The following is a 127,832-nucleotide window of genomic DNA, read 5'->3' on the forward strand; positions in this document are numbered from 1 at the left end:
ATTTGTGTGCAACCGGTTTCAGTTCGTTCGTATCTGGCTCTCATGGAATCCTATTGGATTTAATCGGACATTTGGTTCCGGAGATATGACCAAAACAGTGAAATTTATACGCTTCTTCTTCATATACTAATTTGACATTTTTTCTGAATATTAAAAACTTGTTATTATTCCAAACGGGGCTGACCTATTGCACCCATCCACCTTTTCTCGGTCGGTGATTTATTCATCAGGGCATCGGAGCAGCGCAGTGGCGTGTTGCCTCCGCATCGGAGAAATTTACACGCCTTTGATCAAACATTTACTTTTAATTGTAATTTGTTCACAGTTGACTGAACTGGCCGCAGGGCTGCCCTTGCCACCAACGACCGCCGGATCACAGGGCCAATATGGTGGTGGTGGCGGCAATAAGAGAGATTGAGCAACAGCGAAAGCAATAACACAATCTGACGTGACCTCACTCTCTGCCATCATAGCTCTCCTAGCGATGGATGATTTGCATTCAATTAGCGGAGCGTTTTAATATTCATCGAGCTATGCCTAATGGATGGCGACACGGGCGGGGCTTTGATTGGAATACCGAGGCAGGACGCAGCTCATGATTCTTGATGGCATGTGGGGTGCGGTGCGTGGGAAATTTCGGTAATTATCCATGTAGTCAGATAAATTAAAAAGTTATCAAACAGATGATAACAGTCAGAGGACATATCAGTCCATACTACACTGAACTAAAACATCCGCAATACTTCGAATGATTACTGCATTGTTCGAGCCCTTTAACAATATGCGTTAGAATCAGCTGATGAGCATCCATATAACTATTTGAAAATTGGTTGTAAATCATACTGCGTTCAGAGGACAACAATTTAAGCATATCATGACTTGCAAATGGTTTAAATTAGAACATCAACATGGATTTAAAAATCGTTTGTTGGTAGAGGAAACTTCCTCCACCACGAAATAGAAAATTAATAAAATATTTGTTTATTTACTGATTGTCTTGTGGTTTACAATTATTGTTCATTTCAATTGATTTTGCTCGAAAGCTCTTCATCCTTGGTGATTATGTCTGTAACAAGTTACTGTTTGATTTTAGTTTTACATTGTAATAGTTTACATTTTGCTTTTAAGGAAAGCATATTTGTTGATTTTAATTAGAAAATTTGATATTCTACCTACTTCACCTAGTTGCCTAACCTAACGTACCAGATCCCTAATGATCTGTTGATCGGATCGCATGCAGCAATCTCTGAACCTTTTTTGTGGTAGCAGTTTTCCGTAACGCCAAGGTCTGAAGACCAGCCAGGCGGTGGACCTCAGAATTTCTAGTATGCGGTGGACTGTTGAGGATCATCCTCAGGATCTTGTTCTGGATCCTATGTAGTTTGAGGTGATGAGAATATGCGCAACACTTCCAGATTGGCAACCCATACTCTATGACGGGAAGGATTATTTGCTTGTAGACAGCAAGCTTGTTTTTCAGAGATAGGGTCGATCTCCTATTGATTAGCGGGTACAACGACCTTATCAATTTGTTTTTGTTTTGTCAACATGCTCCCTGAAAATCAGCTTGCTGTCGAGTGTTAGTCCGAGGTAGACTACCTCTTTGAACCACTCCACCACTGTGCCGTTTAGGCAGATTTTGTTATTCTCAGACGGAACAAGTCTGGGAGATTTTGAGTGTGGAAAAAATATGACCTGGGTCTTTGCCACGTTGATACAGATCTTCCAGCTGTTGAAATACTCAGACAGGACATCCAAGCCTCTCTGGATTTTGGTAGTCAGAGCTCCGATAACCCTACCCTTGTAGACGATGGATGTGTATTCTGTGAACAGAGACAACGATCCACCATCAGGGAGAGCCGGAATATCGGAGGTGAATAGATTGAACAGGATGGGCCTAAGGATACTTCCTTGGGGCACACCTGCACCGATGTTAAAGGCATCCGATGTGATGCCATTCAGAGAAACCTGGAACGTCCTGTCCGATAGATAATTTTGTATTGCTGATTCACAGAAACTATGGCAAGCATCGACATTTCACAAATAAGAAGAAGCAACATCCGCAGCTGTCAAACATAATCCACATAAGCACAACACGAAACAAATCACAACCGGATGATAACTGTCATTCTTCGAAGCCTCGGTAGAAGACGGATCGAACTGCTTACGATCCGATCCGCTGGATTATCAATTGTATCACTCAGGCATACTGGAAATAAGTGCGGAGACGGGTGATCTTTTTGTGCCAATGCACTGAAATGCAGTTTTCATTTACTTTTCTATTCAAATAGCTTCAGGTTTCTTCAATTTATCTTGCGTGCTTTCATCTGACTAGTTGTTTGAAATGTTGTCTTGAATGTTATATGTGTTGTCATGCGAGCAAGGTCTCCAACGTCAGATTTTTTCGCCGAGATGGGCACCACTGAGCAGCTCGGCATTTTATTTTGCTGGATCTCAGTGAAAAACTTGCCGAGATTCAGCTAACAAACGGGAGTTTTGCCGAGATCTCAGCTAACAAACATATTTTTTGCTGAATTTCCAGCAAAATAAAATGCCGAGCTGCTCGGTGGTGCCCATCTCGGCAAAAAAATCTTAGTGTGTGTGCAGTTATCATTACACTTTATCAGGCTTGCACTTTTTGGGTTACCGTGGACAGCGTATGACTACCGTAGGACTGACTTCGAGGTAATGGCAACCTTTTTCGAAAACATCAGCTGGGACGATGAGCTCCGAGATCATGACGCGAATGCTGCCTCTTCTATTTTCTCGAATATTGTCGTGTATGCGATCGACAAGTTTGTACCCATGACAACTCCACCCATATATAGTTACCCTCCTTGGACCAACCACCGACTCAAGCGTCTGAAGTCATCCAAACGAGCTGCCTTGAAGACATTTTGTAAACTTCGAACGGATGCATCGAAGAGGAACTACAACCTCGTTAACAAACAGTATAAGCGGCTCAACAAACAGCTTTATCAAGCCCATCAGCACCATCTACAAACTAAACTCAAAGCAATTCCCAAGAGCTTCTGGAATCATGTGAACGATCAACGGAAGGAATCGGGCTTACCTTTTACAATGTACAATACGGATCAAGAAGAATCAGATATAGAGGGAATCGTTGACCTTCAGCAGTGTCTTCGTCAAAGAAAATTTACCTAACGAGCACATCGTAGCCGCCGTAACTGATGTTCCCATACTTTCTGCTGTTGGGCCGCATCCGCCTATCTCGACTAATGATGTTCGTAGAGCAGGCCTTCGTTTGAAAAATTCTTTTAGCACTGGTCCTGACGGAATCCCTTCCGCGGTTATTAAGAACTGTATTGGAGTGCTGGCCGCACCTTTAGCATCCAACTTCAACCTCTCTTTGGATTCTGGGACCTTTTCCGACTGCTGGAAGGATTCTTTTGTTTTCCCTGTCTTCAAAAAAAAAAAAAGCAAAAAGCAGTCGATGTCCAACTACCGTGGTATCGCTGCATTATGTGCAGTCTCAAAACTTTTTGAACTATTGGTGCTAGATTATTTACAACACACATGCTCTAGTTACATCGCGACTGAACAACACGGATTTATGCCGAAGAGGTCGACCGCTACAAATCTCGTTCAATACACATCATCAATCATACGCGAGATGGAAAGAGGTCATCAAGTGGATGCTATCTATGTACACCGATCTTTCTACTGCTTTTGATAAAATAAATCACGAGATTGCAGTGGCCGAACTAGAGCGACTTGGTTTTCACGGTTCCTTTCTTGATTGGCTTCGCTCATACCTCACCGGTCGACATATGTCAGTGAAGATTGGAGATCATTTTTCTCAACCGTTCGCTGTTTCTTCTGGTGTACCTCAAGGCAGTCATCTGGGATTGTATCTGAATGACGCTCACTTTTCGATTCGTTGCCTGAAGCTGTACTATACTTTGTCATCAAATATCGAAGTGATGCATTGTTTCTTCAGCAGCAGCTGGACGTTTTTACTGTTTGGTGTGACAAGAACAGGCTGGTATTATTACTCACCCATTTGGAAGCTGGCACGTGTTGCTCGTGGGCTCGGTATACCGCCTCCTCGACGGCGCACAGAAATCTATCGATATCATCAGTCGTCTCCAGTAGGGCGCCGAAATCGATGACTTCGTCGACGACTTGTTGGAACCGATCCCAGCTTACCCGATGGTAATTCCAACGGGAAACATGAAATCGATTAACGGAGGAGCCCACCTTGGCCACCACCGGAAAGTGGTCCAAGCTTAACTCTTGGTGGGCTACCGGTAGGGAGATGATCTTCTGTTTAGGATGGTGCCGTTCTGATTCCGCCTTTGGTTGCCCCAAGCTTGATGTTTGGCGTTTAGGTCGCCAGCGATGCTGAACTTTCCACGGCGTCGTGTTATCTTGATAATATCCCTCCGCAGGTCTGCCGCGGAACCATCTAGCGTTGGCAATAGGCCGCAATGATGGTGACGAGGCCGACAGGTGTGGAGACTTGCACTCCCAATGCTTCAATCATTTTTAGCTGAAAACTGGGTAGCAGCCGGCAGCAGATGTTGTTCCTGATAGCGATGGCCACTCCACCGACCCTAGAGCTTGTCCAATCCATCCTCACGAGCCGGAATCCAGGAAGAAAAACGTTCATCTCCGGTTTCAGGTGAGTTTCGGTGAGGATGGCGATGTCGATGCTATGTTCGTTGAGGAAGTCAACGAACTCGATAATTTTGCTCTTGAGTGAGTTTGCAATTTTGATGAGCTCACGGTCCTTAAATGAGCATGAAGGTAGCCACAGCTTGGAGCTGGTCGGATTTGTCGTTGAGGTGTTGAGGAAGGTAATTATTAGTTCCGCTGGTACCGGTGGGCAGTTCTGGTCATTAATTTCCCGTACCTTTTTGAGGCCCGGCTGGTTTCTCGTCGATACTTCCTTCCGGATCTCGATGTACTCGGTGCGCTTCGGGCAGGCCTTGCTTGTAGCTTTGTGAGTAGCACCGCAGTTGGCGCAAATGGGATCGGCTTCATCGAGTCTTTCGCAAGCGTTGGTTTTGTATTGTTTGCCACACTTGATGCAGCGGCTGACCATATGGAAATTCTTCGTTCCATGCCCGAACAGCAGGCACTTCGAGCATTGGGTGACTCCATGACTGACCGGCTTGTACCGCTCCCACTTCACCACAATGTTGAACAGGACACGGATGCCCTGGAGGTCCTTTAGACTTGTTGAGTTCTTCTCAAGGTGGACCAGGTATACCTGGTCGCGGTACTTGACGGCCTTGTTGTGGCGGGCCATCTTGTGAATTTGGATCGGCTTTAGTCCATTAGACACTAGCTCTTCCAAGAGGACGCCAGTGTCCATGTCGTATAGTCCTCGCAGAACAACCTTGAACGGCTTAACAGCCTCGATGTCGTGGGAGAAGCAACCGCCTTGTAATATTTCAATGCCGGGACCATCAGTTTGTATCCTTCTGTGCACAGCTCGATGGTGCACCGGACACCCTGCTTGATGTAGAAGTTTATTTTTTCCCGCAGTCCGGGAGAGAAGCCCTTCACGTAGAAGGGCGGCATTCTGTCCTTCTTCGGCGGTCCTGTTGTTTCCGTCACCGGTTCTGCACCGTCCTTCAGAACGGAGAACCGATTGTTGTCCAGCAGCTTCTTCGTGGCTGTCGCACTGTCACTGTTGTCTTCAGGCCTAGACCGTTTCCCAGGATTGCCGGCACTCGCGCCAGCCATGGCTAGATCAGCGAGAGCGTCTCTATTCAACGCGAGAAAAATCGGAACAACGCAATCGAACGAACGAAGAGAGCGATAGAAAAAGCGTCGTCTGTACTGCTCAACAGTCTGACAGCGAATGACGAAATGGAAAATCTTCGGTTTCCACGCTTTAGCAATATTCGTACCACATCTGATAGCGATGACTATGTTTCCACGTCATTTTTCAGCATTCGATAGAGTTATTTACATCAACGTTTTGGATGATTTGCCTTATAGGGCTGAACCAAACTTCTGTGTCTCACCTCGTACATTACGGAGAGTATGATAGACCATATGCAAACAGATGTCATCTACACTGACCTATCAGCCGCCTTCGACAAGTTGAACCATCCTATAGCGATCGCCAAACTGGATAAGATCGGTATAAACGGCAGTCTCCTACGATGGTTCGCATCCTATCTATCCGATCGTCAGTTGGAAGTTGCCTTCGTTCCCTGCCACTTCGGGTATTCCGCAAGGTAGCCACCTCGGCCAGTCGATATTTCTTGTATATTTCAACGACGTCAATTTCGTCCTCGACGGTCCACGACTATCGTTCGCAGACGACATGAAAATCTATATCCAAATCCGAGCCATCGCTGACTGCCACCTTCTCCAACTCCAACTCAACGCTTTTGCTAATTGGTGCCAACTGAACCGCATGGTTGTAAATCCAACAAAATGTTCAGTAATCACGTTCTCACGGAAGAAACATCCAATTACATTCAGTTATATCCTAGAAGGCGTTGACGTACATCGTGTGAATCACAATAAGGATCTGTGAGTCATCTTAGATTGTCAACTCACATACAGCCAGCATATCTCGTGCATGATCGAAAAGGCATCCAGAATGCTCGGTTTCATTTTCAAGGATAGTTAAAAGTTTCACGGACATCTACTGTTTGAAGTTGCTTTACTGCTCCCTCGTCCGGTCGGTGTTAGAATACTGCTGCTCTGTATGGAATTCCAATTACCAAAACAGTGTACTAAGAGCAGAGTCTATTCAACGATGATTCATCTGGTTTGCCCTTCGACGATTGCTTTGGAGGGATCCTCATCGCCTTTCAAGCTACGAAAGTCGGTGCCAGGTCATTCACCCGGATCCTTTGTAGAGTCGAAGAGATACGACAAGGGCCCTGTTTGTGGCAGACATTCTACAGGGCAGAATTGATTGTCCTTTAAAATGGAGTTAACGTTCAACTAGGAGCACTCCGTAACAACGCAATGCTGAGGATACCTTTTCGTCGTACAAACTATAGTTCGTATGGTGGTATCAATGGGCTACAAAGGGTTTTCAATCGTGTTGCTTCCTTATTTGATTTTCACTTGGCGCGCGAGACGCTGCGTCAGAGATTCCGTGATATATTTTTAAGAATTAGTAATTAATTTGGACTTCACGGCCTTTGCAGCTTGTTACGTCTTGACTAATTGTATTTCCTAGTATTGCTTAATCCATCATTAGGACTAAACCCAGTCTGTTGATGTAGAACCAAATAAACAAATACGCCAGTACCATATGTACTTTAATTTGGGATGACAATCATTATACAGAGAGCATTACGTATTTCAACTGAGGTCCGTTCGCTTCTCGTATCTATGTTCATCCTGTATTCGAGAGGAGCATCATCTGGTATCAACACAATTTTCATCTGGTTGCATGCAGCTATCATTCGAAAAGCGATTTGGATTTTTCTATTTGAATGGTCTGAGGTTTCATTCGAACAGAGGATGCTGTTTTGGTACAGTGTAGTTGGTAGCGGAGGTGATTTTTTTTTTCTTAGGTTTGTTTTTTTCGTCCATCTTGTTTTCCGTGCTGAGCACCAATGCTACCGACGTGCCAGGAAGGCAGCTCCCACACCTGGACCCTACCTATCGACCCATCAACTCATGAACCAGGGACCAACGGCTTTACTTCCCATCCGAAGGAAGGCGTGATCAGAGATGTTATGCCTCAGGCGCCGACTGGGATTGAACCCAGGCCTGTTGAGGTGAGAGGTAATCTCGCTTACCACTACACCACCGGCGCCGTTGTAGCGGAGGTGATAGCAAGAGCAAATTTTTATTACGTTGAAAGTAACAAAGGTAAACAAAGTCGAGTGTCAATCGATGCTCCTGCTATTACACTATATAGGGGAAATGGATGGAATGTCGGCCTAAATGTCCCCAATTTGGGCCCATACATAAATTCAGCAATCGACTAAATTTTCAATAGCGATCAAAAAATCCATTTGTACCGTCCGTGTACATAAAATTTATAAATAGCAGATTTTTATCGATGGGCCTAATCTTAGATCCATAAGCCAACATTAGAGCCATTTCCCATTCTTATTTTGTTTACTAATTGCAAACTTCTTCAGTATCTACACAGTTAGAAATAACTAGTTTTAAACGTGACGGAATCCATCTTTGACATGAAAGATGAGACGTAAACAAACATGTCATGTAATATTAAGTGCTCCGAGACTGAAAAGTTCGTTGCTCGACGAAAAGTACGTTTGATTGAGCTATAATTCGCGTCTGTTATGACTCAAATTTATGTCAAAATTGACGCTCGTAGATGTCTTTCTCAGAGCACCTTAATTTACATGATTTTTTTTAAGTGTGTAGTCATAGACATAGTAGTAGAATTAAAAGGAGGAACAATGTAATATGAAATAGTATATTTCATCTTCTATGATGCAGCGTCTTTATTAGTTAAGATTTAAATGTTTGTTATAAAATGCCTATATTTGATGTCCTTTAACCTAGCTTTATATCAACAGTTTATCAACTTTCTTCGAATCAAACTTTTCAATCCAGCTGCATTCCATGCACCGATTTTCATCAATCTCAAAGTGCCATAAATTGAAGCTCTTCATCAATGTTTACCCAATCAATTTAAATAATAAAAGTTTCTAACCAACAAGAGGCTCTCGATTCAGCAAAATTATGGCTTCTATTAAGCCAGGCCCAGACTTACGGTGGGGGCCACAAACCCGGGTCCAGCACATTTTAGGGGCCCTCACAAGTTTTAGAAATCTTAATATCAAAACAAAGAACCATGTTTCATTTAGATAATGTCAACTCGATATCAAATGATCTCCATTCTAGTTTCTCAACCAATTGTTCGAAATTCTCATTGATAGTTTTTAAAAAAGCATACACAACTAGACACATGACGGAGGGGGACGACTCTATCTAAGATGCAGGAAATTAAAAAAAAAAAGTTTTCCTTAACGATTATGAATATAAATGACTATTAAAATCGACTTTGGTGCACTCTATAGGTCCCCTTAAATGTTTGGCGCCGTGCCCCCATTAGCTTAAATACGTCCCTTGCATGAAGCTAACCTACTGAAAAGTACGATCTCTTTATCTCTTCATATATTTTCGATTTTTGATCCCGGTCACAAGCTCATAAGCTTATGCTTCAAAATTCACACACACCAACACATGCAGACAAGTTTCAATTTTAGCCATTAACAGTAATGAATTTCGAGTACGTATGGTATAGTAAAATCAAACACAAAAGTGAAATTTGCAATTGGCTAAAAAGTTATTGAAATTGTATCAATAACGGTTGAGTAAACATTCCATTAAAATTCCTGCTGCCAAATCCACACCGAGCAGCCCATGCGGCTCCGTCGTGTAAGTGCAATCAAAGCATTCGAGGCATTCAGCGTGAGCTCTTTTGTGCATTTTCTAACAGACACAATAGAGCAAGCATATGGGCGACGGACGAGGGTGCAGCGAGTGAGCGAGGTACGTAAAAGATCTAACTCTCTTTGTTCTTGGGGGAAAGGTTCGAATAATGATTGCTTTCCGCTCTTTGTTCCACTTGACATGATCGAATTATTTATTTGATGCATGCTTTGGACAGAGTGGGGTTGGGGGCGTGGCTGCTCGACGACGAATGCTTACAACATGGTAAATCAATTGTTCGGTGATTTGTTTTCAATTAATTTTAATTAATATATTACGGTACTATCAAAGGTAAGGTTTGTTTGGTGATACCGTAGAACCAAAGATGAATACATTCAACGTGAAACGAATTAAAATGATTAATCAATTAATGCTAAAAAAATCAATAGTTAATTAGTCTTACTACCAAGCGACTGCAGCAGCAGAAAATTAGGTTTGTTTTGATTCTGCTGAGTTGACAGCAGTAGTAGTGTAGTAAGGCCTGTACTCGAAAAAAAAAAATGCACCAGACAAAAGTGTTCGCCAAAAATTTATTTTAAGTAGGATTTTCTTGAAACTTTCAGGGAATGAACTAATACATATGGATTATGTTTCGGCATAATTACTTTATGCAATTTCCTTTCCATCGCTGAAAGCCCGCACCTTTCCCTTAAGACCCCTCATAACATTTTGTGGAATGGTGGAGCCAACCTTTTTGGTCACTTTAATCCATTCTTTCTTCAACTTCAGCTCGTTCTTAAGCACCTTGGACGATTTTCGAACTTTGGCCTTCATTGTGGCCCAAAATATTTCCACCGGACGAATCTCTGGTGAATTTGGGTTGTTGGCGGTTTTTGGTACAAAAATCAATGTACCAATCCAACTTCGATCGCGCGTAATGGCATGATGCCAGGTCCGGCCAAAATAATGTCTCACCTTCATGGGACCGCAGGTAGGGCAACAGACGCTTCTGGAGGCACTCGGTGCGGTAAATTTCGCTGTTGATGGTACCCATTGTGATGTACGGTTTAATCAGTTTACCGCATTGGCATATGGCCTGCCAGAGCAAGTATTTTTTGGCGAATTTGTCCACTTTCTTCTTCCTTATGTCTTCCGGAACATCAAACCGTGATTTGGCAACGTAGAACTCCAGCCCTGGTATCTGCTTTGCGTCTGCCATGATGTAGGTTTCGTCATCCATAACCACACACATCGGTTTCGTTAACCACTCTCGATACAGCTTCCTTGCGCGGGATTTGGCCGCCGTGTTTTGTTGATCATGCCGGTTCGGTGCCTTCCGGACCTTGAATACACGAAGCCCAGCTCGTTTCATGGTTTGCTGAACGAACCAGGTGGAACACTTTGCCTTCAGTGCCGCGTCGCGAATCGAAAGGTTCGGATTTTGCTTGAAATAATCCAACACCTTCCGGGCCTCCACAGGGTCAGCTGTCTTCGATTTTCTTCCACTTCCAACCCGCCGCTCGGTCGTCTGGGACTCCTTAAACGATTTTACCACCCGAGACACAGTTGTATGGGTGATTCCCAGTTGTCTTCCGATCCATCTCATGGTCGCAGTCGGATTTTTCATGACGGCGCGCAAAATTCTCCGGCGATTTTCTTCTTGTTTCGATGACATCTCAATAACCACTGAACCGATTGTTATGAAATTTTGCACATGTAAACAATTCGCTCCAAACTAGTTATACCCAGATTTTCATCAATTTTTACCCACGGATAAAAAAGTTACGCACGGATAAAAATGGTGCATTTTTTTCGAGTACAAGCCTTAGTAGTAAATTAAGATGAATATCGACTGAGTTACATGAGTTAACAATGAGTTCACTCTCGGTCAAACCTAAGAGCAACAGGTGACAATTGGCTTCTTCCTCTTTTATTTCTATCTCTATCTCTATCTTACGTACTTGAAATCGGCCAATCAGGAGCTGGTTCACGTTTGACAGAAAAGTGGTTCATTGTCGCCCCCGTACTGTCACCTCTTCTCTTAGGGTCAAACACTCAAAACTTGCATGCAAACTATCTCTCAACGTGAAATATATCTTTCAAGCCATCATTCAACGCGTTATTACTTAACATCGAACCAGAATCCAGTGCCAGTGAACCGTTGCCGTAGCCTAGTGAGTTGTATTCAAGTCAGTGTACCGACGTTGCAAGGTGAACATAAAAAGTTAACCTTTACCACCCAGGGACCTAAAATTATACGTTGACAAATTAGGTCACTGCGTTAACATTTGGCGCTGTAGACAGGATGTCCACTTCATACACCATGGACCAACTGAAGCTACGACGATCTGCAGTAGATGGAAAGCTGAAACGCTCGGCTTACAGGGTCAGCAAGTTCGATGCCGGAGCGGTCTCCATCGACGACCTCAACGCTGAACTCGACCACCTGCACCTAGTTTGGCAGGATTTCCGTGAAGTGCATAGTGGTATTCTGGATTTGTGCACGGATACCGAATCCATCGAGCCTCATCTCGACGAGGAAGCGGCTCTGGAAAGGCGTTACCTTTCTCTAAAGGCATCGATCAACCAGACCGTACGAACGGTGGCCATTCGAGACAATCCAACTCCGCCGTCGGTCGGTGGACAGAGCATGATTCCCGCAGCGCTAGCATGATTCCCGCTACGCTAGTTCCCCCCGAGCTACACCTCCCGAAAGGAATTCTTCCCACATTCTCGGGAGACTACGGGGAGTGAAATTCATTCTACGATTTGTTCATCAGCTCCGTACACAACAATCCTCGTCTGACGAACGCTCAACGGTTGTTCGATCTGAAAACCTACACAACGGGAAGAGCAGCCGCCCTTCTAAAGTACATCAAGGTCAAGAACCTTGGACATTCTCAAGAAACACTTCGATCGGAAGGACCAAATCGTAAATCACCATATTCAACGGCTCTGCGAGATTCCGATTACCACCGTGCCGTCAGTTTCCGGTCTACGCAAGCTAAACGAAACCGCCGACGATGTCAAGCGAGATTTGCAGGCCATTGAACGTGAGGACCGAGACTGCTGGCTAGTCCACCTTCTCCAGTGGTCAGACAAGATCGCCACGAACCAGGATACACCCGAATTCGAGGAATTCTTAGAGTTTCTCGAACAACGCACTTATTTGCTGGAAACCGCCCAAGCTCACACTCCAAAGTCCACTATGAGGCTAGTAACAAGACCAACGAACAAACTAAAAATCCATCCAAGTGCTCTGTCTGCAACGAAGCTCCGCACCGGCTATACTACTGCAAAAGGTTCCAGGAAATCCCAGTCGCCGAGCGAATCCGTTTGGTTAATCAACTGGGTCTTTGCAAGAACTGTTTGTGTACATACCACGATAAAGCGTCTTGTACCGCTGGGGATTGTCGCAAGTGCAAGCAACGTCATCACACTCTGCTCCACAAGGGACCGTCGTTGGACTTCGTTCCGGCGAAGGGTAGTCAGCTCTCGTTCGAAGTTATCGATCAACTTCCCTACGGTGATTGTTTCGCGTCGGTATTCCTTGCAACTGCAGTAGTCAATCTCGTCGATTCCAGTGGGCAGCAACACAGCGCCTGTGCATTGTTAAATTCTGCGTCGCAAGCCAACTTCAAAGGCCAAGCTGTCAAAGAGGCTGGGACTGAAACCGCACCGAATCAACCTGCCGCTCAAAGGAATTTCTGGGTTGACAACGAAGATCACCGAGGCCATCGAAGTCGACATGCAATCGAGAACTTCGGATTACGAGGTCCGTATAGACTGTGCAGCGCTGCCAAAAACATCGGATCCGATTCCACACCAATTCGCCGACATTTCCGACTGGGAACATCATCCCAGCAAGCCGCTGGCAGACGATCGATTCAACATTCCCGGCGAAGTGGATCTACTACTTGGAACCAGCGTATTCTACAACCTTCTGCATTCCGATCGCATGCCGCTGGATGCTTGCCAAGCCGGTGCTGCAAGAAACGGCTTTAGGCTGGGTGGTAGCTGGTTTATACGAGTCAAAAAACTCCGCACTACAAGCTCCACTGCGCTTTGTGTCGCATGTTGACCCAACTAGTCTCTAAGTTCTGGGAGATCGAAGATTTCAATCCCAGTCAGCATCTAACGAAGGAGGAGCAGTTCTGCGAGGAGCTCTACACTAAGACTACGGTGCGCAATGCCAGCGGACGCTACATAGTGAAACTGCCGTTCATCCGCGATCCTACAGCGATTGGAGAAACCGGCTACTCCGTGTTGGCACAGTTTACGGCAATGCAACGGCAACTGCAGCGGGATCCGGAAAAGTACGTACTCTACCACAAGTACGTGGAAGAGTTCCTTGCAAACAACCACATCACGAGGGTTGCACCCGATCCAAATCACCCGAAGATCATTTACCTGGCGTATCACGGCGTCATCAAGGCTGAAAGCTCCACTACGAAGCTTCGAATGGTGTTCAATGCAGCAAAGAAATCATCGAACGGACTGTCACTCAACGACCTGTTGGCGATCGGACCCATCGTGCAGGATACGTTGTATAACTTCCTGATGAACTTCCGATTGTATCCGTTCGTACTCACCGCAGACCTTACGAATATGAGTCATTTAGATAGGCAAAACACAAAATGTGTTTTATTTCGCATATATCGACATTTTTGCTTACAAGGACGGCGCGGCGACGGCACTGACTGACCGGATTTTTGCCACCAACACTAGTCCTAAAATAATAGAAACCACTGGGGTTCCCATTTCATAAACCAAATTGAAAAATTAATATTCTGGAGACTATTTGAGAAGCAGACGAATATGGCTACGTAGATTTTTGAAGGACCACGCTTTCGAACTGCTGACTTGATGTAGAACGGTCCCCAGTAGTCGACACCGCACAGAGTCTTTCGGGGGAAGTCAAAAGGCGTGAAAAAGGAAACATTGAACACTTCTGCAGGTGTCCAGTGTATTTCGGAAAATACTTCAGAAGATTGTTTATAGAAACTTCTGAAGAACATTGGAAGAAACCCGAACAATCTATCAGTGACGCATAACAAATGGTAGATAAGTGTCATTTGCTAACCCCCGAGAGGGAAGATAAAAGTCCCCCGAGAAGGTAGATGAAATTCTTCCAAGAGGGTAGATTCGATTCCCCTCGAAAAAGGTAGAAATTCCCTCGAGAGGGTAGATGAAAGTCCCCCGAGAGGGTAGATGAAATTCCCCCAAGAGGGAAATAAAATTCTCCCGAGGGGGTAGATTATATTCCCCCGAGAAGGTAGACGCGATTCCCTCGAGAAGGTAGAAATTCCCTTAAGAGGGTAGATGAAAGTCCCCCGAGAGGGAAGATAAAATTCCCCCAAGAGGGTAGATGAAATTCCCCCAAGAGGAAAGATAACATTCCCCCGAGAAGGTAATGAAATTCTCCCAAGAGGGTAGACGCGATTCTCCTAGAGGGTAGAAATTCCCCCGACACGGCTGATTAAATTCCCTCAAGAAGGTAGATGAAATTCCCTGGAGAGGGTAGATGCGGTTCCCCAGAGAGGGTAGTTGAAATTCCTCCGAGAGGGAAGATGAAATTCCCCCTAGAGGGTAATGAGTTACTGCCAAGAGGGTAGATGGAAGTCCCCCGAGCGGGTAGATGAAATTTCCCCGAGATATTGGATGAAATTCCCCTGAGAGGCAAGATGAAACTCCCCCGAATGGGAAGATAGAATTCCCCCGAGAAGGTAGTGACATTCTCCTAAGAGGGTAGATGCGATTCCCCTAGAGAGGATATAAATTCCTCCGAGACGGTTGATTAAATTCCCTCAAGAGGGTTGATGAAATTCCCCCAAGAGGGTAGATGAATTTCACCCGAGAGGGTAGTTGAAATTCCCCCGAGAAGGTAGACGCTATTCCCCTCGAGAAGGTAGAAATTCCCTTAAGAGGGTAGATGAAAGTCCCCCAAGAGGGAAGATAAAATTCTCCCGAGAGGGTAGATGCGATTCCCCTCGAGAAGGTAGAAATTCCCTCGAGAGGGTAGATAAAAGTCCCTCGAGAGGGTAGATGAAATTCCCCCAAGAAGGTAGATGAAATTCACCCGAGAGAGTTGATGAAATTCCCCCGAGAGGGTAGATGAAATTCCCTCGAGAGATTGGATAAAATTCTCCTGAGAGAAAATTGCTATTTCCCCGAGAGGGTAGTTGAAATTCCCCCGAAAGGGTAGATGCGATTCCCCTCGAGAAGGTAGAAATTCCCTCGAGAGGGTAGATAAAAGTCCCCCGAAAGGTTAGATGAAAGTCCCCCGAGAGGGTGGATGAAATTCCCCCGAGAGGGTAGATGAAATTCACCCGAGAGGGTTGATGAAATTCCCCCGACAGGGAAGATAAAATTTCCCCGAAAAAATAGTGAAATACTCCCAAGAGGGTAGATGCGATTCCCCTAGAGAGGATAGAAATTCCTCCAAGATGGTTGATTAAATTCCCTCAAGAGGGTAGATGAAATTCCTCCGAGAGGGTAGATGAAATTCCCCCAAGAGGGTGGATGAAATTCCCCCAAGAGGGAAGATGAAATTCCCCCAAGATGGTAGATGAAATTCCCTCGAGAGACTTGATGAAATTCCCCCGAGAGGGTGGATGTGATTTCCCCGAGAGGGTAGTTGAAATTCCCCCGAGAAGGTAGACGCGATTCCCCTCGAGAAGGTAGAAAGTCCCTCAAGAGGGAAGATAAAAGTCTCCCGAGAGGGTAGAGAGGGAAAGTCCCCCGAGAGGGTAGATGAAATTCCCCCGAGAGGGAAGCTAAAATTCCCCCAAGAGGGTAGATGAAATTCCCCCGAGAAGGTAATGAAATTATCCCAAGAGGGTAGACGCCATTCTCTTATGGCGGTAAGCTCCAACTCGGATTAACTTTTAATACCGTCCCTGTTTGTATGATCTGAAAAATGTTTGCTCAGAGTTATGTTGATTAACTCTGATGTCGACATCAAACCAGCCGGACATTCTTGATCGGGATTTAATCCGAGGATAATACCGGCTGGAGCTTACCACCATTAGAGAAGGTAGAAATTCCCCCGACACGGCTGATTAAATTCCCTCAAGAAGGTAGATGAAATTCCCCCGAGAGGGTGGATGAAATTCCCTCGAGACTGTAGATGAAATTCCCCTGAGAGATTGGATGAAATTCCCTCGAAAGGGTAGATACGGTTCCCCAGAGAGGGTAGTTGAAATTCCTCCGAGAGGGAAGATGAAATTCCCCCTAGAGTTACTACCAAGAGGGTAGATGGAAGTCCCCCGAGCGGGTAGATGAAATTTCCCCGAGAGATTGGATGAAATTCCCCCGAGAGGGAAGATAAAATTCCCCCGAGAAGGTAGTGAAATTCTCCTAAGAGGGTAGATGCGATTCCCCTAGAGAGGATATAAATTCCTCCGAGACGGTTGATTAAATTCTCTCAAGAGGGTAGATGAAATTTCTCCGAGAGGGTAGATGAAATTCCCCCGAGAGGGTTGATGAAATTCCCCCAAGAGGGTAGATGAATTTCCCCCGAGAGGGTTGTTGAAATTCTCCGAGAGGGTAGATGAAATTCCCTCGAGAGGGTAGATGCGATTCCCTTCGAGAAGGTAGAAATTCCCTCGAGAGGGTAGATAAAAGTCCCCCGAAAGGCTAGATAAAAGTCCCCCGAGAGGGTGGATGAAATTCCCCCGAGAGGGTAGATGAAATTCACCCGAGAGGGTTGATGAAATTCCCCCGAGAGAGAAGATGAAATTCCCCCGAGAGGGAAGATAAAATTCCCCCGAAAAGGTAGTGAAATACTCCCAAGAGGGTAGATGTGATTCCCCTAGAGAGGATAGAAATTCCTCTAAGACGGTTGATTAAATTCCATCAAGAGGGTAGATGAAATTCCCCCAAGAGGGTGGATGAAATTCCCCCAAGAGGGAAGATGAAATTCCCCCAAGAGGGAAGATGAAATTCTCCCACGAGGGTAGATGAAATTCACTCGAGAGGGTAGATGAAATTCCCCCAAGATGGTAGATGAAATTTCTTCGAGAAGGTAGATGAAATTCCCTCGAGAGACTTGATGAAATTCCCCCTGAGAGGGTGGATGCGAATTCCCCGAGAGGGTAGTTGAAATTCCCCCGAGAAGGTAGACGCGATTCTCCTAGAGAGGGTAGAAATTCCACCGACACGGCTGATTAAATTCCCTCAAGAAGGTAGATGAAATTCCCCCGAGAGGGTGGATGAAATTCCCTCGAGACGGTAGATGAAATTCCCCTGAGAGATTGGATGAAATTACTTCGAAAGGGCAGATGCGGTTCCCCAGAGAGGGTAGTTGAAATTCCTCCGAGAGGGACGATGAAACTCCCCCTAGAGGGTAATGAGTTACTACCAAGAGGGTAGATGGAGAGCGGGTAGATGAAATTTCCCCGAGAGATTGGATGAAATTCTCCCTGAGAGGGTAGATGCGATTCCTCTGAGAGGGTAGATGAAATTTCCCCGAGAGGGAAGATAAAATTCCCCCGAGAAGGTAATGAAATTCTCCCAGGAGGGTAGATGTGATTCCCCCGAGAGGGTAGTTAAAATTCCCCTGTGTGTGTCCCCCGATCCTCAATTAGGGAGAGTGGCCTTTGAGGTCCGAAACCCATTATACGATATATGAAATCAATTCGTAAGAATGGTCAGATCTTACCATAGGTGGATAAATTCAGATTTTTCTTCATCAAAATCCCATGTTTGAGAATTACAATTCTGTGTCAGTGGCGCCTGTTGTGTAGTGGTAAGCGTGATTACCTCTTACCCCAGCAGGCCTGGATTCAATCCCAGTCGGCGTCGCCGGGATGTTCTGAGGCAGGCAAGTAAAACCGTTGGTCCCCGGTTCATGAGCTGATGGGTCGATAGGCAGGTCCAAAAATAAATCAATTTTGTGTTTTTTTAAAAGTCACAAATCTGAAAAAAAAATCATAGTATTAGACTTCAATCGTTGAAACAAAGGTCAAAGCCTCAGAATTTGGATTTTTTTTCAAATTTTTTTTAAAGATTTCTGTTACACTAACAGTGTTAGTACAGATGCGTTAAAACATTTTCATGCTCCGAGTTCATCGTATAAGTTCAAGATTTACAAAACAATTTCCTAATTTAATCTCTCACTCTCAAATTCCCATTCAGCCCGATAGTATTCAGCAAACCTTTAAAAAAAATCCATGACTCTGTTACTTTGTTAATTAGGTGTTCCATGCTATTTATGACAGCACTCACCACCAGAGGGAAAGCAGCCTTCAATTGTATGGGTTGATGGGAAATCCACTTAGGAATGTTTGAATACACATTGGAATGGCAAAATACACATTTAATTGAAAATATCAATAATGGTGCTATATACTATTTCTACATAATGTTACTATTACTAAAAATAACAAAATGTCACTCGAAAATTTCCACACCGAAAATCTGGTTCATCCACCATTGGCGGGGCGACATCTGTAGGAATTTGTTGGTGAAAACTATTACTCATTTCTTGTGCTTTGAGATCATGAGAGGACTTGTACGACCATTTTCCACAGAGATGGCGCTGTTCCGCTGGTAAGAAGTGATAAAATTCCCCATATAAAAATTGAGAGAAGTGGGAATAATTCGCCTTCGGTGCATATTCAGGTCAAAAAAAGTGAACGACAACCTAAAGAAATGAATCGGGGACTTTGTCGTTCAGTTTTCTCCCTGAAATTATTGTTAAACAAGCTACAATTAAATAAAAATGATTTTTCCCCTAACAATTTTACCTGCTTTACTACCAGTCCACAGAGAGCCAAAAAAATTCAAATTTGAGAGAGAAATTCTCTCTCACGACCTCAATCTCTCAACATGCCATGTATTTTGTTGACACTCGATTTGTAATTTCCCTTTCACAGATTACAAAATAGAGTACCTGACACTATTAAACATGTCTGGTACTTCTATATATGCATTTGCTTTAACATTTGAAGTCCTTCCTTTTTTACATATTCTGCGCAAAAGATTCTTTATGCCCCGCCCCATACATAAAATTCGGCGGGAAATTCTGTGAGGGGTGAGCTATTTTGTGTGCAGAATGTGTAAAAAAGGAGGGACTTCGAATAATAATCTAAATGCATGTATAGAGGTACCAGACATGTTTTGCACTGCAGTGTCCTCTGTGAACAATTATAGGAAAACAGATTGTGTCTAGTTTCCGATAGATGTCACCGCAAACAACAGTTGTGACATCTGATGGAACATGAATGCAGAAGCTTGATAAAATGATTAATTGATTCACTCCAATCATTCAAATACTTTCGTTTTTTGCTGGAAATTTCACAATATAATTTCACTGGTCACCCTGCTGTTTAGTCAGCCGAACAAATTTGCCGAAGACAGTGACTTCCTAGACGATCAGGATACGCGGCTTCAAACCTCTTCATAGTTAAAAAACTTAAACACTATCGCATTCAATCAACTATCAAATCTGCCATCGCTCATTACGGTCACACATTACGCCCCAAATCCGCACAGTCAGTCGGTGTGTGTAAGCGAGGGTCGCTAAAAAATTTCCACGTTTGCAACAAACTCGCCACACTTTTCCCTCGAATCACGTTCTTGGACAAGCTGCTGCGCTGCAATCTTTTCTTTTTGGGTTGCTTCCTCCGGACGGCCCCATCATAAAGCCCGTCTGTGTTGAGCACGTTGGAAATTTTCCTCACGATTTTCTCCCGCACAGGGAAAATCGCACAAAAGTGCTTGTTCCGCTTGCTGCTGCAAAACTGCTGTACTGCACGGCCGTTGAATCTGACTCATATGTGAGTTCCGTTTACTTGAATTTGAAAAAAAAACGTAGGTCACTCTTAAATCGAGTAAAATTTTTCTTGATTTTTATATTATACATAATATTTGAGCAAAATGTTGAGGAAAATTTAACTCAGTCTATCAGTAACCCGATTGTAGAACATAAGGTCGAAGGACAGAATGTCGAAGGACAAAATGTCCCAAGGACAAAAGGTCTAATTGAACTTAGAGGGACAAAAGGTCGAAATGGACAAAAGGTCGAATTGAACTTAGATGGACAAAAGGTCCAAGGACAAAAGTTTGAATGGACAAAAGGTCGTATTAACAAAAGGTCTAATGGACAAAAGGTCAAATGATCAAAAGATCCATGTGGACAAAAGGCCGAAATGGACAAATGGCCGAAATCGATCAACTGGGTCAATTGTTGGAGGATAAAATCGGTGGCTAACTTTAAAATGAATTTCCTTCTTGAAATCATGAGCAGTTATTTGAAAAGTTAAGATAACAAATAGTTACTGTCCGTGTCACTGCAATTTAACAGACAAATTGCTGCCACCCTCTAGAATTAATACCTTAATTAAATCCTCACCAGATCTTTGGGAGTATTTGCGTTGAATCTTTTAAAGTTGTTTTAATCTTTGAGCGTGTATTTTCCATCCAGTAATATGTCAATTTTGATGTTGATTTTTTGAACTTTCATCCACAACTACTTTTTGTCTATTCGACTTTTTGTCAATTCGACGTTTTCTCGTTCGACCGTTTGTCTATTCGACCTTTTGTCAATTCGACCATTTGTCCTTCAACCTTCTGTCGTTCGACCTTTTGTCATAGATTCGAGTGGCCTACGTTTTTGCCATTTTGAGTGAAAAACCACTCAGTTTTGAGTCGATTTCATCGACCGTGTAGGCCCGAGAAAGGAACGAAGACAAACCGAAAGTGACTGCAGTAGGTAGGATGTCTTTAGCCGAGCCGTATACGTGTACATAATAGTCAGTGTGGGCCGGGGCTTTTCCAGAATCTTTCGTTTTTCGCTAAAATGTATGTCTTTCTACGTGTCACGATCAACTTGTCAACAAAGAAAGTGGATGTGGCGAAAAGTTTGTCTTCATCTGGCGGGTGACGGTTGTAGCCGCAATGTGTACCCCCTCTTTTCGTTGGGTTTGAGGTGGTTCCTTTTGAGTTTGATATTTTTTTGAAACAGGTTATCGGAACATGGTTCAATGAACTATTTAGTCATGGCCTATTTTTCACACAGATGGCGCTGTTTTTTTTTTGGTTGGAAGTAATGGTTTCTCTTTCACAGACTTCAGAATAGAGTACCTGGCTCTGAAAAAGTTGTTATATTCATAAAAACAGCGGAAAATCTTGATAGAGGCGAGGCTTAGAAAGTATTTTTGTACCGAGTATGCAAAAGATCAGGGATTTCGGATGTTAATCTAAATGCATATATAGAAATACCAGACATGTTTTGTAGTGTCGGGCACTCTATGTTTTAGTGAAAGGATTTAAAAGATTTTTGACTGCCCTGTCCTCTGAAAACAACTCTCGGAAAACAGATTATGCCTATTTTCCGATAGATGTCATCGTAAACAACAAAATAGAAAATGAATACAGAAGCTTGACAAAATGATTGATTAATAACTGCTGAAGTGCTTCAGAGAATAGTTAGCAGCCATAAACTCGTGTAAGAATGCCAATCCCAAAAAAGAAGAAGCAAACCAACTTTCAAAATTAACCACGTAATTCATAAGCACGAACCATGAGCGCATGTATGCGGAAAATTAAGCCTTTGACATTGCAGTGAAACATTTAATGAATTCCGCATTAAGATGGAATCTATCCTGAATCGGATCCACCCTAACAAAATGCGCCCATGTCACCGGGAAAGCATATTTTTTTTTCCTTTCACCAAATTCTTTCGCCTTCAATGCAGGTAAACTTCTCGTACCTCCGGTGGTGGTTGTATTCAACGAATTGTGAAGCTGGAAAGATTTGGCTTGGCATTCAAAGTTAATTTCGGAGACATGTGTCTCGTTGTTGCATGCAGTTGAGAATTTTGCTGGAAAATCCGACGACACATTCTCGGAAATCTGTTCCGCACCATCATCAGGAATACTTATCATCATCGAAAATAATTCCGCCGTCGTCTTGGTCGTCGCCGCATTTAAGTGGAACGCAGTCCATTAATTTTGTCCGATTCAGCTGGATGAGATTTCCCATAATGGAAGCCCCCGGTCTTCTTAGATATCATCATTTATCGGTAAGTGGTGACGAGCGAATTCCTTTCTCCACCGCCGCTATAAATCTCCCCAAGCTCAACACTTGCGGGAAAATTAACGATCACTTTTATCATCACGGACATGCCACACTACTTGGCTGCCTTGAAGAGTCTTGGGACGGGCGAACGGAAAGTGTCATTGTACACCTCGTCGTCATCGAGAGCCCACCCCCCGCCGCTGTCGCTGTCGCTGCAGCCCTCGTGATGGATAATGTTTCAGCCCTTTTTCAGCTCCATTAAGAATCTTTTGTAACTTAATTGAAACCATCAACTGCGAACGTCCGTCGGTCACTTTGGATGAAAAAAGACCGGCACGGAGTGAGGTCACACTTTTATATATGTTCCGAGGCTCTCCGGAATAGGACAGGATGGTGGCTGATATCGCGCGCAACTGATGCCCGAAAGCTGTTTCCTCTTATTGGAGATTTCTTGTTTGTGGTCATTGTGTGCATGTGCTACGTCTGGAGGGTGAGATGGCAATGTCGTGCAGGGGGATGGATCGGGAGGGGGGACCTTTGAGAGAATCTGTAATTACATAATTTATTTTAGTTAACACCAACAGACTGCTATTATAATTATACTTCATAGAGTAGTTTTCTGGAATACAGTTTCGTAGATTCATGAGTTTGTCCTGCGTATTCTCGCCGGAGTTGGGTGAACAACCCATCGTGTACACCGCAAAAATTTGGTGACTACGGTGGGCTGGGCACGTCGTGAGAATGTCACGACAGCCCGGCAATCGACCAGGTGGAAAGCGACCTGCGGAACGCTCTCAAACAGTGTGGCCCAAGAAACAATTATGGTCTTATAAAGGTTCTGTAGACCATGATGTAGATTTGTAGAATGCTTTAAATCCTCGTTAAAACTTTCAATGTTACTTTAGTGGTGACGTGCAGCCATGGACCGAGTAGAATGGAGACGGCTTCTGTGTCAGCAACGGATACTCAGCGTTTAGCCTGAATGGTGGTTTTGGACTTTCGTCGGAGGTATTAACGACTTTTCATGAAAGTTTTGGTGAAATTCCAAGGAAGTCTAAGATTCTTTCCAAGATAATCTTGGTAACAGATTACTGAGAGACTTCCAAGGGAAGTTTAGACGACTTCTCACGAAAGCTTAGACCGTTTCCCATGGAAGTGTTGGCATCTTTGCACGGAAGTCTTGGTGAATTTCCACCAACGTTTTCGCGTCTTTCATAAGTTTTGAAAACTTTCCTTGTAAGTTTTGACGACTTTCCACGGAAGTATTTATTGGCGACTTCTTTTGAAATTGTTGGCGATGTCCCAAGGGTGTCTGAACGACTTTCCAAACATGTCTTGACGACTTCCCACAGATGTCTTGGCGATATCCCACGGAAGTGTTGACTTCTTCTTCATCTTATTCGCATTGCAAGCTTATTGCGTGCTCTCAACTTAGTGCTCTAGATGCACTTCCACAGTTAGTAGTTGAGAGTTTTCGATGCTTGTACCATTTTTCCATTAGTATAATTGTGTGGCAAGTGCAATCATACCCTATGCCCAGGGAAGACGAGAAATTTTCCAACCCGAAAAATTCCTAGACCGAACCAGGAATCGAACTCAGCCACCTCCAGCATAGTCTTGTTTTGTTGGTGCGCCTTTACCGACTGAGCTAAGGGAGGTGACTTCTAACATGCGTTTTGGCGATTTCTCACTGAAGTTTTTGCGACTTCCTACGCAAGTCTCAGCAACATTCCACGGAAGACTTAGCGACTTCCCACGGAAGTGTTGACAACTTTCAACGGATGTTTTGACCTTCTCCCATAGAAGTCTCTGCGATTTCCCACGTTAGCTTTGGTAACTTCTTACGTAAGTTTTATTGATATCCCATCGAACTTTTGGTGACCTCTCACAGATGTGTTGGCAACTTGCAACGGGTGTCTCACCCACGCTAGGTTTGCCGGTTTTTCCTGGAAGAGTTTTTGCGAATTTCCATGGAAGTCCTGGTGTCTTCCGACAGAAGTCCTGGTGTCTTCCGACAGAAGTCCTGGTGACTTCCCATGGAAGTTCTGGTGACTTCTCACGAAAGTCTTGTGGGCTTCCCAAGAAAGTCTTACTGACTTCCCATGACAGTCTTGCCGACTTCCAACAGAAGTCCTGGTGATTTCCCACGGAAGTACTGCTGCCTTCCCACGGAAGTCCTGGTGACTTCTCACGCAAGCCATGGTGACTTCCCACGGAAGTCCTGGTGTCTTCCCTCAGAAGTCCTGGTAACTTCCCACGGAAGTTCTGGTGACTTCTCACGAAAGTCTTGTGGACTTCCCAAGAAAGTCTTGCTGACTTCCCATGACAGTCTTGCCGACTTCCAACAGAAGTCCTGGTGATTTCTCACGGAAGTTCTGGTGACTTCCCAAGAAAGTCTTGCCGACTTTCCACGAAAGTTATTCCAACTTTCCACAAAAGTCTTGCCGACTTCCCACGATGTGACGTCGTCGGAGGATAAGTAAAAACCGTCTGTTTTCAAGCATAAAAATGACTTGGCGTCATTTGAATCATAAGTGACGTTTTCATGCTACGATTTATTGAAAAATGTCAAATACGCCATTTTGAAAATGCAAGATCCAAAATGACCGAATTTTACTTATGCAAATCGGAGAAGGACGACTCAAAACTAATTTTTTGCTAATTGGCATGGACCTGCTCAATATAGGGTGTCCCAGAAAGTATAAGCATAGTTTATTATTGGAATCAAACAACGTTATGCTAATAAATTATTTTTTTAATTTCATATATATTTATATGTTCTCCATAGTATTCCCTTTCAATTGGATGAAAATATTCCACAGTTCCTTTAATCGTACGCCAAAGAGCAATGTTTTGATCTGACGCTGCCCATGAGCTTCAGCACAGATTCCTTGGCGATAATTTTGGCCAGTTTTGTCCAGTCTTTTTCAAATTCTTCGAATATGCTGCCTTTAAAATATGCTTCCGTAGATATCCCTTGGAGGGGCCCAAAAAGTTTCGATTGACCGGGCCTCTGGACAAATCGGAGGATTCACCAAGCTACCACGCTACCGTGTCTATCGAGTAGTGAATTGACACCAAATCGGATCAAAATAGTACTGGGCCATCATGTTGACGGATCATGGGCCGCGGACGCCGATTCAAACCCACCCAAACGTAAATTCCAGTGTTCATCGTGTCCTTCGTCACAAATGGCTTTGACAACTTGCCACACTCACATATCGTTTGCCAAACCATGGCTTTCTTATCATATTTTTCGGTAAAAATTGACTTATCGCCATCGTGAACTTCCTGACCATCACGAGCTGTGAAGTATTGGTCTCCCAGAAGCGTCTTATAGTCAATTTGACGTATGTTTCATCGTCTATAATAAAACACACAAAATTTCCACACAGAAGGCTATCATATAGCTTCCGAGCCCTCGGTTTGAAGGATGCGGCTTGTTTCTGTCTTCATTTTGGTTTCTTCTGATTCTTGAACATTTTCAGCTCGTTTCTTGCCTTGGCACGTTGGACGTTACTCTTCGATGTTCTCAGTTTTTATGGCCAAATCTCTAACAGAGGCACTTTCCTTATTGACGAAAGCTTGCCGATCTTCCGGATGGCGGTTTGGACTGTTCCAATACTTACTTCCTCCATATTTTCCAACTTCCTTACTGATAGGTTGGGAATAGTGCACCATTTGTACACGATCTGTTTACGTTTTTTCCGGGAAAATGCCTCGAATTTTGATGATTTTGTAAAAAAATGCTGCGCACACTAACTTGTTGAGCAATTAGTAAACAACAACATACATCGATGAATAGCTGATTAACTTCATCGGGGTGGAAATGCCGGCGAGTTGCAAGTGTGTTTATACTTTCTCGGACACCCTATAGGTCGAATGTACAAATGATAAAATCAGGCGAAACATGTTCGAAGGGTATAGCTCGACTTTGAACGTCGATTTATCTTGAATGACCACACACCCACGGAATCTGACTACACCAGCTCATAGAACAAACATTTCTCTGTCAGATGATTTAGTTAGTTTGAGTGGGTGTGTTGTCATTCGTAAGAAACCGACGATCCAAGTCATTGTTTACGTTTCGAGTTAGACCCTTCTGACATGTTTCCCCTGAAATTGTACAAGGTACGAAACGTGAAATGAGCGAAAGGTTGAAGGTCCTCAAAATGAACAATAGGTCGAATGCTGCAAAGAGGTTGAAAAGGCTGAATTTACACACGAGTGCGACACATCTAAATCTTGATTTTAAATGGTCGAAAAATCTCACACTAGCGAATCAATCTACGAAAAATCTTTTTTCATCTCTTGCATCTAAACCCATCTACTCGCATCGCTCTCCACCTTTTTGCAGGAAATCTTAAAAATCATTGTCAATCGTGTTTCTATCTATTAAGCGCGAGTGCATCTCACAACAGCAAAGCGCAAAATGTCCTGCATCTGAGATAGAGTCGCCCCTCTCGGATAAAACGTCGAATGGACAAAAGGTTCAATAAACAAAACGTCGAATGGTGCAACGAGTGACAAAAGATCAAATGGACACAAGGTCTTATGGTTAAAAAGGAAAAACATGTCACGGACTGAATGCAGAATTAGGAGTTAAGATTTCATCATCATTGTTTTGTCTTCTTGCCCGTTTTTTTTCTTTGTTCTTGGTTGAATCTTTTGGAATAGTATTGAAATGGATCTCCTTTCTAAATTCATTTGACATTTTGCCATTCGATTTGTTCGCTCTCTTTGGACCATTCGACCTGCAGAAGGCATTTTATACACTGACGATTCATTCGACCAGTGGAGGCTGAAAGATAAATCATTCGACCTTTTGTCCCTCCTTGGATCATTGGACCATTTGCCCCATTCGAAAAACTCTTTGGATCATTCGACCATTTGTCCCCCTTTTAACCATTCGACCCTTTGTTATTCGACCATTTGTCATACAGTCGTGTCTTGCAACTTCCACTGATAGTTTCCGCCAGCTTCTCCAGAAAAAAGCTTCAAATTATCCGGGAAAAAATCTGCCGATTTCTCCCCTATCTACATTTTTCCCAATCGACGTTATGTCCCTCTTTGGATCATTCGACCATTTGTCCCCCTTCTAACCATTCGATCCTTTGTCATTCGACGATTGATCATTCGATCATTTGTCATACAATCGTGCCTTGTGACCTTCGCCGAAAGTTTCCGTCAACTTCTCCAAATCTGTCCGACTTCCCGACGGAAATTTGTCCGACTTTCCCCGGAAGTTGGATTTGACTTTCTCTGGAAGATTCTTCCAACTTCCTCTGGAAATTTTATAGCTTCTTTAGGAAATTTCTTCCGAATTCCCTCGAATTATTATTGGTGAACCTTTATCACTTCTGTGACATTCGTGTCGTTTTTTTTCTTTGAATAGATTAGCATATTTCAAAAATTTTAGTACTCCTTTTTTTCCTGGAGGTGTTTGTAAGAACATTTCTTGCTGTCCCTTTGATTTCAAAGTTTCGTCTTACTTCGGGAAATCCTCTCAAAATTCCCCGGAATGTTCCTTCTTATAAACTCCGGAAGTTTCTTTCAAATTTGTTTCGATATTTTCTAGAAGTTTCAATTCATTTCTCCCCGAAATTTCGTTCAATTTCCTTCGAAAGCTTCTTCTGATTTCCAGAGAAGGTTTCTTACGGTTTCCTCTAGAATTTTCTTCCAAAATTCCTTCAGAAATTCGAACGTTTCTTCGCAACTTCTTCCATATTGTTTTAAAAATTTCCTCCAATTTCCTTCGGAAGACCCTGTCAGCTTCCCAGGTAGGTACTTTTTCCAAATTGTCTAGGAAGTATTTTGAAAACATCGTAGGTTCTATCGACTTTCATCAGAATTATCTACCGACTTCCTGCAGAAGTCTTTTCTGACCTTTTCCGGATGATTCTTCCACTTTCTCTGATTGTCTTCCGACGGTCTCTGTTAACTTCTTCCTAATTAGTAGTCCAATAAAATCCTAACAAATCAATCGCATAGCAGATGCTACAACCTTTTTCCGACAATTATGCCTCTAGGGATTTGTCCTTCTAATCATTAGGCCTTTTGTCCATGCGTCCTTTTGTCCATTTGAGCTTTCGTTCCCCTTCTAACCATTCGACGTTTTATCAATCGACCATTTGTCATGTAGTCGTGTCTTCTGACTTCCACCAAAAGTTTCCGTCAGCTTTTTCGGAAAAAAGCTCCCTGACTTCCCTAGAATTTTTTTTCGAGTTTCACCGGAAGTTGGATTTGACTTTCAGTGGAACATTCCTTCGACTTCTTCTGGAAGTTTGTATGGCTTCTTTTGGAAAATTAATCCGATTTCCCTGGAATGTCCCTTCTACTTCACTCCGAAAGTTTCCTCCAACTTTTCTTTGGAGATTGTATAGATTTTTTCTAGAAGTTTCAATTGTTTTCCCCCTGAAGTTGCCTCCGAAACTCCCGTAACCTTCTTTCAATTTCCTCCGAAAGTTTTTTTCTGGTTTCCTCCAGAATTTTCTTAAAATTCTTCCAAACATTCCTTCGTCCCTTCGCTCTTTTTTCAATTTTATCCTATCTTCCTTGAGAAGTGTCGTCCAATTTCATTCAGAAGCTTCTGTCAGCTTCCCAGGTAGTTTATTTTCCAAATTCTCTATGAAGTACATATCTTAAAAACATCCTCCGGAAGATTCTGTCGACATTCTTCATAATTATCTATCAACTTCCTCCAGAAGCCTTTTCTGAAATTTTCCGGATGATTTTTCCACTTTGATTGTCCTTCTATCTTTGTTTTTGTCATCCTAATTCATAGTCCAATTAAATCCTAATGAATTAGTCGCATAGGAGTTGCTACAAACCTTTTGCGACAAATGTACTGCATGGAATTTGTCTTTCTAATCATTCGACATTTTGTCCATGGGTCTTTTTGTCCATTAGAGTTTTCGTCTCCCGTCTAATCATTAGATGTTTTATCATTGGGCCATTTATCAACAATCGTGTCTAGCGATTTTCACCGAAAGTTTCTGTAAGCTTCTCCAGAAAAAAAAATGTGCCAATTTTCTGGGAAAAATCTGCTCGAATTCTCAAGGAAATTTTTCCAAGTTTCCCTGGAAGTTGGATTTGACTTTTACCGGCAGGTTATTCCAACTTCATCAGGAAGCCATAAATCTTTTGAAAATTTTATCCAATTTCTCCGGAATGTCCCTTCTACTATACTCCGGAATTCCCCTCCAACTTTCCATCGGAAATTTGTTTCGATTTTTTTAACCGTCTTTTGATTTCCACCAGAAATTACTTCCGAAAACTTTCAATTTTTTTTTTAATTTCCTCCGGATGATTTTTCCACTTTGATTGTCCTTCTATCTTTGTTTATTTCATCCTAATTCTTAGTCCAATTAAATCCTAATGAATTAGTCGCATAGGAGTTGCTACAACCGTTTTGCGACAAGTGTGCTGCTTGGTATTTGTCTTTCTAATTATTGGACCTTTTGTCCATGGGTCTTTTTGTCCATTAGAGTTTTCGTTTCCCGTCTAATCATTCGATGTTTTAACATTGGGCCATTTATCAACAATCGTGTCTAGCGATTTTCACCGAATATTTCTGTGAGCTTCTCCAGAAAAAAATGAGCCAATTTTCTACGAAAAATCTGCTCGACTTCTCAAGGAAATTTTTCCAAGTTTCCCTGGAAATTGGATTTGACTTTTACCGGCAGGTTCTTCCGACTTTATCTGGAAGCCATAAGTCTTTTGAAAATTTCATCCGATTTCCCCGCAATGTCCCTTCTACTATACTCCGGAATTTGATTTCAACTTTCCATCGGAAATTTGTTTCGATTTTTTTAAACCGTCTTTTGGTTTCCACCAGAAATTTCTTCCGAAAACTTCCAATTTTTTTTCAGTTTCCTCCGGAAGTTTCTTTAAATTTTCTCAAGAAGTTACTAGAAATTCCTCCAGAAATTTCGTCGTCCCTTTGCATTTTCTCCAATCTTTCTGGAGAAGTTTCTTCCAATTTCCTCAAGAAGTTTCCGATTTCCTCTGGAAGTGTTAGATCTCTTCCGGAAGCTTCTGTCGATTTCCTTTGGAAGTTTATTCCAGTTTCTCCAGAAATTTTGTTTCCCTTCCACAATTTTCTTGAGAAATTTTGAAGTCCTTCTCCGGCCATTTATTATACAATCGTGTCTAGCGACTTTCACCGGAAGCTTCCGTCAGCTTCTCCAGGAAAAAATCTGTCGATTTTCTGGGAACAAAAACTTCCCTCTGTTCGGGACATAAATCTACTGCAACCAGTTATTTGATCTATTGTGGTATTGCCGGAAGGTCCTTCTGACTTCCTCTGGAAGTTTTCATGGCTTCGTTTGGAAAATTTCATCCAATTTCCCGGAATGTTCATTCTACTATACGCGTTAGATTTTTTCTATAAGTTTCAATTGATTTCCCCCAGAAATTTCTTCCGAACATTCCCGAAAGTTTTTTTCAATTTCTTCCGGAAGCTTCGTCCGATTTCCTCCAGAAGTTTCAACAAATTCCTTCAGAAAATTCGTCGTCCTGTTGAAATTTTCTTCTACCTTCCTTGAGAAATGTCTTTCAATTTCCTCTGGAAGTTTTCGATTCCCTTCAGAAGCTTTTTCCGATTTTCTCTGGTAGTTTCTTTCATTTTCCTCCGCAATTTTCTCCTAACTTCCTCGGGAAGTGCCTTCCAATTTCCTTTGGGAGTTTCTAGGTAATTTCTACCAAATTCTTCAGGAAGAAGCTCAAAAAAAAAATCTTCCGGAAGATTCTGTTGACATTCTTTAGAATTATCTACCGACTTCCTTCCTCTTTCAGAAGCCTTTTCTGATTTTTTCCGGATGATTCTTCCACTTTTTCTGATTGTCTTTCAACTCTCTCTGTTTATTTTTTTTAATTTTTTGGAAGTTTCTTCCAACTTCCTTCAAAAGTTGCTTCTGACGTCTTCCGAATGTTCCTTTTAACTTCATCCGAAGGATTTTTTCGAGCTCCTCCCGTAGTTTATATGGCTTCTTTTGGAAGTTTCTTCTGAATTCCTTAGAATGTCTCTTGATTTGTTTTCCGTCGACCATGATTTCCGTACTGAGTACCAATGCTACCGACGCCAGGGAGGTAGCTCCCACACTTGGATCCTACCTATAGAATCATCACCGGGGACCAACGGTTTTACTTACCTTCAGAAGAAAGGCGTGATCAGAGATTTTATGCCTCAGAAAATCCCGGCGGCGCCGACTGGGACTGAACCCAGGCCTTTTTGGGTCAGAGACAATCACGCTTACCACTACACCACCGGCGCCGCTGTCTCTTCCATTAACCTCCGGAACATTATTCCAACGTTCCTTCCGAAGTTTCAATTTTCTCTTGAATCTCCTGTCGAATTTTCCTGGAATCGTCAAACGGAAGCTCCCAAATATTGCTCACAACTCTCATCACAACTTTCTTCAAACTATTTTCGAAAAATCTTTCCAATATCCACTGGATGTTTTTTTTTCGAAATTCTGTAAGATATACTTTTCACATGTTCACATTTAAGGTTATTTGTTACTTGTCTGGGTATGAGATTTGATCAACTTCATTGGGTGGTTTCTTCCAATTACATGCGAAAATTTCCGGTCTTCCTATTTCCCCCTAAAGTTTCTTCCCACTTTATCCGGAAATTTCTTCCAGATTCGATGTTTGCTTTTTGACGTAGGACTACGTCTGTGATCTCTATATGGGGGTGCACTTTGTGAAAACCGAAAATGGAACGAAGTTATGAAAGATTTTGGACGTTAATAACTCAGCTGCCCCTGGACAAATTTCAATAATTTTAACACAAATCGATCAGAAATATTTCTACGCATCGTACATGCATATGCTGCTTTCACAACACTGTCATCAGAGAGTCGTTAGTAGCCGAAACAAGTCGAATTCGCATTCGCCTCCGATCTTCGGGCGTTTGCGAATAGGGAGAATGCGATTGCGTAACATTTTGCACACTCATCGCCTTATTCAGAACCACACACCCCAACGACCACACAAAATGCTCTCCAGCGTTGCAATCTTGTAGCCAAACTTGGAAGCAGGGGTGCAAGAGATTTTTATCGATTCTCTTTTTTTCTTCTTTGATTTGTGTTCCGTTGATCTTGTTTGCCGTGCTGAACACCAATGCTACCAAAGCCAGGGAGGCAGCTCCCACTCCTGGATCCTTCCTATCGAGTCATCAACTCATCAACCAGGGACCAACGGCTTTACTTCCCTACCGAAGGAAGGCGTGATCAGAGATGTTATGCCTCAGAACATCCCGGCGGCGCCGACTGGGATTGAACCCAGGCCTGCTGGAGTGAGAGATAATCACGCATACCACTACACCACCGCTCGATTGATCGATTCTCTTCACCGACTGAGACTGAGAGAAGCAGTTTAACGAGACAAAATAAAAAGGGGAGGAGCTTTAGCTGGGTGGACACTGATATTCTCAGGCGTTCCAACTTGTCGCAGACACCAGTTCAACCCCTGTCCAGCAGCAGACGGGTCGAGACTCTTGCGAGTGCCCAATCATTGAACCGAAGAATATGGGATTGTCCGGTCCGGTCCTACACGTCATCATCATCTTCCAAAGACTTTAAGCCTGTACTACCATCGGCCTTTTTCAGGGCCACCAAGATTTACCAAAAGAGTTAAATTTCTGAACATGTTTAAAATCAAATTCATATCAAAAGGTTCTTTTCAGGGCAATCATATTCATATTAAAAAGAACCACGCTCAAATTCCTATTCCTACACAAAACACAAGTTCCTGCTGCAGTTAACAAAAAATATTTATTATTTAAGACCACGTAGTTCTACGTCACTATTGTGTACAACCCCATAGTTGTTTTTAACATCTTCCGGAAGTTTCTTCCAACTTCATCCGGGAATTGAGTCAACTTTCTTCAGAAGTTATTTATGACTGATCTTGCGAATTTTTCTTCCAGATTCTTCGGATCGTTTTTCGTCTTCCTACAAAAGTTTTAAAGGACTACTTTCAGAAATTTCTTCCAACTTATTCCAAAAGTTTCATAGAACTACTTCCTGAAGCTTCTTCCAAACCAACTTGTCCAGAAAGCTGCTTCAATTTAGTCTGGAAGTTTTTGTTTCGATTTTCTCCAGAAGTATTATCCGAATTTCCCTGAAAATTTAATCTGAATTCTCTCGGATGATTATTCCAACATCTTCGTAATTCACCCTTCAACATCTCCAATTATTTCAGAGACTTATTATAGTTCGACAGCATCTGTTCAGCTAAAATTAATCCTAGCTCCATCACTGGTCACCGTTCGAGCCCAACCATCGCTCACATACGTGACCACTAACAACCTCCACCACCACCGTCGTCATCGTCGTCGTCTCACCAAACCCAACAGCTACCGCTGGGAAACAATGTAATACACACAACCGTTACTACCCCCACCAGAAGATTCATCCCCGTCCGGAGCCCTTCAATCAAGCAATTTCCATATTCTTGCAATTCCTTTGATCCCCTCCGAGCTGGTCGATCACTGTGCACAACCAATCGTCCTTCCCGTGCTCACTGCCCATCATCCATTGGGGCCGCAAAATTCCCAATGGTCACACGTTCCAACCGCTCCGACCGAACCGGACACTCTAGGGCCAAAGTAGCTAAAATCGTTCATTGCTTTCGTCCTCGTCGTCGTCGTCAGTCATCGTCCCGATTCGGCGCTGCTTTGTGTCCGTAGCCATTAATCACTCGGCGGTTGATTGGGAGCAAATATCAAATCCGGCCGGTGTGTGTGGTTCAAGATCCCGCCCTTCCCCCGAGTTCTTCCAAAATGAATGTTACAAGCCGGTATCTCGCCTCGTTTACGGCTACGCTGCTGTTGGGCAGGGGGATAAAGAATGCTTTTAAAACGAAACCGTTTTGCTGGACATGATTGCGGTCGTGGTCGTCGTTGCTGGTCCTTAGAAGGGGTGGGGGGGGGGGGGCAGGTTACTTTTGTACACAAGATTGGTTTTCCCGGAGATTCGGAATGATGAATTGGATGTTTTAGATTCACTGCCTAAAATGAGTAATGGTCGTCCGCAGATTTTATATAAAAAAATCAACAGTTTGGATTCGCCTTAACCGAAAATTCCTTCCTCTTTAAACAAGAACCTTTTTGCATAAATTGCTCTACGTTTCATGCGCTGGAATACATTAGTGGCATTTGGTCCATGAATAGATGAAGGAATTTTCTCTAGCCAGGAATTTTATCGGAGAACACGTAAAAAGAGACATCGGCCCCGTCCGAATTGACGATGGAAATTAATATCACTTGCATTTATGAAAAAATACCCAAAAGTAGCAAACAAACACGCCCCAACTCATTCACGTAGACAAATACGAACAACATTGACGTCAATCGCATTTTTTTTTTGGTTGGAGAGAGGGGGGTGTATGGTTAACCAGAAATAAAATTCATTAAAATGGTCGCCCCGAAGCTCAGTCCAGCGATTGACCTCTTTCCCAATCACCAACCGACCATCGAACGAAGCACTTTCGAACGACATGTGACGATAGGATGGGTGGGAAAATACTTTTCACGATCAATTTGGCACGCTTCTGCACTAATTGAAGCAATCGCTCTGTGAGCTCCCGTTCTTCTCCATTTTTTTTCTGTCGATGTGGAAGGTGTCACCTTCGATCATGACCGTGGTCTGGAACGAATCGCTCCAGGTGCAAAATTGATTCTGGCCTCGGTTTTGGGACGATGATGGTGGTGCGCTAGCCCGAGCAGAAATGGATCGGTTTGTGATGAATGTTTCTTGTTTTAAGTTGAGGTTACACTACCAGTCATAAGTATGGAACCGCTTAGAATAGTATTGCAATACTCATTTGAATATTGCATCACCTCACAAACAGTTTAGCATCATCTATGTATTGAAATCCTGATTATCTGCAAAGGTACTAAGCAATGTTGTTCAGAAGGCCAATAGAGTCTGGAAGACGGACAGTTTGGTTCGGAATTCAGACACTACGTGGCGTAAAATTGAGCATTTTTGGATTCATTTTATCTCGTGATCGTGACGACCTAGAATGTTCGAGTCTTCAGCAAAATTGTTCAAAAGGCGTTCGGAATTCTGACCTGACAGAAAGTTCGAATCTTCAGAAAAGTGGTTTTGAAGACCAAAAGTGTCCGGGAAATGGTTAGTATTGTTCGAAACTCAGTCAGTGCGTATCGTTAGTGTGTATGTGAAATTGAGCCTATTTGTAATTATTTTATCTCGTGATCCCGACCACCTAGAAATTTCGAATCTCTAGCAAAGTTGTTCAGAAGGCCATGGCTGTGCGAATAGTGATTAGCCTTTGCGTGCCTAACGTCTGAATTTGCATAGATTTCAAAACTGACAAATTGCATTTTGTCGGGAATCTATTGAAGTTTTTGAATCTATCTGAAAATATTTGGATCAATACATGGTTCCGGAGTTATTCCGGTTCCCGTTGGGGTCACTTTTGGTCGGCATTCGGCTTTACTGTTCTGTAATAAGTATACATACGCTGAACATCATGTTTTTTCTCTCATATGATGTAATTGGACCAATGGCAGCTATATCGACGGTCCACGATCACATTGGGTATCCCGGAAATGTTCTGGTGCCCCGGGGAAGTGGCCAATTCTCAACAAGAACCTAAGCCCATCGTGCGACATATCAAACTTCATGATTTGACAAATTTTGGCCAGTAATGGCCTTATTGAGAGTCCATGGTCACACTAGCCCTCCCGGGAATGTTCCGGTGCCCCGGGGAAGTGGCCAATTCTCAACAAGAACCAAAACCCATCATGCGACATATTAAACTTCATGATTTGACAAATCTTGGCCGGTAATGGCCTTATTGAGAGTCCATGGTCACACTAGCCCTCCCAGACATGTTCCGGTGCCCCCGGGGAAGTGGTCAATTCTCAACAAGAACCAAAACCCATCGTGCGACGTATCAAACTTCATGATTTGACAAATCTTGGCCAGTAATGGTCTTTTTGAGAGTCCATGGTTACACTAGCCCTCCCAGACATGTTCCGGTGCCCCCGGGGAAGTGGCTAATTCTCAACAAGAACTAAAACCCATCGTGCGACATATCAAACTTCATGATTTGACAAATTTTGGCCAGTAATGGCCTTATTGAGAGTCCATGGTCATACTTGCCCTCCCGGGAATGTTCCGGTGCCCCGGGGAAGTGGCCAATTTTCAAAAAGAACTAAAACCCATCGTGCGACATATCAAACTTCATGATTTGACAAATTTTGGCCAATAATGGCCTTATTGAGAGTCCATGGTCACACTTGCCCTCCCGGGAATGTTCCGGTGCCCCGGGGAAGTGGCCAATTCTCAACAAGAACCAAAACCCATCGTGCGACATATCAAACTTCATCATTTGACAAATCTTGGCCAGTAATGGCCTTAATGAGACTCGACGGTCACACTAGCCCTCCCGGGCATGTTCCCCGGTCAAGTAGCCGATTCTCCACAAGAACCAAAACACGCCATGCGACATATCAAACTTTATGATTCTGCTGAACTCGGCCAGTTATGCTCTTTTTGAGAGCTCACGATGCCATTTGCCCTCCCTGGCATGTTCCGGTGTCCCCGGGTATATTTCCTTTTATTATAAGAAACAGCAATTAACTTGCATACTTACTTTCGGCTTCATGGACGTTGACAGAGTTGATTTATTTCTTTTCTTAGAAGTTGATGGTTCAGAATTTTTCTCAATGTCGTCTATCGATTCTCGATGCGTCGATAAAAGCAACACAGTGTTACCCTTACGCTGAGCATTATTTCTTCACTGTAACCATGTTGTACAGTGCCAGACTCTAGTATTTTTTTTCTTATCGATGAACTCTGGTGGGATTTCTTTTTTATTGCATCTTAGAGTACCCAAGGAGGTTGCAAATACTCATTTCAGCTAAAACAATGTTTTTTTTTTAAATTATGAAATAATTAGATACCATGAGCATATTTTGAGTTGGTAGCATACAAGAAGAGGTTGCAAAGAATGTGTTTGACATAATAAAACAGGTTTATTTCACTTCATGAGAGTCACAATCAGCGATTTTTCACACACTCACTCACTCACTCACTCATTCACTCACTCAGCGATCAGAAAATAGCTGATTGTGACTCATAGAAAGCAAAATTTACAGGTTTTATGTTTCAAAAGCATACTTTGTGTGAGGCATAGAATGGTTGCACTGTATGGAACAGTATATTTGAGTGGTTTTCAGCAACACTGTCTGAGCACAGCACTATGAACTGTGGCGAACGGGAGCGACTGCGATGCCGCCGCTGCGCCTCATTCGTAGTCAGTCGGTTGAAGCGGTAAGTGCGTTGTGTGTTTGCTGAGTGATTCTCCCGTCTCATATAAATTAGTTTTCACAATGGCGTCCGTGGTAGGCTTGGTTCCGCGTGTGCGGAAGCAAATAATTACAGTTTTAAGATGCATTATTCGGGAGAATCGCTCAGCACGTAGATTGAAAAAGTAAAAGTGAAGTGAAGAGAAAGAAATGTTGCTAGAATAGTGGTAGTGTGTAAAAAAAATTAAAAACCGGATTGACTGAGGTATTTGATTATTATTTTTTGGTGTCCGGTTGCCATCACCGTGCCATTTGTATTTTCGGGTTTCAGATGTTGCTATTATGGATTTCCGTACATTTGAATGTATATGAAGCTAAATTAATTTAATATACTTGTGTGGGTCGGGATGACCACCATTTTGCGTTGCTGTTCGTGTATTGGGATGAGCGCGGAACAAGCTGGCTGATAATATAATTGTGTGCGTGGGTCGGTCGGGATGACCACCATTTTGCTTTTATCGACGTGTATCGGGATGAACACAGTTCTGAATGATGAAACGAGAGAAGCTCATTATAATTCGATCGATATGTGTGGGTCGGGATGACCACAATTTGCATTTATTTAGGTGTATCGGATCGAATACAGTACCTAATAATGGTGCAAGAGAAGCACATCGTAATTTGATTGATTTGGGTGGGTCGGGATGACCACCATTTTGCATTGTTTATCGAGTATCGGGATGTACACGGTGTTGACTGATAGAGTAAGGAAAGCTTATCAAGTTACTTGTTTGGGTAGGTCCAGATGACCAGCATTCTGATTTGTTTAACGTGTATCGGGATGAACATGAACATAATGGATGGAGCTGAACATGCTCATTATAATTTAATTGATCTGTGTGCGTCGGGATGACCACCATTTTGTGTTGCTTGCCGTGTATCGGGATGAATACGGAGCTGGCTGATGGAGTGCAGAAAGCTCGTTGACTGTTTTTGGTGGGTCGAGAATACCTTCATTTTTTTTTCTCTTTGAACACGATGAGCGACTGTTTCAGCAAAGCAAGTTTATCAAAGTACATTGACGTGTAAAGTGCGGTAAGGTTCGAGCATGGCGTTCTTCATGTTTATTTTTACTTTGAATTGATTGTTTTATTTTATTTTTATTATTTTATTTCTGGAATGGATCATAATTTTCATGTGTTGAAATATGTTATAGTTTGATTTTTTGTTTAATGAATCCAGTTGATTACTTCTAAAGTTTGGGTAGGGATACCGGGGAGATTGAAAGTTTAAGAATCAAATGACTATTGACATTGGTTGTCTTAACACTATGGGACAAAAATGAGTTGAGATCCAAGGATACTTTTGATGCTTTTTGTTATTGTTGTACTAAAGTAACGGTTGGTATATGAATAGGTCTTCTTTTTCATAGTATGTAGTTAAATCAATCGCATAGTTGATCTTTATTGTTTCACTTCATTTATTTTCATTATTATTATTATTATTTGTTTGGTTTGATGACGTAGTTCTTTATTTACATTTACATTTGTAGTAAAAAAATGCCTGGGGGAAAGTTCGTTCGAATAACCGGTGACGCTAATGTTACGGATAGCGAAGATGAGATTCATTGTGATCATGACCAAGTGGATGAAGAGGAAGTCAATTTGGGTTCGTCTGAGGAGGTAGAAAATATGGAAAAGGGTCAGGAAGAAGATGAGGAAATCAGAAGCTTGGATGGTCATCATTGGACGGAAGATGGGATGTACCGTTTTACCAGATTGATGTTTGGAGTAAACTGTGCCCCAGAAGTTTTTCAGCGGGAAATGTCTCGTATATTTGAGGGTATTGAAAATGTGATTGTTTACATTGATGATATCCTTATATCCAGTAATAACTTGGAGGATCTCCGCAAGACAGTAGCTCATGTTCTTCGTATTTTGAAAGAAAACAATTTGACCTTGAATACGAAGAAATGTGAATTTGACAGGCAGCGCATTACGTTTCTTGGCCACAAACTGGATGAGCATAGCTTTCATGTGGATGAAGCTAAAGTGAAGCATATACAGAAATTCCGTCAACCTTCATCAGCATCGGAGCTGCGAAGTTTTTTGGGTTTGGCGTCGTTTATAAGTCCACATATAAAACATTTTGCTGATTTGACTCGACCATTGTGGGCGGTAGCTACTTCGAAATCTTGGTCCTGGGGTGCGCAACAAGCTGAAGCATTTGAAGAGATTAAAAAAGCAAATAGTCAATGGAACGTTAACCCTGGGGTATTTTTCGGAGGATAATAGGACCATTTTGTATACCGATGCATCGCCAATAGCACTTGGAGCAGTTCTGGTGCAGGAGAATGAGAGAGATGGAGCACGGATAATAAGTTTTGTTTCAAAAGCACTGACTCAGACAGAAAGGAAGTATGCGCAGAATCAACGTGAAGCACACAGTGCTGTTTGGGCAGTGGAATATTTTTCATATTTCCTCTTGGGAAGACAATTTGTCCTTCGTACGGATGCAAAAGGAGTGTCATTTATTTTGGATAGACACCGTGAAAGTACAAAGAGGGTGCTGACACGAGCAGATGGTTGGGCTCTAAGGCTTAGCCCTTATAATTAATTGTGAATGGTCGAGATAACATTGCGGATCCTTCATCGCGGTTGTATGTAGGTGAAGATCAACCCTTTGACGAGAATTCAAGACAGTGGGAGATTGCCAGGTTGGAAACAAATGCGGTAGGATTCTTAACGGAGGAAGAGATTAAAGAAACAACGTCTGCTGATGAAACTCTTGGCGCGGTGTCTCGAGCGCTGGAATCAGATGAATGGCCTCTGCAACTGGGAAGGTTCAAGTTAGTGAAGGATGATCTCAGTTATAAAAATGGCATTCTTATGGAAAGTGGGTGCGCTGTCATTCCGGAGAAATTACGCCAGAAAACGTAGGAAATCGCCCATGAAGGACATCCATTGAGTGCGAAACTAAAGAGTATATTAAGGGAACGTGTCTGGTGGCCTGGAATGCCTAGTGATGCAGACAACTGGGTCAGGTCTTGCAGACTATGTGCAGCCAATGGAAGACCAGAGAAATCAACTCCAATGCAACGTACTTTGGTTCCTAAAACGGTTTGGGAAACTTTTGCAGTTGAATTTTGCGGTCCATTTTTTGAAGTGTGGGGGAATATATGTATTAAGTGTAGTGGATTATCGATCAAGATACATAATAGCTCGTGCAGTGAAATCAACTAGTTTCTAGAACACCAAGAAGGTACTGGATGAAATCTTCAACAAAGAGGGATTACCTGATGCTGTTAAAAGTGATAACGGACCTCCATTCAATGGGGAAGAGTACAGAAACTACTGCAATTCGAGAGGAATCAAGCCTATTTTTTCAACTCCACTATTTCCTCAGCAAAATGGTTTGGCAGAAAACTGTATGAAATTGATAAACAAGGCAATGACAGCTGCTATATCCTCTGGAATGAACTATGATGTGGAACTACAATCAGCAGTCCAGGCTCATAACGCCGCAGCTCATTGCACAACGAAAGTTCCTCCTGAAGAAGTGATGTTTGGTAGGAAAATAAGGCGCGGACTGCCATTGCTTAGCAGGGGTAAGGTGAATCACGATGATGTTTTGTTGGAGGAAAGGGATTGGAACGCGAAGTCAGTTGGAAAGGAGCGTGAGGATGCCAGACGATGTGCCAGAGAATGTCGGGTTAAACCAGGAGATGAAGTAATAGTTGAGCGTCATGTACGTGCAAAGGGTGATACTAGGTTTGGATTGAAGAGGTAATGTCTTCTGTATCTTTACATTTGTTTTGCATGTACTATTTTTTGTTTTTTTTGTGTGTTTAGTCTAATATTCCATTCAATTATATTTTAATAGGTTCACGGTGCTTGAAGAAAGAAATGGATCTCTTTTGTTAACTGACGATGAGGGAAAATCCGTAAAGCACCACGTATCACAAACAAAGAAAGTTCATAAATGGAGGAGTCCCGGGAGAAGTTCAGTTGCCAAATCGTTCACTGATGAAGGCAATTTATCAGAAGAGAACTTGGCTGATCAAGATGGTGATCAATGTGATGGTTTATTAAACAAACGCTTCTTTAGAGATAGGAAACCACCGTCCTATTTAGATGATTATGTACGGTCGGTACAGGAAGGCAATGATTAATACTATTGTGACTTTACTGGAATTGACAAGACCAATGAAAGGTTCTTCAAAATGAGGATTTGTTTTTTTTCTCGACATAGAAAGAGCATGAGCGGTTTTTAACATTTGGTGATTAAGTTTTTTGTTTTCTCTCATTTTTTGTTTTTTTTTGTTTTTTCTTGTGAGGAGAAGTGAGATGTGAGGCATAGAATGGTTGCACTGTATGGAACAGTATATTTGAGTGGTTTTCAGCAACACTGTCTGAGCACAGCACTATCAACTGTGGCGAACGGGAGCGACTGCGATGCCGCCGCTGCTGCTCTCGCATTATGCGCCTCATTCGTAGTCAGTCGGTTGAAGCGGATTCTCCCGTCTCATATAAATTAGTTTTCACACTTTGTAACCTCTTTTTGTAAGTTACAAGTAAAACATGCCATCATACCATCTTTTGGTTTTATTATTCCGAAAAACATTATTTTAGCTGAAATAAGTATTTGCAACCTTGGCTAGTCGTAGAGTGGTATGTTTCCCAAATCGATGCTCTGGAGCATGACGCACCTTCATGCACTCCCTGTCGATAATAGGTTAAGAAATATCGAAGCTGTTTTGCCCCCACAATAAAAAATAAAATTAACGGGGGGAGAGGTAGCTCATCGATTCTTCCGGTTCGCCTCCTAGCATCGTGCTATAAGGTACCAGGCGATAACCAGGGTAGTTAATCGATAGCTCGATGACGTCATTTCGTTGGCGTCTGCAATGGGAAATTCTCATAGCAGGCGTTGACGATGGGACGTTGTCGAGTTGTTGAATAGCAACTATCGTGGTAACTCACCGATTACCTGTCGATCTGCCAAATTTGGAAAGACGTGTGCATTGAATTGTCTCATATAATAATATTCCGCCCACTATATCACAAGAAATTGCGAGTAGCTGAGTGGAAAGGAGATAATTTAAGCATTGGGTACAGGACCAAGTCTCCCCTGGGTGGTGCCAAAAGATGAGCGCAATAGAATCATCAAGTTGCCATAAGGCACGGAATGAGACTATTGCATGGCTGGGTAGTCAAAGTCTTCCATTCGTTAGTCATTTCAGGAAAGTGAAAGTGGAACTTAATGAAGGCCTAAGTACTTTTTCGTAGTTTTTAGTTTTTGGATTTGAAAGATCGTCGGTTACAGTGTCCTGCTTACTGAGCAGAAAAATGCGGTCCCAGGTCCTTACATATCAAAGAGATTTATGGTAAAATCGCTTGTGTATCGTGTATTTTGCGAAACTAGTTGTTGTCGTTGGTTCCGGGTTTGAATGGATACACAAATTTGAGCAACGGTATGTGATATGAGGGGCTCGGTGTCCTTAGAGCAACCGTTTTTGCTTACTGAGCAGAACATCATGAGTCTAATCTCAGGCCCATCCACATTCAAGATTCGTCAATCGTTTTATTTGTTAATATGACTACATGGTAATAACAGCAACTCGGTGATTAAAAAGGTGCTCGTCTGCCTAGTGGCAAACGTTTTTGCTTCCTGAGCAGAAGATCGTGGGTTTAGTCCCAAGCTCCTTCGCGTTATATGATCGTTAGGATCATATCAATTCAGCTTATCGTTTACCAAAACGAACCCTGCTGCAAACCCAACCCTCTTATCCAACATCCCAGTGATTCCTCGTGGAAGTGCAGAGGTGTTCTCGGCTTCCATCAAAGCGAGTGTCATGTCAACACAATCCTTCCCATTCCTTTCTTGACCTGTGTTCGGGCTCGGCCGGCGCTGGTATTGCCTAATTTAAGATCACCAGTTTTTACACATTGAGGATGATTGCTAGTCCCAAGCATCGTCTATTGGTTCTCTGTGTAATTACAGCTGATCTGGCAGTAACAGAGTAGCAACCGTGGGCGGTCAATCAAGCTCAAGCTCAAGCTCAAGCTCAAGCTCAAGCTCACAATAAAAAATAAAATTAACGTAATCTGAAAAATTTAACAAGACTTAAGATCGTAGTACGAAAGCAGCAAGATAAGTATTAGCTGAATACAAAACAACAAAAAAGTCAATTAGCAATTGTATTGTAATCAAGAATCGTATGTACGCTTTAAATCTCCTGCACAGGTTTTTTTTTTTCAAGAGCAGCAGACAAGAGAAAGCATGCTACAATTTTGAAAGATGTGCGATCTATAAAAGAGCGCACACAATAAGAACAAAATGAGCTCATTGCAATAAAAAGTAGTTCCAGAATCAGTTCCGTATCATGGAGCAATATTGTGCTTCACTGAAACTTTAAAAATTGTTATATTTTGGAAAATGAGATAATTTTGCATGAGCGTTTATTTTTAATTAGCTAAAGCTCATAGTATCAGCTCATTGCACATGTATGTGCTTTGTGCAGTTCCATATCCCTGATTGTAATAATCACGTAATCAGAGATTAAAATTAAAGGTTAAGTCATGAAGAAGTGAACATTTTAAATTTTAGTATTACACAATGTTCTCAATGTTCTTATAAAATGATTCAAATAAAATAATTAATTCACAAGAAGATCATATTATCAACCTGCATAAATGTCAAAATTGGTAAGAACAGAAGTTTGAGCATCAACTGCAGCCCAAACTTTTATGCCGTATCTACATGGTTTTCCTTTCATGTAGACTCTGAAGGCATACTAACGTTAGTTTTAAGTAATTTCGTTATCTAAACAATGAATATCGGCTCCGCAAAGCTACAGCAAATGAGCCTGGAAAAATAAACGAATTATAAAAAAAGACACTGAAGGCACATCTACCGCGGAAAGGAATCATTCGCTCATCTACAGTCAAATCCATAGAAGGAATGTAAGAGCTACACATATTTTCTAGGATTTTTTCAGTTATTGGGCGAATCAGTAGCAATCGATCGGTTGCAAGGGTTGGCCGTCCATAATCTAAGTTTAATGCTGTAGATTTGGCTAGTTTCGCCGCTACCCTCATAGATCGGGTAGGTCGTCTTGACAACGAATCATCGAACCGAATATATCAGCATGTCTGCTGAAATCTAAACACGAAACATAATTTAATCACCAAGCAACTTAATTTTAGTCAACAACTACCTGTTTCGACTCATGATGGCAGAATAAAATACTCGTGTCATAAGCTCGTCACTTGAACCATAGCTCCCGAGTATTAATTTTGAATTCATGATTTTTCCCAGCACCAATCAAGATTACAATAAACGCATGCATTTGGTTTTTGTTGAGAATTGGCCACTTCCCCGGGGGCACCGGAACATGTCTGGGAGGGCTAGTGTAACCATGGACTCTCAATAAGGCCATTACCGGCCAACATTTGTCAAATCATGAAGTTTGATATGTCGCATGATGGGTTTTGGTTCTTGTTGAGAATTGGCCACTTCCCCGGGGCACCGGAACATTTCCGGGATGCCCAATGTGATCGTGGACCGTTGTTATAGCTGCCATTGGTTCAATTACATCATTTGAAAGAAAAAAACATGGTGTTCATCGTGTGTATACCTATTACATCAGTAAAGCCGAATGCCGACCAAAAGTGACCCCAACGAGAACCGGAATAACTCCGGAACCATGTATTGATCCAAATATTTTCAGATGTATTCAAAAGCTTCAATGGATTCCCGACAAAATGCAATTTGTTGTGAAGAAAAAGATTGAGAAATTATGTTTTTAGAGCTAATTGAATGTTGAAATCTATGCAAATTCAGACGTTAGGCACGCAAAGGTTAGTTCGTTTTAGAATTATGTCACTACGTGGCGCTAGTGTGCTTGCAAAAATGTGAAATGAACCAGATCTGCTTGAATATGAAGTGATTTAGTCCTGAAAATTTTGGAATCACTTGAAAATAAAGTGAATCAAACATTTTGGAATCTCTTGAATATGGAATCCCTAGAATATTAAGTAAATCAGATCTGAAATGCTTGGATTCACTTAAATATGGAGTGAATTCGAACTGAAAAGTGAAGTGAACCAGACTTGAATAGTTAGTAATCACTTGAAAACACTACCAGCCATAAGTATGGAATTGCTTAGAAAAATATTGCAACGCATGAACTCAGTTCAAAACCACGTTGGAAAGTACTGAATCACTTCATGAAAGTTCTGAATCACTTTGGAAATTACTAAATCATTTCAGAAGTGTTCAGGATCAGTTAAAAAAATATCAAATAACTCCTGGACAGTACTGTAGAACATAAGAAAATTTGGAGTTTGGAAAACTAGGTAGGTAATTTTGTAGAAATTGGAGTTTGAAAAACATGGAATTTGGACAATTTGGATTTCGAAGAACTACGAGTATGGAGAATTTGGATTTTGCAGAATTTGAAATATTGAATTTGAAGGATTTGAAACTTCGAGAGTTTGGAATTTTGAGATAATGGAGCTTTGAAAATGAGGTATTTGGAGGATTTGGAATTTGTAGAAATTGGAGTTTGAAGTTATTTGCATTTGGATCGTTAAGAATTTTGTGTTTGCAGAATGAGGTATTTGGAGGATTTGGAAATTGTAGTTTGGAAAAACTTGAATTCGTAAAATTTTGATTTCGAAGAATTACGAATATGGAGAATTTGGATTTTGCAGAATATGAAATTTTGAATTTGGAGAGTTTGGAATTCGAAATTGGCAGAGTTTGGAATTTTAGCTTGAAATTTCGAGAATTTGGTATTAAGATAATTTGCAGTTTGGGATATTAAGTATTTGTAGGATTTGAAATTTGTAGATATTGAAGTTTGAAGAAATTGGAATTTGGAATTTTGAGTTAGCAGAATTAGGTATTTGGAGGATTTGGAATTTGTAGAAATTGGAGTTTGGAAAAACTTGAGTTCTTAAAATTTGGATTTCGGAGCATAACGAATAAAGGAGCATTTAAGTTTTGTAGAATTTGAAATTTTGAATTAGGAGAGTTTGAAATTTAAAATGTTTGGGATTTGGAGGGTTTGGAATTTGGAGAGTTTAAAATCTGGGGAATTTGGAGTTTGTGAAATTAGGTATTTGTAGGATTTGGAATTTTGAGAAATTGAAGTTTGAAGAAATTGGAATTTGAAATTTTGAGTTTGGAAAAACTTGAAATCGTATAACTTTGATTTCGAAGAATTACGAATATGGAAAATTTGGATTTTGCAGAATATGAAATGTTTAATTTGGAGAGTTTGGAATTCGAAATTGGGCGAGTTTGGATGTTGGGTTTAAAATCTCAAGAGTTTTGAATTTGAAAAATTTTTAATTTGGAAAATTTTGAATTTGGAAAATTTTGAATTTGGAAAATTTTGAATTTGAAGAACTTGTACTTTGGAAAGATTGAGAATTTGTAGAAATCGAAGATTGAAAATTTGGATTTCGAGAATTACGAAAATGAAGAATTTGGATTTAGTAGAGATTGAAATTTTGAATTTGGGTTATTAGAAATTTCGAGAGATTGACATTTGGAGAATGTGAAGCTTGGAAAATTAGGTATTTGGAGGATTTAGAATTGGTAGAAATTGAACTTTGAAGAAATTTGAATTTGTATAATTTTGAATTTTAAGGGGGGCAAACAACGTCCTTGAGAGCTCAATTTTGGCATGTGGATACATTGTGTTTCAGAGCATCTATTGGCCAAATTTGAGGGCTCTAGGACTTTGTTTACCCCCTGACGATAATAGGTTAAGGCATTGCGAAGTCAACATTCCCCCTATTTGTTGGATTTTTAGTTTGTAGAAATTGGAGTTTGGAAAAAATGGATTTGTAAAAAATGGATTTCGATGAATTACGAACATGGAGCATCTATAATCCGCAATTTTTTAAAATTTTGATTTCGATGAGTTTCAAATTCTACTTAGTAGAATTATGAATTTGAAGAATTAAGAATTTTAAAATTAGGTATTTGGAGAATTTGGAATTTGAAGAAATTGGGGTTTGAAGAATTTCGAATTTGGAAAATTTTGAATTTTGAGTTTACAGAATGACGTATCTGGAGGATTCGTAATTTGGAGAAATTGGAGTTTGGAACAATTTGAATTTGGAAAATTTAGATTTCGTAGAGTTACGAATATGGAGAATTATGATTTGGTAGAATTTTAAAATTTGAATTAGAAGATTTTGGAATTTGAAATTTGAAGAGTCTGGAACTTGTAAAAATTGGTGTTTAGTGAAATTTGAATTTGGAAAATGTGAAATGTGGAGAATTCAGACTCTGTACAATTAGGAATTTAGAAGATTTAGAATTTGGTGAAATTAGAATTTGGAAAAATTTGAATTCGTTAAAATTGAATTTCTGAGAATTACGAATATGAAGAATTTAAATTTTGTGGAATTTGAAATTTAGAATTTGGGAGTTTAAAATTTAAAATTTGGAGAGTTTTGATTTTTTATTGAGTTTGAAATTTGAAGAGTTTCGTATTTGGAGAATTTGGAGTTTGGGAAAGTAGGTATTTGGAGGATTTGTAATTAGTAGAAATTGGAGTTTGGTGAAATATGAATTTGAAAAATTTGGAATTTGGAGAGTTTGGACTTTGGGCAATTAGATATTTGGAGGATTTAGAATTGGTAGAAAATTAAGTTTAAAAATAATAATATTTGGAACATATGGATTTAGGAGAATTACAAATGTGGAAAATTTGTATTTTGCAGAATTTAAATGAAAGAAGAATTAAGAAAATTTTAAATTTGGAAATTTTTTAAATTTTGAGTTTGCAGAATGTTGTATTTGATGATGATTTGAATTTTGTAGGAACTGGATTTTGAAAAAAAAAGGTTTTGGAAAATTTGGATTACCGTGAGTAACGAAGATGGAGCATTTTGATTTTGTAGAATTTGAAATTTGGATTTTAGAGAGATTGGAATTTGGAATTTAAAGAGATTGGAATTTGAAGAATTTGGAGTTTGGGAAATCTGGTTTTTTGAGGATTTGGATTTTGTTGATATTTGAGTGTGGAGAAATTTTAATTTGGAAAATTTTAAGAATTCGGACTTTTAAAAATTTGGTATTTAAAGGATTTTGAACTTGCATAAATTGGAGTTTGGAAAAATTTGAATTTGGAAATTTTTAATTTCGAAGAATTACGACTATAGAGAATTTGGATTTTGTAGTCTTTTAAATTTTGAATTTGGAGAGTTTTTTGTATGAAATTTAGAGAGTTTGGAATTTGGAGGGTTTGGAATTTGGAGAATTTTGAGTTTGGGAAATTTGGAATTTGTAGAAATTTTAATTCTGAAAATTTGGATTTCCAGAGTTACAAATATGCAGAATTTGAATTTTGTAGAAGTATAAAATTTGAATTTGGAGTGTTTGGAACATTAAATTAGGAGAGTTTGGAATTTGAAGGGTTTGAAATTCGGAGAGTTTGGAGTTTCGGAAATTAGGTATTTGGAGGAGTTGGAGTTTGTAGAAATTAGCGTTTGGTGAAATTTGATTTTGAAAAATTTGAACTTTGGAGAACTCGGACTTTTGACAATTGGAAATGTGCAGCTTTGGAATTTGTAGAAATTGGAGAGTGGAAAAAATTGAATTTGGAAAATTTGGATCTCGTAGAGTTATTAATTTGGAGAGTTTGCATTTTGAAATTTCAAGAGTTTGTAATTTGGAGGATTTGAAGTTTGGAGAGTTTGAGATTCATAGTATTTGAAGCTCGGAAAATAAGGTGTTTGGAGGATTTGGAATTTGTATGAATTGTAGTTTGAAGAAATTTTAATTTGGAAAATTTGGAATTTCGAGTTTGAGTTTGAGCAAAATCAAGTATTTGGAGGGTTTGAAATTTGGAGAGTTTGGAGTTTCGGAAATTAGATATTTGGAGAAGTTGGAATTAGTAGAAATTTTAGTATGGAAAAATTAGAATTTGACACAGTTGGATTTCGAAAAATTACGAATATGGAGCATTTTGATTTTGTTGTATTTTAAATTTTGAATTTGGATACTTTGGAATTTGAAATTTAAAATTTGAAAAGTTTGAAATTTGGAGGGTTTGAAATTTTGAGAGTTTCGAATTAAGAGAATTTGGACTTTGGACAATTATATATTAGGAGGATTTAGAAATTGGAGTTTGGAAAATTTGTATTCGGTAGAATTACGAATTAGAAGAATCTGGATTTTGTGGAATTTGAAATTTGGATTTTGAAGAATGTGGAATTTCAAGAGCTTGTAATATTTGTTTTTCCTTGATTTGTTTTCCGTCGATCTTGTTTCCTGTTCTAAGTACCAATGCTACCGACGCCTGCGAGGCAGCTCCCACTTCTGGACCCTACCTATCGACCCATCAACTCATGGACCGGGGACCAACGGTTTTAGTTTTAGGAAGGCGTGATCAGAGATTTTATGCCTCAGAAAATCACGGCGGCACCGACTGGGATTGAACCCAGGCCTTTTGGGGTGAGCACATTCACGCTTACTACTACACCATCGGGGCCGCTAGCTTGTTATATGAAGTTTGGAGATTTTGGAATTTGGAGGATTTGAAATTTTAAGGTTCTGGAATTTGGATAATTTGGAATTTGGGAAAGTAGGTATAAGGAGGGTTTGGAAATTGTAGAAAGTCGGAATTTGGAGAAATTAGAATTTAGAGAGTTTGGAATTTGAAATTTTAAGAGTTTGAGATTTGTAATTTTAAGAGTTTGGAATTTGGACCTTGTAAAATTATGTGCTTGGAGGATTTGGAATTTGTAGAAACTGGAGTTTGAAGAAATTTGAATTTGGAGAATTTGGAATTTTGAGTTTGCAGAATGAGGTATTTGGAGGATTAGAAATTTGCAGAAATTGGAGTTAGGAAAAATTCAACTATCTAAAATTTGAATTTCAGATAACTACGAATTTAGAGAATTTGGATTTTGTAGAATTTAAAATTTGGAATTTGCAGGATTTGGAATTTTGAGAGTTTGGAATTTGGAGGAATTGAAATGTGAAGCGTTGGTAATTTGAACAATAAGGTATTTGGAGGATTTGGAAATTGTAGAAATTGGTGTTTGGAAATCTTTGAATTTTGAAAATTTGGATTCCGGATTTTGTAGAAACTGAAGTTTGAAAAATTATGTATTTGGAAGATTTGGAATTTGTAGAAATTTGAATTTGTAAAATTTAGATTTTGAATCAGGGAGGAGAATCTAGATTATGCAAAGAAACCGATACAGCGATAGCACTTCTCTCGTCTGCCTTTAACTTGTCTTAGCTTTTTTTCTCTTTGTGATGCGGGATTAAGTGAGAAAATGAAAACGTATATTTTCCTCATAGAAGAAATTTTGTATTGTATAATACATCCTCTTTTAAACAACTAAGTGCCATTAAGCTAGCTTGTGGACAATTCGGAATCCAAGATGGCAGATCATTAAATAAGATGTTGGATTTCTATTGAAGGTGGCGGATCCAGCCCCAGTAGAAGTCCATCATGTTTGACCCAAGATGGAGGACTGAGTTTCAACATGGCGGCCACAGAGCAATATGGTTATTTATGGAATGGGTCTCCGAATGGGTTCCTAATCTCCAATTAAAATTTCAGACTGACAGATACAAAATTCAATTTAAGTATTTAAAATCATAAACTGAAAACGAAGAAAAATTCTTTACCGGGCTCCCACTCAACCCTTCCTCTATGCCCACGCTTGCATAATCATCGAAGGCACCTTTTAGTAATCAATTAAGAGAACCTTCGGGTGCACTTAAAAACTTCCGTCAAACGAAACCATCAAACCTCTGAGAGCATCCCAAAGATCGAACACCTTTGTCTTTCATCCTGGCTAGAATTTCACAAGCGTTCAAAAATGGAATTATCTAAAACGTTTCTAAAATCTTGTCGTTCCATCCAATCGGACCGGGGAGTTTTATTACCTTGCTGGCCCCTGTAAAACTTTTCCCACTTCAAAAGGTGTCCACCGCACCGCCTCCTCATGCATTCCGGAACGAAAGTTGAAAGTTTCTTTATTTTCGCAGAGCGCAAGATGGGAAAAGTTTTCTCCCGAGCTCATATCTCAGCGAGGTTTTTGCCATCGTCGCATCATCGTTCTAAGGTAAGGTAACATAATCACAGCACCGGTTTTCAGAGTGTCATAAGATATTGCACACATTCTAAGTTCGCCGGTGGGGCAAACGGAGGCGAGATTTGGGAACGTGGAACACAAGGACTTTCCGTTGTTCGTTTCATTTTACACCGAAGAGGTTTCGGGGCGTTGCGGGAACTGGGCGCAGTGCAGGGTGCGTGTTAACTTGATTGACAGCAAACCGACGGCCATGACATAATTGACAAGGAAAAGGCGGGAACGGCAAACAGTGGATTTGGATGATTGTTCCGTTGTCGGTGGAAGGTGGGATCAAGCTTGGCATGTGTCCTGGGCAGCTCCGAAAAAATGGGAGGTTCGAAAAACTCGTAAACGTGAAGTTTCATAGCTTGCATATAGTGAATCTCAAAGTGAAAGTCCAGTAGCCTTTAATGTCAAGCACAATGGATTTGAATGACAAGACCTGCGAGGCAATTATGGGAAAGTTCGTTGATCCCTTGGGCTAAATGCAGAAACTTTAGTGCTACTTTCTGGACATAGAATGTCAACTAGATTGTTAGGACAAAATCGTGGTTTTGCAGAACGGTTTCCATGCTATGACAACTTTAACGGTCAATCCAGATTATCCGGAGAACCCAAATATGGTCACTTTACTTCAAAATTTAAATTCCTTATTAAATTCGCTTAAATCTCGTGATTCTGAACAACATAGGAAAAATTGCAAGGTTCTAGGGCATTTTGAATAATGTATAATTTATAAAAGCATTACCAACGGGATATCTTTGCTCAAATGCTTTCCCACGTTATTTCAGAATACGTTAAATAAACCACTTGATTTTTTGACTCGGCCTAATCAAAACAATGAAAATGCGCATTTTATTGATTTTTCAACTTTGCGAACAAGCCAATAAAGACAATCACAAAAACAATCGCTTGTAATTCTCCGGGGGAAATGTAAAAAGTCAATAAGCAAAACAACAAAGCAAAACTTTCCACGCTAAATTAATTCTAGACATAAAAATCTACTTTTCCCAGCCATTGTGTCGTCAGCGTCCGCATTGTATGTTCCGTTGTTGCCCTTATTGTTTACTAAACCGAAGAAAAGGGAGTCTGTTCACATTTTCCATCATTGTACGCATCGTTTGCTCTGGGCACATGAGATTACTCGCTGGATGGTGTCACCGTTTTCTCTGGACCGTAGTCTCACTACTGTGTACTGTTGTCTCGCTTATGACCAGTTGGTGAATGGCACACTGTAGCATGTGGCATTGTGGGTCGAATGTTGAATTTTAATTTGAAGCGGATTTTTTTCCCCAGTACAAATTTTATCCATCACGATCCTGGTGACAACGAAGCGCAGTAGGCTGGTTGGTCGTACAATCAACTCGTCGCAACGCGGATTGTCCCAAAGGATTTGTCCCGCTGCCATATTGCGCTGGTCCGACCAAAGCGCGCCAGCAGTCCATCAGGAAGCGAGAGTATTTATGAAAGTAAAACTGAAACCTGCCAACTACAAGTAGGATGACACCAGTATAGAACCAAAGCCTACTGCAGCGGGGTTTGGTGGCTTTGAAAAATCATTATTATGGTTGGTGCTGCTGATGATGACGACGACGGCGACGACGACGGATGGTGGTTGTACAGAGTTGTCATGTTTCATACACTCACTGGCGAAAGTTGCTGTGCACCAAAATGATGTGTGCTCTAAGCCCATGAGATAGATTGCAGAACTCGACATCCCGGCCAGGCCGGAAACGAGATGATTCTGTTCTCTAACGACAACTTCCTGGCTTATTTATTCGAGCGAAATGGCGACATGGGAGAAGATGACACAATCAGCCTTCGAAAGGCTATATAGAGATGCACAGAAACACAACAGCAGAATTCCTATTTTAAGCACCTCTATAGCCACACCCAGTTCGAAACATTGACCGAGACCCATCGTATGGGTCCAACCAACGATTCAAACTATTCCGCAAACAATGGTAGCGAATCCACCACGGTACGATTCACCAGTATCGAGCATCAGATGTCCAACGTTCGAATCGATGTAATTCGGAAGGTATACATCATTCTTAGGAACCGATGTAGGCTTTGATGTATGCTTCCGAAAACGCAGGGGGGCTTCAGTAGCACAAAATGGTTACTGCTCTGCTACTGTTTGCAAATGCGTCGGTTTCTAGTTTCTACACCGCATTTAACGTGATGGAAACCGAATGCAGATCGGGGCAATTGTTCGTCCTCGCGTTTGATGTCCGGATAAGACCGAACATATTTGCATTGGATTCGTTTGATGTGAAATGGGTACACATAAAATGAAGTCATCAAGTCGCCGTAGTCGTCTCCATGCATTGTAAATGTGATTAGATTGTTTGATTTTAATTGCCGCACTTTATCTTCGCGCTTCGCGTTACTTTTTAAGGGTGTCATAAAATTCGCTTTTAGCTCGTAAAAGATCTGGTATTTGCGTAGTGTGGGAATATTTGCGGGAATACAGCTTCGATTGGGGATTTTGCACCGTGCCATGGAATTCTCCAGATGAGTGCTCATTGGAGGCATCTGGGGGTCGTTAGTGTTACTCAACTTGGATAAATATTCAACTTTGATTCATCAGGCGTACAATTTACTCCGCTTGTGTACATCAAGCCGGGATGGCATATTTTGAAGTCGGGATGGGAAGGGAAGCCGTTGGGCCTGGCATTTATGTACCAATGCAAAAAAAACCCTTATAAACATTGAAATATTGTATATTTATTATACTTTTATAGTCAGGAATCCTTATTGCCGGGCTATCAGCGTATAAGGATACCCACAGTGTTGCTGAAGGCAATGTGAACCACATTGAATTTTCGGATCTTCCATTAGAAAACTCGAGTTTTGTATGAGAATGCCTTAAGCTGTAACATTTATTTAGTGATTAGAATTATTCAATATATTTTATCACCAGCAAACTCTTTTAATATACGAAGAAAAATTAGTAATAGGTTTTAATCTGTCTTTGGTAATGTCGTTTTGTTCTAAACGCTGACTAAAAGTAAATTGGTACACACAAAAAGACCTGTAATTCGTGATTCAGTAAGTTTAAAAAGTCCATTAATGGTTGCTTTACAGTACTTTTATTAAAACTTCAAAGTTACAGTTACTGTTGATGGAGCCCATCAGCGAACGCACAGAGGAAACGGACACTGAATCAGCGCATTTCTTCCATTTTGCCCGCATTTGCTGGATGTCCTTGACTGCCCCGCCGCTTCGTCAAGATCGCTGCTTTGAAATTGTCCAGTATTTTTCGATTGGTCGAAATTCCGGGCAATTCGGAGGATTCATTACCTTGGGGACAAAATCGATCTTGTTGGCAGCATACCACTCCAGAATCACCTTGGAATAGTGGCAGCTGGCCAAATCGGACCAAATGATGACTTTGTCCCTATGCTTGCGGATGAACGGCAATACATTCTTTTTCAGGCATTCTTCTTGGGATGTCATCGTCGAGGATATAAAGAATGGTTCCGTCTTTAGGCCACAATTGCTATCGCTTGCCAAGTCATGGCCTTCTTCGCGAACTTGAATCTTCCCGGCACATCCCCACGTCCAGTTGCGATGTAAAACTTTAGACCGGGAAGCTGCTTTAAATCGAGTTTGACGTATGTTTCGTCATAGATCCAAGTGCATCCCTTTTGTTTCGTCAAAACTCGGTCGTATAAGAGCCTTGCACGCTTTTTGGCTACGGAATTCTGCTTCATGTGCCGGTTTGAATGTTTACTGGCATTGAACGACTTGTATCCTTCCCTGGCAAGGATGTTCCGTTCCGTTTGAAAGCTGGCGTTGTACCTTCTGGCCACATCTTAGATCGAAAGATCTTTCTGTGCAACTGACGATCCCTGGTTCCAGTTTTTTCGTAGGTCCGCTGATTCCTTTCCACACTCATGGTTTCCTTGTAGGTTTTGAGCACTCGACAAACTGTTGTTCTCAGCATCTTCAGCACTTTATCCAGCTAAGAGATGAACTAGCCTCAGGCTAAAAATCTCTAAAATAAAGAAAAAAAAAAAAAAAAAAAAAAAACTTTATCCAGCTTGGAACCTGAACACTCCAGATTATCCAGCTGTTTGTGTACATTTTTTTCTTCTTTTTAGTATTTTAGTAGGGTAAATGATGGCTTCGGCAGCCATCGACTGTTTTCGGCAACCACAATTTAAACGTTAATTTCACTGTATTTGTATTTGTATTTTTGTAATTCTGTATTTTCGCTGAATGTATTTAAACGATTCCTTAGTCTTTCAGGTTCAATCCTAATACATTTTACGACTGATAAAACCTGTTATGTTAGGTGTTTCTTCAAATGAAACATAAGCACATGAAAATACGGCTGATTTCGAGTTGCCGATAATAGAACTACTGGTTAACACACAGTTTAAACGGAAAGGTTACCGAAGTAAAAGAGGCTGCCGACAATAGTCACACTCACCTGAGAAGTTTGGAGCGCCTTAAAAACGTTTTCAAACCGTTTTGGACAGTTCTGTCGATTGGCAGCAGCAGCAGTTAAATGTAAACAAACAGACACGTCATATGTGTGCGTGGCACAGAGGAAATTCTAATAGAAGTGCGGAAGCTGCTTAGATTGCCGAGAATACGTAAATTCTCCTATTTCTGAACGCGATCGACTACTTTGATCAAACTTGCACCAGTTGTTCTCTATAGAAGTTTAAACAAACCACTGTCAAAGATTTTCGATTCCCAACACTAGAGGCGTGCTAGCGGCGCGCGAGGGGCGTACCAATTTACTCTTAGTCAGTGTTATTTGTTCTCTTATCACTCTTCTTATAGTAGCATCCAAGTGGAATTTATGCGTCACTAGTGGCGGGAAATAATACTAGTTGAAGGTGATAAATTTATGACAGCCGGTTCAAATTCCAGAGTTTGAATGATAAATTATTGAAACAAAAGTTCAAAATAGTGAGATGCGATCATTACGTTCACGTCAGTCTGCTGGATTTACTGGATTATGTTGGGGACTCGGTGCTAGCGGATTCAGAGACTTAGCATATTCTTCGATGCAATCGGTGTTAATATTTACATTATTTGACAAATCTCAGGTAATCATAACAGCAGTAGGTCTCTTTTCTTCATTCAAATTGTTTTCAATAATCAAACGTCATGATTACCTGGGTTTTGTCAAATAAGGTAAATATTTCTATTGCTTTCACCAAAGAATTGTGTGCTTGGGCGCAACAGTCGATCAGCAGCAAAACAAAAAATTAAGGGAAATGGGTTTGTGCTGCAAAGTTCCCATCCCGCGGAGCGGCCACATGAAATTAATATCAAATTACCCCACGACAATAAACTTCGGGACTTATATCATAGAGGAAACTCTAAGACTAGAAGGTCCCGAAATAACGTGCTCAACTTTTTGGCTCAGCTCTGGTACTCTCTTCGGTCACGGGTGGCCGGTGGTTGGTTGGACTTCCCTATCGGTCCTGTCAATTATTCTGTCATCCATCATGTCAATTGGCCTGTCAAGCGTAGCGTTATGCCCGGTCAGCTACCCTGTTGTAATTTGGTTCACTTCAAGACCGGTATGCAACTGGCTGTCTCCAGCACACAGCTTATGGGATTTTCACTAATTGACCAATGCACGGAATGAACTCACGAAAAAATCGACTTTTGAGCTGTGCCGTGTTTACTAAAAATGAACACATGATGTAATGCTCTCGTAACTTTAGAAAAGGTCCTATCAACTTGTATAAACAACTTGTTAGGCCCTTTTCTCACGAGCCGAAGAACACCCACACAAACCAAACCACTATCGGAAAGGGGAGAATTCACCCTACCCGATGGTGTTGTTGGTTTGCATGGGCGTACTTCGGTTCGCACGAAAAATGTCTAACAAGTTTTGTGTACATAAGTTGATAGGCCATTTTTAAATGTTACGCGAGTATTATTCATGTGATCATTTTTAGTAAACACGGCACCGCTCAAACGTCAAATTTGTTGATGCAGTTCATTCCGTGTATTGGTCAATAGGAGCTGTGCTTCCCAACTAACATTTTCAGCTTTATAAGCCAACCTTTCCAGCGTTGTGCTGTAAAGTAACTGAAAAAAGGCTGCAGATAAAGGGTGTCCACGATGAAATTGCCACACACAAAATTGATTCGCAAAATTCGAGTTTTCATCCGATTGCCATCAAATTTTCAGGGATTTAGAAATAACTATTAAACTTCATTTTACCATTTTACTCGTATTTTATTTACAGTCCATACGCAAATGCCCGCACCTTGGCCTTAACCCCGGCCATAAGATTCTGCACAACCTGTGAATCAACCGTTTTTTGCATGTAGACCCATACTTTCTTCAGTTCCTCGACTGTCTTCACTACCTTAGGTCGTTTAAGAAGGTGCTGCTTCATAATCGCCCAGTACTTCTCGATGGGGCGGAGCTCCGGAGTGTTGGGAGGGTTGAACATTTTCGGCACGAAATTGACCTTATTGTCCGCATACCACTTCAGCACGTCCTTGGAGTAGTGGCATGAGGCCAAATCCGGCCAGAATATTGTTGGGACGTTGTGGGCCTTCAGGAGAGGAAGCAGCCGCTTCTGGAGGCACTCTTTTATGTACACCTGTCCGTTCATCATGTCCTGGGTCACGAAAGGTGCACTTCGCTTCCCGCACGTGCAGATGGCTTGCCAAACCAGGAATTTCTTCGCAAATTTGGACATCTTCTGAGTGCGGACATGCTCCGGAACGCTGAACTTATCCTTGGCCGTGAAAAACAGGTTGCCGGGGATCTGTTTGAATTCGGCCTTCACATATGTTTCGTCGTCCATGATGCAGCATTCAACTTTCGTCAGCATGTTGAGGTACAACTTCCTGGCACGGGTTTTGGCGGACTTGTTCTGCTTCTCGTCGCGATTAGGGGCCTTTTGTACCTTGAACGTTCGAAGCCCAGCCTTAGTTTTGGCCTTCTGGACAAAACTTCGGCTTAGGTGCAGCTTCTTAGCCACATCCCTAACGGAGGCGTTCGGATTTCGGTTGAAGGCCCCAACTACGCGGTTGTGATTTTTGGTGTTGTACGGAATACTTTTTCCTTCACTTCTGGGCTTCAGATCGGTGGTCAACCGTTCCTCGAACCGCTTAATCACTCGCGACACCGTGGAATTCGCGATTCCCAACGTTTTAGCGATGGAACGATGCGAGAGATCCTTGTTCTCGTGATGAATGCGCAAGATTTTATCACGCACGAGCTGTTCTTTCGACTCCATTTCCGCGAGTTTTGATCACAGGACTTTAAAACTTGCAGGATGTAAATAATGCACTATGAACTAAATCCACCCAAATTTTCATTAAATTCTACCCAACGGTTAAAAAGTTAGAGCAATTGCATAGTGTGGCAATTTCATCGTGGACACCCTTTACAGCTACAAGCAGAAGCTAGAAAAACAGTTTTGGAGAGCGTTTACTCAACTTTTTCACAACCATTATTCAATTTATCAATCACTCTAGCTGAATAACAAAAACATCAAAAGTGCTTTTTCAACAACTGAACAACCTGTACTTGAGCTTGAGCTTGAGCTTGCTTAATTGACCGCCCACGGTTGCTGCTCTGTTATTGCCAGATCAGCTGTAATTACACAGATTACCAATAGACGATGCTTGGGTCTAGCAATCATCCTCAATGTGTAAAAAATGATGTTCTTAAATTAGGCAATACCAGCGCCGGCCATACCCGAACACAGGTCAAAAAAGGAATGGGAAGGATTGTGTTGACATGACACTCGCTTTGATGGAAGCCGAGAACACCTCTGCACTTTCACGAGCAATCACTGGGATGTTGGATAAGAGGGTTGGGTTTGCAGCAGGATTCGTTTTGGTAAACGATAAGCTGAATTGATGTCCTAACGATCATATAACGCGGACTAAACCCACGGTCTTCTGCTCAGTAAGCAAAAACGTTTTCCACTAGGCAGACGAGCACCTCTTTAATCACTGAGTTGCTGTTATTACCATGTAGCCATATTAACAAATAAAACGATTGACGAATCTTGAATGTGGATGGGCCTGAGATCAGACTCATGATGTTCTGCTCAGTAAGCAAAAACGGTTGCTCTAAGGCCATTGAGCACCTCATATCACATCATACCGTTGCTCAAATTGTTGTAACCATTCAAACCCGGAACCGACGATAACAACAAGTTTCGCAAAACACACGATACACAAGCGGTTTTACCATAAATCTCGTTGGTATGTAAGGACCTGGGACCGCGTTTTTCTGCTCAGTAAGCAAGCCACTGTAACCGACGATCTTTCAAATTCGAAAACTAAAAACTACTTAAGTTCCACTTTAACGCGACGTTCAATGTTTTAATTTGCTTTTTACGCATTTTTCAGGCTATAATGTAATAACAATACCAACAGTTAATGAAAACAGAGAAAAAGAAGCTTAGGCAGTCTATTAGAAAGTATAAAAAGAATGGATAGATAAGTTGGAAAACAAAACTACTTATAACTAAAAATGCAATGCATGAGCGTTAGCTTCGAGATCATTTTAGTGTTAGAGTTATATTAGCCCTGCGGCTCCCAACACTAGTTGCAGGCAGTGGTTGTTAGATCATGCAACAGTGTAACTTCTACCATATTCAAGGTATGTTTGTCAAGTTTATACATAAAACGCCGATCTTCCTCAATTTAATTTGTTTTAATGTGGATCCGGACTTGTTAAGACCCATTATGACAGCATTATCTGCATACGCCCAAGTGAAACAACACAAGATTGTAACAGTTTGGAGACATTTCGGTGGGGACCTCCCGCTCGTCGATTCATATTTTTGAGGAAACAAGGCCGTCATCTATAGTTTATGGCAGTGTTTTAAATATGGAACCAACACCGTCACATCCAACTGTTCACCAACGTAGCCTTCCGGATCCAATGATGGTTGCACTAAAGGTGACCAGAAAGGAGCAAACAGATTCTCAAATGATAGAGCACCCCATTATTACAATAGATCCAACACAAGGTCTTCGCTTGGCATCCTTGAATGTCAATCGATGTCGAAGCTTGGAGAAACGTGAAGCCATCGATGCTTTACTGATGTCGCAAAGTGTGCATATAGCCGTATTGCAAGAGGTGAACCTACAGTGTCAGTGCGTTATAACTTCTAACTTCCGATGGCAATTGAGTGGACCAGCAAATAGTAGAAAGAGAGGCCTAGCAATCTTGATTCGTCATCATGGAGTCCACGCAGTTTTTCAAAAGAGTATCTAATATGCAGCATGCAGAAATTTCGTATAAGGTATCCTTTTTTATGTTTAGCTTATTTTCATAGAGTAATTATAATATATCCTTGAGTAGATGGATGAATCTCTTCATCGATTGGATCTATAAACGTACACGGGCCTAACCGAGGAGCCGATAAATTTTTCAGCAAACTCGGTACTATTGTTAAACATCTGAAAGACACGCAATACCTTCCCCTAGCAGGCGACTTAAACTGTCATTTATCGTGTACTCGTTTGGATTCAGATAAGGCTCTACTTACAGGGAAGTACGCCAGTCACAAACATTTTAACGAGAATGGCTTGAAGATGCGACTATTTCTTCGTCTACATGAATTGGCAGTACGTTCTACTCAGCTCAATTCTAATGCAAGTTTTCGATGGACGTGGTCCAATGGAATTCACCGCAGTGAGGTAGATCATCTGCTAACCTCCCTTCGATCCGGTTTGTTTCTCAGGCGTCTACAATGCAAGTTGCCAAATATTCTAGCCACCAACCATTAGCTACTTTTATGCAATATTGTCGAAAGCCAGTGTAAACCTGCTCTTACTGCGGACAAAGCTCTATTGGAACAAAGTGCATTCACGAGATCGAAATTCACATTAGATCCATCTCTGCTCAAGAGGCCTGATATTCAGAAATAGTTTCAAACTCAACTGAGCCCAACAGTTCCGATCTCTGTTTCATCGAGTACCGTAGAAGATTCCTGGCAGTTGCTGAAAAAGAAAGTATACGATTCTGCAAATGCTGTTCTGAAGAAGATATCATCCATTCCACCTACAAGGGAGTGTCGTAGAGCTTTTATGGAAGCTGTATTGGAATCTGTTGCTGATGAAGTTCCCAACCTGATACTGAACCAGGAAGGTAGAATCACCCTTCCTCTTATCCTTGCAGCAACTGAACAACCTGTACTTCAGCTCAATGTGTTGGCGTAAGCTAAGTTGGTAGGGTCAAGGTTTGCCAATGCAGTCGCCTTGAGTTTGATTCCAGGCTCCGGTACAGGGTAAATAATTTGGTGATGTGATTATAACTAATTTCGATTTATTGATACGCAGCAAATTAAACTTTAATGCATTCCTCCATTAAAAACCGTAAACAATATTTAACCCGGCTGTGTAGTGATTATTGAATAACTGGGAAAAGCTTAAATAAGCGCCTTCCAAGTTCGCACACAACTAAACAGCACGATAGCAGCTGTATAGAAGCGTAAATGGATATGCAATAAGAGGTTTTCCCAAACCATCCCAACAGCCATCAGTAGCTGACTAAGTTCGCCAGATTTGCTTTTTTATAGAAGTTGAGTAAAGGTTCCCTCATATCGTATAAAGTTTGAATACAGCTTGAGGCTGTATGAATGAAATAAGTAAAGCGTTTACATTGCGAAAATTGTTAGTTGGGTTACTACCTTCAGCAAAGTTGTTCATATGAACACAGTCTTCCATATGGTGTTCATATTATTTCAGAACTCTCTCACTACGTGGCACACACTAGCATGCGAGCATCCTGAATATGCTATGCCTCGAAAGCCTGCCTGGATGTTGATGTGCAATGGCCGGATATCGTTGCAAGACGCCATTTTGGAATCCAAGATGATGGCCATCGGTTTAAAAAATACTGTCAAATACCCAACAATATGTATATGACGAGGTATATGATGTATATGTATATATTCTGTTATCCATTATGTAAATTGGCCTGTCAAGCGTAGCGTTACAAGCAGCGCCGGTGGTGTAGTGGCAAGCGTGATAACCTCTCACCCCAGCAGGCCTGGGGTCAATTCCAATATTTCAAGGTATTTGTCAACACCGGCGAATGCAAACGCAATATAATACTCCCGTAGCTGAATTATGACACCGCTTCGTGTTTTGATTTATGCTGTATCGTCCGCTCTGTGGTGTTGTTGTGCTGCAATTCAACGTTGTACAGAGACGAACGATGTGACAACCCCGTAACATCCACAGACGAACTGAACCAAAACGTGCAGGTACCAAGGGGTAAGTCATTCAGCACAGTGTGCCGAAAGTTGATTCAGCACAGCATGGGCCCATCCTTCGGCACACCTTCGGCACAATCTCGTAGGCATTGGATTGTTAAATAAATAAAATGGGAGCACTGCTGGACAGCTGTCATTGAAGTTGTTCACAACATTTCGTGCTGTTCAATTCACTTCTCGGTTCATATTTTAATTCGAAATGTAGGCTTCCGAGTGCTGTCGATTGCAATCGATGTCGGTCACAAGTCTTTCAGCTACTATGCAAATGGAGTGTACTACGAACCGGAATGCATGAACAATTAGGATGGATTGGATCATGCAGTGATGGTGGTTGGATAGGGAAACTCAAAGAAGCAGTGGTTTCAGATTTTTTTTTAAATAAAATAAAAATTGTAAGTTAATAAGGTTGAATGGATCCATCAAAAATTCCGTGTGATTGTGCCATGAAAAGTAGTTCGGTATTGTACAAGTGAGTTTTGTTTGGTAGATAACCTATTGACCGGGTGCTGGTGGATTTGCCGTAAATGGTTTCCTCGCCTACGCCGACCGCCTTCAGAATGCAATCCACCTTCTGCAGCGAATCATCATGGGAAAACTCTGGTTCCTTCCAGTTGGCGTAGAGGCGTTTTATTCGTCGGTAGAAGGAATCCTTTTCGAGCATGATATTCGACATTTACGGCGCCGTTGTGAATGTAAACCAGAACATTCAAGCTGTCAGAAATACCAGGTTGCCAAATATACCACAATATTCGTATTTTACAAAAAAAAAATGCAGCTTGCTCTATGACAGCCCCGTAATGTGGGTAGATCACCTTTTCGTGGTACGTTACGGGATGTAAGATCTACCACCAATTCCTAGTTCCGACTACTTCAAACTAGGGGAACAGGATTTTTCAGTAATCAAAGGAACACATCTTAGTCCTTGTTACTTTTTATGCCTTGTTGATAATGACAAGACTCGACTTTGTCTACCGAGGCTGATCTTGAAAGAAGGAAAAAAATGAGTTAGTTGTCTTCATCCATGTGATTCCTAATCTTCTATTCGTTGTTCCCTAGTTTGAAGTGGTTAAGACTAGGGTTCTGATGCATGGTCATTATCGGTGTCATACCTTAATTTTGTTGCTAAGGAATCCAATTTTGATTGACAAAGGGGCGCACATTTGGAGGATGTTTCAACACTCCGAAGGGTATAAATAGCGGGACCTTTCAATTAGAGTCGGATCCTTGCGATAAATGCAAGAGTGGCAACTGTAAAAAAAAATCGAATTCTTCATCATTTCTCAATAGTGATGGAGTAATACGACATCCACTAAACTAAGGACACGGGATATACTACAATAGATCAATTTACTGGTCGCAGTAGTGTTAGGTCCCGAACAGAGGAAAAAAAATGACCGGCAGGAACGCTCCTTTATTACTTCTCTCGATAGACATAGCATGCAAGCACGTGGTTGGTTGATTAAGGCCAGAAAGTTTGATCAATTTTCAATAGTTTATCAATGATAAACTATTATAATATTTATTTCAAACCAATCTTACATCAAATGTGAATCTTATTTTGTGATAAGAATTAAAATCTATTAATAAATGGATATGTTATACGCGTTATAAACCTGACACTATTTCGTCACACATTTTTTTTCTATTTGTACCCTAGTATATTCTACAAAGACGGGCATAACTGTAAATCTACGCATCAAGAAAAAGATCAAGCACATACAAATAGACATAACTATTTCTCCTCAATCTTCGTACACGCATTCAACGTTCAATTTAAATATTATTTGTTTCGCGAATTCACCACCTGGCATCAGATAACTTTGACGTTTCGATACATTCTATAGAACTTGTATGCAACATTGTTTGAAACTTGGAAATCAAGCTATTTTTGCGCAAATAGCTCGCAAAGTGTCGCTAGTGAGTTCCGTGACAATGAAAACCGACACCGAACAATGGAACTGAAGCTGTGCCTTAGATTTTGGAGGTTAAATTCAAGGTCAACCGAGTCACTCAAGGTAAACACAGGCAAAACACAATATATCACTAAATTATAACGTTATGAACACTTGAAACTAAATTTCAGCAAACAAATTAACAAATTTAAAGCGAACAATGTTTAATTCGTTGACGAAAAACCTGGTGCCTTCGGTGAAGTTTTTGTGCTTAAAAAGTCCCATCTTTTGGTACTGGCCAAAATTACAGTGGTCCTCATTAGGGTGGTCCGGAATCTAGTCATGCGGTGAAAAATTGCAGATTCTGCATGCTTTTTATGAAAATCTATAATTGTTTGTTTGTTTATTGATTTATTTGATAAGGCTCAATCGAATTAACTTTACGGACCCGAGGATTCTTGTTTAAAGGGTGATACGGTCAAAATTTGGTCAATATCAACTTGACGTATTTCTTTCAATTTTGCATTTAAAAAACCTGAACACCCCTCATTTTGAAGGTGTGTGTGTGTAGAATGTTGCTCTTATTTTGATTTTGGAATTCACTCTTCAGTTGTCAAAATGCCGTCCAAGCAAGAAGAGCAGCGTATCAAAATTTTGCTCGCGCATCGCGAAAATCCGAGCTACTCGCACGCAAAGTTGGCAAAATCGCTAAAAGTTGCCAAATCAACCGTTACAAATGTAATTAAAGTGTTTGGGGAACGTTTGTCGACAGCCAGGAAGTCTGGATCGGGGGGAAATCGAAAACCGGAAGCCGCTGAGACGACAAAGAGAGTTGTCGGTAGTTTCAAGCGAAACCCTAACCTCTCTCTCCGAGATGCCGCAAATAAGCTGGGTGTATCGTCTACAACCGTGCATCGAGCCAAAAAACGAGCCGGACTATCGACTTACAAGAAGGTAGTGACTCCAAATCGCGATGATAAACAAAATACGACGGCCAAAGCGCGATCCCGGAGGCTGTACACGACGATGCTGACGAAGTTTGACTGCGTGGTAATGGACGACGAAACCTACGTCAAAGCCGACTACAAGCAGCTTCCGGGACAGGAGTTTTATACGGCAAAAGGAAGGGGAAAGGTAGCAGATGTTTTCAAGCACATGAAACTGTCAAAGTTCGCAAAGAAATATCTGGTTTGGCAAGCCATCTGTACCTGTGGCTTGAAAAGCAGCATTTTCATAGCTTCCGGGACTGTCAACCAAGAAATTTACGTGAAAGAGTGTTTGAATAAACGTCTGCTGCCTTTCCTGAAGAAACACGGTTGTTCCGTACTGTTTTGGCCGGATTTGGATCTTGCCATTACGGTAAAAAGGCCATGGAGTGGTACGCCGCCAACAACGTGCAGGTGGTTCCCAAGGACAAGAACCCTCCCAACACGCCAGAGCTCCGCCCAATTGAGAAATACTGGGCTATTGTCAAGCGGAACCTAAAGAAGACCAAAAAAACTGCTAAGGGCGAGCAGCAGTTCAAGGCAAACTGGCTTTCTGCGGCGAAGAAGGTGGACAAGGTGGCTGTACAAAATCTGATGGCAGGGGTCAAGCGTAAGGCCCGGCAATTCGGATTTGGAAAAGCGGAAGCCTAACTGAATATTTTTCCTGAATTTTGTACTAATTGAACTTGAAAAGAAATTTAATTTGATTTTTTAAATAAACGATTTCACCGATTTACACGCGTTTTCCCTTGACCAAATTTTGACCGTATCACCCTTTACTATACAAAACATAGTAACTAAAGTCAAAAGGTACAGCACAATAAACGCTTTATCTTCCGCTATCCAAGTAGCCTCCTCCATCAGAATAGGATCCGCTTCCAGGGGTTTCATTGTATGGCAGTCTCGCCAACGGGGGGCAGAGCGCTTCCATTCCATCACTCACACACTTATCACTATGGACCCAAAGGTCAGGACCAATAGCGTGGAAGGAATTTATCGAAAAATCATGGTTCTCGGTAATAGAATGGAAGTGCAAGCAGTAGTAGGTTTTTTAGATTTGTGGGTAGTTATATTTTTGAGTGCATGGGGGAATGCTGTCAACAATGCTGTCGGTTTGTTTACCAACAATAGCTGACGTTTTGTTTTAACCTAACTTATTTCCTAACCTGAACTTCAGAGCTAGGATTAATGTCATTGTTGATGTTGATCAAAATGGAATCAGTTTTATCATTTAATTGTTGGGGGTCCAACTAGAAATCAAGCAAGGCGGACCCAGGTACGATCCTTGTGTAGCGAGGACCGAATGGACCAGATCCCGCCAGTCAGATGATTGTCCGCGGGAAGATTGTTCAAAGGAGGATTGTCCGCATGAGGATTGTTTGAAGGAGAATTGTCTGCTACCGACGAGTCAAGGAGTACGTGGAGGAAGAAGATTATCCGGAACTCTGAAGCTCTTTATATGTTCCAGGGGGAACGATACATTCGGATGCATCCTATATCCCCATCAAATTTATCCATAAAATTCTGCTTATATATCCAGAACATCAGTCAGAACTTTTTTTCTCCAGACATCCTTATTCGATTTTTTGTCTATTTTTCAGTATATCCTGAATATCCCTGTTGATCCTTCTGTCTATCCCGAAAATTCTTTCAATTCCGCTCGCATGCCGTCACAGTGTTGCCATATCTTTTTTGAAGCAACATGCATCAGGATGAGTGTCGTTCCCCAACGTTTTCCTTGAACGTCATTGATTGTCTCTGAAGATCTTTCCTGGAACTATCTTCCTGCGGACAATCGTCCAGTGGACAATCTTCCTCTGATCAATCTTCCTGTGGACCAGTGTTGGAAAAGTTCGCGATATTTCATGAAGTTCACCAAGGGAAAAGCTCGCGAGTCATAGGGAACTTTGATGAACTTTTCCATCACTGCTGCGGACAATTCTCTTCCTCCAAATAATCTTCGTGTGGACAATCCTCTTTCGAACAATCCTTCTGCGGACAACCCTCTTTCGAACAATCTTCCTGTGGACAATCCTCCTAAGGACAATCCTCTTCCAAACTATCTTCCTGCGGACAATCGTCCTGTGGACAATCTTCTTCTGAACAATCTTCCTGCGGACAATCCTCCTTCGAACAATCCTCCTCCAAACAATCTTCCTGTCTACAATCTTCCTGCGGACAATTCTCCTGCGGGCAATCCTTCTTCGAACAATCCTCTTTCGAACAATCCTCCCGCGGACAATCCTCTTCCTCCGAATAATCTTTCTCCTCGACTCGTCGGTAGCGGACAATATTCCTGCGGACAATATTCCTGCGGACAATATTCCTGCGGACAATCCTGCTGATAATCCTCCTTCGAACCAATCCTCCTCCGAACAATCTTCCTGCGGACAATTCTCCTTAGTACAATCTTCTCCCGAACAATCTTCTTGCGGACAATCCTCCTCCGAACAATCCTCCTAACAATCCTTCGAACAACCTTCTCCCGAGCAAACTTCCTGTCGACAATCCTCCTTTGAACAATCTTCCTGCGGACAATCCTTATTCGAACAATCTTCCTGGGTACAATCGTTCTTCGAACAATCCTCCTGCGGACAATCCTCCTGGGGACAATCCAAATCTATGATGTTCAAGGGCCCTGGAGCTAATGAACTATTAGATTAGATAATTAACTATTTTAACTAGTTCCGCTTTTTTTGTTAGCATCCATGCCTCTCACGCCAAAGTCACGAGTTCAAATCTCAAAATGGCGAAACAAAAAGAAACGTGCTAAGGGATATGACACACCTCAATCTGACTGCCACGGCAGCGGTTACCGCGCTTTTTTTTGCTGGCGCTTTTGCTGGCAGTTGTGCTGTCTGTGTCACTTTTGACACCTGTTCTGGTAGAAATTGCTGTCTTTTGCTCTAGTACCGGGTGCACCAGGTACACTAAAAAACAGCTAGGTGAACCAAAAAAAAAAAAAATCGCGTGAAGGAGGTCCTTACCCTTTGGGTCCATGCTTATCACGAAATGGTTGCTTTTATAAGCCGACGATGAATCGACCGAAAGAACTGATGATGAAGAACAATGAGGAGGACCACACAATGGTTGATGTCAAGTAAACAGACGATCACGTAACACACATCGAGAGTGGCCTGTTTCTGTCGACAGCCGAGTGAACACTGCCAAATGTTCACTGACACGTTTGACGCATCTTAGTACGAATCTGACATTCGCACACAGATTCGAATAAAACTTCCCAATATCTATTGGATAAAACGCTATAATCATCATTAGGGAACAATGATGCTGATTTAATGGTAACATATAGGGGAAATGGCTCTAATGTTGGCCTATGGATCTAAGACTGGGCTCATCGCTAAAAATATGCTATTTATCAATTTTATCTAGATGAATGCGTCATTGGGACGGTACTAATGAATATTTTTGGTCGTTATTGAAAATTTAGTCGATTGCTGAATTTATGCATGGGCCCAAATTAGGGACATTTAGGCCGACATTACATCCATTTTCTCTACATATTGACATAGTTTTCTTTTTTATCTAGTTCATTTATTTGGAAGGCTCAATCGCATTAGCTTTGCGGAGCCGATAATTCATTGTTTGTAACGAAATTCACTTATGTCTAGTAGGAGTTAGGCCGAATACTCAAGGTAAGAAGGGTACGTTGTCGAAGGATATGATCAGGGAAGGAGCTTGGGGTGGCGTTTTGTTGTTTCATCAGAGCGTTGTTGCCAGTATGAACGGTAGTGCGGTTCTAGATTCGGCTGGAGTTCGACCGGCAATGGTGACATGTGGGTGACAAGACAAACAAAAATTAATAAAGAGAGACAAGGAATAACATTCTTATACTAGACATTTGTAGAAACATATTAATCGACTGCATATAGCAGATTGAAAGGTTTTTTTAATAGTTCAATTGATTGACTTACAACACTGTACAGATTCAAACGTTTGAAATGGTCTCTGGAGCCACATTCACATCTTTACCATATCAACAACATATTGATTTGTTTCAGCATTCACTATCTGCTAAAGCTTCAATGTTTACAGTAGTAAGTATGCAACAATGAGATTTAAACACAATAAAGTGAAATTGGATGTAACAATGGAGACCTCAATGAAAAAAATTTATATTTATAGGCTCAAAGCAATTTCATAAAAGTACATTGGAGGCCGGTAGCTCTTCCCACTCTTCCACCCATCACATGGCATCTCCCAACTTCGCTGCCAGTGGCAGGGACGGACATGTAACATGTAACAAAACCACAACCATGACGACGGTTGACAAAAGCGATTAGTGCTTGTTGTGGCGATGACAAATAAAAAGCTGACCCACACTGCTGCCGTCAAGCATAATATCGAAACCATTCAAATTGATCGGGACACCCCCACGTCCCGTTCAATTTTGATCCAGCCCATTTTGACGAAAAAACAACTTCATTATTAATTAAATAAATATAGTTCACCTACTGGCTACTGCCAGGACAGTGGAAGGCAAACTTGCATCATCAGTTCTGCCCCCATACAAACGGTTCACTGAATAGTGATAACTTTTCGACAACTTTCACTTAGCCGTCATAATCCAATTACCGTTTAGCTTCGAGAGCTTAACGAAGCATACCCTCGTTAGCGTCGAGGGGTCCATCGTGACAATTTACGACCAGCAGAACGAGCATCGATGATAGAAAAAAAAAGTTTGTCTAATTATTTCTCAACATTGAAACTCCACGCTGCTTATTGAAATGTGATGCTCTGGTGCACTCTCTCCCCCCACCCCCCTCCTACCCATAACAAAGTGGCCACCTTTTGACGAGCAAATGCAGTGAAGTGTGCTAGACTAGGGTAGGTGTTCCAGCAATGGTGGTGTACCTTTGGCTGTGGTAAAGGGGTGGAAACTCAAATAGCTTTATTTTATCGTCGGTTAATTCACTTAAAATAAAGTAAATTTGCATATTTGAAAGTACGACGAAACGGAATTATTTTCAGCTCACATATTCCGCGAAATGAACGAAAAGAAATTTCCGAAAAAAGTAACACGATACTTTACTTTGGTGGCAGAATTTCGCGGAATCAAACGAAAAATTTAGTAATATTTGTCGGATTTTTTAAAGCTGCTTCTTAATTTAAAAAAAAAATGAAATATACGTATTATACCGTTATATTAACCTTGCTATAGTAGTACATACCTCTCATAACACTACCTTGCTCACGTACACCTGCTTTCGTACATTCCATGTTTTCCCGCAAGTTGAGTCCTTTCAATAATTTTCTCTCGCCATGCAATGATGCCAACCCTGCAATGCGATCCAGTTCTTGAAACTGCCGAAAAAAATCAGCAGCGCTGGTGATCCATAACAAAGTTAAGCTCCAACGGAGGGGGGCGAAACATCTAAATCTCAAGTTTAGATGATCAACAAATCTCATACTGCGAATCAATCTTCGAAAAATCTTCTTTCATTTGTCGCATCTACTTGCATCGCGCATCATCTGTTTGCAGGAAATCTTCAGAATCGTCATCAATCTTCTTTCTATCTACTCAGCGTACGCGCAGCTAGCCACAGCAAAACACAATCTTTTCTGCATCGTAGATAGAGTCGTCCCCCTCGGCTCCAACCATGTAACATTAAATACGGCAAGGTGGCAACAAATGTAATCTGATTTAGTTGTTTTCGAATTGACGAACACAATTTGCGTGAATCATGCTTTCCATTACCATTATCTAGAAAACTCTATCTATTTTCCGCAACGCGGCGCGACATGTACCAAGCCAATAGAGCTAACAAATATAATATAGAAGAAGAATAGCGCTGGTGTTCCCTTTGATGTTGAATAATACCGGGTACAGAACTGTCAAACTGCATAGTTTTTTCTCGATTTGACAGTTGTGTCCCTATAGGCCTTTTTAATATAAACTAAACGTTCGATTCAACCTCTGGTGGTGAATAGGAGAACGTCAAAAAGAGTGTTGTGAGCAGAATTTTTTTCCTTGAGACATAGGAAGCGGAACACTTTTTTACTTTTCCTGATAAATTGATTCATCTGAGATGCTCCAACACTTGATTTTCAGTTGAAAAATTTAATTCTGTATCGTTTTTGCAAGGATCCTGCTAGTGTCCAGGAATATTTTTGTTGAGAAAAATGGAAAATTAAAAAAGTGCCTTAGTGGTTATGATCTTCCGGATTTCTTGTGTGTGAATAGTTAAGGTGCAAATCAGTTCAGATTTGTGGAAAATCGTACAATAAGACAATTACCGATGGAAATTGGCAAGATTTTGAATGAAAAATGCAGTAATTTGCGTTGGGGAAAATACTTATTCTGATGTAAACAAATGGTTTGGTTGACGTTTCTTCTCGGCGCGCTCTACGTTGGTGGTGAATTAAAAAGGCCTATTAGATGTAAGGAAAAGATGTTTGTACAGCGACGGCATCGCTATTCTTCCTCTATAGTTTATTAGCTCTATTACCAAGTCTAATCATAGGAAAAGGAGGCGCTGTCAAATTATCACCAGAGCACCAGAGCACCAGAGCACCAGAGCACCAGAGCACCAGAGCACCAGAGCACCAGAGAAATTTGGCATCACTCGAGTTGTTCGCTGATGACAGGCGTTGCAGTCCTGTGGATAATGCGCCTTATGCTTGAAGAAGTATTATTAGATAAATGAATAAATAGTTATAAAGTGTAACCTGTTGTGGTAATTATTTCCGGCCGTCACAAAAAAACTAAAATTTTGATACAAACCTCAAATAGTTCTTGTTCCCGTAAGCGACAACAAGAGGCGGTAAACAAATTTCCGTAAACTTAACGAACTTTATTAACAGTTGTTAAATTTTCCCTGTAGGTTAAATTTTCATCAGTTTTAAGCATAACTACTACTACTGTTAGATGTGTTCTGTGACTTACGTTTAGTGTTTTCCTTTTATTTCCACAACGTCCGGAAAGCTGTCTTGTACGGTAGTAGTTGTTTGGGGATCCTTGAACTAACGATTCTGCCCTGACCTTTGACCTCCAACTAATGGTTTTAAGTAATACGGCAAAATCTGTGCCATAGTGTAAGTTTCAGGTTAAATTTTGAACGAACTAATAAACAGCAATAAATATCTTTTTAAATTCATTTACCTTGATAAATCACTAAATCACTTATGCTAACCAGCTAACTAACTAATTAAATTCACTATTTAAGCTCCGACTAGCTTTTAGATTAGTTTTTAACTGCATAAAATAATAAAGAAAATGTAAGCACGCTTCGCTTTTTGACGGCTATCCATTCCACCGAATCGTACCAGTGGCGGTGTGTTCCGATGGGGTTCTGCCGACAGCGGAGGCGCGTTCGCATATTGCGTAAAAGTTCTCATAGAATGTTGAATCCAGCCCCATAATCTTGAAAAGTTTTCTAAGACCAGGATTTTGAAAAAGTTCTCAACTGAAAGCTCAGAATTTTAACAATTCCTTTTGATCCTGGATGCTGGATTAATAATTGATCGATCAAAATTTAACAGACTTTAAGCCGTAGATTAAATTTAAGGACTGTAGTCATATCATCAGTTAAGGCCCAAACGCAATGTGGGCGGAAGCGGAACGGAAACGGAAAGTTTGACAGTTGTCACAACTGACATCAAGAAGCCTAACCGATGTCGAATTGATTCTAACTAGTTTTCATTCGGACAAGTAGGCTTACTCAGATCGGGCTTTTCCGCTGCCGCTGCCGTTCCGCTTCCGCTGCCGTTCCGCTTCTGCTGCCGTTCCGCTTCCGCTGTCATTGCGCTTGGGCCTTTAGTTTGCCTTATTTAAATACCTTTCCCATGCGAATGCTCCATTAAGTTCCTTCCAATTTAGAATACTACACGGATAGAAATCTCCTTATACCTTTTGGCAAATTTCTATTGCTGATTATTCATAAAATGTATAAGTCAACTAATAAGCAGACGCCTTGCAAAAAGTTTATGAAGATCATGTGCCAAATGAAATGTATAAGCGGTCACACATACCTTTTATGCATTCTTATAGGACCTATATGGTTTGTCTTATGGAATGTATAAGGCTGATGTTTGGCAAAAATGTATAAGTGAAACACATGAATAAAATAATTGATTTTCGTTTCGTGTACTCATAATCCCCATAATAGTAACTTCAAAACTATCGTAATCCGGGGGCAAATTGATCACCGGGGTGAAATTGATCAATTTCATGTACGTTTTTCATAGTGACATATTTTGAGAAAAAAAAATGTCTCGTTACCACATCTGCTCCAGGTATTAGGCTACACAATTGTTAAGTAACATTTACTGCTATCTGAAAGAAATTCGGAGCGGTTGGTACGGTATGTCCACGCATCCTTCTACCCCTGTAGATTCAAGAAATGTTCCCATTTATTTCCAAGAATCATCTTTGCAGCAAATACAACGCAGTAGGCCTGGCCGTATTGATGTTTATATCATATCTCAGATATGCTGTAAACATCAATTAGACAAGAAAAATGATTAGACCTCATCTAACCTAATCATTTTCCTGGATGCTTTCTCGTACTGGCTGCGTTTGTATTAGATTAGATTAGATTAGATTATTGCTATCTGAAAGAAAGGATTCTAGCGCTCTTTCGTAAGAATCGTGAAAAACGGCTAATGTTCATGCTCTTATAACTTATAACTGTGGATTTGAGGACATACCTCAAATCCCCTCATCCATCAATGTATGAGTTAGGCTAAAGAGTGTGAGTTTGATTAGCATTGTCGCATTAATAACCCTTCGCTCAATTTCAACTTCTATTCAATTTTCTCACTGTCGTACTCTTATGGAATTATCGATCGATAAAGCTTCTTAAAAGTTCCCTGCGGAACTTTTTAGCAACTTGAAAGTTTATAAAAAGGTCCGTCAAAGCCCACATGAACCAATCCGAACAAGTCTTTATTAGTAATAAAATTTCATGTACGTAAATACGAAATAATCAGTGGCTCAAATAAATCATTATTTTTATATTCATGCAGTGCATCAATATTCTATCCATGGATCTAAAAAAAAATAAATTTAAGAGCATTTTCCATGCGGGTATTCAAGTCGGTCAGCTGGTGCTGATAACTCGAACAGCAGGCGGGAGAACAGCTCACTTTAATTTACATCAGATGGCGTAGCGGTTCGTGCTGGGACTCTTAATCTGGGTTTAGACAGGACAAGTCAATTTATCAAGTCAGTTGACCTCAACTGACTTGAACGCGAATTGAACGTGTAAAACATGCCATTCAACTGACTTGATCAACTCACACGAATTGAAAAAGTTGAACCAGACTCAACTTTTCAAGCCAATTGATCATTTTGTCAAGCTTCTGCATTCATGTTCCATCAGATGTCACTGCTGTTATTTGCGGTGACATCTATCGGAAACTACACACAATCTGGTTTCCTATACCGTATGCGTGATAAATAAGGTTCCCGTTTCACCTGTGCATACAATGCCTTGGTTTTCTTTGCATGCACGTAACCTATAGCTCATACCGTAGTAGACTGTGTATAAAAGAAAATGATTTACTTAGTTTGACAGTGGCACCATGACGAAGTGGCAGCGTATTCGTGATTTGTCCCACGCGCAAATGTCGCAAAAAGACATTTCAATCGCCGTGGGAGTGTCCCGGTGGACTGTCAAAAGTGTTTTAGACCGAGAAAAGAAAGGACAACTATCCGCAAAGGTGGCCACAGGTCGTCCGAGGTCAGCTCGGGTTCAGAGGGTTATAGCTGCTATCCAAAGGAAGATTCGGGTGAATCCAGTGCGTTCAAATGGCAAAGGAACACGGGATCAGTGACTTTACGGCACGGAAGATCGTAAAGGAAGATTGCGGGGCGAAGTCGAGGGCACGGAAAAAAAAACTCACATGATTACCAACCGCATCCGGGAGCTACGAGTCGAACGATGCAAGAAAATCTTGAACTTCCTTCCGGTAATCCTGTTCACCGACGAGAGGATGTTTACCGGCGATCCCAGAACCGACCGGTATGTTAGTTCTCTTCCGGTAAAAGACGTGGCCGACGAACACAAGAACGTGTATCTGACCAAGCATTCTGCTAGCGTTATGGTGTTTGGATTGGTGGCTTCCAATGGCAAAAAAATTGACCCGGTGTTCATTCCAGAAGGCGACAAGGTCAACACGGAGGTCTTCATCGGGATTTTAAGTAAGTATGTTCTTCCGTGGATTCGGAACAGTACGGTCCGAAGCCAAATGTAGTATTTCAACAAGATGGGCCTCCGTGCCACGCCTCGAACCGCACTCAGAAGTGGTTGCAGGAACATCTGTTGTTCTGGGCGATCTTACTAGATTACTCAATATAGCGCGTCATGAAGGCCAAGGCCTGTTCTAAACGCCACCCGAGTACACGAGCCTCAGACAAACATTGACCCGTACCTGGAGAGAAATGGATCCAGACTACATTATTAGAACCTGCCGAGCATTCCGGAAGCGTGTGGAGGCTGTAATTGCAGCAAGTGGAAACTCGATCGATGATTAACATAGTTTAAGACTTTGAGAAACATCTCCCCTTTGAATAAACAAAAAACTCGAAAACGAAATTTTTGAGATTTTTTTTAAATTTTGACATTGCTTAATGGTGCAAACATTATCACGCATACGGTAATTGTTCACAGAGGACACTGCAGTGCAAAACATGTCTGGTACCTCTGTATATGCATTTGGATTATTATTCGAAGTCCCTCCTTTTTTACACATTCTGCACACAAAATAGCTCACCCCTCACAGAATTTCCCGCCGATTTCTATGTATGGGGCGGGGCATAAATTATCTTTTGCGCAGAATATGTAAAAAGGAGGGATTTCAAATGTAAAAGTAAATGCATATATAGAGGTACCAGACATGTTTTGTAGTGACAGGTCCTCTATTGTATAATCTGTGAAAGGGAAATTACAAATCGAGTGTCTACTAAATTCATGGCATGTTGAGAAATTGAGGTCGTGAGAGCAAATTTTCGCTCTCAAATTTGAATTTTTTGGCTCTCTGGGAACTGGTAGTAAAGCAGGTAAAACCATAGAGGTAACTCTAAGACCAGAAGGTCCCGAAGAAACGAGCTCAACTTTTTGGCTCAGCTCTGGTACTCTCTTCGGTCCCAAGCTAATCGATTCACCCCTCGAAAAACCAATAACCCCTCATTTTATCTGTCAAACTTTCATAGCGAATCAAAACAAACATTGCGTAGTACTAGAATTTCGACTAGAATGGGATACGTTAATCGTTTGCTTGGGACCAATAGGCTATTCAAGTAGTGAGCCAATTTAAAATCGTTAGTTTCGTATTGATTGTTGGTAAAACTGTATGGAGAAATCTTTTGAATTTGAAATTTTAGTTAATTGTAGCATGTTTAACAATAATTTCCGGGAAAAAACTGAACGACAAAGTCCCTGATTAATTTCTTTAGGTTGTCGTTCACTTTTTTTCAACAGAATATGCCCCGAAAGTGAATTATTCCCACTTCTCTCAATTTCTATATGGGGATTTTTATCACTTCCTACCTGTGAAACAGCGCCATCTGACTTGAGGTGATCAAATGACTTGCCTAGGCTGAACCCAGCTTTACACAGAAGGACTGGTTTAATTCTTCAAACAGCTCTAATACACTACTACCAACACTACTACTAACGATAACGGTAGGCAGGCGGGCATTACGTTACCTTCGCATCGTGTACACCGATCGCTCCCAAACGCGCTACCAAAATAAGAGCGATTCTGTCGGGAAGCATCGGGTGCTCAAATTTAGCAGCGCGATAGGAGCGCGAGAGCTAAGAGGAAGATGAGACAACTGGCTTCTTACTCTTTTATCTCTATCTCTATCTCTATACTCTATCTTACGCACTTCAAATCGGCCAATCACGAGCTGGTTCGGGTTTAACAGAAAAGTGGTTCGTTTTCACCCCGCGAGACAGGGTTGCTGTCGTTGGTTTGTTGTTGTTGTTATTGTCTATTGACTTCTTGCCGCAAGATATCACTAATACAACCTTGGTAGTGTAGCCGTGTAAAAGCAATTTGTGTATTATTTTCAACAACAAAATCCGCTGTCAAAGTGCTCGAGTTGACAGCGATTTGTTTTTTTTTTCAACCAACTAAACGCATGTATTAGTGAAACTCCTCACTAATACTAACGCTGATAGAGAAGTATTTTTTTTTTGCGGTTGAGTTTTAAATTCACAGGTGGGCCTTTTTCAACTGTTTTCAAGTTGGCGTAGTTAAAGATAAGTTACAAGTTCAGTAATAGTTTAGTCAAAGTTTAAAAAAAGTTTTGTTAATTTGTTAAAGTTACGTTAAAGTTTGGTAAAATATAAATAGAGTTTAAATAAAGCCAAAGTTAAGTAAAGACTTTGATAAAGTTGTGTGAAGGTTGAAATAAAGTACAGTTACATTTAAGTTAAAACTAAGCTAAAGTTAACATAAAGTTAAGTGATAGTTTAGTTGATGTATAAATGAAGTCGGATCCCAACAGCGAGTCTGAAGCTGGATCTCAATAGGTAATCCGAAGTGGGGAATTCGAAGATGCTTTCCAACAGGGAATCCGAAGCCGGATACCTACAAATTAAGTTAAATTTAAGTTAATGTTTAGTTAAAGTTAATCGAAAGCTAAGTTAAAGTTAAGCTAAATTTAAGTAAATGATAAGTTAAATTTAAGTTAAAGTTATGTTAAAGCGAAGACATCATATGAAGACTGGCAACTTTGCTAGAATAAAAGTGACAGATACAGTAGCGATGCGCTTGAGTGAAGGTGGAAGCAACGCATAGAAAAATTAGCAAATACACAAACCTTTCTTCTGAGGATGTAATTTTTGCTATTAAATTCGTTCGAACTATTACCTTTGAGCGCGTTTGAGCGGCAGATGACGCGATTGCACCTGTCTTATAGCGTGCGTATGAGAAAATGGAAGAGTTGCCAGTCTTATTGATATGTTGTCTTAGGTTAAAGATAAATTAAATTAGTTGCTTAGTAAAAGTTTATTAAACATTGAGTTAATAAGATAGAATCCAGTTAAATTTAAATTAAGGCAAAGTTTAGTGCAGGTTTAGTTAAAGTTAATGATAGTTTGAAGTTAAGTATAAGTTGTGATAAAGTTAAATTTAAATTGTGTTAAAATTCAGTAAAAGATAAGTTGAAGTTAAGATAAACTTTAAGTTATGTTAAATAAATAAGATAAATTTAAGTTAAAGCTAAGCTAATGTTAAGTGAAAATTAAGTTTAAGTTAAGTTAAATTAGTTAATTATTAAAACTTAATTCAAAAATAAGTTATAGTTTTATTTAAGACAACATCAAGTTATGGTAAAAGTTTTGTTTAAGTCTAGTTAAAGTTAAGTAAAAGTTATGACAAAGTTAAATTAAAATTGTGTGTAAGATTAGTTATATTTAAAGTTATGTTAAATAAATAAGATAAATTTAAGTTAAAGTAAGTTAACGATATGTGAAAGTTAAGTTAAAGTTTAGTAAATGTAATGTTAAAATTCAGAGTTGGTTGGAAATGCTATCTAACATGAAGCTTTAGTGTGATAATTTAATAGCTAGAAGATAGTCTGAAGAGGGTAGGTTGATAGTTCCGCTAGAGTACGGCAGTATGAAAATTGAATAGAAGTTGAAAATGAGCGAAGGGCCATTAATGCGACAGTAAATTAAGTCACTTCGGTCGGAGGCGAACCAGCCTAAGGCTGAAAGCCTCCTAAATAAAGCTAAATTAATTAATTAATTAAGTCACTTCTTTACCTAGATTGTACAATGTAGGAGGAGATTTGAAGTATTGAAGAATTACTTCAAATCTCCTCGTACATTGTACGAGCTAGGTGAAGAAGCGAGCGTCTTACTGTCGCATTAATAATGTCGCATTCATACTGCCGTACTCTAGTTGAACTATCTATTCACCTACTCTTTTCAGACTATCCTCTAGCTAATAAATTATCACACTAAAGCTTCACGTTAGATAGCATATCCAACCAACTCTGAAAATCGAAACTTCACGTATGAAGTAAAGGGTGATACGGTCAAAATTTGGTCAAGGGAAAACGCGTGTAAATCGGTGAAATCGTTTATTTAAAAAATCAAATTAAATTTATTTTTCAAGTTCAATTAGTATAAAATTCAGGAAAAATATTAAGTAAGGCTTCCGCTTTTCCAAATCCGAATTGCCGGGCCTTACGCTTGACCCCTGCCATCAGATTTTGTACAGCCACCTTGTCCACCTTCTTCGCCGCAGAAAGCCAGTTTGCCTTGAACTGCTGCTCGCCCTTAGCAGTTTTTTTGGTCTTCTTTAGGTTCCGCTTGACAATAGCCCAGTATTTCTCAATTGGGCGGAGCTATGGCGTGTTGGGAGGGTTCTTGTCCTTGGGAACCACCTGCACGTTGTTGGCGGCGTACCACTCCATGGCCTTTTTACCGTAATGGCAAGATGCCAAATCCGGCCAAAACAGTACGGAACAACCGTGTTTCTTCAGGAAAGGCAGCAGACGTTTATTCAAACACTCTTTCACGTAAATTTCTTGGTTGACAGTCCCGGAAGCTATGAAAATGCTGCTTTTCAAGCCACAGGTACAGATGGCTTGCCAAACCAGATATTTCTTTGCGAACTTTGACAGTTTCATGTGCTTGAAAACATCTGCTACCTTTCCCCTTCCTTTTGCCGTATAAAACTCCTGTCCCGGAAGCTGCTTGTAGTCGGCTTTGACGTAGGTTTCGTCGTCCATTACCACGCAGTCAAACTTCGTCAGCATCGTCGTGTACAGCCTCCGGGATCGCGCTTTGGCCGTCGTATTTTGTTTATCATCGCGATTTGGAGTCACTACCTTCTTTTAGTCGATAGTCCGGCTCGTTTTTTGACTCGATGCACGGTTGTAGACGATACACCCAGCTTATTTGCGGCATCTCGGAGAGAGAGGTTAGGGTTTTGCTTGAAACTACCGGCAATCTCTTTGTCGTCTCAGCGGCTTCCGGTTTTCGATTTCCCCCCGATCCAGACTTCCTGGCTGTCGACAAACGTTCCCCAAACACTTTAATTACATTTGTAACGGTTGATTTGGCAACTTTTAGCGATTTTGCCAACTTTGCGTGCGAGTAGCTCGGATTTTTGCGGTGCGCGAGCAAAATTTTGATACGCTGCTCTTCTTGCTTGGACGGCATTTTGACAACTGAAGAGTGAATTCCAAAATCAAAATAGGAGCAACATTCTACACACACACACCTTCAAAATGAGGGGTGTTCAGGTTTTTTAAATGCAAAATTGAAAGAAATACGTCAAGTTGATATTGACCAAATTTTGACCGTATCACCCTTTAACATCAAAACACTTTGAATATGTTAACGTTATTTACAGTGAACTGCAGGGAAAGCAAGGGTTTTTTTAAGCATTTCGGTGTTTTTGGAACTCCTTGAAACTTGATACTTCCTGGAAGTTCTCGTTAAGTTAAAATCAAGTCTAAATTAAGTTAAATTTTAGTGAACGTTTAGTTACAGCTAAATTGATTAGTTAAAGATTAAATCATTATTTTAAATTTGTTGAACCTCTTAGTGCTGTTGAGTACTTGGCACTGATGAAGTCTGCAAATAGTAGACGAAATACGCGTATCTGTCAAAAGATAAGCAATTATAACGGAACTTAAAGGAAATAAATTAACACACTCAAAGCTCTTGATAAAATCAAGTGAACTTAAAATTGAGTCAACTTTAGTAAAAGTTAAGTGAAGGTTCAGTTAAAGCTATATAGGGTAGAGTTTAGTTAAAGTTATGTTAATGATATTTTTAAGTTTAGTTAAATGTATGTTAAAGCTAATGAAAAGTTATGTTAATGTTAAGTTAATTTGTTGAAGTTATGTTAATGTTAATTAAAGTTAAATGGTTAAAGCTTAGCAAAATTAAGTAAAAGTTTAGGTAAATATTAACTCACGTTAAATAAAAAATAAGTGTAAATTAAGTTAAACTTAACTGAAGGTTTAGTTAAAGTTAAGTTAAAGTTAAGTTAAAGTTAAGTTAAAGTTAAGTTAAAGTTAAGTTAAAGTTAAGTTAAAGTTAAGTTAAAGTTAAGTTAAAGTTAAGTTAAAGTTAAGTTAAAGTTAAGTTAAAGTTAAGTTAAAGTTAAGTTAAAGTTAAGTTAAAGTTAAGTTAAAGTTAAGTTAAAGTTAAGTTAAAGTTAAGTTAAAGTTAAGTTAAAGTTAAGTTAAAGTTAAGTTAAAGTTAAGTTAAAGTTAAGTTAAAGTTAAGTTAAAGTTAAGTTAAAGTTAAGTTAAAGTTAAGTTAAAGTTAAGTTAAAGTTAAGTTAAAGTTAAGTTAAAGTTAAGTTAAAGTTAAGTTAAAGTTAAGTTAAAGTTAAGTTAAAGTTAAGTTAAAGTTAAGTTAAAGTTAGCTGCTGCTGTCAGATTCAAATTCATTAATGTAGCATTACAAGTGGTTTTAAAAAAATGGCTGATCTATAGGATCATTTTAACGAATTGACAGCCTTTACGGATGTTTCGGATCTTCTGGAGGACTGTTTCTTGAACCCCTGGGTCTATAGCTGTATCTCAACCTTCAATATTCAATCTTCATGGTTAGGTATATTAATTTTATTGAAAAAAAAAAAAAAAATAATAATGACGAAGCTCTGTGATCAGTTCCAGCTCGAAGTTTTGACGAAAGGTTTAGTAACTACCGGTGCGAAAGTCAAAAATATAAAATAATAACCGTGATGGCAATGACCGGTGTGAAATTTGGTGGCTAACTAAAATAGAAACGGCTTAAGTTGTCAAACTAGCAGCCTGAATAGCAACGCAGCGGTGTGGGTGGTCTAATGCTGATAAATCAATACACGTTCATACCTGGTTTAAGACATAACTTTCATAAAGTCCTGAGTTTAGAAATAACTTTCATAAAAGTGTGAACTAAATATAAAATTGATGTAGAGGACAGAAACTATCGTAAATAAACGAAATTCCGTCACAGTTCTTTAACATTGGAAAATTCAACTCGAAATTTTCTACTTTAAGCGAAATGAAACGAAACAAAAAACACGAACTAAAGTCAGCAACTACCACAACAACTGGAACAGTGTTCCTATTGATGAAGGACGAGTTTTCAATACATGTATACATTTTAATTACAATGTAATATTTTCTAGCAAAATAGCGGTTTAAAGCTGTAGATTGAGGTATAGAAATTGAATGCAAATCGTTTATTTAATTCTTTAATAAATAAATTGTTTTAGCTCCTCCACTACTGGCACACCCACCCTACAGGCTTCATTGAACCCACAAGGTATCCACGGATGGATCGAATTGAGGATAATATTTACAATGAATTCAATTTGCGTCAGTCTGTTGCGAATCGGATTAATTGCTCAGAGCCCATCAATTAATCATCCTGTTAATCATATTACGGGAAAACAACTCAACGGGAAACTGTGTGTGTGTGTGTGTGTGCGTTCGTGTGTGTTGATTATCCCTGATTGGGCAGAACAATCGTTGGAATTTTCACTCTGGTGGTCATTGTGATTGTTGGTCACGGGATTGATGCTTGTTTGTCAAATTTATTACTATTGGAAATGTTTCGGCACATGGGATTTGCAGATTTCAGCTTTAAATTATCGATGGATAATAGAACGATCTTCCGAATACCAAATCGTTTAAACGAATTACGTTGGTCACCCGGCATGAACAGACGAAGACCGTTGCCTGCGAAGTATCAAAAGCCAAAAAGCTCACTCGGGCCATCAAATAAGTAAGCGACCCCCCACCCATGGACCAGCCATCCCGTCGTGGCCCATTTGCAGGGGAGTGCATAAGTATAAAACCATCAGCGAGCGGTGGAGGGCGATGAAATAAATTTGCTGGAAAATTTATGCAAATTAATAAAATTTTACTTTTAAAGAGTCGTGGTTCGCGTTACCATCAACTTTTTATTCTTATTCGGTATTGGACGATAGGATAGGGCGGAGACCTTGGTGGGCGAAAATGGCCGAGCGAGTCGTAATTAAAGAAGGTTATAGTTGGCAGCTCCGTCTGAACCTTCCCCTCCCCAGCGTTGGTTCCAAACATCTTCCAACAGGGGGATAAGGAGTGTAAGCCAAGAGAGGGACTAAGCGCGATGAAATGAAATAAAGAAACGCAGTTTTGGGAAAAGTTTTTATTACAAAGAGAAATGGGACGACTGATGACCACGACTGTTGGGTTGGGATATCGCGGGTACCTACTGGAACCATTTTTGGAAGTAGTTACCTAATTCAGCAGTTAGTAAAGGCTCGAGGAATGCAGGTCCGCTTCCCAAGAAGTTCTCTGTGTCGGCCATTTCTCATTTCAACGGGTTGAGTGCTGATTGAATTTTATGAAGCGGAAAGTTAATTATTGCGAAAATCGGAACCATGCAAGCGGGGAAGATAAAGGGGAAATGGGAACTTTTGCGAACTTTGTGTCTTGGTGAAGGAAGCTGCTGGGTGAGTAAAATTAGATGGTTTTGGATAAAGGCAAGTGAAGTCAAACAGCTGAAATGAAAAGAAGCTGTGGGATACGAGCACTAGGGTGCAGAATGTTTATCGGAGACATTTCACACTGTTTTTTTCTAGCTCGTTCTCGTGGATTTCGGAATTCAACCGATGTATTGATTTTTAAGGTAGCAAAAAATCGTCACTCTCGATCACTTCCGGGAAATTCATTAATGGATCTCATTCGATCACTCATGACGAAAAATTTCTCAGGGTGTAAAGGCTTTGTTTAGTTCAGCAACTTTGCACACTTATTTTTTAGAAAAATATTTAGGCTACCATTGGAAATGACCTGTACTTAATAAAACATATGTCTAAAATATGATAAGACCTACCGTACACAAATTTGGTCAAGGACAGAATTATAGAAAACAGTCTGATCTTTCATAAAAAAATTAATTAAAGTTGCATTCCTACACTGAAATAAACATACTGAAAATATAAAATAAGTACTTTTTTCAAAATGATTTGATGTATCTCCCTAGAAAGTCAATTCAATAACCCACATTTTGCTCATATATTGGGACGGTGGGCACTTTTGAAGGAAATCAGTTTTTCTATTAACAATTTATTCTTTTCTGCACTGATATAAACCAGAGTATGTTAATTCCATTCCACTCTATCCGGAACGATGAGGAAGAAGTGTGGTGCCCTAGTAGTGATCGATTTTGCCTATAAATGGGTTCAATTCAAGGCTCTTTCAAATTTAATAGTTGCGATTTTCTTCTTATTTCTCTTCTTCTTCTTCTTATTGTTTTTCTACTTCTTCTATTTCTTAACACGACTACGTGAATAATCAAATCAATTCAAGTAGAGTAGCTTCATGGCTTCGAATTCGAACGATCGTTGAAGAGGTTTGTTGATATGAAAAATGCTCGGTGGCGTAGTAGCGACTGGTTTTGCTTATTGAGCAGGGATTGTTTAATGTATACAATTCATATAGCTAAATTTACGCGATTTACGCGCCCTTCTTAACAAACCATCCTGTAGGAAGCTTTATAATTATTGCGAATTGCGTTATTCAATTTGTTGGATCGTATCGTTGGATGGAGATTCTTAAATTCCAGTGGATTTTGCGCAAGTGCCTCTACTTACGAGTCCACCCCTCCGTTTTTGGCCCTTCATACAGCGATATTGTGAATTCAGAACGGTAGCTCAAATTGATCTTGCTATTTAGTGGAGCTGCATACAAGACAAGATCTTCGAAGGGATGGTGGCTACCTTACATACATACATACACAATTCATATTGCTAAAATTCGATATGCATAGCTACGTGTCGCCGGGCACAGTGGAATATGTGGAAAAAATTCGAATGTTTTTCAAAATTGAACAATCCAATTGTTTACTTAGCCGCTAAATCGTCAGCATAGAAGCAGAACAGCCACAGTCCAGAAAAACTTTGGATGCAGCTCTTCTAAGATTAGTTAAACGGCTTTATTAAAGAGACTTTCAGGCTCGGGCTAGTCCACACCCTCCGAACAATGCCCAACGAACAATTTGAGCCGAACATTGACTGAATAAGCAATTTTTTTAGCTGAAGAAGCTTATTTGCATGCAATGTGTGTTGGGTAGACTTGTTCACAGAGATTGGTGGCACAATTACTTAAAGAGTTACTCCACAGCCTTCAAGGGGCTTCTCCACATGAATTTAGAGTCTCAAGAACTCATGGATATCTGCAACACGTACAAGAGAAGCTTCTCTAAGTATCAAGGGCATAACAGGTTGCACCACAGAAGTTGTGGGTCATGACAGTCCTTGGGATGTTGATCCCCATGACTTGTTTTAAAGGGGTTATTAAGAACTTTCGGCAAATCAATCAGTCCTTTAGGAATCATTCAAGTTGCCTACGAATAATAACTTCAAGGGACAACTCTATGGTGTTGTATGCTATGGTGACGTAGGACTACGTGGTCTTATATAATAAGTCTTATTCGTTAACTGCAGCAGGAGCTTGTGTTTTGTTGGGCACTGGAGAACACCACCAGTTAAGGGAGACCGGATGGAATTCAACTTGGAAATCTGTGTTAGGGAAATCACTTTTCACAAGCAATCGGTGATTATTTTAATTAATATAGCAAAAAATGCACATTCATGTAATTTTCAATAGTGACATTTTGAAAAATGATAAAGTCTTGACTTCAACAGATGCCCAGGAATATTTATGATCGATTGGTGATACAATTATTGAAATTGGTCCAGGGACAGCTGAGTTACTAACGTTCAAAATATTTCATAATTTTGTTACATGTTCCATTTTTGGTTTTCACAAAGTGTACCCCCATATAGAAATCACAGACGTAGTCCTACGTAAAAAAAAACTAAAAGGAACAACTCTATGGAGTTGTACGCAATGGTGACGTAGGACTACGTAGTCTTATATAATAAATCTTATTTGTTAACTGCAGCAGGAGCTTGTGATTTGTGTAGGAATAGGAATTTGAGCGGGGTTCTCTTTGTTTATACTCTTTAGTATGACGTACTTGACATAGATGGACCACAGTGACTCACGAATAGCTACTGATTCCGATCAATAGCTGTGCGGCTTCTTCTTCCTTCTATGAATGGTCATGTGGGCTGCAGCACGCTGCTTGCAGGCAGCCTTACTTGTGCACTGGAGAACAATGTTCAACGCCACGTGCCGAAATCACTGCTGCTGATGATGATGCCGACGACCGGACACCATCACACACGGTGATTGGAACTGAATCCGATCAGCGGTTGAGGGCAGCCTTGATAGTTAGTTGCTTGCGGGGAGCCTTTCGTTGTGTACTGGAAAACACCACGCGGTGATTGAATAAACACCGTTTGGTGAGACCGGATGGAATTCAACTTTGAAGTGTGTGTTAGGGAAATCGCTTTTCGCAGGCAATCGGTGATAATTTTAATTATCATAGCAACAGTTGCACATTCAAGCAATGTTCAATATTGACGTTTTGAAAGATCAAGACCAACAATTGAAATGGCCTTAACTCCATTTTGCAAACAGACCTTGTAAGCCCATTTTCTCAATGGTTGGTCTTGAGATGATTAAGTCTTAGTTTTAGCAGATGCGTCGAAATATTTCTGATCGATTGGTGATAAAATATTGAAATTGATCCAGGGGAAGCTGAGTTATTAACGTTCAAAATCTTTCATAATTTTGTTACATGATCCTTTTTTGGTTTTCACAAAGTGTACCCCGATATAGAAATCACATACGTAAAAAAAATAATCAAATTGAGGAGTTATTATTAGTTACTTGGGTTGTTCACAGGACTCCAAGTGTTAATACAAACACGTGAAGAGTCTACTTCAGAGACCTAGGAAAACTCCAGTAGATCCGTACTCTGGAGCAACGCTACAGATCCACTGCGTTTCAAAAGGTACGAAATTACTCGTGAAGTTCTAGCAGTTCTTCAACTGAACTCAATATCTCTTGAACACATTACTTACAACATAACTTGTTGGGCCAGTTTTACAGTTCTACAGATGATTCAAGAGTACTAAATAACGGAAAGTTTGGAGGCAAATCCACAGAACATGAAGGTCGACTGCACTGACCTATCCTTCACATTTGTTAAGATGCAAGTTATCTGGGTCTCAAAAGTTTCGCCAGTAATTTTGAGTCAAGCTGCGTTACATTACTAGTGGTACAAGATCAGAGAAAAGTCCGCAGAACTTTAGGTTGATTAACGCATCGCCGTTTTTGAGACAAGTTAATCTAATAGGAATTAAAAGCTTCGTCAAAAAGGGTGGTCTACAGGATTTTAAATCAACATTTAAAGTCCATAGACGGGAACTGTGTGAAGTTCAGAGAGCTCAAATGGCTTCTGTGAAAATTGAACCTCTATATTGACAAGCAAGTCCACAGAGCTGAAAAGACTACTCCGCAGAGTTAGTTAAGAAATTGACATCACAGGGCTTCAGTGATGGCATAATCATACACTCTCAATATCACGCGTGATATTGGATCAAAATATCATGCTTGAAATTGATTTTACAAGCTCCTTTAATATTGCGAGACTATTCACAACATGTAAAAATGAAACTGAGATGGTTTTGTTTTCCTTGATTTGTTTTCCGTCGATCTTGTTATCCGTACTGAGAACCAATGCTACCGACGCCAGGGAGGCAGCCCCCACACCTGGACCCTACCTATCCGACCCATCAACTCATAGACCAGGGACCAACGGCTTTACTTCTCTACCGAAGGAAGGCGTGATCAGAGATTTTATGCTTCAGAAAATCCCGGCGGGGCCGATTGGGATTGAACAAAGGCCCTTTGGGGTGAGAATCAATTACGCTTACCACTACACCACCAGCGCCGCTAAAGTTGAGAGTTGACTAGATACAAAAATGATCCCGTTGCACATCGCTGGTTTGCTATCTCTCTTTACACTTCACCGATTGCAGACACGGCCAGCCAGGCATGGAAAATCATTTACATTCATTTCATGCATTCGTTTACATTCATTTGCCCCTAACTTTATTCATCAACAGAATTTCGCAAAATGATGTATAGAGCTTTTGTAGGTTTTGTTATTAGCTACAACTTTTGCTAGTAACTCAAATCTGTATCTCTTATGTATCACGAATTCGAGCGGGCAGAACTCGTTACTGTTTTTAAGTGAATGTAAAATACATACACTGAAAAACAGTAGTTGATTCTGTTTGCTCTGGTTCGTCATGCATTAGGGATACGGATTTGGGTTTTTAACGAAAGTTGTAGTTAATAACAAAACCTACAAAAGTTTCATACATCATTTTGCGGAATTCTGTTGATGAATAAAGTTGGGGGCAAATGAATGTAAATGAATGCATGAAATGAATGTAAATGATTTTCCATGCCTGGCTGGCCGTGTCTGCAATCGGTGAAGTGTAAAGAGAGATAGCAAACCAGCGATGTGCAACGGGATCATTTTTGTATCTAGTCAACTCTCAACTTTAGCGGCGTCAATGATTTTCCATGCCTGCAGCCAGCAGTGATGGAAGTTTTGGGTCGCGTTCGGGTGTAAAGCAAAAATCTTGATACTCAAATTCACCACAGTGTGGTGAGAATTGTAGATGGTGATATTCGAAGCTACTAGAGTGCCTATAAGTAGAGTGACGACATGTCAAAATTGGAACAGCCGCTTATATGTCAACGGCTTGAAAAACGTTATTCCAATCAAGCAGCCAAATGGCTGACATGACATCACTTATATGAACTCTAGGAGCTACGATATCACAGCTTGTAATATCATCCGCTTGTTGTTTCCTTATTGATTTTTGTCTACGAAAGTCAAGCGTGATCATGGGCATTTGGTGAGATTTGATTTTTTGATATTTTAGCAACATTGCAGGGCATACAGAGTTCCTTCATTAAACACAAGATATCCAACGCAATACTTAAAGGTTTGCTCCACTGAACTTAAGATGCATGTTTACAGTCTTCAGGATCTTAGCAGGAACTCAAAAGTTTCTACAGGACTTCACATTACTAGTGGGGCAAGCTCAGAAGAAAACCTTGCGGAGGTCGCAGGTTGTCCTTCGCTTATCGGTCTTTGAGAGAAGTAAATTCAACTGGAGTTTAGAGTTTTTTCACCAGGAACTGGCGGTCTACAGCATTTGAAGTCAAAATAGAACGCCCCTTTGTTGGAAAAGTACAAAGTACCTAAGAAATTACCTTAACATGACTCATAGAGCTTCTTCGTTGAACTCTAGATATCCTACGCAACACTTTGTGACATGGCACCAGTGAACTTAAGATGCATGTTTCCAGTACTCAGCGGGAACGTTTCTACATCAGAGAACTCTAAGGTTTCGACAGAACTTGCTAGTGTGGCAAGCTCAGAGGGCAATCCACAACAGAACATAACAGGCGATTCCATCAAAAGTGTAGGGTCCGGATAGGAGTTCATTTGAAACACCTTTCTTTGATTCTTTAAGTGGTTCAGGACTTGAGAGCTTGTTAATAATACTGTTGAGTACTTCGAAGAATTTTAACAGAACATGCCAAAATTACCCAAATAAGGATTGTCTGTATAATCTGCTCTGCTGCTAAATTTGCTAGTTGGGATGCCAAAGACCTTAAAAGAATATGGTACGGATAGGAGTTCATTTTAGACACCATCCTTTGATTCTTCATGAAGATCTTCGAACTTCAGGGAAACTGCAGAAACTTTCAAAAAGTTCCGAGGAATTATGGAATATTTTGGGAATTTCAGGAATGTTCCGAAAACTTCAGGGACATTGAGGGACATTCATATAAGTTCATTGAAGTTCAGGGAAGATTAGGATAAAGTTACGCGAGCTTCAAAACTTTAGTAATCTTACGGGAACTTCAAGGAAGATCTAGGAACTTAATGAAATTAAATTAACTTCAGAAGCATAGTTTGAACTTTTATAAAATACTGAAAAACTTCTGGGAGGCCTAGAAAATTTAAAGAAGTTCAGAGATCTTTCGGGCAGTTTGAATAATATCAGAAAATCACATTACATATCTGAAAAGCATAGACCTTTGGGGAAGGTAAATTAAAACTTGGTAAATTATTTCGTTTGAATTTCAGGAATATAAAAATGAAGCTCAAAGAACTCCAGTGAAGTTATTTTCAGGCAATCTTCGAGAACGCAGGAGTTCAGAAAAGTTTGGAGACTTCATAGACGTTTAAAACAATTTAAGGGACACCCGATAATTTCAGGGAAACTCCAAGAGCTTGAAGAAAGTTTTATGAACACCAGGAAAATGCAGGAACATTTTAATAGAAATTTCGTAAGCTTAATGGCAGTTTCGAAGATTGGGGTATCTTCACGAAAGATGAATGCAGTTCCATTAATTTCAGCAAGATAACAGGGGATGCGTCCAAATTTTCATGTAGTCCAGAAAACTTCAGAGATGCGAAAACTTCATGACATTTTTTAGATCTCCACTGGAGTTCAAATGTTATCAATGAGGCTTAGGAGTTCTTAGGACTGTTCAGGGTAGTACTTTTAAAAGAATTTCAGATATCTTAGAGAAGCTCCAAGACCTTCAGGGAAACAGAAATCAAAAAATAAGAATTTAACTTCTGGTAAATTGTTAAAAATTCCGGAACATCCAAGAATTCCTGAAAAATTGTTTGAACTTTTGGGAAGACCAGGGAAGTTCAGGAAGTCTAAATAAAGTAAGGGATGGGCATCCGGGAAGTTCCATTCAATTTAAGAAGTTCTGAAGACTTTAGAAAAGTATTGTGAACTTCAGTTAAGTCATGAGAACTTCGAGGAAATCCAGAGAAATTGGAGGGAATCGAAATGCGTGTTAATTAAAATGCGTTTACATTAAAATGGGTCAAAATATCAATTTTGCTCCACCAAGCGCAATTGATTTTAAATCAGGTCCTGGTAATTCTCCCAAAATTTCACCTCATTTGGATGTGAACTCATACTGCACTGGCCCTTTGATGTTTATATGGGAATTACTATGTTCACTTTATTTGTTCTCATCGTTCTAGCCCCTCGCTGTAATGATCAACGGAAAGGTAAATTATCTCAGCTGCAATTTTGTTCAACATTTAGATTGAACGTCAGGATAATAAGTTATTAACTGATTCGGAAGATGATATTCTTCTGATATGCTTCATAAACTGGTCAGCAGGCCACATTGGTGTGCTTGGCGCTAAGAAAAGGGCAAAAAAAAAAAAATCCAGACTGCTGTGATACATTGCAAGATGTGGTTAAATTTCACATTAGACCATACAGCCAATCTTATCAATAAATTGTGATGGCAAAGTGCAAGGAATTTGAGACATAAAGTTCACTTTCCCATAATAATTCCAATATTTATTTGTTTATTTATTTATTTATTTATTCTTATTTCATCTGACTTTTTTCAGTCTTAATGAAATCTAGGGTGGGGAAAAGCCTCTTTTAGTAAACCATTCAGTTGGCTCAAAGAGTCAATATGTCTTTTCATACATATAAAAATAAATAAAATTACAAATAGTCAATACACCGAATACGTTGAATACAAATGAATACAAGTGACAAGCATATTAAAAGCTAAGTCAATAATCTAAAATAATTAAACACAACAATCTGCAATTATGCGTCGCAGCTCACGCGTCGGAGGGTTGGAAACTCTGCGCAGTGTTGTAGAAGGACCATGTATTTAATAAAAAAAAAAACAGCAGGTAATACACACTTTCGAAGTAGCAGTGATTGGACAGATACTCGCCGCTGTGCATTGAGGCGGCGTTGAAAAGTGGCAGCAGAAACATTGAAGTCAAATTGTCCACTAACATCGTTAAACCGAGAAGACATTATCCTGATAGGATCGTGTTGACCATAACGGCTGTTCCGGGTAGCAAGGTGCAGGAAATTACGTTACCCCAAAGGTCTTTGAGGCGCAAATACGTTCAATACAGCAAGAATATCTGGGACATCGATTTCATTGGTCATTACCTTAGCGACGAAGATGGCTTGCAAATTGTATCTTCGCTTCTCCAGAGTATAGATGCCTAACAGCATAACATTTGACCATCAACTTGTTTTCCGTCAAGAAAATTGGGGAACGAGGAATGCGCACCACGTTCACACGGGATGATGCGTACATCACGAAGGCGGATGGTTCGCAGGTTTGTACGGCCACACGAAAGACGAAATTGTTCGAGCTGGATGTCGAACTGATCCATCCACCAACTGAGTCGGCTCTCGCTGCAGATACCAAAAATCGAATGGTTCTGTGGCATCGACGATTCGGCCACATCGGAAGTTCTGGTCTGAGGAAGCTTGTTCGAGACAACATGGTGGACGGCCTGGAAATTGGAAGTAACCTGGAAGAAGACGAGAAAATTTGTGAATCATGCATGAAAGAGAAGCAAGTGCGGCTACCATTTGCGGACACACCGCAAGCAAGATCGAGTCGTCCGTTGTTATGTTCATATGGAGGAAGATTTGACAAATCACGCCAGGGTAAGTGCCGAAGAGCGAGGCGCACAAACTTTTTCTGCACCGCCTCGATACGGTCAATCCAGTTTCTGTTGTACGGGCACCATACCAGCACGGAAATAGATGCAGCCGAAATAGATCGAACCAGTGCACAGAAAAGGGACTTCAGGCAGAGAGGATCACGAAATCCATCAGCAAGCTTAAACATGAAGCCGAGCTGTTTATTGGCTTTAGAAATCACGTCTTCGTAATGCGGTCGGAAAGTGAGTTCGCTGTCCAATATCACACATGCTGTAGTTGGAATTGATTGGTTGCCGCTTCCTGCTGAATGATATTGTGTTGCATTTGGCTATGCATAAATCGAGTAGGTTTTGCTTGGTCCAATCCTCGAACAAATCTAATAACCTCTGCAACTCCAGGCAATCCTCAGTGCACGTGATGATCATAAAGATCTTAACATCGCTGTCCACGTGGCAACACAAAGGCAATGTCATTTATGAATAATGAAAAAAGCAGCGGTCCAAGATTACTCCCTTACTTATCGGAGCTGGATCAATACAGCAACACAATTTAGAAGAGACGGCTATCAATACACCTCCACCACGAGTTTTTCGACTGTTCAAAGAGCTACGATCTGTCCTGAACACAGTGTAAGAGTCGTTGAATAATTGAGTAGACAAGATGCAATCGTTCAGCCAAGTCTCAGTTAGCACGATAACATCATATTCCGAGTCAATTGTAGCTAAGAAGAAAGAATCTATCGTTGTCCAAAGTCCTCGTGCATTCTGATAGGAAGGATTGTCACAAACTTCTCGTCCGTTCCTCGGCAGAATGCAATGAATTTGAGTGGGTGTTGCGCTGAAATCCAAATGTTGATCACGAGGAGAATCACCGAGAAAGCACGCATACTTGCCTGAAAAGCCAGGATAAACTTTAAAGTGCCGGTGCAGTATGAGTTCGCATTCAAATAAACTCAAATTTTGGGAGAAAGATCAGGACCTGATTTAGAATCAATTGAGTTTGGTGGTTCAAAATCAATATTTTGAACCACTCTAGTGTGCATGCAGTGATACATTTCTACACCCAACAAGGAAATGTAAAATTATATTACAGATTTGCATAAAATGTATGCAGAATTTGCTATGTTTCGCGCCATGAACAGATTCTGTAAATTAGAGAATATGTTCATATCGTGAAACAATGCCAATTCTGCATACATTTTATGCAAATCAGAAATATAATCTTACATTTCCCGGTAGGGTGTGAAACGGACTTACAGTTCAAGTTTCATTTACAACCCTTTTTCTCTTTGATTTGTTTTCCGTCGATCTTGTTTTACGTGCTGAGCACCAATGCTACCGACGCCAGGGAGGCAGCTCCCACACCTGGACCCTAGCTATCGACCCATCAACTCATGAACCGGGGACCAACGGCTTTACTTCCCTTGCCTACTTTGAAGTGCTTAAATCAGGAAGTAATGATGGGTGTTAAGTGGGGGGGGGGGGGGATATACATGTCAGTGATCAATCGGTCAACATACCGTCATGAAGAGAATTTAGAATATATCATTTTGAAATCAAGAAATTTGGAAAGAAAAATCAGGAAAGAACGCCGCTTCGCTTCATCTTTCCCGTTCAGACCGCTGAACAATTAAGCCTACATTTTACCAAGTTAATGTTGAAGCGACATTCGGACGGATATGTAAGGCAATTGAAAAAAGATTAGAAGCTAGAAGTGAAGTGAATTGAACCAAAATGTAAGGTATTTTTGTGTTGTCAGAGTTTATTTAAAGTGGAAATCGTGAGTTTTGAATATCTAGAAAAGTCTTTAAAGTAAGTGATTTTACAGAAATTATATAAGATTAATTATCAATTTTTAATAGGAATCATAACGTGAGTCCAGACAATCAAAATGATAAGAAATCAAGCGTTACTGTTGAAACAATGTGAGGAAATTGCTGAAAATCTGTTTATTTCGTGTGTTGGGTACTAAAGGGTGGAACGGTAAAAAATGGGTCAAACATAATTAAGTGCACACTGATTGTGTTATTATATAAATGATCAAAATTGCTCAATCATTACAAAATACAGATAAGTTATTTGATTAGGCTTCCGATTATCCAAATGCAAACTACCGGATTTTACGTTTCACATCTTCCACCCGATTTTGTACCGTCAATTTGCTTTGAACTGTTTCTCATTTGACACTGTTTTCTGTGTTTTCTTGAGGCTCCGCTTGAGGATTACTCAATTGAGCTGCAATACAGCTGCAAACCGGCTGCCAAACCAAATATTTTATCAGGAACTTCGATAACGTTTTCTGCTTAAACTTATCTTGAACCTTTCTTTTTCCGGTAGCCGTGGAAAACTCTTGGTCGATTTGGCAACTTTCAGCGATTTTACCAAGTTTGCGTGGGAAAAATTTGGTTTTGCTTATGCACGAGCAGAACTTTGATACGATGTTCCTCTTGCTTCGATGCCATTTTTACAACTCAATGGAAAATGGCAAAACAAAATAGACGCAACATTCCGTGTTCAAGTTTTGTAAATGCACGATTGAAAAAAAAAACGCCAAATTTTAGTTGACCAATTTTTGACCGTTCCACCCTTTAATGTCAATTCGTCCACAGTCAACACACGTGAACACGTGCATCATTGGGGTTTTGGCGAGTGCGTTTCGTGGAGATTATGTGAGCTAGAACGTTTTTCTAGCTACGGCTTCAACAACACACAAAAGCTATCCGCGTGTTATCGGTGAGACTGGGACTATTCTTTGCCTAGTGGCTGCGTGCCGCTAAGATTATTTGCAGAGTGCCTGGTCATCAAAGAAGCAACTTTGGCCTCGCAAGTACCACCCGGTACAACATGGTTGCCACAATTCGCGAGTGGTCTCCCTGGGAAAAGCTTGCCACTGCCAGAGCAAATCGCCCAGACTCACATCCCGGGTAAACAACTACCAGTCCCAATTAGAGTCCAGATTCCAACAGTCGAGCAGTTTTGCAATTTATTTCGCTGAGATTCAGTAAAACAATTGCCGAGACTCAGCTAACAAATAACATTTTGCTGAGATATCAGCTAACAAACAGATATTTTGCAGAGATATCAGCAAAAGTAAATGCCGAGGTAATCGGCTGTTGGAGATTTTACCGAGCTAGATTAAGTGTGCACATCTCCGTCATCGCCGAAGCAAGCCGGTAGTCCCTTTCGTTGTGCTAGAAAAGCATCGTGCCGGCGCCAGGGTCGCCCGGTGGTACGGAGCGTTGGATCACTACAGTCGGCGTTCCGCTGGCTCATTAGCAAGTGTACCCGTTCCGGTGCACATCTCCTTCCTCGCTCGAAGGAAGCTGGCAGTCCCCTTTCTGGGGCTAGCGAGCACCTCAGTGCAAACCGCATGGTCATCAAAGTCGGTACCCTACCGGCTAAACGCAGCTAGACTCACTCCGACGACCTGACTGGTGAAAGCGTCCTGGTCAGTGCTGCAAAATCTTGAAAATACACGGCGATATTCAATATTCTGCTTTGGTCACTCATTTGAGCTAACAGCCATCGTCAAGATAAACCATGTCAATTGTCAGTGACAATGCTGTCAGTGACGAACATGTGCAGATTCTTTTTATTTATTAGTTAGATTTGAAACGACATTAAATGACTTCTAGGCTGCTTGGATCACAATAATGTGACTCAGAATGCACTTTTTGTTACCAGGTGAATCTTTGTCATTGACGAAAAAAGGATTGTGAATATCACGCGAAAGTCTGTCAATGACAATGACAAATCTCACACTGGTCCTGGTACATGTGGAAATCGTCTACGTTCAGCAATCAGCGTCTTTTGCCGCCATCCATCTAACCTGCGGCTGGTGAACCAGGTAACATTCGACTGATGACGAAACCTGTGCCCAGTGCGAAACCTGTGCCCAGTGCGAAACCGAAATTTTTGTCAGTGCGAACCTCAACCTAATGTAGGTTTTAAAAACAAACAATCACACTGACGTTTGTCAGAAAACAAGCAGACCAAATCTTGATACCCGATCCAGGTTGGAACAGAATAATAAACAAATTCGCTATAAGTACCCACACGAATACACATCACGTCCAGCACGGGTAAACTTTTTTTTTAAATAGGAGGGGAAGAAATGAGGGGATTTCGACCTTGACTCACGTAAAGGGACAACAATTACTGAAAAACACCAAAAACTAGGAAATATTTTTTTTCTTTAATTACCATGCAAAGCTAAACCCACCAAAATAGACTTTGTAAATCAAATGTAATGTGAACTAATGATTTTATTGCATGAGAAAATAAACGGTTTTCGATAACTTTCAAACACTTTAAACTATGAGTTTCAATTTAGTGAATCAGAACTGAATTCTTAAGCTATTTAATCGAATTTGGGAAATTTTTTGGAACGACTATTGAGAAGGAAATTTGAAGAATGTGCTGGACATCCTGAATTTTGCTGTAGGGCTGAACGAAGAGTTTGCAGGACAAACCTATCTGAGTTCTGGCAGACGAATCTCGTCGTCTGGCGCAAAATTCAGAATTTTGGAGGCCCTACCAGGAATATATCACTACAAAGGCTGTAATGTGGCCGCCGGAAGGTTTTTATGATAAGTTACATTATGTTAGCTTATTTTTCGAACAATGTTTTTTCCCCACATGCATTGCGTCTAAAAAAATCATCTGGTGAAGGTTTATTCTAAAATATGCATTCTAGAAAAACTTGCTTGTACGTTGCAATCCATTGAAAGACCTGCCATTACATTTGTTGTATGAAATATATGCAGAGCATGTAATAAATTCAACCTTACATTGGATGTGAGAGGCAACTTGTTTTGCGTTTATATTTCAATTATGGGCGCTTTTGAAAAGAGCGCATGGAGTTGACGTGGGTGGGAGTGCCCTAAAAACAGTGAGTAACTAGGTCTAAAATTACCATGATAGCACCAAACCTAACGCTTCTGTGGTAGATGCCGCTCAAGAAACGTGAAGGTTCCGAATACAACAAATATATATCAAAAATCGATGCGTTTGCGACCAAACGGTTACATATATGTGGGGATCAGTCTAAACTAACCTACGCTAAGCAACCCGGTAGGGCATCGCAATACTCCAGCGGCTTAAGGCGTTAAAACCTCATCAAAGAAATCAACAAGTCGGCATGAATTTGACCTGAGTAAGTGTGGTTCCCTTGAAACAGTTTTGCTTCAATTGATGGAGTACCTCCTTGATGGTTAGTAGAGCTAACCACGGCCCGTTGGTAATGAAAATCAATTACGCTATTTACCGGTAAATTCAATAAAGCCATTGCCAATGAAATATGACTACCCCATCGGCATAATTCTCCCAAAATTGCTCCTTTGGATTTATGTCATCCTGTGTCGCTAAAATCTAAATTACAACAAAGTCCACTTCCGCTGGAGCCATGCATCATGCCATGCGGACAGGATCCCCATCCGCACCACACCGGTTCGTCCTCTGCAATATAAGTCAATTAGATTGCCACCGGGGAATGATAATAAATGAGAAAAAAGAGAAGCATACCTGAAGTAATGAAAATCAAATGTCATTTTCACAAACGAACAAAGACAACAATGCGACGGCACAAAAGATGACGCACACATTCACCGGATGTCGTCTCCGGATCCGAACTGGACAATGTCACAGCGTGGTTGCCCGTGGCACTATCTTCTGACACTGTTGCCATAGGTAGAGACCTTCGCATGGTTGCACAAAAGTCATTAGCAGGAAGTGAACGTTGAACCAGCTCTCTTTCTACCTGATTACATGTGACGGAAAGGAAGCCAAGTGGCCCGGATTGGAGCTTGGCAGCCCGAAAAACGTGCTCATCTTGGATCATGAAATTTTAATAATACGTGAATTATATTAATCTTGTCTCGGCCCCGTCATGTCTCTCATTCCAGTACCTACCTACGTAGCAGAAGCAGCGTACCGACAGACTATGGCCAAATGGAACGACTACCATCGTATCGCACCGCACCGGGGAGGACAACGGGAAAAAAGGTAACCTCCTAACAATATTTTTCAATCTTCTTCAAATTACTCACTAGAGAGCAACTTTCGCTCGATATGACTTCATCCTCATCACCGACTGACGGAGACTTGCTGACTGACCGGGAGGGCAGATATTTGAACTAAACTGGTAGTACCTTTGGTGGACAGGAAATTACACTTCCAGCGTGAGTTGCTATCTGTAGGTATACCACTTACGACGATGTTGACACAGTGAAATTGTAGTGAGATAGTCTATCTATCTATCTATTTCGGCGAACTCGTCCAACTCCATTACATTAACAATATGCCCCGTTTGCACATCGAAATCCATTCCAATGCACTGCAAACATTCAATTATAGAGTACCGTAAACAAAAAACCGTTTCGAAGTGTACTCGAAAAAAGTGGCAATTGAAATTAAAAACGCGCAGTGATTCAGTATCGCGAACCACCATTCCATTTGCCACGAGGGTGTAACAGAACGCACCTGTGTCGAACCATCATCGGTCACATGTGACGTAGTCACAGGAGCGACGCTGTAGCCGGGAGTTAATTAATTTGTCCACTTTGTGCAACAAAAGCTGAAAGACAGAACTTAATTGATTGTAAATATTATTACATTTATGAGGCCGATCGGGTCTGGTGTGGCCGCCCTTCATAATAGCCCATCGCTCAAACATTATTCCGCTCACGTTCGTACACAACAGAACACAGAGAGAGAGGGAGAGAGGAAGGTATGCAAGTGCATGATTTATTTCACACTGTGATCTGCGGGTGCCACCGGAAGTGGAAGGAACGAACTCTCCGCACAGGAAGTGGCGATTACGTTTCGCACTTAATTGTTTTAATGGGCGAATAATTGATTTCTGCCAATGTCATCAGTTGTCGATGTCGGCTCTCAGCAGGTGACCTTCAATCGGAAACGAATATCGTGTGTTTTTTGGTGTTTTTTTTCGGGCTGTTCTACGGAAGTTATAAACAACCAACGGACGAGTGAACTTCTGAAACTCTGGTACTTCTTGAATTTTGATATATGCAGCCCGAAACACCTCGTTGTGATATAATTTTAAGGATATTAGAGAACTCTAGGTACTTTAGGAACTCGCGATAATTTGAGAACTACAACACATTCCTATTAAGTCCTCAAACTTTGGATAGTTTTAAGACTTGACGAGAGATATCAACGCTTCAAAAGCTCCGGGAGATGCAACTCGCTACTCTGGAAGAACTTGGAGTATCGAGATTTTTTAGAGATCTGGGACACTTTGAAAGTCCCAGTACTCCTGGAAATATGAGACTATGTCGAAATGTCAGTGCCTTGCAGGACTCTTCATAATCTATGAACTTTCATAATTGCGAGAGTATCACTACCAGGGTTTTTAATAGATACCCGTCGATAACGTATGCAATGCAAATTCACAATTGTAGACGTTAACTCTGATGTTATCGACGGTTATCGATCAATAACCCTGATCTAAAAACTAGAGCCCTGCACACTTAGATTTTTTGCCGAGATGGGCACCACCGAGCAGCTCGGCATTTTATTTTGCTAGATCTCAGTGAACGACTTGCCGAGATTCAGCTAACAAATGGAATTTTGCCAAGATCTCAGATAACAAACATAAATTTTGCTGAATTTCGGCAAGTTTTTCACTTAGATCCAGCAAAACAAAATGCCGAGCTGCTCGGTGGTGCCTATCTCGGGAAAAAATCTAAGTGTGTGTATGAGGGAGAAGCGAGAAGTCGCATCTGCAGCCAATTCTCGGCAACTACGGAGCTGAATTGGATGCAATAACCACCAAATAAAGGGTTACATGATCTCATGTAACGCTTATGAATATTTAAAGGATCCAATTTGTTCCGGTGATCCGGACGGAGCAACATCCAAGAAACACGGATTTAGGGAACTAAGTAGTGTTTATCGGCCACTACTCAGCCGAATTGGGCGCATCAACCAATAAATGAAAGGTTTTATAATCCCATAGAACACTTTTGAATATCTTTGGAATCGGTCAACTGATTCCGGAGATATACCAGGAACAACATCCGAAAAACTTGGATTTAGGGAACTAAGTCATGTTTATCGGCAACCACTAATTCGAATAGGACACAACAACTAAATAAAAGGTACTAAGATTCTATAGACCGCATTTGAATATTTTCGGAACAGGTTAACTGGTTTCGGAGATATGGCCGTAACATGATCCGATTTGTATGGACTAAATCCATCCTAAAACGAATAAAACCCACCGTGTGACACCTCAAATGAAATAAGAATTTAAAATCCAGTTCAATAGTAGTCATTTGAAGTGCCCAGAGTAACACTGGCCACATATGTCCATGTTTTAGGAACCCCCGGAAAGTGGCCTGTTTTTTGAATGCTTGAAATAAAAAACAAATAGACATTTGTAAGAATTAGTTAGTTATCAACATAACACATGTAAAGTCTTATATAGACAAAAATTTAACTCATATTTGGACAGCAGTATAAATGTAGCTTCAGAATCCTGCCGTATTATCCTCAATTTTAATCTCGGATTTCCACGGGGGTGCTGAGCAGCCATTTTCGTGTTGTCGTTTATATGAAATGCATGAAATGTCAAAATCACTAAACCACCATAAATACTACAAAGAATGTAATAGTGGGTAAAAAATATACCCATTATTCAACCGTGAACTGATTCTTTAAATGGGCATTTTTCACCCTCTTTATGATTTCAAAATTCCCCCATTTTTCGACAGCTGCATACATGGCTTGAAAATGGGTATTTTTTACCCATAAATGGGTTTTCACGACACACCGTGTAGAGGTAATTCTAAAACTAGAAGCAACCGATGGAAACTAACGATTTTAAATTGGCTCACTACTTGACTAGCCTATTGGTCCCAAGCAAATCGATTAACGTACCCCATTCTAGTCTAAATTCTAGTACTACACTATTTTTGTTTTGATTCGCTATGAAAGTTTGACAGATAAAATGAGGGGTTCGTTGATTTTCCTATGTTTCGAGGGGCTGCTTCGATTAGCTTAGGACCGAAGAGAGTACCAGAGCAGAGCCAAAAAGTTGAGCACGTTTCTTCGGGACATTCTGGTCTTAGAGTTACCTCTATGCTAGAAGGTCCCGAAGAAACGTGCTCATCTTTTTGGCTCAGCTCTGGAACTCCCTCCGGTCCCAAGCTAATCGATGCACCCCTCGAAACGTAGGAAAATCCACGAACCTCTCATTTTATCTGTCAAACTTTCACAGCGAATCAAAACAAACATAGTACAGTACTAGAATTTTGACTAGAATGGGGAACGTTAATCGATTTGCTTGGGACCAATAGGCTAGTCAAGTAGTTAGTGAGCCAATTTAAAATCGTTAGTTTCCACCGGTTGTACTCCAGAGTTGGATCAACACAATCAACGTGACATCCTTGATAAGGGCAATTCATCTATTGGAAGCAGTTAAGGCCGGCGCACAATGGATAAGTTTTCTGGTTTTTTGACAGTTAGCCCATGCATCTCAGGAAGTGAGTCTACGTTAATTGGAACAGGCGGAAGCTCAATCGTTCCCGAAAAGTTTTCCTTCTTCCGGATGAGTTTCCTGTCAGCAGTTTTCCGCAGTCTGAGTTTGGCACTGATGCTATTCGGATCATCATCGCAACGTTATTTCTGGAGAAGGCTGCCATTGACAATATGCTGTGTATACCCATCAATTTTAAGCGTCTAATTTGACGGCTTCCAGTGCTTCGTAAGCCGCATTCACTTCGCTCCTCTCAGTCGGCTGCTCTGTTGTTGTTGACTGATTTTGTCGGAGCTGCCGTCCCAGAAAGTTCTGGAATTGGATTCCGTTTCTCTTCCGTCGACAGCCTTACTAGAATTATTACTCGATTATCCTTTGGCATTTCCTTGTGACTCTGCGTTTGAAAGCCCCACTCGATTATGTTTTTATCTGTCTCTTGGCGGATCCATCTTTTTAGTTTTATCTGTAAACAGTGGAAGGTTTTGTGATATAACTGGAAGCGTTTGGTAAGGGAGGTCCACGCTTTCTTCTTTTCCCTTGATCTCAGGTTGTGGAGTGGTTTCAGATATTCATTTCTGACATCACTTGACTCCTTGAAATCCTCTCTGCGGCACATGCTGCGCAGTTGGCCTGGCCGTTGACACGAAAAATGACGGATTCGTGAAGCCGTCATTTTTCAGGATGCTTTCAAAGTATTGGCTGCGTTAGTGTGAGATTAGATTAGATTAGATAAGCAGTGGAAGGTTTTGTGATACACTTCATTGACACCAAAAAGCATCAATATATGGCTTTTGATCCCGTTTGAAACCGAACGGTTTCATAATTGCTTTTATAATGATAAAACACCGTTATGGATAACTTTGTCGTGACATCAATAAAACAGATACAAATTGATTTACTTAACAGTTTTATAAAGGGATATAGTGATGCATTAAATTAATTTTTAAAACTAGACACTTTCTGATTTTTTCGTCAGATTTTAAATGTTTTTAAAACAGCATAAAGCTGGACTACTAATCAAGAATGTTTTGCATTGTTAAATGCATTGTTTAAACTTAAAGGTTTGCTTATTGCCGTTATAAAACCACAATAAATCAGAGTGAAAGCCAAAAGGCTGTTAAATTGTTACTTGGGTGGTCTTAGAGTTCTGCGTTTTTAAAGCACTTATAGAACGATCCGTTAGAATTAATTTGGACTTCTGACCGGAAAATGGAGCCCGGGGGTCACGGGGTGGAAGAATTGCGAACAACAGTGATAGTGGTTAATTTATGAAACTGGGCCTAGAGCTCTGCGGTTATTCCGAGAGCGCTTATAGAAGACTCATTAGAATGAATTTTAACTTATGTGATAGAAAAATTGACCCCTGGGGCTACGGGAGGACCTTCTGCAAGATCAGGAACAGCTGTAAAAGAGGTAAATTCATAAAATTGGCCCTACCAAGCACTTCTAGAAGACTCATTTGAACGAATTCGGACTTGTGACCGGAAAATGGACACTGGAATCTGCTGGGTGAGGTTTCCGCAGGTCAATTCATGAAACTGGGCCTAGAGCTCTTTGTTGTTTTCGAAAGCTCTTTTGGAAGACTAATTATAATGAATTCGGACTTGTGACCGGAACCCCTGGGTAACCTTGCAAATAATCCGAAACATTAGTAAAAGTGGTCAATTCATAATATTGGTCCTAGAGCTCAGCAGTTTTTTTTTCAAGTGATTCTAGAAGACTCATTAGAATAAATTCGGTCTTGTGACCGGAAAATGGACCCTACAGGCCTTTTGTAAAATCCAACTGGTAAATTGGTCCTACAGCTCTGCGGTTTTTTTTTCGAAAGCACTTATATGAGACGTGTTATAATGAATTCAGTCTTGTGACCAGAGAGTGAACACTGGAGGCCACTGGGTGACCTGCCAGAACATCCGAAACAACCTTAAAACCTTCGGTCAGGGATGTGGCCAAAACGTTGAATCAGTCCAAGTCTTTAGTTCAGAGAGCCAAGTACCGGAAGGGACTGGATACGTACAAAGTGCAGAAGACTCCAAATCGTGACGCACGGTAAAATACGGTGGGAAAGTCACGGGCCCGGAAACTGTACACCCAGATGCTGACGAAGCCTCATTGTCTCATCATAGATGATGAGACTTACGTCAAGGCGGACTTCCAGCAGCTTCCGAGGCTACTGTTCTTCACCCTCCAGCACAAGTTTGATGTTCCGGAGAAACACGAAGGATACTGAAGTGTTCTTCTCAAAGAATAAAGAAAGTTTGAGTGCTTCTAACTATACGTTTATTCAGGTTGACATCTACACTTCGAATCACTAATTTTTCCATCTCGGTCGCAGCTGTAGGTTGCTGCGATTACTTGAATGGAACATCGTGATTACTTGGATGGAACATCTCCCCTCTTAATTCACCCAGTACTCCTCGAATCTAGCTGGTAAACGAGTCTGCCGGTGTTCCCTTGTTGCTGGCGGAACTGGTACTGGATCTTGCTGTGGTAGATTGTCTGCCTCACTTTCATCCGAAAAATACTCCGCCTCATCACTTCCAAGCTCTTCATCAACTGGACCAAGTTCATCGGGCACTGCAGCCGGTATCGTTGCTGGAACGGATGGTACGTCTAGGCCAAAACCGTCGAAGAATACCGATAACAGACTAGGACCTTGGCTTGGACTAGGATCTGGACCATATTCGACCGCACGTTGCTTCAGTTGATTGGCATGAGAACGGATGAGCCGCTGATTATCCTCCAGGAAAACGTTGTAGTTGACTTTTCCGACACGCTCGATTACTGTGGCAGCTTGCCATTTCCAGGAATTTGCTTGATGGACTTGAGCATAACAGCATCACCCGGAACGAACTGCCTCGAAATCGCTCCATGCTTCTTGTTGAAACGCTTGTCTTCCTCATCTGCTTTCGGCTGCTGATGTACGGTTGTGTTGCGGTAGTAGCATTGACGAAACTGTGCGGACCGGTCGTCCGAACATTATTTCTGCAGGAGACTTTTCACCTAGGTCAGCCGTTGGTGTTGACCTGTAAACTTGCAAAAACGTCTGCAATGCTTCCTCCAGTGTGTCTCCTCCCGATCAAATCTTCCGAAGAGTGCGCTTGAAGGTGTCCACGAACCGTTCTGCTAACCCATTTGATTGAGGATGGAATGGTGCTGTGCGGACGTGGTGAATGCTTTGATTCTCACAGAAATTCTTGAACTCGTAGCTGGTGAACTGGGTACCATTATCTGAGACGATGGTTTCTGGCACGCCAAATGTTGCGAACGTTTGAGTAAGTAGCTTGATTGTTGTTTTTGTCGTTGTGGTTTTAGTTGCGTATACTTCGGGCCATTTGGTGTACGGGTCGACAACTACCAGGAAAAATACGCCGTCCACAGGTCCTTCGTAGTCAATATGGATGCGTGACCACGGCTTATCAGGGATGGGCCACGATTCAAGCGTTGTTTTGACTGGTGCTTTTCCAGCAGTGCAGCAGGGAGTGCATTTCCGGACGAAATTCTCGATGTCGTTGTCGATTCCGGGCCAGTAAACGAAATTGCGTGCAATAGACTTCATTCGTACCATGCCGGGATGTCCGCGATGAAACTGCTTCAGGATTTGCCTTCTGAACTTGCTCGGAACGACTACCCTGTCGTGGAACAGTATACAGCCATCGACGTTGGTGAGATACTCCCGCCTGTTGAAGTAGACTCGAATCACTGGATCTTCGACTGATCCGAAGTCGTTGGTAGACACGTGCCGAATGTCGAAGTCGTAGTTGAGAAGCATCAATACCCATCGTTGAAGTCGATTTGCGGTGTGCAAAGGAATGCCCTTCTTCGATCCAAAGATTGATAACAGCGGTTTGTGATCCGTGAACAGAGTGAATCTGCGCCCAAGGAGGTACTTGTGAAACTTCGTTACCGCATATATTAGTGCAAGTGCTTCTTTTTCCGGCTGCCCGTAACCTTTCTCCGCTGGAGTGAGGGATCTTGATGCGTGCTGGATTGCCTTCAGATGTCCATTTGAAAATTCATGGAAGATGACTGCACCGATGCCCGTACTGGAGGCGTCCGCTGCTACGATGATTGGTAACTTCGGGTCGTAATGCGTCAGCAACATATCGGACTGCAGGACTTGCTTGAATTGCTCAAAAGACCGTTGGCAATCGGAATTCCACTGCCACTTTGAATCCTTCTTGAGTAATTGGTCGAGAGGATAACGAAGTTCATGGATGTTGCGCACGAATCTGCCGTAGAAATTAACGGCTCCCAGGAACGATCGCACTTCGGAAACATTGGTGGGTGCCGGAATAGAGGCGATGGCTTGAAGCTTCTCTGGATCCGGACGGATGCCGTTTCGATCGACGATATGACCCAAATATCTGATTTCGGTTTGGAAGAAATGGCACTTTTCCAGCTTGACATGGAACCCATTTTCCCCTAGACGTTGTAGTAGCTTGTCTAGTGACGCCTTCTGTTCCTCCCAGGTTCTTCCGAAGATGATAGCGTCGTCGAGCTACGACCGAACACCAGGAATGTCGGCTATCATGCTGTCAACCAGTCTTTGGAATGTTCCAGGCGCTGACTTCACCCCCGGAGTGAGCCGGTTGAATTGGAAGACGCTTCGATGCGTGTTTATGGTGAGGAGCTTCTTCGATTCTTCATCTACTTCCACTTGCAGGTATGCATCGGAAAGGTCGATGATGCTGAATATGGTGCTTTCGTTGAGCTGTGCGAAGATCTCCTCCGGGGTAGGTAGAGGATAGTGGTTTGCTTCAAGCGCTTCATTGAGTCCCGTGGAGTAGTCCGCACAGATGCGAACTTTACCATTCGGCTTGCGTACTGCTACAATCGGAGCGGCCCACTCTGACGTGTTAATTCTGCATCCACCAGCGGAATCGTGTTGAACGGAACTGGTCGCTTCGAACAGAAAACTGGTTTGGAGTTAGGTTTGAGGAATAACTTTACCTTGGTTTTCTTGCAGTGGCCCAGCGAGTCGTCGAAAACCGCCGGATGCTCGGCTTGCAGCTGTGCTCTAGCTTCGGCGAAACATGGTCTGGATACAGCAGAAACTTGATTGCAGAGAGTATCGAACGGAACCGACCACAGGTTGAACATGTCGATCCAATCAATACCCATTACGTTGAGATCTGGTGATGACGTTACGAAACACTGACCACGCTTGACCATGTCATTGAGGACTACTTCACAATGGAATTCTCCGATGAGAGCGAGCGGTCCACCAGATGCGTTGGAGGCTTCGATCGATGATGGAGTTAGCTTTGGTTCGTCTCAGTTGCTGCCAAGTTTTCTTGGAAATCACCGTGATATCACTTGCAGAATCCAGTTGTAGCGAAGTCATTCCACCGTTGATGTTGATGGTCACATACTTGCGTTTCCGGTTGCTGTTTGCGATGTGCTTCACGAAAATTCCCTTGGCTTGAGATCTGGGACCGGCCTTCTTCTGGAACTGCTTCTTCTCTCGAGGTTGAGTTGAAGAGTCGCTTGAAGACTTCTTGATGCAGCTACAGTAGCCTTCTTTATGACCGATGCGGTTACATACCTTGCAGAGATGATCAGAAAATGGACAGTCACGGACGTAGTGCATCTGACCACACTGCCAGCATGGAGTACGAGGAGTGGACTTGCTTTCCGTTTTCAGTGGACGATGCTGGTTTCCGGGTTTCTTCTCCGAAATGCTATGGACTTGATGGATGTTCGATCATCGTAGTGTCCGACTTGATGTTGACGAGCCGCTGGAACTCGTCGATCAGAGTTTGAATTGTCACCGGAGCATCTGCCGTTTCACCTTCAATCCGGGATAGAAGCCTTGCTCGAATGTCCGCGTAGCGTAGACCACAGACAAAAATCAAGCACTTGAAGTGATCAATCTTCAAATTCTGGAACTCGAACTCTTCAAATGCCCAGTAGACTTTTCCGCCATAAGTGATTATGTCGCCGGCCTCGGACTTGAGTAGCTGCATGCACTGGTAGCGTTTGTGGAACACGGAGGTCTGTCTGCCGAAGATTTTTGTGAGTGTCTTGACGATATCGGCAAACGTGACGTCCTTTGGTAGTTTCGGAAAGATGTAGTTGACGTAGCGACGGTGAGAGGACGTGTCCAACTTCCGGAGCAGAAGCCTAACTTTTGCTGCGTCGTCCAGACCTCGTGCGTCGCTTTCAAACAAATCCGAGTAACGGGCAAACCATTTTTCGAATATGGTGCCGTTCTCCGGATCGAAGCAGAGCGGCCAACCGCTGGAGAAGCTGCAAAATCGCTGCTTGGAGTTCTTCGTTTGTCGCCGCCATCCTTTCTCGGTTCGATTCTGGAATTTCTTGAACTTGTGAGCTTCCAGAAAAATCCTCGTCGCCAACTGAAGTGTTCTTCTCAAAGAATAAAGAAAGTTTGAGTGCTTCTAACTATACGTTTATTCAGGTTGACATCTACACTTCGAATCACTAATTTTTCCATCTCGGTCGCAGCTGTAGGTTGCTGCGATTACTTGAATGGAACATCGTGATTACTTGGATGGAACAGATACGATCTTCTGACCGGATCTAGCTTCGTGCCACTATTCAAATGTTGTCCTGGAGTGGTACGAAGCCAACGGGATTACTTTCGTATCCAAGGAAATGAGCCCCCCCCCCCCCCGCCAAACGCACCGGAACTAAAGCCCATCGAATAATACTGGACTATTATGAAGCAGGCACTACGGAAGCATACCAAGGAGGTTAAATCTGAGGAAGACATGAAGAAAAAATGGGTTTCCGTACAGAAGAAGCTGCAGCCAGATGTTGTACAGAACCTAACGAGTGGAGTTTAGCGTAAGGTGCGAGCGCACGATTAGGATATTGAAGTTGAATGAAGTAAATATGCCAAAAGCTTACTAATGGGTTATATTTTGTAGTCTGATAGTTTGAAAAGGATCGGTCTACTAGGTAATCTTGTACAGCGTTTTTTTCCGTGATGCAATTTGATGTGGGGCATCCTTTATGAGCATTTCAGGAACGGAACGACATGTAGAGGCTGGAAATCGATCATTGACGCCCTTTGGGGATCCAAGACTCCGTTAATTTGTATCCACTGAATTGGTATATCCGAATAATGACCATTTTCATAAATTGACCACTTTTACGGTTGATCTGGGATTCCTTGAGGACCAGCTGGTACCCTAATACATGGACGAAGCTAGATTTCTCCAAAGGATGGTTGGTCATTTATTTGCTCAATAACTTTCCCAAAAACATCAGGACATTATATTTATAAATGTCCGACAGACGTTGGTTCTCCTCTTTTGTCTGTACTTACAGGATACATTCCCTTCCCTCCCAAGTAACATTGCAAGTTTTATCAAGGTTTTAAAGCAATCTACTATTGTACAGAACCCATAGTCTACAAGAATGTCAGAGATTGCATTATTAATTTTGAAATCGCTCCAAATAACAAAGGCATTGAGGCATTCACCAAATGTACCTGCCTGCTCATTATTGTCCGAATTCCACTCGCAGAAAATAGCAGCAACCTCCAGCATGTCCAAACGCAATAGCCCTCTACTCGACCAATGCAGGCTGCCCATGGTGCTTCAAAGGCACACATCACAAAAAACACGACCTCTCCTAAAACCAACCAATTGCAAATTGGAAATATCACAATCATTAGCTTTTAATAGACATACACAAATTGCAGCAAATATTATGCCAACCGAAGCTTTTCGAGGGAGTCTGGCACATACTGCTCGTTGGTTGGTTTTAGATCTGGACGCTGACCGACGGCTCTTTTGGAACTAGAATTTCAATTTCATGTCGGACGGTTGGAATCCGTCGTTCCGCCGCCATCTACACGTTCCATAGCCTCGATACGGGCAAGGTTGAGCCGATTTCTGAACTCGAACGACATGTTGTGGTTTGTTTATGCGCTCTTCTATGCCACACTCTCTGCTGTTGTGCAGCCACCACCCGCATCTACCTCTATAGGCTTCATGTATGTAGAGCACCGAACTAGGAAGCTGCAGTGTTGAGTCGAGCGTGCCGGCATTCAGTTGTGTGGTTATTTTCGGCATGATGCTTCCGTCCAGTGTGGGATGGCATCATCCAATAATAGGCACCGCACACAGCCACACGCATACACGTTCGAGCGAATGTGTAATTCGATCAGGATTCCATACATGGATGAACGTTTACAACGCGTTACAACCATTGTTGGAGAGCGGCAGGATTACAACGTAATCGGTATCTTTAACAAACTGTGTCGAGTTCTGTCTAAATTCCTGGATGATGCATACTGGAAACGCTAATCCCACAGCAGGTACGTTCCTTGTTGGGAGGCAGCGGGAATAATTGTCTGACGAGTGACGGTGACAGTTCGTTCAATATAGATGATAAATTGAGGGTTTGCAGAAATAGTCGTCACTACCGAACATGAGTATGTTTGGGTTACATGAGAATTGCCAAAATATTCGATTCTTGGATTTCCAGTGCTCAGTGCTGAGATCTTGAAATGTTTTTTTAATGAACTCAGAGATATTTCAAGGTAAGTTCAAACAGAGTTCTTGTAGATTTCAGATGAGTTTTAATGCAATGCAAAAAACATCCCGGACTAATCCGGAGAAGTGTTTTTGTTTAACTGAGCTGTGCAATGAATTCAATTTCCCCCTCTTTGTTTGTCAGTAACTTGCATCCTCACTAGGAGATGGTTGTTTTAGAGATAACTCAGAGTTTTTGGCTCGCTTCCCTGTTTAAATAGTCATCTACTTCCAGTAACCGACCGCTGCAGAACGATTATTAAGTTCTTTTCAGCGAAGAACAATCGTCCTTGTTTCGATTTATGCCAGCAACCAGCAGCAGTCGTACTTCGAGACTAATTAAAAACTCTGGCGCTCCTCGTTCTTCCCCCTGGACAAAGTTATTGCTTTTTGATAGACTCCATAGCTTCGGGCCACGGGACCCGAGCCCAGAGGGTGAGCGGGCAGTGAATTGTGGTGGTCGAAAATATCGAGGAAACATTTACTACCGACCGAACCGAACCACCACCGACCTACACCGGTTGCCATCATTATCACCACCATTTCCGGTGGACCACCAGCACAACAGCATTACAAACAATTTATGCCGATTCCAATTCATTTGTAAGCAATTAACGAGCCAATAAAAGTGGAATTTATTGGACGACGAGAGGAGGTCCGGTGCTGGGGCTGTTTTTGTCCTGCTCTGCAGCAGGAAAGGCCATTGCACAGAGCAGAGCATGTTAGAACAACATTGTAATTACACAAACATTTCCATCCGCACAGGGAGAAACCGCATAAACTGGTAGCTCCATATCCTTTTCTATTGCATTGGGGTCGTGGTTTCACAAATCATTTGGCGCTGAATTGTGCTGAACAATGGAATAGAAGGGGAACAGTTGGGTTTGTAAATAGCGCATCGTTTGTTTGGTGATGGCCAAGAAATCAAAAATATCTTCAAATGACACAATGACTAGCCATATAAGAATACAAGTTGATTGAATTGTCAGCCGAGATATTCAATTTAGTGGTGGTTTTGTCAATTTTCGTCCACTGTGCAATGCAAGGAAATCATGCACTGTTTGCAAGAAATTATTGCGAAGTTTAAAGACCGATAAATACAGGAAAGTTATGAGGAAGTTAAAAGATCTTTAAGAGTAAGTTCCATAAACTTCCATGAACTTCAGAAAAATTTCGAGAACTTTGATGAAAATAAGTGGATTTCACTAAATTCTTAAAGATCTTTTGGAAAGATTAAGGAGCTTCACCAAAGTTCTGCGAACTTCAGAGCAGTTCCATGAGCATCCGAAAAATTGTGAAAACTTTATGGAAGTTACGAAAATTTCGAGTACATTATTTATCCACACCTTGCAACCAATATTTTGATCTATTGTGATATTCCGGGATATTCGATTAACTTTAGGTAAAAAATCAGGAACTCTACAGATATTCCTAGAAAAAAGTCCAGGGAACTTTAAAGAAGTTTGGAGTCCTCGTAAAAGAAAACATTCATGGTTTGACATCAGAATCAATCAACATCAGAAGAATTGCGAGTACCATCAAAAAGATCTGAGCATTTCAAGAAAATTCGAACAAAATTAAATTAAGTTCCGAAGACACCAGGCTGCATCCGAGAGCTTCAACATGGTTGCAATAGCTTTAGGGATGTTTCATAGATTTCTGAAGATTTTCGAGAACTTCAGTAAAGATCAAAGAGCCTCAGGGGAGTCATATTAACTTCAGGTAAATTGCAGGAACTTTACAGAGCTTGCCAAAATTTTAGTTGAGTTGTCAACAAAATTGCGGGATCTTCTGGAAAGTTTCGAGAACTACTGGTCAATTTCGAGAACTTTTAGTCAGTTCCATTAAATTTAGTAACACATAGTTATGCAAAGTTTCATGCAGATTGCAGAAGGTTGAGGCTTAGTTTTTTATCCTTATTGACCTGGAACTGGTGTTCTGAGAAAAAAATTTTTTTTTCTGGCGAAAATATACAAAAAAAATGTTTTTAGTAATTTTATGTATAAACTCCAAAAAAATGTTTAATATTTTAATATATCAAAATGTCGTTGTCGGATTTTTTAATAGTTTTTAAACTACGAAAAATGCAAACTTTTTGAACGTTTAAAATCATAGATACTTAAACAATTGACCAAAACCGTCGAGTTTTTGTAAAAATTTTAGATTTTTGAATAATTTAATTTATTCTCAGAAAACAAAGTTTGAAAGGTTTGAAAATATTTTTTGTGAAAAAATACACAAAAAAGCGCACTATCAATATGATAAAAAAATACCAACAGTTCTTGTTCTACAATTTTTGAAAGTTCTTAAGTTTTCATGGTTTTAAACATTTCAGTAATTTGCATTCTCTAATTAATTTTTTTAATCTTTTTTTTTCCAAAATTGGGCCCAGATATTTTGAAATAGTTGGGTTTTTCATTTTTTTACTTAAAATAAACTAATCTGCTCTATGTCTTCAAACTTAGCGTCCCAGCTCAGAAATATCCAACATGTCAAACATCGCTCAGGCATTGCAAACTTCTCAGACATCTTTTGGAACCCTTAAACAGCTCAGACATTTCTCAAGCTTCATCTATCAGATATTACAGACTTCTTAAAAACCTCAGACACCGCTTAGAAATTTCAAACATCTCTTGGAAACCTCAGGAATTTAAGACATCTCTCAGCTATCTCAGCTCACAGACATCTCAAACATCTCTTAGATATAGCAGATATCTCAGCAATCTCTTGGAATCTATTATATCTCTCTGACTTCATCTCAGGCATTGCAGATGTCTCAAAGATCTCTGAAATCACTTAGACATCTATTAGATATCTCAAACACCTCAAACATTTGAGCAGTTCCAAGCCAAATGCTGATTCAAGCTGACTCAAACTTCTCCGATTTGCGTAATTGTATGATATGGGCAATCATTCACATATGAGCTAAAATTTGTATTTTTTTTTTTAAAAGGCGTATTTGATAATTTTCAATAAATCGTTGCTCAAAAACGTCACTTCTAATCGAAATGACGTCTAAGACAAAGTTTTTCTTTACTTGATTTGTTTTACGTCGATCTTGATTTTCGACCACTGAGTACCAATGCAACCGACAGCAGGGATGCAGATCCCACACATGGACCCTACTTATCAACCCATCAACTCATGGACCGTGGACCAATAGTTTTACTTTCTTTCATTGTCCTCTAATCCACATATAAAAGAGTGTGCGTTTGACTTGCTAATATACTGTCTGCAGCTGTGGAATTGTTCTAGCCCCACGTTGCCAAAAGCATTTCCAGGCGATGCAGCGCTGGGAAATTAGGTTTTGTCGGGTTGCTAAACTATATATAGACCGATCCGGGGCGTCATTTAACGACCGAAATGAAAACCAGCGGTGGAGATGCTCTTACGTTGCTCTACATGTTTAAGGCCTGTGCACCAGACAAAAGCGTTCGCCCAAAATTTATTTTAAGTCGGATTTTCTTGAAACTTTCAAGGAATGAACTAATACATATGGGTTATGTTTTGGCGTAATTACTTTATTCAATTTCCTTTCCATCGCTGAAAGCCCGCACCTTTCCCTTAAGACCCCTCATTACATTTTGTGCAATGGTGGAGCCGACCTTTTTGGTCACTTTCATCCATTCTTTCTTCAACTCCAGCTCGTTCTTAAGCACCTTGAACGATTTTCGAACTTTGGCCTTCATTATGGACTCTGGTGAATTTGGGGGGTTGGCGGTTTTTGGTACAAAAACAACGTTATTGTCTCTGTACCAATCCAACGTCGATCGCGCGTAATGGCATGATGCCAGGTCCGGCCAAAATAATGTCTCGCCTCCGTGGGACCGCAGGAAGGGCAACAGACGCTTCTGGTGGCACTCGGTGCGGTAAATTTCGCTGTTGATGGTACCCATTGTGATGTACGGTTTACTCAATTTACCGCATTAGCATATGGCCTGCCAGAGCAAGTATTTTTCGGCGAATTTGTCCACTTTCTTCTTCCTTATGTCTTCCGGAACATCAAACCGTGATTTGGCAACGTAGAAATCCAGCCCTGGTATCTGCTTTGCGTCTGCCTTGATGTAGATTTCTTCATCCATAACCACACACATCGGTTTCGTTAACCACTCTCGATACAGCTTCCTTGCGCGGGATTTGGCCGCCGTGTTTTGTTGATCACGCCAGTTCGGTGCCTTCCGGACCTTGAATACACGAAGCCCAGCTCATTTCATGGTTTGCTGAACGAACCAGGCGGAACACTTTGCCTTCAGAGCCGCGTCGCGAATCGAAAGGTTCGGATTACGCTTGAAATAATCCAACACCTTCCGGGCCTTCACAGGGTCAGCTGTCTTCGATGTTCTTCCACTTCCAGCCCACCGCTCGGTCGTTTGGGACTCCTTAAACGATTTTACCACCCGAGACACAGTTGTATGGGTGATTCCCAGTTGTCTTCCGATCCATCTCATGGTCGCAGTCGGATTTTCCATGACGGCGCGCAAAATTCTCCGACGATTTTCTTCTTGTTTCGATGACATCTCAATAACCACTGAACCGATTGTTATGAAAATATGCACATGTAAACAATTCACTCCAAACTAGTTATACCCAGATTTTCATCAACACGCACACGCACGGATAAACAAGTTACACACGGATAAAAAATGGTGCAATTTATTCGAGTACAAGCCTTAGTCTTAGAGTTACATCTATGGTCGAACATTTTTGCACAACAAAACTATCTAAAGATAAACTAACTCAAGGCCAAAAACTTCTTCTGCACGGTAAGAAAAAAATACTCAAAATTAGGTTTTTAAAAAAAACTCACCGTTGGGTTATATCATTTGAGGTCTACCGTTGAGTGAATCAGAAAAGCGGCGATGGGTCAAGTTTACTCATCTATTGAGTAATAATAGATGAGCTCGAATTTAAGTTTATTTTCTGTTAATCATCGTTTAGCTCAAAACATAGTATTTGTCATTATCGATTGAATTAGTACTTTCCGTAGTGGTTTAAATTGTACATGTTAGTAAATTGTATTGCGTAAAGCAATTTACGAAGAATATCCTGAAATATTTATCGATACATTCCGTTTAACTGAAAGTAAAAAATAACTAAATTTTAAGTTAATAGTACTCAACCGTTATGTTTTCACCGTTGGGTAGTTTTAACTTAATTTTGGATGAAAATCATAGCAACCTGCACTGCCATCGACGCTGTCATTTGTTTGTGCTCCATCGCCTCCGTTCCTGCTCAATTAGTCTTCGCATTAGTCTTCGTTAGTGTTTGGTATATATCCCGCATAAACATAAGAAACGCCTAACCACCAATTCTGGATATCATCACAACTCTATGCGGTATGGTCGTACCATCTATGATATCGTTTGTGTATGGTATCCATGTAGTGACAAAAAAAGTTGCAACGAAAACCGGTTGGATGCTGGTACGTTGGGTATTTTTCACCTATTCCATTCGATTGATCTTTAGGTAATTTTTACTCAATGGATTCTTCATCAGGATTACTCAAAATTGAGTTTTCTTGATTAAATTATTTTTACCTAGCCCCACTGAAGCCACGTGTTGAGTGAAAGGAATTTAATTTTGGGTACTTTTTTCTAACCTTGTGGACAGATTCGGAGATCACGCTATATCAAATAGTCGCTATCCCATCGCGCTGGAAAACATTCGTTGCTCGGTGTTCGGAAATACAACGAATTACAGCCAATGGTATGTGGTCCCATGCACCAGGTTCGGGAGAATCCCGTAGACATGATTTCTAGAGGGATGTCTCCAGCACAACTGCGTGACTGTTCAGTCTGGTGGAAAGGGCCAGATTGGCTGGCACAACCGTCTCGCTTTTTGCCGCCACTTGGGTGCCCACGCAACAGAAATTTCAGTTCAGATGAACTGGAAGAACGAACTGTATCTCTTCCTGTTCAAATGCAACCAACAAACGAAGTATTCGCACTATACTCATCGTACACTTAGCTCGTCCGGATTGTAGCGCTGCTTTGAAGGTTCTCACATATCACGAAGGCAAGGCTTTCCACGGAACATCGCACTGGATTCCTATCTACCATGGAGATCAATGAAGCGGTGCAGCTAGGTAGAGAAACTGGCTCAGAAAGAATGCTTCGCTCAGGATTTAATGGAGATCATGCACCATGAACAAGTCAAACTTAACTCTCGTCTAAATAATCTATATCTCTCCGATACTTGTAAATGGAATACTTCGTGCCGGTGGCCGGCTGTGCCACGCGCCGATTTCTTACATACCGGAGTGGACTACTGCGGGCCGTTATCTTGTCGATCCACCCGGAGGGCATCGGCTATCAAATGATATGTGGCTGTGTTTGTCTGCCTTGTGACAAAGGCAGTCCACCTAGAGTGCATTGCAGACTTGACTACCAACGCGTTCATCGCTGCCCTGCGGCGGTCCATTGAGCGTAGAGGTAAAACAACCCTGATTGAATGCGACAACGCCCTGAGCTTCCAACGAGCCAAACGGGAGCTCCAAGAATTAGCCCGTCTATTCCGATTCCAAGAACATCAGGATCAAGTCACCCGTAGCTGTTCTGAAGACGGCATCTCTTTTAAGTTCATCCCTCCCAGATGCCCAAATTTTGGAGGACTCCGTCAAGTCGATGAAGCATCATTTGCGCCGAACTGTGGGAAATGTGATTCTCTACCAAGAAGACTTTTTGACTCTCCTTATCATCCATTGACACAGCTAACCTCTGACCCAAATGACCTAGAGGTGCTCACGTCACGGCATTTCTTGGTCCATCGCTCGCTAACTGCCATCCCGGAGTCCAGCCTCGCAGCCATACCAACCAACCGACTGGATCGGTATCAGCAAACCCAGGAGTACGTTCGTAGAATATGGTAGCAATGGCAAACCGAATACTTGTCCCGACTGCAACCTCGAACTCGGTGGACCCAAAGGCGCAACAACATCCGAGTAGTCGATTTGCGGACAAAGTACGGAGAATATTCAAGGGGTATCTTTAAAATCTGCGTGTTGCCCAACCAACCCGACAGCGGCGGCACCGCTGAACAACAAATTAAGGTCCTTCCATCGATTGCAGTGCTTCACTGCGCAACACCGGGGGGTTGTACGACCTCCCGTTCAAAAAATGTCGTTGTATTAAACTGAATCTAAAAAAACTAATAGAATTTTTCGGCGCCCGCGATGTTGGTGTTTTTTACCTACCAACCACCACGAGAGAGGTTTGAGCTGGCTACTATTCGACGGTCTGTAGCTACCCCGACGTATACACTGTACGTCAAATAGACTTGGGGATTTGCTATGTGGAAAGTAAGGTCCTAGAAGGCAAGTTCAGCGAACACCTGTGGTCGGATCACCCATGGAAGGAAGTTTCTTTATCCAGCTCTCCGTCAATTCATAAGCCTGGTGCCATTCAACAACTCAGATTCCATTCACGCACAAGTACGCTCAGTATTTCGATGCCAACGATCATCGTCCTGTTTCGGACCCGTGGAGGCCGGTAGCCTCTGCCTCATTTAAGTAATTGTTTTTATTTTCTTTGATTGTTTGTAAAAACCGCCTGTGTTTATTCCCAGAATAAAGGGTGATACGGTCAAAATTTGGTCAAGGGAAAACGCGTGTAAATCGGTGAAATCGTTTATTTAAAAAATCAAATTAAATTTCTTTTTCAAGTTCAATTAGTATAAAATTCAGGAAAAATATTCAGTTAGGCTTCCGCTTTTCCAAATCCGAATTGCCGGGCCTTACGCTTGACCCCTGCCATCAGATTTTGTACAGCCACCTTGTCCACCTTCTTCGCCGCAGAAAGCCAGTTTGCCTTGAACTGCTGCTCGCCCTTAGCAGTTTTTTTGGTCTTCTTTAGGTTCCGCTTGACAATAGCCCAGTATTTCTCAATTGGGCGGAGCTCTGGCGTGTTGGGAGGGTTGTTGTCCTTGGGAACCACCTGCACGTTGTTGGCGGCGTACCACTCCATGGCCTTTTTACCGTAATGGCAAGATGCCAAATCCGGCCAAAACAGTACGGAACAACCGTGTTTCTTCAGGAAAGGCAGCAGACGTTTATTTAAACACTCTTTGACAACTGAAGAGTGAATTCCAAAATCAAAATAGGAGCAACATTCTACACACACACACCTTCAAAATGAGGGGTGTTCAGGTTTTTTAAATGCAAAATTGAAAGAAATACGTCAAGTTGATATTGACCAAATTTTGACCGTATCACCCTTTAAAGAGTCAGCCCGAGGCAGGCCAGTGACAACGCCAATACCAACAGCAGCGTTTGACAGTAGGCAGCATGTCCCGGGCTCAAATCATTTATTTTGCTGTGCTGGGCCCGCTGTCACTGTATAACATGTTGCCTACGCGCCTGCCACTGGGCTGGCCCGAGGGCAACCCACACGCTATTTCAAAACTACCCAAATTTGGGTAGAATCTACCCAGATCGGTCAGAACTGAAGCTACCCAAAAATGGGTAAACTATGTTCGGGGTGACAAGATGACAAATGAACAAAGTCGATTGGATTCATGTCGATGTTCACAGCAAAAAAATAATTTTGATATCACATCAAAGTGGATGCACTACAATCATGTCGAAAATTTCATGTAATTTTTATGACCAAATAAATAAACAAATGCAGTAAAAGCAGCGTAATGTCAGTTCATGCATTGTATTAATGATAATTTTGTCCTTTTTAGCAAGTAATATTACACCATATTTTCGACATGATTGTAGTGCATCCACTTTGACGTGATATCAAAATTATTTTTTTGCTGTGTTGTTCATTTGTCAACTTGGCACTCCCAACACAGTTTACCCATTTTTGGGTAGGTTCAGTTTTGACCGACCCAAATTTTGGAAGTTTTGAAATAGCGTGCAGCCCTTCGCACCACGAGAAGGATGAACAAAGTCGAACTACCTAGACAATCCAAGATAAGTCAACTACTACTAAATACAACGATCAGCTGATCGTCAGAACCTGGCAGCCGAGTAGTCACATGGTCACGATCCTGGTTAGCCCGACGATGGGGTCGTTCTTTCGCCCAAAAATCCAAGCACATCTATCCAAATTCGAAAGATTCTACAGTTAGCTGAGATCTCAGCAAAAAATATAATGTAGAAAATGAGTCTTAGCAATTATTTATCTGAATTTAACTGTTGGAATCTGGGCAATAATCTTGCATCTTCCCTTATGTGCTTGAGAATGTTTTTGCTTTTTTCTACAACGTGTTATTCGAATGGAAGCCTGGTACTCGGGTACCCTATCACGCACATAACGCTAGTGTCCATATCCATATCTTACTATTTAATAGAAAATCTTTCGGGTTAGAAATGGTCTCTACTTTCCTGGGCACGCAAGCATTTAGACTTTCCCCACTTTCGGCTAATCGCCTTCAGTTCAACACCAAACTCCACTCTCAGTGTCCAGTTTTTCAAATGACCACGCTTCGATGTTCCGTCCACAGCTGGCTGCGTGGCCCCGTTTTGGTACGATACAACCCTCGAAATGATCCAACACTCCAGTTGGATGGCACTTTGGGCCGAACCGCAGGGCCATCGAATACGTTCATCACCACCACCACCACCACCACCACCACCACCACCACCACCACCACCACCACCACCGAATGGGCGATGGACTTGGATGGGGCTCTCGCGACAGCAAAAACTACTTCCATCCATTTCGGTATCGCCCGCTGCTATGGCCCCATAATCCATTCGTTGTGGTGGCGTTGGTCGACCGACAAAAGAATTTTCCAGAGTGCAAAATTGAATTTGGTCAACATTTAGGAGTATCCGTTTTTTAACAGATCCTCGCGGACGGATCCATCTCTATGCGGCGCTAATATTCTCTAACGATGATGGGCTGACTGGGTCCAGTTTTTTTTTTTGGAACCGCAATTCAGGTCGTTACAATTTTTCACTGACTTCGCTTCATTTTCGTTGCTCCCCACTCGGGAATAATCGTAACCCACGTTGGCCAAAAAGTACGTTTCTATGTTTTCAAGGCGCGCGAGTACGGACTGCTGAATGGGTCCAAATGGACTGGTAAGCGAACGTTGTTTTCTCCTGTTTTGGGTGTGTGTGTGTCCTTTTTTGTCACTCTCGAATAGCCTTGATGCTGTTTGCTTTTGATGACTACCGGCAGATGGACGTGATGGTTGATTAGATGGGGATGACTGGACAGAGTCCGCAGATCCTGCCGGTCTGTCATAGGCCTTCACTTTGGCGTTACTTTCGCGGATGTTTCCAATCTTCAGTAAATAAAAGTTTCATTCTCGGAATTCGAATGTAAGCATCCCTAAAACTGACAAAAGGGTAAAGTTCATGCTCAACAAAAAATGGGATGGGAATTTGTTTAAATTTTCTGATGGCGCGGCAGTTTGTTAGGCGCCGGCACGTGAATGTACCAAAGGGTGGGCATATTTTTTTGCTACATTCTTTACCGTCCGGAAAAGACTGATGGCCACGTGGGAGTTGTCGAACCAACCAGTCAACAGGAGAAATAAAAAAAAAAAGAAGAAGAGTAGAACTTGGAGTTGTAATCATCGGTAAACGGGACCGGACTACACCGGTTGTAGTAGGTGGACAGGTTGGTCGGTGCCAAAAACAACTCCCGGTGCCATAGTCGTTGATGATGAGTGCTGTTTTATCTTCGGGTCGCTTCGCTGCGTGTGTTCGGACACGGGAGCTGGGTCCGTAAATGGATGGGAACGTGTGAGAGTGTGTTTTCGTGTATGAGATTTTTTTGTTTTTGGTTGCACGCTGTTCATTGTATGCTGGTGAAAAATTGTTCCCGTGGGATGTGGTTTTTTCTCTGCTTGGAGTGTCAATTATTGTAAGTAATTTGGGGCAGAGTTCTAATGGCTGTGTGACTTTTTCCCATGTTTATAATTTGAAGCAAAAAGTTTATTCAGAAGGCTTCATTTCAACAGTAATTCCACTTAGTATTGAACATATCAAATTGTGTTATTTTTTTAACAAAACGCAAAACAAAGGGCATGTGCATCAAATGTAAGTGTGGATTTCTTACATCCTATGCATATAATTATTATATATTTTTTTAATGATAGTAGTTTCACCGCACAGAGAAGTATCTGGAGCAAAAACCTGGCCAAAATTCAAAAACACGAAAATGTGTTTATTCAAAACAGGCTTCAGTTTGTCGGGCACATCATGGCAGATGATGATGATGATGATGATGATGATGATCATTTGATGAATTTATAAATTTCTAATTCTCCTAGCATACTTGGAGAGTCGATACCGCCCAAAAATGCCTTAGCAACGAACACTGCCTGAGCATCTACGTTCTAATGTATCAAGGCCCAAAAGTTGGCAGCGATGTTCGTATGGTGGGAGATTGACAGGATCGTTCCATGGGAGGTGGCGTAATTCATAACGTACGAATTTTTTCTGAACGTATTCGATTCTCGCTATCCAATTCGCTTGGTATGGGCACCAGATGACATCTCCAAATTCCAATATTGAACGCACGAGAGAACAGTACAGTGCTTTCAGGCATGTTGGATCACGGAATTCATCAGCAATCTTGAATTCCAGGATCAAGCGTAATTCCTAGATCGCGGATACTGCTCACACGTTGCAAAGGTTCATTGTTGATTGTATAGTTGAACTTGATTGGCTTCTGCTTGCGATGAAAAGAGATGATGCTGCATTTTTGAACACTCAGCGTGACGAAGTTCCTGGAACACCAATCCTCAAAGTCTTCGATCATATGCTGTAGCTGTAAACAGTCAGTAAGGCTTCGAACTACAACCTAAATCTTAACATCATCTGCATAGAAAGAGAGACAGCCAGCCGGAATAATCAATCCAACCTAATGAAGATTGAAAATAGCAGCGGTCCTAAGTTGCTGCCTTGAGGGACACCGGATGTATTGGTGAAAGAGTTTGATTGTGCTGCTCCGATTTTCACGCAGAGCTCTCGATTTGTCAAGTAATACTTGAACCAACGAATGAAGCCCTGTGACACACCAAGCTTATCCAGTTTAGCTAGCAGGATGGCATGATCAACTCGATCAAAAGCAGCCTTCATATCCGTATAGACGACATCTGTTTGTGCTTCTGCTTCCATATTCCGAAGGCAGGAGGATACGAATGGTGCTATATTTGTAGAGACAGATCTCTTTGGGTAGAACCCATGCTGGTCCGGAGAAGTATAGCTACAGCAGCTTGCAAATAGGGCATCATTAATAATTATTTCAAACACTTTAGGGCAGGCACAGAGTGAAGTGATTCCGCGATAGTTTTCAATTTTGCGCTTTTCTCCTTCCAGTATTCAAGGGAACATAAAGGAGGATTTCCAACTCCTAGGGAATTCACCTTGCTGCAGTGAAAGGTTGAACAACTTCGTTAATGGCTTAGTTGGAGTCGGTGTATAATGAGTCACGCCAAGAGAAAAACAGTTGAATTCGCATCACGGTTTTCGAAAGATTCCCTTTCTTTTCACTTGGCAACAGAGGACTTCTACATCAACTTCAAATGACTTCTAGCGAGAAAAAAAAAAAATAGCGGCTGTAGTAAATCATTATATCAGTGATTTAGTCAAATTATCTCAACCAAAAATAGTAGAAATTCTCATAAGTTATCATCACCAAACGTATCCCATGACAATTTATTGCTCACTGCGAGTTTATGATCATTTCTTCGAATATATTTTATATTTTATTGCAATACCTTTCGTGGACCTTTCATAGCATCGTAATGTTTGTTTACTCTGCACGATAGGTAGCCGGTTTGACAGCTCAATAGGTAGACTTGGCTTCACTCTTGGCGTGACTCATTATACACCGACTCTAGGCTTAGTAAGTGCGAATTAACATCTCTTTCAGACTCCACTAGCTCCTCGGATATCTCAAAGATGTCGAAACGAAACACATCATTTGGCGTGTCTCTGGTTGCCTCGTTCACTTGATCCGCTGAGGCAGTTGTGTCGTTGAAGGCGTGTCTGAAGTGTTCTGCCAGAAGGATACATTTCTCGAATGGAATGCGTAGGAAGGCCAACTTCGTTTCTCTTAGTGTTGACAAACGACCAAAACAATTTAGGATTGGTGCTAAGGTTGTGCTGCATTCGCCTAGTATACCGTTTGTAGAGAAACCGATTATACTTCCGATAGTTGTTGCTAGCTCGAGAGAACCATCGTTTTGTGAGAGCGGTGCGTATTTGACAGTATTTTCGAAGGGCTGCTGATCGCAGTCGCTTGAGGTGACGGAGTCGAGCGTTTGACCAAGCGGGTTGTAAAGGAGGTCTTCGTAATGGTGCACAAGTAGTGATTAAGCGGTTGACAATCCCAATGAAATTTTCGACAGCCTCGTCGACGCTGGGTGATTGCTCAAGCATTTGCCAATCGACTTGTTCAAGCGCTCGAGTCAGTGCAAGAAAGTCTGCTTTGACCTAGCACATCTTCGGTGGGTTCAAAGCTGATGGGAGCATGAAGGCTGATGGATGTTTCCAACGCGGGGTGATCGGCATCAAGACTTATCAAAGATTCTGCAGCTTCAGATACCGAGCATTCCGGGAGAGCGAGCTCGTTCGCCAGTACAAGGTCAAGCAGTCGAGCATTCCTATTTAAAACGGTGTTGATTTGCGCTAAGCCATGCAGGTTGAAACCATCAAGTAGAGTGCCACATGATGCAGATATACTTGAACGAAGAACATCAACAGTTGGCAGCTGATTGTTCGTGTCTGTATTCCAAATCAAGCCAGATTGGTTGTAATCACCGAGTAGCAGAGCCAAGGCATTGTTGTCCAATCGAGATAACACTGCGCCAATTGAGTTGACGCGGTTTTCAGATCAGATTTTCGGTCCGGTGGTAAGTAAATAACGACCACGCTAACTGTTCTGCTCGTAGTTTTGATCTTAACCCACAGTTGCTCAAGCGAAGCAGTGATCGGTGCAGGGTCGAGACAGCAATTTAAGTGCTTTGCAACAGCTATGAGTACACCACCTCCACGAGATTTAGTGCTGTTTAGACGGCTACGATCATTGCGAAATACTGTGAATAAGCTGCCGAAAAGTTGCGATGAATTGATTCGACCGTCAAGCCACGTTTCGGTAAGCACCACAGCATCATAGTTGCACTCGAGAGCAGCCAGGAAAAATTCATCAATCTTCGTACGTAACCCACGAACGTTTTGATAGTAGATCAGCAGTTCAACAGGTGATCCAGATTGAAGCGCAGAAGTGCGTTGTTCGGCTAGTGACGATGGTTGACTACCGATGGATGAATTGCCTGATTCCACAAGCTGGAAGCCTCCCTCACCAGATCCTATCACAGAACCGGGACGGCTGTTGAACGTAGGCTGGACGGTCACGACTGTGAAGGAGGGCTTGGACGCTTCCAAAATACTTTGCGTTGTGCGTCCCGGAAGGCGTGGTGTCGGTGACTGTGTTGCATTAGATGTGATGGTACTGTGATAATGAAGGTTATCAGTGCGGATAGTGATGACAGGATTAGGGGCTTCCATTCTGCTAAGATCGATGCGTCCCGGTTCCGAAAGCTGAGCAGCGAAAACATTGGCAGACGTTTTAGGCAAAACATCTTGAACAACAGGTATTGCGACGTCATAACAGGAGTGTTGAAGGCTTCGTTCGTAACATCCAGGATTGGTATCAGGAACTTGATTGGGAATACGAGGTGTGGTGCTGAAACTCGTAAAGAAATCAGGTGGAGAATTGTTGTGATCATTCGGTAACTTGCCTGAATTGAGAGCTTGGAAGACCTCGCCACCATTTTCAACCACAGGGCCAGAACGACTACGATGACAGGAACCAGCAAGCACGACTGGGTTGAGAGGTTTTGGGGCTTCCATGAGGCGACCAGCAGTGCGTTCTGGTTCGGCGGATCCACGGGTAAGATTCAGCAGCTTATCTCAACATTCTTATGGGCTCGATTTCAACCACTCGGAGCAGATTCCTCCGAACCACCAGTTGGCTGATTGATGCTGATCACTCGTCTTTCGTTTTTTTTTTCATAATTTTCAAACTCCAGAAAGTAAACATTTTCAGGCCACGAATTGCTTGAAAGCGCAACATCCTTCAGAGCTTTGCTCACGCCTACCTTGAAACTCGCGAGATCTCTACCTTATGGTACCAATTTAACCACTCTTGGATTCACGTTGTCGTCCAGATTCAGGAAATCTCTAGTGAGCGATGCGATATCCGCTTCTGAGGTGCTCGGATGGAAAGCAGACAGATAGATCCAAACGGTGTCGTCAGATTCGCCGAGCGGGACAGCTTTAACCAACTCGCTAGCTGATTTGGTACCCAGAATACTAGGAAGTTTGCTAGTGGCATTAGCATCGTCTTCACGCTTCTTTTTAGGGGTATTGAGTGTCAGGTTCGTCTGTTTGTTGTCTCTCCATCCTGGCTTAGTCACCATCGGATCCACAGGCAGCTGAATTTGGCTTGGAAATATTCCGAAAATGGTCGTTTGAGAACAGATCAGCACAGCTATCGCACATCCAGAACACGTTGCGACAGGATTAGGGGTATCGGATATCGAGGCAGCAAACCGTTAACTACTTTAAAAATGAACACCATAGTCGAAAACACAATTCTTTGCTTCACTGAAGCCATTGCAAAGCGTCCAGCATAAAAGTTGAGGAAGCGAATCTATTACATTTTAAAATCAAAAGCATTACTTTATTCTGCAAACGGTGTAATCTCGATATTTGTGTTTCATTGGCCAAAAATAAAATGGAAGGGCAAAAGTCTAGATGAGGGAAGATGATTGATTTATATAACTGTATTTTACTACCAATAGTTTAATCGTTTTTCAAGCGACATAGAATTCCATACTTCTTGGCAATTTCCTTGATGACATTGTCAATATGAGAATTGAACTTGAGTTTGTCATCAATAATCATGCCAAGATATTTAATTTCCTGAACGCGATCAATTGTTCATTTTGTCAAGCTTCTGCATTCATGTTCCATCAGATGTCACAGCTGTTGTTTGCGGTGACATCTATCGGGAACTAGGCACAATATGTTTTCCTATAATTGTTCACAGAGGACACTGCAATGCAAACGATGTCTGGTACCTCTATATATGCATTTAGATTATTATTCGAAGTGCCTTCTTTTTACACATTCTGCACACAAAATAGCTCACCCCTCACAGAATTTCCCGTCAAATTTTATGTATGGGGCGGGGTATAAAGTATCTTTTGCGCAGAATATGTAAAAAAGGAGGGACTTCAAATGTTAAAGCAAATGCATATATAGAGGTACCAAACATGTTTTGTAGTGTCAGGTACTCTATTTTGTAATCTGTGAAAGGGAAATCACAAATCGAGTGTCAACAAAATACATGGCAGTTGAGAGATTGAGTGAGAGCAAATTTTCTCTCTCAAATTTGAATTTTGTGGCTCTCTGGGAGCTGGTAGTAAATCAGGTAAAACTGTATGGGGAAAATCATTTTTATTTAATTGTAGCTTGTTTAACAATAATTTCCGGGAAAAATCTGTTTTACAAAGTCCCTGATTAGTTTCTTTAGGTTGTCGTTTACTTTTTTTGACCTGAATATGCACCGAAAGC

At 41.3% G+C, this 127,832-nt stretch overlaps 1 protein-coding gene and 1 pseudogene across 1 annotated transcript; one reads left to right on the top strand and one right to left on the bottom strand.

The window, feature by feature from the left end:
- Window positions 1-13,105: 13,105 nt before the first annotated feature.
- Window positions 13,106-63,322, top strand: LOC135704833 (uncharacterized). The gene is made up of 4 exons (XM_065226347.1): window positions 13,106-13,370; window positions 13,448-13,937; window positions 62,953-63,020; window positions 63,225-63,322. Exons 1-4 carry the CDS (start codon window positions 13,106-13,108, stop codon window positions 63,320-63,322), a joined length of 921 nt encoding a protein of 306 aa, XP_065082419.1.
- Window positions 63,323-105,855: 42,533 nt separating this feature from the next.
- On the bottom strand, window positions 105,856-107,942 carry LOC135704834 (uncharacterized protein K02A2.6-like; annotated as a pseudogene).
- Between the last annotated feature and the right edge of the window lie 19,890 nt (window positions 107,943-127,832).

Source organism: Ochlerotatus camptorhynchus, unplaced genomic scaffold, assembly GCF_037179485.1.
Source record: "Ochlerotatus camptorhynchus isolate MF236.1 unplaced genomic scaffold, CSIRO-AGI_Acam_v1.1 ptg000248l, whole genome shotgun sequence".
NCBI classification, from domain to species: domain Eukaryota; kingdom Metazoa; phylum Arthropoda; class Insecta; order Diptera; family Culicidae; genus Ochlerotatus; species Ochlerotatus camptorhynchus.

Bases quoted from the DNA above. Each gene is read 5' to 3' on its own strand.
- LOC135704833 (XM_065226347.1), top strand. From the start codon at position 13,106: ATGCAATCGAGAACTTCGGATTACGAGGTCCGTATAGACTGTGCAGCG. The intron at 13,371-13,447 runs GTAGCTGGTTTA...TGACCCAACTAG, and splicing joins AAACGGCTTTAGGCTGGGTG to TCTCTAAGTTCTGGGAGATC. The intron at 13,938-62,952 runs GTTCGTACTCAC...AACGTTGTACAG, and splicing joins ATGAACTTCCGATTGTATCC to AGACGAACGATGTGACAACC.